The 144,179-nt window shown below is 30.4% G+C and overlaps 11 protein-coding genes and 3 non-coding genes across 22 annotated transcripts; 6 read left to right on the top strand and 8 right to left on the bottom strand.

Moving 5' to 3' along the window:
• The first annotated feature begins 3,703 nt into the window (after positions 1-3,703).
• Positions 3,704-6,453, top strand: LOC122515830. Of its 2 annotated transcripts, none has more exons than XM_043633334.1 (6): positions 3,704-5,068; positions 5,155-5,321; positions 5,396-5,616; positions 5,713-5,807; positions 5,920-6,128; positions 6,204-6,453. In XM_043633334.1, exons 1-6 carry the CDS (start codon positions 4,926-4,928, stop codon positions 6,389-6,391), a joined length of 1,023 nt encoding a protein of 340 aa, XP_043489269.1. In that variant the 5' UTR covers positions 3,704-4,925; the 3' UTR covers positions 6,392-6,453. The 2 variants fall into 2 exon arrangements, with proteins under 2 accessions (XP_043489269.1, XP_043489276.1); XM_043633341.1 differs by having other exon boundaries at positions 5,414-5,616.
• On the bottom strand, positions 6,306-8,765 carry LOC122515816 (RCC1 domain-containing protein 1). 2 transcript variants are annotated; one of them, XM_043633321.1, is made up of 7 exons: positions 8,622-8,765; positions 7,978-8,217; positions 7,706-7,896; positions 7,234-7,363; positions 7,018-7,144; positions 6,771-6,945; positions 6,306-6,697 (listed from the first exon to the last, which is right to left on the bottom strand). In XM_043633321.1, the coding sequence occupies exons 1-7, from the start codon at positions 8,624-8,626 to the stop codon at positions 6,510-6,512; spliced, it is 1,056 nt and encodes a 351-aa protein (XP_043489256.1). In that variant the 5' UTR covers positions 8,627-8,765; the 3' UTR covers positions 6,306-6,509. The 2 variants fall into 2 exon arrangements, with proteins under 2 accessions (XP_043489256.1, XP_043489248.1); XM_043633313.1 differs by having other exon boundaries at positions 8,727-8,759.
• A 2,474-nt stretch (positions 8,766-11,239) lies between these two features.
• Positions 11,240-20,576, bottom strand: LOC122515899 (zinc transporter 2-like). 3 transcript variants are annotated; one of them, XM_043633402.1, is made up of 9 exons: positions 18,252-18,612; positions 17,837-18,020; positions 13,462-13,631; positions 13,141-13,257; positions 12,881-13,029; positions 12,571-12,722; positions 12,092-12,308; positions 11,733-11,973; positions 11,241-11,526 (listed from the first exon to the last, which is right to left on the bottom strand). In XM_043633402.1, exons 2-9 carry the CDS (start codon positions 17,857-17,859, stop codon positions 11,381-11,383), a joined length of 1,215 nt encoding a protein of 404 aa, XP_043489337.1. In that variant the 5' UTR covers positions 17,860-18,020; positions 18,252-18,612; the 3' UTR covers positions 11,241-11,380. The 3 variants fall into 3 exon arrangements, with proteins under 3 accessions (XP_043489331.1, XP_043489337.1, XP_043489343.1); XM_043633396.1 differs by lacking the exons at positions 17,837-18,020; positions 18,252-18,612 and adding an exon at positions 19,812-20,576 and having other exon boundaries at positions 11,240-11,526; XM_043633408.1 differs by lacking the exon at positions 18,252-18,612 and having other exon boundaries at positions 17,837-18,093.
• A 100-nt stretch (positions 20,577-20,676) lies between these two features.
• Positions 20,677-28,425, bottom strand: LOC122515845 (UDP-glucose:glycoprotein glucosyltransferase). 3 transcript variants are annotated; one of them, XM_043633345.1, is made up of 24 exons: positions 28,174-28,425; positions 27,566-27,782; positions 27,257-27,492; positions 26,926-27,108; positions 26,673-26,845; positions 26,391-26,586; positions 26,098-26,311; positions 25,793-26,013; positions 25,502-25,717; positions 25,058-25,416; positions 24,753-24,996; positions 24,495-24,662; positions 24,171-24,429; positions 23,986-24,094; positions 23,714-23,899; positions 23,441-23,647; positions 22,963-23,355; positions 22,806-22,820; positions 22,466-22,643; positions 22,211-22,393; positions 21,855-22,130; positions 21,659-21,775; positions 21,440-21,581; positions 20,677-21,313 (listed from the first exon to the last, which is right to left on the bottom strand). In XM_043633345.1, the coding sequence occupies exons 2-24, from the start codon at positions 27,780-27,782 to the stop codon at positions 21,273-21,275; spliced, it is 4,533 nt and encodes a 1,510-aa protein (XP_043489280.1). In that variant the 5' UTR covers positions 28,174-28,425; the 3' UTR covers positions 20,677-21,272. The 3 variants fall into 3 exon arrangements, with proteins under 3 accessions (XP_043489280.1, XP_043489281.1, XP_043489282.1); XM_043633346.1 differs by lacking the exon at positions 28,174-28,425 and adding an exon at positions 27,884-27,904; XM_043633347.1 differs by lacking the exon at positions 22,806-22,820 and having other exon boundaries at positions 28,174-28,424.
• Positions 28,426-28,555: 130 nt separating this feature from the next.
• LOC122515888 (mitochondrial chaperone BCS1) lies at positions 28,556-30,657 on the top strand. The gene is made up of 7 exons (XM_043633385.1): positions 28,556-29,017; positions 29,095-29,286; positions 29,372-29,511; positions 29,584-29,778; positions 29,847-30,080; positions 30,167-30,337; positions 30,427-30,657. The coding sequence occupies exons 1-7, from the start codon at positions 28,887-28,889 to the stop codon at positions 30,639-30,641; spliced, it is 1,278 nt and encodes a 425-aa protein (XP_043489320.1). The 5' UTR covers positions 28,556-28,886; the 3' UTR covers positions 30,642-30,657.
• A 1,273-nt stretch (positions 30,658-31,930) lies between these two features.
• LOC122515872 (histone-lysine N-methyltransferase SETD1B-like) lies at positions 31,931-40,989 on the bottom strand. 3 transcript variants are annotated; one of them, XM_043633369.1, is made up of 7 exons: positions 40,566-40,989; positions 34,469-34,737; positions 33,946-34,378; positions 33,336-33,848; positions 32,993-33,243; positions 32,623-32,867; positions 31,931-32,543 (listed from the first exon to the last, which is right to left on the bottom strand). In XM_043633369.1, the coding sequence occupies exons 1-7, from the start codon at positions 40,641-40,643 to the stop codon at positions 32,227-32,229; spliced, it is 2,106 nt and encodes a 701-aa protein (XP_043489304.1). In that variant the 5' UTR covers positions 40,644-40,989; the 3' UTR covers positions 31,931-32,226. The 3 variants fall into 3 exon arrangements, with proteins under 3 accessions (XP_043489304.1, XP_043489309.1, XP_043489295.1); XM_043633374.1 differs by lacking the exon at positions 40,566-40,989 and adding an exon at positions 37,438-37,516; XM_043633360.1 differs by lacking the exon at positions 40,566-40,989 and adding an exon at positions 34,854-35,964.
• On the top strand, positions 37,845-39,511 carry LOC122515918 (general odorant-binding protein 69a-like). The gene is made up of 6 exons (XM_043633419.1): positions 37,845-37,932; positions 38,297-38,384; positions 38,491-38,543; positions 38,693-38,849; positions 39,063-39,127; positions 39,287-39,511. Exons 1-6 carry the CDS (start codon positions 37,873-37,875, stop codon positions 39,302-39,304), a joined length of 441 nt encoding a protein of 146 aa, XP_043489354.1. The 5' UTR covers positions 37,845-37,872; the 3' UTR covers positions 39,305-39,511.
• LOC122515926 (general odorant-binding protein 69a-like) lies at positions 40,687-41,998 on the top strand. The gene is made up of 6 exons (XM_043633430.1): positions 40,687-40,768; positions 40,866-40,938; positions 41,157-41,245; positions 41,494-41,596; positions 41,684-41,748; positions 41,830-41,998. The coding sequence occupies exons 1-6, from the start codon at positions 40,712-40,714 to the stop codon at positions 41,845-41,847; spliced, it is 405 nt and encodes a 134-aa protein (XP_043489365.1). The 5' UTR covers positions 40,687-40,711; the 3' UTR covers positions 41,848-41,998.
• Positions 41,999-42,321: 323 nt separating this feature from the next.
• Positions 42,322-98,979, bottom strand: LOC122521775. The gene is made up of 24 exons (XM_043642524.1): positions 98,516-98,979; positions 62,030-62,144; positions 60,829-61,138; positions 58,739-59,167; positions 55,692-56,176; positions 54,133-54,618; positions 53,435-53,786; positions 52,159-52,991; positions 51,878-52,059; positions 51,562-51,790; positions 47,047-47,205; positions 46,863-46,962; positions 46,656-46,784; positions 46,403-46,569; positions 46,181-46,334; positions 45,712-46,114; positions 45,367-45,643; positions 45,112-45,293; positions 44,416-44,863; positions 44,148-44,340; positions 43,931-44,076; positions 43,734-43,857; positions 43,288-43,650; positions 42,322-43,199 (listed from the first exon to the last, which is right to left on the bottom strand). Exons 3-24 carry the CDS (start codon positions 60,976-60,978, stop codon positions 42,492-42,494), a joined length of 6,699 nt encoding a protein of 2,232 aa, XP_043498459.1. The 5' UTR covers positions 60,979-61,138; positions 62,030-62,144; positions 98,516-98,979; the 3' UTR covers positions 42,322-42,491.
• On the top strand, positions 47,240-47,977 carry LOC122522416 (CXXC motif containing zinc binding protein). Its single transcript, XM_043643509.1, has one exon. The coding sequence runs from the start codon at positions 47,472-47,474 to the stop codon at positions 47,955-47,957; it is 486 nt and encodes a 161-aa protein (XP_043499444.1). The 5' UTR covers positions 47,240-47,471; the 3' UTR covers positions 47,958-47,977.
• A 6,374-nt stretch (positions 98,980-105,353) lies between the features above and the next one.
• Positions 105,354-105,427, top strand: Trnan-guu. The gene has a single exon. It is a non-coding gene; the product is annotated as a tRNA-Asn (tRNA).
• A 508-nt stretch (positions 105,428-105,935) lies between these two features.
• On the bottom strand, positions 105,936-106,008 carry Trnak-cuu. Its single transcript has one exon. It is a non-coding gene; the product is annotated as a tRNA-Lys (tRNA).
• A 1,286-nt stretch (positions 106,009-107,294) lies between these two features.
• Trnas-gcu lies at positions 107,295-107,376 on the bottom strand. Its single transcript has one exon. It is a non-coding gene; the product is annotated as a tRNA-Ser (tRNA).
• A 25,319-nt stretch (positions 107,377-132,695) lies between these two features.
• Positions 132,696-138,214, bottom strand: LOC122523556 (uncharacterized protein DDB_G0271670-like). The gene is made up of 2 exons (XM_043645395.1): positions 135,266-138,214; positions 132,696-133,699 (listed from the first exon to the last, which is right to left on the bottom strand). Exons 1-2 carry the CDS (start codon positions 136,440-136,442, stop codon positions 132,912-132,914), a joined length of 1,965 nt encoding a protein of 654 aa, XP_043501330.1. The 5' UTR covers positions 136,443-138,214; the 3' UTR covers positions 132,696-132,911.
• Between the last annotated feature and the right edge of the window lie 5,965 nt (positions 138,215-144,179).

The raw sequence follows: 144,179 nt of genomic DNA on the forward strand, positions 1-144,179 counted from the left end.
TCATTTTGTTAATAAAATAATAATTATTATTATTATTATTGATAATATACATATATATATATAATGTCAGCTCGCGAATTTGCAAGTTTTGTCTTATCTTGTCTTGTCTTTTCTTTTTTTTATTCTCCGAGAGATAAATTGAACAGAAACAAAAAAAAAAGAGTAAAAAATAATAATATTTAATAAATCGAACAAGAAACGCGCACGTTTCTTCTCGCGAAAAACATTGTCGTCTCCGAAATAGCATACAACTGGCATTTTAAAAACATTTATAAGCGGAGTTTGGTCGTCGTCGTCATCGTTGTGTAAAAATAAAAACGAATTCTCGATTATTATTATCATCTTACGCTTTCTCTTTTTAAGGAAAAAAAATCTACATTGAATATTTCGCGAAGGAATTTATTATTATCTTTGTATGTATATGTTTATGTATATCTATATATATATATATAAAATAATAAAAAAGAAAAAAAGATCGAGAGAAAGATATATAGGTCGAGATCGTTGATGATACGTTATAAATAATAACAAAAATTAACGAATAAAAAATGGCGAATGAATGAAATGGGGGGAAAAAACGAGATATAAAAATGGAGACACGACCAAACTGAACGAACAAAATGAGACTGATATAGACCAGTATTCTTGCGAGAGAAAAAAAATTGTAAAGTGAAAACTTGTCTAACTTGTAGCCTTATCGAGAGAGAGAGAGAGAGAGAGAGAGAGAGAGTGAGTGAGAGAGAAAGAGAGAGAGAGAGAGAGTGAGAGAAAAAGAGAGAAAACAGATAGGCAAAAAGAAAAAAAAAGAAAGAAAATTACACAAATTAAATGTGGTACTACATATTTAGATCGATACAAAAAACGATCTCTAAAGTAAAACCAAAAAAAAAAGAAAAACAAGAAAAAAGAAGCAAATACAAAAAAAAAAAAAAAGAAGGAAAGGAAAGAAAAATTATATTATCTCGATTGGCTGTAAAAAAGAAAAAAAAATTAATAACGAAAACTCGTGTTGGTATGGGAAATTCGTTAACGTATAACTTCCCTCGATCGTGTCGTTTTTAAAAAATAACATTGTTAAGAGGAAAAATCAAAGTACATTAACGAATTTCCTATTAGCGAGATGATTAAATAGTGAGAGTAATGTTATTTAAAATATAAATTTATAAGGTGTAATTATTATTACATAATGCGAAATGAAATAATGCCAGTTGTAAGAGAAGAAAGTAAGATTGATTGATTGGAAGAAAGAAAGAAAGAAAGAAAGAAAGAAAGAAAGAAAGATAGAAGGAAGGAAGGAAAGAAAGAAAGACAGAAAGAAAGAAAGAAAGAAAGAAAGGAAAAACGCGTATTCGAAAGCGTCAAATAGTCTCGATGACACAATACGTACACGCACGCACACACATACCCACACGTATACACCTACATACCCATAAATATACATAAAAAAAATGCTAAAGGGGTACGTGACGTACATATTCACAGACATACACACATATACCCAAATAAATAAAGAAATTTCATAGAGGCGCACAATTTTCGGCCTCTTTCGCGCGTGCTATGATTTTCTTCTCTTCTTTCGGACCACGAACGATCGTACGTGTTTCACGGAATATTAAATAAGATTATATAGTAATACATATATTTAAAAAAGATATATAAATATATATATATAAATACATACATACATACATATGTAATGAATTGATTATAAATAAGTGTTGTTAGAAGTAAAATGTTTGTTACAATAAAACCACACTTATTTGTGAATCAAACCAAGTATGTATGTATATATTTATTTATGTATGTATGTATATTCGAACTTTGGCACGTATCGTTTGTATGAAGGAACGCGCAAAAAATGAAAAAAAGGAAAATATAAAAAATATTAAAAAAAAAAAATAAATAAAAATGTAAAAAGAAAATTGCAAAGAATACGACGAAGATGTATGGTATTTATATCTCGTCAATGTGTATACGCGATAAACTTTTCGAACGACAGCTTTACCGTTAGTCAAGTAAAATAGTTTCGCAACAATCGATATATATATATATAATAATAATAATATATATATATATTATTACAGTCGAAGCAAAGTCCACGTATTATACATATACACATACAAATAAATACACGCGTACATTGAATAATACACACACAAAGAGACACACATACATGCATATATACATACACGCAAGACACACCAAAAAATACATGATCATATTCGTAAAATGATATGCATAGGAATGCACGCTCTTCTTCTCATATCCAAAAAAGGAAAAGGTAAATAAGATAAAAAAAACTAAAATTAAAGAAAAAAAAAAAGAATAAAAAATAAAGAAGACACTACAAAAACACGATATATACTACGTGAAAAAACAAGGCGATGATGATCGAAGCGAGTGACAAATAAAACGCGACATACAAAAACAAAAATACATGTAATGAATATAATGTTTGCAGATAGGTGGGACCAAAAACGACTTTATATCTCTATGTGCATATCCAAGCAACGTGTAATTTAATTAATGAATTAATTAGTTATCCATTATTAATGAACTAGATAAAGAAAAAAATGATCCATTGATAACGATCGAGGATGATGACGAACGAATAATGAATAAAACTAGACTATTAAGTTTGTTTATTAATACATTATATGATTCAATGGTTATTATTATTATTATTATTATTATTATTATTATTATTATTTTATTACAGTGATTAATATGTCGATGATAATATTATTATTTAAAAAAAAAACCCGTTCTAAGACATGAATCATTTAAATGTCAAATAGGACATTTTGTGCGTATCTATAATTATTAATTATTTTTAATTATTATTATTATTATTATTATTATTATTATTATTATTATTATTATTATTATTATTATTATTGAGACCTTTTGTTGTATTATTTTCAATAAAATCAATTGAAAATATTAATTTTCATCTTTCATTTTATTTTAGCTATCTCCGAGGAACTTTTAAAATCGTCGATCATCAATTTGTTTAGAGAAGAAAAAAAATTAATGATCGAAAGAAGGAGTATCTCGGAGAAGCATTATAAATGTAAAAAAATATTTTGTTTAAATTATTAAAGCTTTACCATTATAACTCCCATGTTGCCATATTTCCTTTGCATCGTCATTTTATTTTCCATAGAAACCAGTTCTCTCATCGCCGTCATTCATAAAAAAAAAACTTTCTGTTATTTATCATTGGCCGCGTCTGTAAAAAAAAGATTTTCTTCCCAAAAAAAAAAAAAATAAAACTAGAATCTTTTGTCTGATTTTTGGTTACTTTTTTTCTTTTTTCTCTTCTTAGTTTTTGATCTTTGTTAAATTGTCAAATAATTTCTTTTCAGAACATACATACACAATACGTAACATACTTACATGCATAATCTCTCTCACACAAATACACACACACACACACACACACACACACATACGAAACATATGCGCGCAGTTCTTTCTCTCCACGTATTAAACACTTCTTCCCACTGGAATCGTCGTCGTATCTTCGCGACGATTTTTTTGTAAACTCGAAAGAAACGGGGACGTCGAGAAGCGGCTTAAAAAAAATTAAAAAGAAAAAAATATATAAAAAAAAGAAAAAAAAAAAAATACGAAAGATATATTTGCGAGGACATATTGAAAAAGAAAGATAGAAAGATAGAAAGAAAGTGAGAGCGAGAGGGAGAACGACGAAGAAGAAGGTACGAGAAAGATATAAAGAATGACAAAAGTGGATAAGAAATAAAAAATAGTTTAAAATGTCACACACCCACAACCACAACCAACCACCCACATCCACACACACACACACACACATACAAAAAACATACGCGTACACAGAAACACATTACAAATGTACTAGGTAAGTTCATAACTGCGTATTGCCTTTCTGACTTCGGTGTGAAAATATATAAATAAAAAAAAAAAAGTCAGTCGTGCCAGGACTCACGGATTATCGGATTATATCATATAATAGTTGTTAGTTAAGTCTATGGGGACAATGCGATTGGTTGGACTCCCTTAGTCAGCCTGGTTCTTCTTCTTATTCTTCTAACTTTAAATTTATTTTCTTTTTTTTTTTTTCAATATCTATGAGAGAAAATTTGACTGTAAAACGTCTTCTCGAAAAAGAAAAATCAAATTGATCAACACAAACCAGTTCGTTTTTTTGTTATATAAAAATCATATTCTATCCGAATATATTTTTTTCCGTTCGCAATATTCGACAATCTTATCGCGTTATTTTCTTTATACTTTAGAAGATGAAATGAAAAAAGAAAAAAAAAAAAAAAAAAAGAAAAAGCATTTGTCTTCTCGAGGAAGAATCAGGCCCATCGCAAGGAACCCCTTTTTCCACGATATTTCCGTGAAATAATCTCTCATTAAAAACCGAAATCCGCGTGTCTAAGGCCCGGCTGTGTCTGTTTCATGTTTTTCAATATTTGTAATTTATCGATAAAATTATAAAAGGTATCGATACATAACAGTCTAAAGTGTGCGCTACTCTACATAATATTATTATATATAAAGTATAAAAGTATACATTATATATATAAATATATATATATACATATATATTATATATGAGAAGTATAATATATATATATTATACACACATTGGGATTGGTGAAAATATACGGTTTTTTCGCTTTGGAGTGTTATTTTCTGAAAATATTGAACAAAATATGGAAAAAAAATGAATAAAATCAATGAATAAAAAAAAAACAAGTCGGACGTTTTTTTTCAGTGCGATTCCTATTTGCTCACTTTGTGTCCGTTTTCTCTCTCTCTTTTTCTTTTTTTTTTTTTTTAAATTTTATATTATTTCTTTTCTTTTTCTCTGTCTTTCTATTACATATTAACCATCGAGAATATATCTGTGATCCGTTCGTTAATTGATAACGATGCAAAATGAAGAAACTAATTCGTCCATTGGATCGTCAAACTCTTCTTCCGTTAAATATATGAGCACGTTACCAAATTTTGTCAACGATACTATTGGGAAATTATTAAAAATTGATAATTTCAAACCGCAATGTATGATCGAGTAAGATTGCAAATTAATTTTTTATACGAATATATTTAAATAAATATTAGTGCACGTGTATTATTAATAATTTCATTTATTTTTAGAATATTAGGAAATTTTCTTGGTATCGTAGATTATGAAACAAATTTAGCGACATTTTGGTTTCTGGATATTTTAGCTCTACAAATACTTCGAAACAATGACACCTTTAACGATTATTCACGTTGCATTTTTATCAGCTGGTTAGTAGGAGAAATGCAATTGATTCGAGGTAAATTTTTTTAATAAATAATAATTAGAAAATCAATTATTATACTCGTCAACTATATGTGTGTGTTTAAACAGTTGGGTTATATTTTTTAGATGCCAAATGTTCGCGTGAAAAGTTCTTCAATAAAATGGAAGTAATATTCACCGAGACTGCTAAGAAAGTCGTTCAAGGTGAAGAGATTCCTCATTGGAATCTAATTAGGTTTGGTGATGCAAAGATGAAATCGGAAATGGAAGAGGAAGAGAGAAAATTATCGCAAGAACACGATTCATCCTCGCTAAGGGATTTGAAATCGGTAAGAAAAATCGTTAGACATTTATTAAAAAACGACTAATTATCTATCGTACAATATTTTTTGGTTCTTTTATTCTTTTCTCCTTTTTTCTTCCAGAGAACACAAACTCTGACAGAAATAAACTCGAATGAGGAAGAAATAAAATCGATGGAAATACTTTTAGACGTAATTATTCGGTCCACGTACGACATGTTAGTATATAGTTCAAATTTTAATTATGCAATTAATATGAAGTATATTTCTTTTCTTTTTCTCTCTCACTTTTTGAAGCTTTAAATTTTTTTTAATTAACATTCTTGACAGGTACGCCGGTGAAGTACGTTACGCTCTTATTTATGCGGTATTTGTGGAACCAATTGAGATACAGGTTGACAATTTACCTTTTAGTTTTCGAAAACCGCGTCCAGTTCGACTGGCAGATTCAAACGTAGAACATTTTTATATACGACTTCGAAACAGTTTGCGAAAAGTCGAAGAACAGGATAGCAAAAAGATTAGAAAAGTTACATCAAGTACATCGTTATTCTGTAAATAATATTCTATAACAAAAAATGAATATACTCGTTCTAGGAAATATGATTTTTTAGAGAAAAGTACGAAAGGTACGAAAAAGTTACAACGTCTAAAAGGGGAATTAGAAAGAGAATATCCACCGCAACCACCGAATTCTTTACCGGATGAAGATATCATTTCGAACAAACAGAATTTTATTTTACCATTGATAGAATCAAACGAAGCTGTTGCTGTTTTTGAACTTCACCGTGGGACGATATAATTGTCGGCGAATTTTATGTATCATTCTTACTTATAATATAGCATAAGTAACTTAAAGAATAATGATTATACAAATTAATTTATTCTTTCTTACTTTAATTTAACATTATATAAAGATATTATGTTATAGAAGAAATCTGTTTTGTCGATATCATCGTACCCCATTCTTGACATTTAAAGTCTATGATATTTTCACGATCTAACGGAATGTCTAATAAAAAAATAATGCTGGAATTCATAATTTTTTTCCGTGATTGTCCCAATTGTCCATATTTGTTAGAACCACAACCCCAGAACGATTTGTCATCTATTACGAATAAATCAATTATAAAAACATGCATTAAGGATATATTAAATTGACGTAATTAAATCGTACGAACCAGTCATACATATGGTAAATGTATTTCCACATTGTACTTTTTTTACATTTACATCTATGAGTTCCTCTTGATCATTTTTAAAATTTATTACTGTAGGAATTGCTACGACTTTGGTGTTTCCGTTTGGTATACCTAATTCTCCATTAACATTCCATCCCCAAGTATAAAGATCCCCCTAATTTGTAGAAAGAAAAATCTTACGATTTCTTTCATAAATCGTTTATGTATTGTTAATTAGATTAGTTACTTGATCTGTAATAACAGCATTGTGCCAACCCGCAGCAGATATTTGCACTACGTTAAGACCAGCCAGTGCTTCTATTAACTGTGGCTCATCGCAGTCTTCCAAATCACCGTGTCCTAATTGACCACGACTATGATATATTGTAATTCATAATATTTAAAATTGATTAATATATATGTATTATGCTAGAATAATAAATTTTATCAATTTAATACATACGTTCCCATACCCATAGAATAAACATCCCCATTTTTCGCTAACAATATTGTGTGATCAAAACCACAAGCGATATCTACAAATTTAACCCTTTTTGGCATTTCTACCAAAATAGGAATATTAAAAATACGCCCTGAAAATAAATGTAAGCCTCTGTTAACACTTTGACTGCCATATCGAATTCACATGTTTCGCTCAGGACACCACAGTAGTATTTTTATTATTCAAGATTTCATAGATATTAATCTTTCATTTTTGATGTTCTAATAAAAATTTGTAATTGTTCAATGAGGCACTTTTTATTTTAAAATATATTCTAATTAGCGATAACGTTCAAAATGCACTAACTGTAAATTTTCATTCAACTTTTAACAATTGTAATTAGCACTCCGGTTACCAATGACCACCATGGCATCATAAAAGAAACCGTAATTAGTCATATATGACCAACACATAGCAGTCACTAATATTTTACCTAAATTTGTAAGAATTACCGTACATCCTCCTTGTGATATTTTGATAGGATATTCGTCTTCCGATTCTTCATTGGTGTTAATACAATTAGAAACTTTCTTCCAAGATTTTTCATAAATACGGTATTGCCAGATTTCATTGTTTGTTGTTGAAATTATTACGCTTTCCCTTCCAGCACTAACGATTTTACATCTAGACTAAAATCAATTTATTAATACTACTCAAAGTAATATAATTATTCACTGTTTACTTCTACAGAATCATTATCGTTACCTTTCAGAAGGTTTGGGAATTTGCAGTAACTCAGACAGTTTCTTGTCATCATCGCTGCCTACTTTTCCAGTAATATACAACTCAAAATCTTTCCAAAGGAGAAAATAATTCCAACTAATCTCCATATTTGTAGCACCAGGAAAAGGAACTTCTGTTAATTGATCTAATACTATAGAGGTGTCATTTTCGTTGCTGAACAATGGGCTTGCATTGAAGCCGGTATAGTAGAACGTCGTCCTTCTATAAATTATTTGGAAAAATAATTAGTATATATATATATATATATATATATTAAAAGAATCACATTTTGAAAAAGAGTCAATGGACCATCAATTCAAATTCATAAAGAAAATTCTACATGGTCCATTAGTTTAAGGAATTGAAAATAGCAGAGTACGTAGCATAGCAACCTATCATATAAACGATTATTTTATTCTTGCATCGATGATCGTTTTAGAAAATGATAATAAGCAAAAAAATGATATGAATTTAAGCAAATCAACAATATTGTACACTCGATTATTGCGCCAAATAAAATATATACACAAATTAGAACACATAACCTATAAAACGAACTAGAAAGCGAGGTTAAACATTGCATATACGAATACGCAATATTAATGTAAATAATAAAATATACTAACGTCATTTTTTGCAATTACACATAAGAAATTATTTATAATTTATAATATTCACTGACTAACTAACATAATGTCACACAAAACTAATCGTTTAATATAACAACTTACTCCAATAAAATTCTTTTCACTGTTGGTAGCATTGCCTAGAATTTATAAGTTTAGTCTAGTAACAAGTTAAATTTACACATCACTTTTTTGATACATACTTATATGTGTTAAATAAATTTTTAAATTCATATATTTATTGTAAAAATTTTAATTCAACAACAATAAACTATTTTTCAAACTCTCTGAATTAATGTAAATTGAATGTTCATAATAATTATGCGCCCTATATAGTCCACCTAACATTTATAAATTAAATATATAATTTACTTAAACTCTAATAAAAATTTATAATTATATATATTGATAATGACAGACTCTCTCTACAAATTCTTAAGAATTACACAAGTCCATAAAAGTTAATAAAACATATCTAAATGCTTGGAAATGTATTAATTAATATACCTATTTATAGATTCACTATTTTTATATATACTATAAAAGGAATTTAAACGTCACCCTCTAATCAACATTTTGACGTTTTTTCCAATTTTCACTGAAAATCCAGATTTTCTGGTAGTCATTTTGAAACTACTCACCCGGTATAAAAGTATTAAAATTGTTTTCTCGAGTCGCAAAAATGAGTGAATTGTAACAGGAAAGCATGATGATACAGGAGCTACAAGAAGTGGCACGACAAATAGTACGCCCTGTCACCACTTGGAGCGCTCATTGGTCGGTAAAAAAATTTGTGATCCGATGGTAACTTACCCTCGAGAACTTACCGACCGTGTCAGTGGTATAATCTTCGGCACCATCTAGTAGGGATTCTTATTACTAAATATACTTATTATTAAGTATTACCGACGGAACTAACAGTAATAGTAAAAAGGAAAAAAAGCTGTGGTAAAGCTTTGCACTGTTCACAGTTTTCCATTCGTTCGTTGAATTCTTCTCGAATAAATTATAAGTATCGTGAATGTTTCTTGTGTCTGTTTTTTATATTACTGTTAGTCCCGTCGGTAATACTTAATAATAACTATATTTAGTAATAAGAATCCCTACTAGATGGTGCCGAAGATTATACCACTGACACGGTCGGTAAGTTCTCGAGGGTAAGTTACCATCGGATCACAAATTTTTTTACCGACCAATGAGCGCTCCAAGTGGTGACAGGGCGTACTATTTGTCGTGCCACTTCTTGTAGCTCCTGTATCATCATGCTTTCCTGTTACAATTCACTCATTTTTGCGACTCGAGAAAACAATTTTAATACTTTTATACCGGGTGAGTAGTTTAAAAATGACTACCAGAAAATCTGGACTTCCAGTGAAAATTGGAAAAAACGTCAAAATGTTGATTAGAGGGTGACGTTTAAATTCCTTTTATAGTATATATAAAAATAGTGAATCTATTGATAGGTATATTAATTAATATATTTTCAAGTAAAAACTCTAACGCACGTGTAACAATTACTATGTAAATATTTATTTTCTTCAAATTATCTTATACATGAATTATTTCGTAATGCAAGATGTATGGATTTCCAAAGCATTAATAAAGTGCGCAAGGTCCATATGGGAGTAGTGACATTAATCTTCTGTCCCTTGATATTTATTCTCATTTTTATCATGTATATGTATAAAATAAAGTTCTTTTATTTTGGTAACTAATTATTTATCATATTCAATGTATCATATAAATTGCATGTATATTAACATAATACATTATATATATAATTTTGTACAGTCTTTATATTGTAGTAATATAATATAATAAAAAATTAGATAATCGTAAAGATATTAACTTTATCGTATAAAATGCATTTGCGGAAGCATAACTTTATATATATATATGTATATATATCCGGTTTTGTACAAGTCTTATGTTGTAACAATATAATATAATGTGACTTTTATACGATAATATTATAGAATTATAGTATACTAAATCTTTACAATAATAAATTTAATGATGAAGTATTGTAACAATATTTTAACAGTATTTTATTATCAGTTTTTCGTTTCTACCTTCTTAGTACCTTTTATAACAAACTAGTTCCTTTTGTACCTTCTTAAATACTTGAAATATTAATTAATTCAAATAATAAGATATTCTCAATATTATATTGATGCAAACTCTAATACGATCAATTAAAAATATTGTCGATTGAAAAAATTAACTTTTATTTGTATTATAATGCACCATTCGCAAGATTTAAGAGCACCATCGTTTATGCACCATTAATATATTATATTATTAGGAACTAATACAATTAAGTTCGATTATTGCTATCGAAATTCCGTGCATTGCATTTTCTTTTCCTTCTTGAGACGTATAAATAATAATAATAATAATAATAATGACTATAATTATAATTATTATATTCAATATAAGAAGCACAAATATATCTAATAAGATCGAAATATTACTATTACTTTTGAGATCCCGTAGTAAAATAAATATATAGGTCTCAATTAATGTTCACTTACTGAACTATATACATAATTTCTTATAATTTATCTTATTATTATTATTATTATTATATATTTATCTTATTATTATTATATTATATTATTATTATTATTATTTTATATCTTTTACTTTAATATTTTCATGTAACAAACAAAAACGAAGAAGAAGAAATATTCATCAATGTCGAAGCTCGTCATACAACATGGAAAAAAAACCATGATATTAATTTTAAACGATGATATTCATTGTGTTAAAGCTTTGCACTGTTCACAGTTTTCCATTCGTTCGTTGAACTCTTCTATTTGTAACGTCATCTCGAAGAAATTATAAGTATCGTGAATGTTTCTCGTGGCTGTACGTAAAATATTTTGCGGACTTGTACCAGGTTCTGTAAAAAAAGGGGAGAAGAAGGAAAAGTTCACATAAATTGTCTTGCAAATAATTAAAAATATTAATCAAATAAATAACAGTTATAAACTTGTGATCGGTAAACCCATTCATTAAGACTAAAGTAGATTAATTATTTTTGTTAAAACGACAAACATCTGACGTCGTTGTCTTTTTGTAATAACATTAACGTCTTTGCAAACTTACTTATAGCTAAATGTGCTGACAAAGCGGTTTTGTCGAGTGAAAGAGCCCAAATCCGCAAATTGTGTACTTTCACAACACCTTCGATTTGCATGAAGGTATTCTCAACTTGAGAATAATCGAATCCTTTAGGCATTCCTTCCATAAGTACGTTCATAACATCTTTAATAATTGCCACGGTCGTGAGCATGACTAATATCGAAAATAGAAAAGTACAGATAGGATCAACTATGTTCCACGTTGGCTAGAAAAAAAAACAAGCATAAGAATAAAAAATATAATAATCAAAATTATATAACCTTAATATTTCAATTGTAATAATAAAAAAAAATAAATATTATAAGATATAATATAATACTAACTTTAAAATAAATAACTAACGCTGCAATAAAAACTCCTATACTTTGAATAAAATCTCCTACAACGTGTATAAACGCAGCACGAACGTTTATATTTTTGTGTTCATCCTTGTGTGACATATTTTCTATGTCTGTTATCTTCTTCATATCATGATCATCGTGATCGTTATGACTATGTCCACCATGAGTATGACCATGCTGATGCAAACTTAGACCCATTCTATAACAAATGTTAAAAGTCACGAATCTTAAATATATCAGGCCCAATAACTATCGTATCAAACATCTCTATGCTATTTTATTAAATAATACTACCATAAATAAGTGTGCTATTTAAAGTGGTGAGAGTTATTGGATTATTCAACCAAGTGCATTGCAAAAAAAATGATTATGCTTTGAAAAATATGTCTTAAATAATATCGTCCGAATAAAAATTTATAAATATTAATTAATAATATAATTATTTTTGTAATATCACTAACACTAGATTTACCGCAACACCAACTGCAGAAGTAATTAACATCACAGTTACGTCTAATTCAAAATTCTTGTTAATTATTCTTTCTATAGCGAGGTAGAATAAAATCCCAGTGACAACCCATATCAACAGGACCGACGTTAATGCACCTATCACCTGCATACGCAAAAAATCATATTTAAATTAAAAATTGAACTTAATAAAATGAACAAGACAAAAATATCGAATGGAATAATAACTCGTGTAGAATTAAAAACAAAACTAGCGTTCTTTAGAGAAAGTAAAAGTTTATACCGTCTATACTTGATACTTACTTCCGCACGATACCAACCGAATGGCATTTTTCTTGTTGGAGGCCTTCCTGCGACCCAAATTGAAAATAGAGAAATCATGAATGATGCGAAATCGGTCAGTAAGTGTGCAGCATCTGTAGCTATGGCCAAACTGTTAGATAATACACCACCTGTTTAATTACAAAATACTCATTATAATGAAATATTTACATATCAAATGTTATTAATGTATGTATGAAAAGAAGAAGGAAGAAATATGCATGATATGCATGATAATTTACCGATTATTTCAGCTATCATGAAGAACACGCATAGAGCACTCGCAAGTAAAAGCTTTTTCCGGGCTTTCTTGTCAATTTCTTTATTTCTTTCTCGATGACAATGATCTTCTGGTAGTACTGGAAATAATTTTTCGAATATATTTTTTTTCCGAATTAATATATATACATTTTAACATTGATTTGTGTTGCCTCAATAAATGTCGGCATTTGAATGAGATTAATTCGAAACGTAATAGACATTTTATTACGTACGTTTATTATACGTTAATTACGTTTTTTTTTCTTAAACATTTTAGTTTAAATAAAATGAATAAATCTTACTAGAAGGATCGGGCCGCGCATTTTCGTCAATTCCTTTAACAACGGTACAACAACCAGATAGTTTTCCATGAACGCAAAATATCACTTTTTTCGATGATATCTCGTCTTCGGATTCATTATTATTAGGAGGTATACTTGTTCCATAACCATAGATAGCTGTATCTTTAAATCTGAAATAATCGTTAACATTTCGCACGATTAAATGATTTTTTTGATTAATCAAATACAATTTAAGAATATGAGTAAGTAAAATGAGCATAAGAAATGAATCGATGATTATTAAAATGATTAGATATTATAAAGTGTTTACACGTTATTTTTAAAACATACAAAGTTATATAAAAGAGTCTTTCTTTTTTTATTTTTTGAAAAATAAATTTATTTGTTTCTTCCATCTTGGAAATAGAAAAACGATTGGTAAAAATTATTTTTAAATATGCTGATCATAAAAATTATTTTAATGCTCCTATACTCGTAATACTACGAACCAAATTTAATAGAACAGAATTAAACAGATAATTTAAAACAAAAAGAACAATATTTCCAAACGCTTTTTTTCTTTCGTTGGTAAACGTTAAAATTAAAATTGAAAAGAAAAAAGAATAAACCAATTAAGTAATATAATGGAATATTTGTTGAACGAATATAATTTTTAGTTTATGTAATAAGTCGAATAAATCAAAACGACTTTATGATCTGATATGACTTACAATTAGAACGTAAATGGGATTTATGTTTCTGTATGAAATAAATTTTAAAAAGTCATAAGTATTACATATGCGAATATTTGTATCCAAATCATTTTTAAAACTTTCTAAACAGAAACTCGTAACATTATTCTTACTTAGAATTAATAAAATGCGTAAAAGAATCAATAAAATCCGATAAGCATAACATTTCAATTATCACTGATAAGATCGTGACACGTTTATCGAGATTATACGAAAAGTGTTACTTATGTATACCAACGTTGTAACATTGAAAGATCTAAGCTTTTCTAATGATTTAATGATCTAATGATTTTTCGTATTATTTTTCGTAAGTTATCACTAATGTATTAATTCGTGAAATATTTTATCAATGATTTATAATTAATCTAATAAAAAATAAATTTAAAAACGAAATGTATTTCACGAGAATGAGATTTGTTATACCAAAAAGATGAGTGGTCATTTTAATAACGAGGAAAACACACAATATCGTTTGTAAAAATCTTAATTATACGTGGCAGTTGTACAATACGATCCACGTGGTATTATAAATGACATATTTTTATGTTCCAAGAGTCCTCGAAAGTTCGATAAAAATATCTACATTTTCGAAAATTTTTATTTTAAAGTATGCGAACAAATTATTATACTTGTAAAGAAGTAATCAATCAAAAAATTAAACTTACTAAAAAACTAATTAAAAATTTCGATATAAAAATTTCTATTTTTCTCACAAAAAAAAAATTACAATTTTCGATTGAAACAATTACAATGATTATGATTAGAGGAAAACAATGATTAGACCAGCAAAATAATTAGCGATCGAAATTGAACTTATTAGAATATAATCAAGCATCATTATCTTATGCATTGAACGTAATCATCATCATTTTTGTCAATTGTCATATTTTCTCTTACTAATTGTAAGTAAAGATTTAAAATTTTTGTCACGATGAGGACAACTACAAAAGGAAGGCCATACTCGTTATTGCGTATCGCTTGTTTAACAGTGCGCATCGTTAAACTTCCTTCTACCGTGTTGATACGACGAACGATCTTTTATCTTTGCTTATCCGGCATTCATGTTAGAGAAAACAAAATAATACAATCTCTAATTTTATTATTATTATTATTATTATTATTATTTTTTTTTTTTTTAACGTATGCATCACATCCTCGAGATTTTGCTAAAACTATTCATTTAAATTATACGAATATTCGTACTTGTTGAATATAATGGGGGAAATATAATACAATGAATTTATTAAAATCGTTTTAAATATTAAAAATAATTCAATTAAATATCCAACGATATATTACAAGTTAATTCGTTGACTTTTGTATTGTATCATTTTCTTATCGAACGATAAGAGACTATTCTGAACTTATCAATATCTATTATCAAATTGTCACAATGCTTTTACCGAACCGAAACAAATATATAAAAAGATATTTGTCATTGTTTATTACATATCTACTATTGTGTCTATTATCAACGATCGTAGATCTTTCTAATCTCACAACATACACACGCGCATACAAATATAAATAATGAATTTTTCTTGGTAGATCAGAAAATAGTATTCTTTGTTTGCTTTACATAAAATTCTATCTATGTCATTTCTTAAAATAAAATCAAATTAATAAACCAACATAAAAAAATTAAATATAAATTAAATTAAATTTAATTTAGAAAGTATGCCAATTATTCAATCCTATAACTCAAAGAAACTAACAGACATAATAAATAAAAAAAAAAACAAGATACATTAATCATTTATCAATTGCACATGACATCGAATAAATGTATTACATTATATCGTAAATACTTTGAATAATCACTATGATTATTATCAATAATTAATTGATCTTTCCAATGAAGTATTTAATCCCTGACGATAAAACTGTATAAAACCGAAGTATTTGGTTATAAATCTATAAATCAATGATGGGAGAGGGACAGAGAGATCAAATTTCCAACTTCCAATTTGTGGTTAATTATAAAAGCGTGTAAAGGATTCCTCAATAAGGAATGAAGAAAAAAAAGAACATGATATTTCAAAGTTGGAAAGTGTTTCAAGGTCAACTTTCCGTGATTTCCAAGCAACTAAGGTATATGACCCAACGTCGCTCTCGATTACCGTTATATACGTGTAAGTACTTATATATATACAGGGTGTACTTGTGTAACACGATTAACAAATTTTCTCAATACGTATTATTATAAATTCCTTTGATAATGATTCTCATTTTTTTCTAAAAATTATTAACTTATTTTTCGATATATACGTTTGCAACTCACATTACCAATGTACATTTTGTTTTACATAAAAATTACATGTTTTTTTTTTTTCATTCTTTTCATTAAAGTACGCATGTACAGTGCGAAACATAAGTATTGACATGGATTATATTTTTTGTAAAGCAGTTAAAAATATTTCTTAGGGACCAAAGTCGAAGTATGCATTGCAATGCTTGTAATTTACTTCAACACTTCAGATTTGAAAGAAAAATATATTTAAATTATAAAAATTCGCTCTAAAGATTAACAAACTTTTATATAGAGGATTATATATATATATAAAAATATTAAATTTGCGAAGATATTTTTCTTTTTTCGATCACTGTATATATTTAATCTACTTTGCGGACCTGTTTTATTTCAATAAAAAATTACAAGGTGCGCGAGTTTTCTTTTTTTTTGTTTGAGTCATTTCATTGAACAAGTATGCATTAAAACGATATCGATAAATTGAATTAAGCATTTGATTGCTCTAAAATTTTTCAAAACATTGCATTCCATGAATAACATAATCTACTTTACCGATCTATCTTCTTTTTAATGAAAGATAGAAAAAAAATACAACGTGAATTTTCTTCGTTTTCTTTTTTTTTATTCCTTTCATTGAGTACACTACGAATATGTAGTAAAAAGGGATAATGATTGATAAATGTTAACCATTTGATTTCTCTAATTTTCCAAGACATAGTAGTGTAATGTACAATATTTCTGATAAGACTTGTGTGATGGGTGCAAGAAAGTAGAAGGACGATTAAACGCATAAATGTATTAAAAATTTTACGATAATATTAACGACTTATACATATATACTTGCTTACTTACTCTTGTCAGTTATGCGATATAATATTCGAATAAAGAAAAGAAAAGAGTGATAAAAAAAGACAGAAAAGTAGTATAGAAAATTAAAAAAAAAATAATAAAAGAAAATAATTGTAATAGTAATAAGAGATGAAACAGAAAAAGAAACATAAAAATAGTAGTAATGGTTAACTAGAAAAGAAGAAATAGAGGAAAAAAAGATGAAGAAAAGATTATTAGAAATAATGGTATATTTAAAAAAGAAAAAATAGGAAAAATGAGAAATATTATGTAATATAATAAAAATTAAAGGAAGAATAGAAAAATAGTAATGGTTGCAAATAATAAACAATAAAAGAAGAAATAGAAAAAGAAAGAGATGGAAAAAACGCAGCAACGACTACAACAACGATAATAATAAAATAATAAAATTGTAAAAATTCGTTTAAAACTCTAAAACTACTCACTGACGAAAATAATCGTTTCGTTGTAATCCCACGGAAACATATCGTATTGTTTATATTCGAAGTGAGACAAAAATACGATAGAAAGTTAATAAACTCACAGTTTAATCTTCTCGTTGTCCATGATAGGTAGAAGATTCGAATAAAATAGATACAGCAAACAGGATGATGATGATGAAGAAGACGACGACGAAAACGACGACAATACAATTGTTTAAATGGTAGACGATGATTTTATTGAAGGATAACTACGCGCGCACGTGTCCTTGTGAGACAGGAAATTTTCTAGATTTATATAAATATATATATATAGGAGATTTAAAGGATAAGAAGAAGGAGGATGAAAAATAAAAATAAAAATAAAAATAAAAATAAAAATAAAAATAAAAATAAAAATAATACCCCCCAAAAAAAATTTTAGAAAGTAGAAAAAAGAGGTAGAATGACGTGGTGGAAAGTGAAAGAAGACGATAAAGATGAAAAAGGAAAAGAAATTTTTTGGAAATATTTGGACACCGATTCGTAGTTTCCGTTGAACGATTGAAGAAGAGATGATAATATTGTACCGTAGCCGTCACTTCTCAAATAAACAACAAATTCTACCCACTGCATAGCTTCTTTCGGCCACTTGAACGTGCGTATAGCACGGACAGTTTATTTTAACAGATAACTTAACTCTGAATCCTCCTCTTCTACCTCCCACCACTAACACTTTATATATCTATCTATCTCTTTCTTTCTTTCTTAATATCTATCTTTCTTCTGCTTTTAACTCATTCCCAACGGTTCTCAACTTTTCATCGACGTATCTTCAGGGATATGTCTTCTTGTGATATATTTTATGGGGTTACTTGTAATTAAAAAAAATTACATGAGCTTCCTCTCTTCATGATTATTAATTATGAATAAATATTTAATTGTTATATATATATATTCGTTCCCTTTTATACATCTGGAAAAATACAACAAAATAATAACATTTCTTAAAAGAACCTAAATAATATTTCATTAATAAACTAAATGAGATCGTTTCTTAATTATTTTTAAGAATAATAAGATTAAAACCTTCTTTGTGTTTTTTCAAATGAGGATAACATAACAAATACATGTTACAATAACATCATAATAAACTAAATAAAATAATTTCGTGATTACTAAAATAATTGTTTTTTTTTTTAAATTAACTGCAAAGTGGAACGTACGACTAAAAGGGATTGAAAACCACTCTCCTTATAACAATATATATATGTATCCCTTCTCTAACAGATTTTTTTTGATCTATCGATCTCCCACTTCTCGATCCATTACTACTATCTCTTTCTTTTGATTTCTTTATTTCTCTCAGGTGTAAATAATTACCTTCATCTTCTCTCTTCTCCCTTTTAAAAAGTACATTGTAATATTAAATAATTATCAAAGGAAAGAAATTAGATTATACTTATAACTACATCGATTCAATAAAAGAACTACGAAAAAACCAATGGGAAAGAGGATTGAACTCGAAGATCGGATAAGATCGGATTAAATCGGTTCATTCTGTTAAGATTCCGAACGTCGAATCTCTTTACTCGGTCGATAAGTTAGCAAACATGCGCGAAATTCAAATACTTGTTTTAAGATATCTTCAATAAACATTATTAAATTATTGATTAATACATAAAAAATATTTATAAAATATTTTTATATTATTTACACAAATTATTAAATCCCAATAAATATTTTTAAAATAATTAAATATAATATATAATATAATTAATAATATACTTTATATTATATATATAGATATATATTTGATTGTTGTTTATTGTTCTTTTGTTTTTTACTTTTTTCCTATTTCAATAATAAAATAATTCAATAACTATTCGAAAAATATATAATATATAAGAGTGAGATAATCATACTTAAACTTATATCAAACGGACTTTCCTACAGCGGCTCTTTAACTATATACTTTAATTCTAATTTTTTAATTAGAATTCATTGTCATCGTCATCGCTTATCATTCTCATAAATTTTCACAGAATTTTGTGCAACTATATTAAATAATAAAATCATATAAAAATGAGAGAGACTTACTCGTTGTTCCCGTTCTGCATATTATTCTCCATAATTCATAGATTTCCAAATATCTTCTTCTAGAATATCTTCCGAATAAAACCCCCAAAACAAATGATGTAGAAATGTTAACAGTTACGAGTCTACTGAAGAAATAGCAGGCAAACTCAACGGAAAATATCATTGTCCATTTTATCTGCCATCTCTTGTGTCTTCTCAGATTGTATTTATTCTCGCACAAAAGAAAAGCTTTAATTGACATTATGAGATGACCAAATCTAATATCATTGTCCGATATCGTTCGAGAGCAAAAAATGATGAGACAAGTCCGTTATCGGTCATGCACAATATTTGCATTTTTAAATCAATTTCGATCCACTACCACGATCCGATCTGATTGATTCTCATTGTTCTACGTAAATAAATATTTACAAAATGTGACTGCAGATGTTCTTCAGAGATGTCTCGCGAATAGATCATTATCAATAATCACATTTGTGTACGTATTTGTAAATACGTCTCCTGATAATTCGAAAATAAATGTTACTTCCTTATGTTCAAATAAAAACTATTTTTAATAATCGAAAAAACGCTTAAAAGTTCTAATAAAAATAAAACAATAAAAGACAGAAAAAAAACATGGTTTTGACACAAGACCGTACAAAAATTGCATAAAAATTTTCCTGTAATATATCGTAGATGTATAATATAATAATGTGACTTAACAAATATACACACACAGTTTTGGTATATGAATTTTTGTTTTACAGAAATATTGGTGGAATTTTTAAATAGGAAATTAGGTATCTTGCTTTAACACGATAGGAATGTATAATGTTATAGAAAATAATTGCATATCTTCGTAGTGAAAATCCTGCAAAACATATTTTACAAACGATACAAGTTTATTGTTTACGACTATAATATATAGGTAATAAAAAATCACAATAGTTTTTCGACAACATTTGTGGACTATGCGTTCCCATGTCCATATTTTAGCTAGAATACTGAAAAAGTAAGATTTACTTTTCTCTTGAATGTATATTCACTGAACATCGTCGTTCTCTTTCGCATTAATCGTGCAAAAGAAAGTCTTATGTATTGTTTTATCGTTTCGAGAAATTTAATTATTTGTATATAACATTACCATAGATAAGGTAATGCCAAATAATTCATTTTTGATAATCTATTACGCATTATCATTAATTTGTAAATATCTGCCCTTTAAGATAGAGGATTACCGTGTATCATGATAAATATTAATCACAGAAGATAAAGATGAATAATTTCTTTTTTTAAAATGGCACAATCGATTGTGTTTTCCGATAATTGTATACTTATTGATTCAGAAAGTAGAGAATAGTTTTTTTTCTTTCTTTTCTTTTCTTTTCATTTCATTTCATTTCTTTTTTTTTCCTTCTTTTAGAATAATCGAAAAAGTTATAAACTAAATATCATTTGTTCTATTTCATTAATCTAACTTCACAATTCTTCATGTTTCGTATGATCTTCAGTCGTCGATTCTGAAATAAATAAATAAATTATAATAAGTATTCACCATATATAATATTTTTTATTATTATCGTAGGATTCGTGAAAAAATTGTGTTCAGAACTTGAACTTCCTCACAAATTCTATACTATACGCACCACTATCTTCTTTTTCCATTTGTCTAGTTTCATTCTCTATTTTTTGTTGTAAGGCTTTTATTTCTTCGTCGTATCCTACCCATTCAGGTAAAATACGCATCGCAGCTTGCAATTTTGCTTCTTTAGTCATTGGATTATTACACTGAAATATGAAATTTAATTCTTATTATAAATTCTATTAATAAAATAGTCAAATTATAGATAGTTCATGATACGAACCAAATCTATAGTTTTGGCATATTTCTTAGATGAATCGTCACACCATGTTTCACACCATAACCAGTCTTGTGGTAATGTTTTTATTGCTACTTGATGAATCATATTATTAGGTAAATCCTAAAGTAATAAATGAATTATTAAAATAATTATTTTTATCAAAATAATTAATAATAATATATATATGTGTTTTAAATACCTGATCGAGATTGGATAAACTATTAGGATCCTGACTTAAAGCTTGATATTGTCCTCTTAATCGATCACCTGCGGCAATGCGACGGAATCTTTTTAAATCTACTACGTAAAGAGCACTAATATGATAAGAACGGCCTTGTAAATGATTTCTCCAATATCCTTGTTTCCAAAATCTGAAACCATCCATTTCTTTTCTGCTATCACAAAATGGTGTGTAAGCATATGGTGCACCACCAAGATCTAAAGTTGCCAATTCTTTTAAATCAGCTCTTACAACCTAAAAAAAAAACAAAATTTTATAGCGAAATAAATAATTTAGATTGAACAATTAGGAAATAATCAAATTTTCGTTCATACTTGATCAGCATCAACGAATATAATTTTCTTAACGTTCAATGGGAACAATACATCCAAGAACAATATTTTATATCCCCAAATTGTTCGTTGTTTTTCAGTTTGTTGATGTAACCAACGTGGCCATTTATATTGAACTAATTCATATTCGAAACCATACTCTTTCGCCATGTGCGGTAAGAAATCCTATTCATAAAATATTATTTAGATAAATGAATACAATTTTTTATAGTAAAAATGTTTTAATATTTTACTTACTTTGACTGTAGGGGAGAGATAATTTTTCAAAAACCAGAACTTTACAGGAGTCTTCGTATGTTTGATAACGCTCAGCATCATAATCTTTAAGAATCTTTCATAGAGATGACCAGAGGCAAGTGAGAATATATTTAATTTGTCATCCTGATCTTCGCTTTCATCTCCTGTAGTGAATGTCCTAATATAAAAAAAGAAATGAAGCTTTAAAGAAAATATTTTCAATATAATCATTTTATAATTTCAATTTGTTTTTTTTTTTTAATAAAGAAGAAATAAGATGATAGAATATATTCATTACGTTTTAAATGTGTGTTTGTCTACATAGTAATGAAAAGCTTACCAAAATTTCGAAAAGCTAAAAAAGGAGAGAATAAATAAAAATTAAAGTTCAAAGATAACTGAATAGCATTGTGTTCCTACTAATATCAATTATAACAGTAGATATGTGAGACTTTTTTTTTTTAAAGAAATTAAAATTAAATATTATTTATATATACCTAGAAATAGAATTCCATATGCCAGAGTTTTTATCATCATCCGAAAGTAAATCCATATTAACTTTGTCCGGTTTTTTGGAAACTTTGACTTTAAGAACATGACTTTTTAAGGAACTTATTAAAACTTTGACGTTATTGCCATCTTGAATAACATCCTGTCCATCAACGGTAGTAATATCATATATTTCTGCTGAACGTCCATGTCTTAGTCGTAAATGCCATTCTCCAGGATTCGCTTTAAGCTGGAAATATCCTAAATTTGCCATAACTATAGTATCAACCATTACCGGTTGTTTTTCAGTTCCTAATGTAATTTGTAAGCCTCTCGGTGGATTTCCCATTACTGCTTCGAAACAATGGCCTTCGAGTAATAAATGTTCTAATTCGAATTCACTAAACAATAATAATTATAAATTTATACATCCCCGGATATTTATAGAAAGAAACATATAAATATATAAATATTATTTAATTATACCTATGAACACCCATTGCAACATTGTCTAATTTAATATTGTCTAAATCGTAAACGCTTCGCACTACTTCCACCAGCCAATTTTCTGGTGCATGAATGTATTGCGTTAATAGTGACGAAGTAGGAAGTTTAGTAAATTTAGCTATAGCGCCATTTAAGTGTCCATCCGCAGTAAATTGCGGTTCAGGATCGAGTACAAAACGATAGAAACTGAAATAAAATTTATAAAACCATCAGTATATAAAATAAATGTTAAATAATATACGATTATTTTACCTTTTCAATGGCATGTCGCTATTTTTATCTAAACAATTAAGGAATACTTTAATTTGACAGTTCAATGTTTGTTGTAATATTTTCAAAATTGGACCTAATTTTTGAGCACCTCGTGACACCGGATCGACAATTGCAATTAAATCAAATGTTACTTCATCAGGATTTACAGGTGGAAGTTTTATAACGCTGAAAAATTAATATAATGTTTGTAATTATATAAAAAAAACAATTAACAACAAAAGAAGAAAACTGTAATATTTATTATTAGTTACCTGTGCTCATCTCCATGAAAACGTACTTCGAATCGACTACGTGTTTGTGGTCGTGGAACCAAGAGTGAAGTGATTTTCATTATCATGTCATCCGTAATATCAGTTCTTTCTACATTTAAGAACAATTAAAGTAATTTTCTATTTCAATGATCGTAATAAATATAAAAACAATAATATGCTTTTACCATAATCATCGTCTTCCTCAGACGGAGATTTAATTAAATTTTTAAATAATTTATCTCCATATGTACTCTGACTAAATCGTTCCAAAAGTGAAAAATCTTCATTGGTAAATTCTTCATTAGTGTCTAAGGGGCCAATCATTCGTCCATTACATACAACAGTTGCGGCTCCTTTTTCTAGCCCTAAAACTTGTTTAGCATAGTACGTATGGAACTCTAATAACTTGTCTTGATCTTTCAAGTGTTCGTTAACTGATTCATACTGCAATATTATTAAATATTTAAAGATATATTCTATATACTAAAAAATAAAAATTCTGAACCAACCTCTGCAAGGGATTCAAAATCTTCTTTGACTATTTTGTGCATTACTTGTAACGCTTTATCTGTGGGTAATGAATTTAAAGCAGCAAGTGCAATTCTGTTTAAATCATATTCAAAATCAACATCATTATTATTGATGATTAAGCTTATTCTTGCATCTGGATTGGATTCCTATATAAAATACGATTTAATTAGACACAATACTTATTCAGGAAGAAATTTTTATAAACTTCACAGTAATTATGTAAAACATTTGCATACTATGTAAATAAGAGCTTCCTGCAGCAATTTTCTAGACGACTTTAATTTTAAATCAACTACGATCCAGAATGAATATAAATGATGCAAACTACTTCGACGAGATACAAATAAATATTGCATTTTTTCAATGAGCCAGGACGATGCATCTTGGGGAGTCCATTTAGTATAATCATTATCTTTGGGAACTGTTCCAATTAAATTCAACCAAGAATTTTTATCTATTTTCAAGATACGTTCGTTTAATCTATAAAAATAGTGTATAGTTTAATTTATTTTCTAAAATAATTTTAAGCGTAATATATTACCGTGGCATAACGTTCGGTTGATTCATTATAAAGTCAATAACATCATCTCCTTGTGTAACTTCACCGCGATAAACTGCTTTTTGTAAAGCAGGTGTTAGCGCTACAATAGTACTTAATACTGCTTCTTCAAATAAATCAGCATTTAATCGAGTAGCCGGTAATGGTACGCCATTAAGTAACGCTTGCGGGAATTTTTTAAAACCAGATCGTTTAACAAAATCGCTAGCCAAATGACGACCGACGTCATATTCTGATTCTTCGCTAAGAATGTAATTTATATTAGCAGAAGAATCTATTTTTCTTATAGCTTGTTTAACAATGTCCACAGTTACGGGATAAGATCCGATATACAATCCTAACTGAAACAAATTCATTCGTGTTACTTGATTATTCTAAATAATAAAATCTAATTACAATTAATCGATGAATTATTTAAAATTTTACCAGAAATTCTAATGCTTCCTTAGCACTTTTGCTTTCTATGAAATAATGGAACGCGTTGTTCACTGCAACGCTCGCATCCAATAAACCAGTAACCGAAGTATCATAATTAGTTATGAAAACGAATCCTATTCTTAAAGGAGCAACATATGTATATAAAGATGATGCTAATGAAATTAAGGCCATTGAATCTTCGTTTAAAGGATCGATGATTAATACCTGAAAATAATATAAAACATATATGTACATTCTTTAAATTACAAATTTCTTAATTTAAAGATTAAAATTATTTACCAAATTATATAAATTTCGTCTTATATTTCTAAGCATTCCTGGAAAAGTTGGTCTTAATAGTTCAGTCAACGCAGGTGACCATCTACTATAACGAACATCAGTTTCAATATCGTTTATCCAAATTATAGCTGAGTCTCTAATATCCATAGCAAACTCTTGATTGTCTACATTACTTGACAAGTCAAGAGCTAAAAGTTTCCCCATTTTTTTACTACTAAATCCTATAAAACAAAAAAGAAGAAAGAATATATAATTATTAAATAAATTTATAAAATCATATATGCAAAAAATTATTTAAATTTTACCAATTTTATGAAGTGCCTCCATTACACGCAGTTCGCCTCTCAAAGCCTCTAGAAGTGTAAGTACGTCGATAGCCTCTAAGTCAAAGAATAAACCATTGATAAAGAGCGCAGTGTCTGTCGGTTGTATACTTAAACTTCCAGAAAATATTTCTTGATTTAATTTCATCTCCTTTTTCATTTCATTATTTACTTTTGTTCTAATCAATGATTTGGCCTAAAACAACATACATTTTCGTATAGCATACGAAATACGTATCGAAGATAATTATTGTTAATAAAATATTCAATCTTACTTGCATAGGAAAATTTTGAGCGATGTCTGTTAAAACGTTAAGAGCTTCATCCGTAGGAGAGTTCATTATTCTCTCGGCTGCTTGATGACTTAATTCTTGAAACTGCCATACTTTTAATGCCCCAATTTCATGACTCGTTTCAAGCAAATGTGTTTGTAATTCTTCTAATTCAACCTTTTTATCTGGATATAATGTTCTAAAAGATATAAATTATTAATATTATTTAAAATGTATACAATATATACTTTATTATATACCAATCAAATAAATTCTAATAAATACTTTAAAGTCATGAAGTTGATTCCATCTATTTCTTCAATTCCATCGTTGTTTGTTTCGGATCCTTTTCCAGTATTATCTTTAATATCTGAATCATCTGTAGCTTTGTATTCAGTTGATTTCATTTGTAATTCTACACCATAACCGGATAACCGTAATTTCCTATCTAGTCTATCCTGTAATTAAAAAATACATGCGAGGAATAATGCAAAGTTTGTTTTGTTTTTTATTAACTAAAATTACATTTCGTTTTTACCTTTACGTAGTAACGTAATATATAATTGATTCCGTGTGTATCCGCTATACTTTTTAATTTCGTGTGATAGTTCAAGAACATTGGAGAATCAACTTGACCATACATTATTATAACTTTATCAGTTTTTTGAGATCCCAAATAATAATGATCTATACTGTAAGTATCTCTCTTAGTCCATTCATCCTAAAAAATTTAAAGTAAAGTAAAAGGAACATTAATCTCTTGCACTATAATTTAATACGCAAAGCTGTGTCAACTTGATGAAAATATTGCTCGCATATTGATCCATGTAGCAATTCCACATGTTGTTCAATGAAACTGTTTTAATTACCTTAGAGATTAATTCATTTACTTCAAAGATGGAACATGTAAATTTCCCACCGATGTCGATTACGTTATAACAATCTAAAGTAGAAACATTCTTGTTTTCTGCCATTTGAAAAAACATTTCAACTCGAGTAGAATAAATACGCAATGATAATCCTAATTTAAGAACTGCAATCTCTGCTGGAGATAAATGCTTCCCAGCTAACTTCAAAATTAATTCATAATTATCCTTTTCTGTACCTGCAAAACACATATATGTCAGATTAAAATAATATAATTAATTATAAAGCATGTTGATTATTTTGTCAATTACCATTTTGTATGGACGCAACATTTTCAGAATACGCTTCGATGAATTTCCAAAAGTAATTTGGATTTTCATCATTGAGATATTCAGCAGCTTCTAAAAATAATGGAGTTTCTTTCCATTTTGCATCAATCAACGTTGTCACATATTTGTTTACTTTTTTATCTGCTTTTAATCCCTTTGAGCACAAAAGTAATGAATAAAAAAATACTAGTATCCACATCTAAAACAGACATATAACATAATAACAATAATAATATCAATCATACATAAATCTAAATTATTATAAAAATATATTGCAAATAATTAGAAAATTGTTTATACGTTTATAAACACATCAAACAATGTAGAGGTTAAGTCCTTTGTTTGTGAAGAAAATTTACATTAAAAAATAAATAATAAGTAACTTAAAGTGTGTAACCTATAAATTATATTTATAAAAATCTTATATTTTCAAGAGAAAACAAATATTTTAATACACAATTATATAAATAAATGAAAATTTGTTGTTTCAAAACTGACACCATCAAAGTATACACCATAAATATGCATATCAGAAAAATAACTATTTAAGAAATATTACAATACAAATAATTGTGGAATATGTTGCATACCCTTAAATGTTGATTAAAAACCGTATTAATTATCGAGAAGACATTTATAATAATGACCAATCCACGTATTGCACGTGTCACTTCAGAATACACAGAAATTCTACGTAAGATGGACGGATGTATGTGTTGAACACATATATATACACTCACATAACGTATGCATTAGTATTGAATAATATTTAACTTAATAATGATCTATGGTTATGACACAAATACTTTACTATCGATCGTAATAAATGATTTAATAATCAATTAAATGAAAATAATTCTACGAAATAATTCATCAATGATTTATAGTATCTACAAAATAATTCGTCAATGATAGAAATGCGTTGATGAATTACACCGTAGATACACAAAATCATTGATGCATTTCGTTTTACGTAAATACTATTGAATCATTGAATAGTACATCGTAGAATTATTTTCATTACAATTCATACGTTTTATCGACTGATTAATATTATAATTCATATTATACATAAACAGTATTTTTCAATTGTTATACAACACATTATATTTAAATATATTGTTGAATTATTATACAGCAATTAGAAAAGTTTCTCATTGTTATATTAAAATATATTATTTTTGAAAGAAAAATCTGTGAATACTGTAAATAACCTATAATAAAATAACTTCTCAGTTATAAAACAAGTAATATATGTGTAATTAGTGTCTTCAGTTAAGATTGGACAATACAGTATATCAAAATGACTATTGTCGATTACATTCATACTCTATCAGAGAATCCTTACTTTGGTGCTGGTTTTGGTCTCTTTGGCGTAGGAGCTGGAGCAGCTATATTAAGAAAAGGAATGCAAGCTGGCATGATATTCTTTAGGTAATATTACAATAAAAATTAAATTTTATATTGTTGACTTTTTTTATATGATACTTTAGTAATCTTATATGATAAAGGCGACATTATATGATTACTTTGGAAGTTCCATGTCGAGATAAAAGTTATCAATGGCTCTTGCAATGGATCACACATAAAGGTGCTACTAGAACGCAACATTTGTCTGTTGAAACGAGCTTTGAACAAAAAGAAACTGGTCACATTAAAACTAAATATGAATTCATACCTAGCATCGGAACTCACTTTTTTAAGTAAGTAATTTCTTCCTCGATAATTCATCAGTTTCATTAATATGATTGATCATGGAATTTATTAATATAAATGATTAACTTACAGCTATCGAGGTAATTGGATTAGAGTTGAAAGAACAAGAGAACAACAAACATTAGATTTGCACATGGGTATTCCATGGGAAACAGTACAGCTTACAGCGTTCGGAAGAGACAGAAGTTTATATTTTAATATTCTTGAAGAAGGTTGAATTCCTATATTACAATTATTAAACCTTTAAAGTAATAAGAATTTAGTAATCAATTTCTTTTTCATAGCTAGACAAATGGCTTTAAAGGAGCATGAAGGAAAAACTATAATGTATGTTGCAATGGGCAGTGAGTGGAGACAATTTGGACATCCTAAAAAGAAAAGGCCGTTAACATCAGTAGTCTTAGATGCTGGAATATCTGAAAGGATATTAAATGATTGTAAAGATTTTATTAATACCCCTTCATGGTATAGCGATAGAGGTAAAAAGAGAATTAAGCATTTTATTCTAAAGAAAAAATTTTAATCTTTTATTCTTTTTTATATTTAGGGATTCCATATAGGAGAGGATATTTATTGCACGGTCCACCAGGGTGTGGAAAATCATCTTTCATAACTGCATTAGCTGGAGAGTTAGAACGTGGTATATGTGTCTTAAATTTGTCCGAACGTGGCTTAACAGATGATAGATTAAATCATTTATTAGCAGTTGCTCCGCAACAAACAATTATTCTTCTTGAAGATATTGATGCTGCATTTACTAGTAGAGAAGAATCTAAGGAAGGTAAGATTGGTAGTATTATTCTAATACTAATTTAATTATGATTTTGAATATACCATGTTACATTATACTTTTGATTGTAATTACAGTTAAAGCAGCGTACGATGGTTTAAACAGAGTTACGTTTAGTGGTTTATTGAATTGTTTGGATGGCGTTGCATCTACTGAAGCAAGAATTTTATTTATGACAACCAATTATCTGGAACGTTTAGATCCTGCTCTTGTGAGACCTGGTAGAGTTGACGTCAAAGAATATATTGGTACATATTCAAAAATTAATGTATATACCTAAATATTCAAGTATTAAAACTCAGAATAGAAAAATAATTAATGTAAAATATTTTACTAGGTTGGTGCAGTGGTTCTCAAGTCGAACAAATGTTTTTAAGATTTTATAAATCACCTGAAAACGTAACGAATGATATGGCGAAACAATTTGCTAACGAAGTGATGGCTCAAAAGAGAAACGTTAGTCCTGCGCAAATTCAAGGATACTTTATGTTCCATAAAAATGATCCAGAAAAAGTCTTAAGCAATGTTACACAAATATGGGAACTTACATAATAATGAAAATTGAAAATACTGTCTACCTGGAAATCTCTGTAGGAACATTTTATATTATATTTAAATTATATTATAACTTTTGGAATATGAGATGTACTTTATATTTATGTAGGTAATCTGTGAAAAAATATAAACTGTTGTAATCGGATGAGATATACGTAAATATATGTATAGAGACTTTTTTTATTAATTTTATAGCAATGATAAATAATGCAATTTTCATTTTCTTTTATGCATTATCAAAATCACCATGCGTGTAACAAAATACAATATGATATATTTATTTGTCAGATTGTATGCGATAATTGAGAATGTTTCTTTTTTTTTTTAAATCTCATTTATGCATTCCTGCATACTTAAACAGTATACTGTTACACAGTGTTTTTATAAAAATCCTAATCGAATGTGAGAAACACTGGATTTTATATAATGTAAGATGGACATGCAAATATTTTAGTTCTCTTTTACACAATTATTTATATATATATATATATAAATATATATATTAACTTGTATATGCATTATCAGTATTACATATGGACGTTCTTTAAGAATACTGTTTTTTTATGTATGATCATTTATATCTATTAAAAAAAATAAAAATCATATTAGAATGATTTACATATCACCGATATAAAATAATTTAATTTTAAATTTGAATAAAATTGAATGCGTCTGCACACATACGCAGTATTCAAATTGTAATACTTTTTCATCCTATTATTTGTTAACTCTTACAAATTTATACACATTTAATTAACTGGAATATACCAGATTGTACTCTAGTCTTGATACAAATTTCTACCCATCTTGTAACATTTGTAAAATACTATATTGCTTTATTATTTAAAGTTAAAATGTAAAAAAACTAATGTTATGTATAATTATTTGTAATTTTATGTATATATACCACAATTACTTATGATCAATATTCTCAGAGGAACAACTAGTTTTATAATTACTCTTAACTAATATTTATATTAAAAATTATGCAATACAAGTTTTTAAAATAAATATTCCTCTTACATAATTTTTAAATAGATATTTTATGTGTATATATATACATAATTTAAAAAAATTATTTATACATTATTTAGTCTAACTTCATTACGACAATTCGCTATTTTAGGAGAAGTATTTTAAAGATTTGTTTTTTAATAGATTTGGTATATTATATTATATCTACTCACGCGTGCCAGATTTTTCTTTTTCTTGTTTAAAATGGCACATTTAAATTTACATTATTACAAAATATTTACAATAACATCTCATTTTGATGATGTATTTCGTTTCTTTTTTATCACTGAAAATGTATGGAATACTTAACGATTCAAATAGTTTGTAAATTCTCAAAAAGTCCAAAGCTACATAAATTTCTAATTTAAATACTTTGTGTTTCTTCGTTTGTTGTTTTTCTATTAATTGAAAAGGCAGTAACCACAGCAAATAATGATATAACGTATAAATATAAAATTAGTGAGATCTAATCGGAAGAGAGAGAGAGAGACAGAGAGATAGAAAGAGATTCGCTATAAGTAAAGACATATACATATTAACAAACTTATAGTAAAAGATATTATGTCTTTTAAAAACTCCAAATGTACGGTTCGTAATTTAAAGGATCAGGTTGTTCCATATGACCTGTGTGATTATTATTTGCCACCAAACATGATGCATAAACTGCATTGGAATTACCTTGAGTAGATACCGGTGGAACAATAGGAGCTAATCTACAATCTGGTCTTTGTTGCATTATAGGACCCATTGGTTGCATTGATTGTGGTCCTGGTGGTGGACCTGGAGGTGGTGGTGGCGGTGGTTGCGGTTGAGGAATTGATGGTGGAGGAGCTGAGATGTTATGAACGGGCTGCAATATGTTACTACTAGCAACATAATTTGGCACTGAAAACATAATATCATTGAATAATTATATATTTTAACGTAAAATTAAATCTATTAAACGTTCTTTAATTTAACTCACTTGTCGGATTATGGAAAGGCATAGGAGCTGGCTCAGGAACCATATTTGCTGGTGGAGGTACAACTTTCAAAGGAACAGGATCAGATTTCTTTTTCCTCGATATTCGTTTTTGTATATTACTCGTTGAATGGTCTCTTTTTTTATTATCGCTCGATTTCTTTTTCTTATCTCCAGGAGTTTTTGGTTTATTAAGACGATTACCGCTAGCTTGCCAAAGATGAACTGTATGAACTGCATTTCCTTCTCTAAAGTATTAGCAAATATTTGTTATTAGTGTAGTGTATATATTTATATGTAAATTTAAATGAAATATAAATGTATATAAATAGTGAAAACTTTTGATATTATTATTAACTCTGTATATAATTACCCTTGTTTTTTTCCAAGCTTCCAACTGTGTATTCCTGCCTTATGAAGACGTTCTCTAATTGTATCTACACTACATTTCAATCCTAAAGCAGGAGCCACGTATTTTGCTGCAGTTAACGGATTTTGAGTAGCCATAGCGACTATAGCTTCGTCTTGTTCCTTGGTTGTAATTCTACGACGACCCTTTCTTTCTTTTGTTTGTACATTTCCTTCTTTATGCCAACGTTCTAACCATCTTTTAACAGTACGCTCCTATTAAATATATATATAATTATAAAATCTTTAAAATATATACAAATATTTTGTGAAAAATAAACATAGAATATATTTATAATTAAATTTACCGATCTATCAATTGCTAATGCTATGGATAATGTAGATAATCCTGCTTCCGACATTCCGATCATACGGTTTCTAATTTCTACACTAGTTTCTAGCGTCCCTTTTGCTTTACCACCTTTCTTTTTTCTCTTTTGTCTTTCTGAATGTTTACTTTCTCCTTTTGACATATCATCAACTGGCACACTATCTGTATTCGACAGTTGATTACTTTCAAGAGAACTACAAGAATTTGAACTATCCGAACCGATACTTGTGTTATTAACAGGATTAGATAATTTTGATTGTAGGTTTTGTTCTTGCTGTTGTTGGGCCTGATGATCCACTTGAATTTGTGCTTGCTGAGAATCAAATTTCGAATGATGAATACTAGTATCTTCCTGCAATCTTTGTTGAGCCTGCTGTTGCATTTGTTGTTGTTGCACTTGTTGCATGTGATGTTGCTCTCCTTGACTATGAAGTTCTTGAAGTTGGTGTTGAGGTGCCATCGGTTTATGATTTACAGTAGTTGGTTGACCCTTATAAAAGTAATAAAAGAAAATATTTTATCATCAATCAAATATATTGTACAACATTATAAAAATTAGAATAACAATATAAAATAAGAAGTCATACTTGTGGATAATGATGACTGCCTTGTACAAGATCGAGGGGCCAATTATTTTGTGCAATATTCATACTAGGATGTTGATACATAGGTTGTGGTTGTTGACTCATAGTCAATCCATTGTTAAATTCCGTTTGATTGTCAGGTAATGTTTGAGCAGTATTTTGTATTTCATTGGTCTGTTCTTGAGGAATATTTTGTTGCACGAATCCAAATCCTTGTTGCTGCTGTTGCTGCTGTTCGGTAGGTTGTTTTAAATTTTCTACAGGTGCACCATCGCCGACATAAATATCTCTGGCTCTAACTTTACGTGGAGGATTTTTCTTTTTTTGTATACTTTTGTCGTTTTTGGTGGAATCTTTATTAGATTTCTTTTTTCCCAATTGAGTACCCGTAGGTCTCCATACAGCTTGTTGAATAGCTGCACCATCTGCGTCATTGCTAAAATATTGCATACCAAAATGAGATTAAATAAAATAACAAAAATAATTCTTTTAATAGATCAATAAATATTACAATGTACAAACTAACCCGAGTGGAATCCTTTGCATATATTTCCTAGACGGTGTCCAACTATGAATTCCAGCTTTATGCAATCTCTCTCGTACTGTATCAACGGAACAGGTAAGTCCTAAAGCTGGAAGTACAGCTTTAGCAGCGGTTAAAGGTGTTTGAGTAGCGAGCTTGATTATCGCTTCATCTTGTTCTGCTGTTGTAGCTCTCTTACGACCACAACGTTCTCTGGTTTCCACGTTGCCTTCTTTATCAAATCGATTAAGCCATCTTTTGACTGTACGTTGCTAGATGAATAGAATAAAATTAAATTGTTAAATAAAACACACATGATATTTAATAAAAATATAAGAAAAATTAAGAACAATTATAATTTATTATAAACAAATAAAAGAAAATTTACCGAACAATTAACAGCAGCGGCAATTTCTCTTAATCCCAAACCAGCCTCGTACATTCCAACCATTCGGTTTCTTAATTCTGGGGTGGTTTCATGCACCCCCCTTGTTTTACCCATTGTTGTTATATATTAACTTTCTTTTTAAATAATTTCAAGCAATAAAGAGAAAGGGTTAAAGAAGGAAGATAATGCTAGTGGGGAAAAAAAATTTCAAATTTCACGCGACAAGTGACGTATTATAAAAGTAGGAGGGGACCACGTGACAAATGGCTGTACATATCACTAGAACATCCGAATTTGTCCTTATCGTTCGAAAATAAGGATGACATAGATAACGCAAATCGCGTACCATATATCTTATAATTAAATTCGGATACTTATGAGATAATTTAAACGTCATTGTCACTTGGATGCAATGAAATGAATTATGAAATATTTCTTCTTTTTCGTTCTCGTCATCGTGATGCTGTCTGCGCTTCGATGATTTGGGACAAAACTTTGACAAGCAGACGTCAAAATGATAAATAAACAAATCGAAATAAAAAAGGAAGAATACTTTCTGTTTTTCTTTTTAATTCACGTCAATCTTGTCGGACATTTTAACGCGCACTAAAATCATCTCACAACGTAGAAAATCTTTCCGATCGGATTTTTTTTTACATTTAACCGGTTAAAGTATATACCACTGCGTTTTAGTATTTTCTTTCTTTCTTTTTTCTCTCTTTTTTTTCTTCTTCTGTTCTGTTCTGTCACGTTTGTGTATGCGAGTATTTTTTCCTTTCCTTTTTTTCTTTCGATGAAACGTATCCGCACGGAGAAAACACCGCGGTCAATACAACTTCAGCTGTACAGTCCCCGTGGAGATTATTTTGTCACGCTACGAACTAACCTCCAAATGTACGAATTTAACGTTATTAAAGATTGAGAAGATTTCATGATTGTTATACGTGAAATTAAAACTTATGTTTTATTATCACGTGATAGTTTATTTTTTGTTATTTAATTATTCACTCTTTGTATTAATTTAAACAGACAAAGATGTATTTGACAAGACGTCAATTAAAGTTCGTTCGAGTGACTGTACGACGACATCGACCGTACAGTCACCGATGAAAATATATTGTCCAATAAATTGAACTAGATTGTTGAATTTTCCGACCTTTTTATTCGTTTTTATTTTCGTAATAATGTAATAAATATTTTGTTAATCTTTATAAGAATATTTTATTTATTTTGTAGTATACTTTTTTAAATATTTGCATTATCAATGATTTATCAAAAAAAAAGTAATTGTAGAAAGAACGACAATAGTAATTCGTTCGTAGACTGTACCTGCGGTTGACGGGAAAAGTACAGTCCACAATACGTTGAAGTAAATTATGCGAGTAGCTTATGAGGTATGATAGCGATCTGAATAAGAATGTTATGAGAAAAGTTGAAGATAATAGATTTCTATGATAATAAATCATTTTCTTTTTCTTTTTTTTTCATCGATCGTTTGCGATCAAAGTAATACGATTGAACGATCAATTGGTCAATAATTTTACCGGCGACTGTACACACCAAAAGAATTATTCAAGGTTGGCTCAGTTTTATACATATATGCATATATATATGCATAGTTACCTTCGTTGAAATTCTATTGACTCGTATTTCCTATATATTTAAAATATTTTTCTATTTTTATTTTTATTATAATAATATCACATTTAAATGGATATAAAAAATTAATTACATTGAAAAGAATAGAAAGCGTAAAAGAAGTTAAATAAAAAAGATAACGTTCCAATATATTATCTGAAAATAATTCAATAATAATCATAGATTTAATTCTCGATAGAATATTAACGAAGAGAAATTTAATATATATTTTTAAATTTAGAAAGTTAATTATTAATCGGTGATTCTCGGTCTTAGAGTTTAATCTAATTTTACATTCGAATAAATAAAAAATTGAAGAAAAACAGAAGAAAAACGGGGCAAAGTATTTATTTATTTGACTGTCGGAGCGCAGTCGAACAAGATACATTACGGTTAGGGATCGTAAACTGGTAACATCCGCCGATCAAATGTAACTATGCATCAGAGACTCTGGCCTAGAATCGAAAGAGACCGTGTTACGAATCTGTCCTACAAAAATAATTTCTCATATTGTTAGATATACGTTGTTCTAACCCATACGTACGCAAAGATACGCGTAATATGTGTCGTAACACTGTTCTCCTCGGTAACTAGCGGTTAAGTAGTCAGCAGTCATTTAGTTCAGACTTAAGTAGTAATGACTTATTTTATGCAGACACCACCAACTCTGTTACAGGGATTATACTTTTTAAATATTGAGTAATCAAGAAAATTCAAACCGTTTTAATTAATAGAAATAAATAATGCACACACCTAGGAACGATATGAACTTTCTTGGCTACCCAATAGATCTGTAAAGGATCAATAAATCGAGAAATATCATTCCTTTGATCAAATTTTTTCTAACAAAATTATTGGAGCGTCTATCAGAGTTACTATAGAAGAGGGTAAAAGTATGGGTTGTTTTTTTTTCATTTATATTTTTTTATCAAAGTGTTCCAAATACCCGCGAACGCAGCATCCTCCATCTGGCGTTTTCTCTATGCGTCTCCGGAGGTACCTCCCTTCAGCCCTCGAACTGGGATACCACCTCACCCAATCTCTCTTATCACGCCTATCATCAGTTCCACCCTCGCGCTTGACGGTCGTGTCAGCTAGCAAAGCGCAGTCACTGCAACGCACGGGAACCTACGTTCGTTGTATTCTAGGCGGGTAACAAAAAAACCAACAAACAAACAAAAATCCAAAGAAATCTAATTGCATGCGAGATTTAAACATTCCTTCTTTCGGATTTTAGTTTTAATCGATATTGAATTTTTGTATTATTGGGAAAACGATTTGTCCTGTTCGTAGCACCCCCTTTTACGATCGACCGACGCCAAGAAAAATCGATCCTTTGAAGAAAGGTTGAAGGAGAGACGCGCGATTATCGAAGCCGAGGATGAAACTCATCGTTGTTTTGCTTCTTTGTCTCATTGAGACATCCCTCGTTCATTGCGGGGTACGTCTGGATTATTTTATATAAATAATTTGCCTTTATTTTTCTTAAAATTTCTATGTTTCGTACGATATGCATATTACTAGACTATTAATTATTGTCCTATTTGTTCCTTAATTTATATCTTTTATATATATATGGCAATGTTATTTTTTATTTAATTATTATTTTCTTTTTTGTATTGTTGAAAATTAGAAAATTATTAATAATTATGCAACTTATTTTTATTCAAGTTTCATCCTCTTTTTTGTATAGGGACAATTATTACTATAGTTATTAATTTTTTTATTTTTAAATTGTTATGTAGATATCTTCTTCTTCTTAAAGATAATTTTAAAATTAAATTTGGCGTCAACTTGTTCCCTAGAAACGACCAAGCTTCGTCTCCGACGAAATGATCGCAACAGCGGTTAGCGTAGTGAATGCTTGTCAAACACAAACAGGAGTAGCTACAGGTATGATTCAAATTTTATTGGAATGATTTTTTTTTTTGTATTAATTATAAAAATAAAGTATCGATTTATTATTTTGATTCGATCACGTTTGATTTGAATTTTTAAGAGGACATTGAAGCGGTGAGAAACGATAAGTGGCCGGAGACGCCTGAATTAAAGGTGAATGTCCAGAGAAAATAATGCACTTAAGAATCATGATGATGATCATGATGATGATGATGATGATGATGAGAGAGAAAGAGAGAAAGAGAGACTAATTGAATTGTTCAAAGTTACACCGAGATAATTCTGTTATATGTCGATTGCAGTGTTACATGTATTGCCTCTGGGAACAATTTGGTCTAATCGACGATAAAGGGGAATTAAATTTGAATGGTATGCTAACTTTTTTCCAAAGAATGCCGGCTTACAGGGCGGAAGTTTTGAAAGGAATTAGCGATTGCAAGCTGATCGGTAAATACTTGGGTAAATATACATTGATTTTGTTTCTTTTTGTTATTTCTATTTTATTCATTTCGTAAGATGTTAACCGTTTCGTTAAAGTTAAGAATGCGTTCAAACATTTTTCAATCGATATTTTATTTTTGATTGTTGATCTTTAGTTTCTTGTTTTTTGTTTTTAAATCTTTTAATCGGTTTTTTAATTCATTTATAATTCATTTTTGATATGTTTTTTAGCCAAGGGTGATAAGTGTCAATACGCGTACGAATTTAATATGTGTTATGCAAAAATATCTCCGAGAGTAAGTATTTTAATTGAAATTATATTTCTATATTTAAAAAAAAAATATATATATATATATACCAGGATAATTTGTGAAATTTTGTAAATAGCCCTAAGTATATTTAAAACATTGAAATATTTTCTTTCATTAATTTACTTCAATTTCGTGTCTTTTTAGACCTATTATCTATTCTAATGACATTTCATCGATCCTAAAGGAGCACTATGATCAAAGATGAGTTATGAAAATATTAAAAAGAAACGATATCGCCGAATGTGTTGAGATTTATACAATCAAGTGATTTTACATTCTCATATAACTGTTCCGTATACACCCGTAAGTTCTAATACTTTATAAAATATCTTAACAAAAAAAGAAAATAAATCTTCTTTAATAATTGCATCTCACCGAGAGCTTTCATTACCACTATTTTACGTATTTATTTATATAACTTATACATACGTAAAAGAAGAAGAAGAAGAAGAAGAAGAAGAAGAAGAAATAGGCTTGATAAAGAAGAAAGAACGAGTTATTCCACCGTGCAATCTCAAAGATCGAGCCGGATCATGATCATTAATAATAATCGATTTGATAAAGGCATCGTCACCTAGACCGGCCTTTTCAAATCGGTGTGTTGTAGTCATCAATTGTCAACTGGGGCTACTCGCATACAAAGTAGAACACGAGCGGCACGTGTTGATAAATTGAAAACTCGACTTATCACGATCAACGTGATAAACGTGGGCTAATAGCAGCAATTCGTTCGCACACATGCATGTGCATATACGTATTGCATAAATATAGGGTAACGGTACCTAATATGGAACACATACCAATATAAAATATATTTCAAAAACTAGAACATATTTGTTTATTTGCATTTTGTATTTCAATAAATATTCTACTTTTTTGTAATAAAAATAAATTTTTTTCTACACAAATTTATTCGGCGTTCCATATTGGGTATGTCTTCAACAACTCGTCATTTTTAACTTTATTTTATATTTTTTGTTTGATCTATTAATTTTATTCAGTCAAACGTAAATATGCAAATAAATAAATGCATGCATTTGGATTTCCGAAACATTCGTGCCGTATAAATTTATAAATCGGTACGAACTTTTTGGTCAATTCATTACATGCTATTATGAAATCTTAGCAAGTAGTAGGGCACAATTATATGGTCAGACATATTATTGAACGTAACTGCTATATCGTAACCAAAGATGCAATTAAGAACGATCATAGAGATCAGGAGGAATCTCAAATTTGGAAGATAAACGTTTATCACGGTTAATTTTCCGGTAGGAAAATATGAAATACTTATGTGAACGAGTCTTATACCTGATAATTATACAACTATAAGTGACTCTTAATAGCACATAAATACTCTATACTTTAACAGAAGAGATCAAACAATTTAAAAAAAAAATAAAAGAAAAAAATAAATTCTCACCTCTGTAAATTCAACTTGCATTATGTAAAACTCCCACTTTTTTGTTATTAGAGGTATATATAAAACGCCATCATCCATATTAGTTTCCGATTTTGTTTCTGCAGTAGACCCGAATCAAGTCCTTTTGTCTTCTTTTAATTTTCAAAATGAAACTATTACTTCTGATTTTGGTAGCTACTATCTTCATTTCTTCAATAGTTAAGGTGAGCGTAATTTTATCTTCTTCTTTTTCTTGATTGTAACTAAAACGAGTGAAAATTTATATTATTTTGGATATTTATTTTTTATTTTATACGTCAGGCTGAAGTGGATTTGAGGAAAATCACTGCACCTCAACGTAAAAAATGTCTCGCTGAAACAGGACTCACAGCTGGTATGTATGTTAACATTATTTTCAATATACAATCAATTTCTTCTTTGAGATCAGATGATCTAAACTATATATTAAAATTATTATAATATATTTAAAAAATATATATATATTAGATAATTAAGTATGGAACATCCAATTATTCCGATTACTTTCAGTTCGAAATCGGACGTTTGATACTTAATGATCTAATAATATTCTTTATATTATTTCAATCGTAGATATCATTGACGAGGCAGAAATTGGAAACTTTTCTCACGACGATGAACTTGGTTGCTATTTTAAATGTGTATTAGAGAAATTTAATATGGTAAAAGGAATTATTTTAAATGTTGCTATTTATTGGGTCAATATTTTTATAGCTTTATAATATATTTAAAGTGTGTGTATTGATAAATTATTATTTAATTATTATTTAAATATTTACACATATTTACACATACATTTATTTAACAAAATATTGACCAAATAAATAAAAGTGCAATTTAAAATCATTTAACAATTAAATAATATTCTAATAACATGAACGATGAAACTTACTTTTCTTTTTGTTATCAGTTTACCAAAGATGGTAAAATAAACTTTAAAATGTTATTAATGTCCATACCGGAAGTATGGAAACCTTTGGCTCAAGATATGGTTGATTCGTGTCGTGATATCAGTAAGTGTATCTTAAAAGTAATCGATTAATTCAAATGAAAATGTTTTTCAATATCTGTATACATGAACGATAACATGTTATTTTCAGCTGGCGACGACAGATGCAAGTTGTCCTACAATTTTAATAAATGTTTATACTACGCAAATCCTGTGGTATGTTTTAAAGAAAATAATTTTATAATTTTTAATTTAGTTATCTTATCGATGATGTATCTTCTTTTTCTTTCTGTATAGGCATATTTCATTCCTTAAATATCTATGAGTGAGACACAAAAAGATTGCAAATTATCGTAAATGCGAATTAAAGACTTGCGTCGTATCACGTATGGATCATGTATACAATTATATATATGTATGTAAAACATTTTTAAAAATCATAGTATTACTAAATATAGTTTAAAAATAGTTTCATTTTTGGCTTTAATTTTACCCGATAAAACAACGTTATATGTTTGTATTTGATTTAATGTCAGTACTTTTCATATGATAACAATATTCAAACAAGAACAATTTTATAATACAATATTATTATTATTTAATACAACCTTTTTGTTTCTATGTATATGTATATATATTTAATAATATACATACATATATATTTTATTATGTAATTTATAAATTGCATAAATCTATAAAATATTCTATGTGATGATTTGATCTTATATTAAATTATCAACTCATTTGCGATTGATGTCGATCATTTAATATTATGAAAATTCTATAAAATTTTCTTGCAATCGCTTATATTTATATATCAAAATTTTTATAATGATATTGTTTAGAATAATCCATGTAGTAATCTAATCAAAAATAAGAGAGAACATAAATGAAAATGAGATCCACAGGTTGAAACGTCATTCCTGTGTAAAATGTTGAAACAAAAATTCTTTATAATGTTATGCTTTTCTTGGTTTCGTTTTTCTTTTGTTAATGTTCATTATTTGTTCAACAATAATATCATCAGCTCTTGGATCTATGGGAATCGCTTGTACTGATGTTCTAGAAATCGGTGAAGGTTTAGACCACCTTTCTACTAAAGTATTCAGCCAGCTCCACAATTTTTCACGATTGAAAAATGCAACCGTAATTAACAATATAAATGGTAAAGCTACTATCGAAGTTTGATTCATATCTCCTTGATCCACTTTGCGTTCCGCACTGAACGTTAATTTAACATATTTGAACGAGGAATTAGCTTCGAAATAAACAGGATTAGTTTTATACTTATGTAAGCTAGGCAATAAGGATGATTCTAGTTGTATGAAGTATTTCTTGTTGTCCGCTTGTAAAGGTGGAAAGTGTACAAGGAATCCTGCGTTATACGAACTGCTAATTTTATTGAAATGCTGCGTATCCAATTTGGATATATGTATTGGTGAGTCTGGCATGTCTTCCCTACATAATTTCACTTTTAAGGTACGATAATGTTCTGGTTGAATTGATATAACATGAGCGGAAATATCTGTACGTGAAATTGGATGGAAAGCAATTAATCTAAGTCCGTGAATATCTTCTTCTGTTTGTATCATCAATGAACTAGGACTTGTACGTTGAATATGAATATTTGCTTCTACGTTAGATTTCAAACGTAATATATATGTACACTATATTAAACAAATAATAAATTAATATTAATATATATATATATATTTTTAGATTTGATTCTTTTTTGAAATAATTTAATATACTTACTAATGGTTGGAGACCTCTAATTCTAAAAGTACCGTTCTCTTCGGTAGTTGCTTCTTCTTGAAGATTGGAACAATCTCCTTGACCTTGGGCTTCAACCAATAATCCTGCTTCGGGTTCGCCGTTTAATGACGTTACTGATCCGTAAGCACTGAATGCAACTCTGTTGCCAAATAAGTTTACAACGACAGTAGCACCTTCGGTAACATTAATCATTTTCGATGGTGGCTCGAATCTATATTCCTTCATCATTGGTCTTAGATAATATTCTCCGGGTGATAATGAATTGAAAATTAATTTTCCTTCGTTACTCGTTATACTATTTTTACGATAATTTTGCCCACCGGAGAGAGAAAGTAAAACGCCCTGTTTATACGATACAAATATTTCATTTGTTATTAATATATGAAAAATAATATTGTGGCAATATAAATAGATATTTATTTTACCTGTAAAGACGAATTATCTGCTTGATCATATACTTGCACTATTATTTCAGCTAATTTTCGTGCTAAAAATACTCCTTTATTGTTTGATTCCGTTATTATAAAACCTTCCTTCTCAACTGTAACACTAATTAGGAAATGAATGTAGCAGAATTTAAAAAAGTGTTATAAAAAAATGTTTTATATGAATATATGTTTACCTATATTCTATTTTTCCATCCAACGGGCCAACGCTGTAGGTTCCTTCTTTTTTTGTAATAATTGTATGCATAGGAGATTCTTTATCCTTGCCAAATATTTGTACCGTCACACCTTCTAAAGGAGGTGAAATTTGTCCAGCTATGATCTAACCAATGATATCTTTCTTTATTATTCGTTGTTTCGATAAATTATATTAAATAAGAATAATTATTATACCACTCCTAAATCCCCGGTGAAAGTTGCGATATCGTTGTGACATTCATTTACGCCAAGAACTTTAACGGACGGTGGATTAAATAAAAGAATATCTGATAGAGGAGTAATGATGTAAACGTTACCAGTCTTTGTTGTAAATTCAAACTCGTATTTAAAATTATTTCCTTTCTTTGTATATTTAAGTGGACCGATTCTATAAAAATGCAATGTATTAGATTAAACGTATAGATTATCAAATTATTAAGAAAATAATTGTTTATGCATTTACATAATATTGCCGCTTGAACTTTCAATTTTGACTTTGACTCCATCCAATGCACTCGAACTTATGATATTTCCTTGATGACGATGTTCGGTAGACGTTAAAATAATTGGAGATGAACTATTCGTATCCCAAACAAATGTTTCCTTATCATATACATGACAACCTTTAGGTGTAAAACTATATTCTCCAGATTTTGAGACGCAATGTCTTGTGCTACCTTTGGATAACACTAAAGATGATTTTTTACTTTCATACGGTGCAACATATTCGACTGTTGTTTCATGAGATGAAATAAAAGTAACTGAGAAACCAGTCTGTTCGAAAGGAGGTACTTCAAAATGTTCAGACGTTATAGAAATTCTATAATTATTATGTCTCCAACAAAATACATCATTGTCTACTAAAACTTCATAATATCCTGGTAGTACATCAGTGAATTTGTATTGGCCACCTGCATTAAAGAAAGTAACTTCAAAGACAGAGACAGTAATATCAATTAGATTTAAATATTATATTAATAACAAATGTATTTAATGGCTGGTAGTATAAAAAATTATGGTATAAAGAATATATTTTATTATTTTTATAAATCACGTTGTTGAAAGTAATTAAACGATGCTACCTTGGCATTGATCTACATTTGTTATTTTTGAACATTTTATTAAGAATATATATTTATATCTTATTATTAATTCTTACCTTTAGTTTGGTAAATTTTTATCGTAACTCCGTCAAGTACTTTAAGCGTTACCGAAGCTTGATTGCAATCTGTGTCTGGCAAACATTGAACTGTGCCGATTAAAGTCGCTTTCAGTTGTAGAAAATTGACTTCGTTAATTGATTCGGATGATACAGCAATAAATTGTTCCAAAGGAAAGAATCTGTTATAATATAAAGAAAAATGTTTATTTTTTAATTCGATTTAAATTCATATATTATATTAAAAATACTTACTGTAAACCTTTAGTTTTTTCTTCATTGCTGACAATTACGCTTAATTTATAATTATCAGGTTTTAGATATAAACAGTAATCTCCCGTTTTTTCATTCGCATCTACTTCTTTTTGGAATGTACCAGCAACATTTTGTACAGCAACTTTACGGAAATGTAGAGTTCCTTTTGCAGATAATGTTACTTTTCCGCAAACTTTATATGTCAATGGTATTAAAACTGGCAATTCAGGTGAGCTTGGGGAAACTTTGACTGTTTTCTCCTCGAACTGTACATTACCTAAACATATGCATATCATTAGTATTACTTTTATAGAAAATACTTTATACAAATGATTTTTTACTAACTAGCTTCTGCTTTTAAAGTATATTGTCCAGCTTTGACATTATCCACTGTATATTTTCCATCTTCATTAGTCACAGCTACTTCTTTCCCAGCAAATATAATTTTTGCTTTTGCTAATGGTCTGCCATCTGCCGACATACGAACTATGCCAGTTACCGTAAAACCAGTAACTTTAAAATCTTGCGCCAATATCAGACTGTTATGATTAACTTTGAACAACAATTCAGGTGGTTGAACATCGAATTTAGTGTGAGCACTAGGATAATGGGGAACAAGTTTGTAATCACCGGGTGACAATGCAGGAAATATAAATTTTCCACTTTTATCAGATGTAACATGACAAAGTAGATTTTCAGATTCAAATCCTTTAACCGGTGAAGTTTTACACTTCATAGCAGCTCCATTCTGTATAATTAAATAAATATTAGTATTTCATATTGAAATAAATTTTTTATTAATGATAAATCTTACCCCAAAAAGTATGAAGGATACACCACTGACTGGTTCATTTTCACTGGTAACTTGACCTTTTACGTCGTATCCAAATATTACTAAACTGCCATCTGGAAGTTCAGCATTACCTTCTTGTACAGTTACTTCGACTGTATCTTGTTTTATTATCCACCTTGATCAATACAAAAATATAATATTCTCCAGTACAATATAAACACAGTTGTAATACAAAATACATACGAAGGATGAGATGCGACGAGTATATATTTTCCTGGTTGAATAGGCGTGAAATAAAATGTTCCGCCATCAGCAGTCTTGGTCGATCTAACTACAGTTTCTCTATTACTAGCATTATACAATGAAACGGTAACATCTTTTGGACCGGACAAAGAATTATAACTGGTTACCTAATAACGAAACATTATGATTATTATATATATTTACAGATATATTATTTTTTAAATAAGATCATTATTAAAATAGAATGAATTACTTTGCCAGTTATACCAAAACCTTTGAAGGTAAAATTAATATCTTTTCCTTGACTACAAATATCAGTAGAACCATCTACGTTTAAATTAACTTCCATGGGATCAAAACTCCAACCTCTTGGAGGATCTACCTAATATTAAATATTTTAATATAAAATATCAGTCAATGTATCTCAAAGAAATGATTTTAAAATCTGTATGCGGTATACCTTTAAAATATATTCTCCTTTATCGTAGAGGGGTAAAAAATAATATCCATTATTCGGTGCACATTCTGTTTCATCTTTTAAACTACCACCTTTAGTATACCTAATACATAAAAATTGATTAATTAATTATTCCAATTAATTTGATAATATGCATGATTTTATAACCTCTAATACGTATATTTACAATTTAATATGAACTTTGGTAAAGTCTATCTCGGCGTGACTTTTTAAAAATCCACCACATCCTAAAATATCTTGTGTAATTGTTTCTTTAAATAAACTGTTAAAATAAATAATGAAAATAAAAGAATTAAATGCCTTTTTTAACAACTTCATCGTGTATTTAATGGATTAGTACTAAAGAGAAGTTGTCTCTATGATATAACCTTATTTTAATACGCATGCGCTATCTAACATGTATTGTTGTCAGGTTAGAAATATTTGTTGATATCAATGAAAGCGAGAGAAATTAAATGAAATATTAAAAGTATTAGAACGTGTAGGATAAAAGAAAAGGAAGAGAAAAAAGAAGTGATTTAGTTTTTAAATCTGTGTGAAAAATTGTTCCAAAATAAAATTCAATAATTGTCTATAACCAAGAAAAAAAAAATGGTTAAAATAGCATTGAAAATCAAAGTATTGTTGGAGAATATTGAAGAATTGAAATCATCAGGAAAAAATCACAATTGGTATTTCAAATTTAAATGTACCAATTGTGGTGAGATAACAAAGAAATGGTGCTCTATTTCTTTAGATGATACCGTTCCAAGTACCAAAGGGAACGCGGTTAATCATTTTTTAGCTAAATGCAAGCTTTGTGGTCGTGAGATATCGATGACTATTTTAGAAGATTCTATTAAATCATTTACCGCTGATGATCAAGGAAGATTTAAGGATATCGTTACATTAGATTGTAGAGGATTAGAACCATGTGATTTTTCTGCACGAGAAGGATGGATTGCTAAAGCTATTGACAATGGTACTGAATTTAGGGATGTTGATTTATACGAATACGAATGGATTGAATATTGTGAGAAAATAAAGAAGCCCGTTGGAATAACTGAAATTGAACACAAATTTGAAAGAGTTAAATAAAATATCTATTTATATATAGATGTATATATATAAATATTAATTAATTCTTATTTAATCCTTCTATATTCTTTTTATTGATTATGAAGTGTATGTATAAACATATATACTCTTTTTTGATTAATGATTATTAAATTGCTTCTATACGTTATACTCATTATTGTATTATTTTTAACAATGAATATTTTGTAATAGCAATTTAAAATGATACTAAAAGAATATTAAATTGAAATTATTTATCGTAAAATAAACATTTAAGTTCACGTTTATATTAACTATGTACAAAGTCTTTGAATAAAACAATAATTTCTTAACTCATACGAATGTTTGAATTAAAATTAATTATCAGTTAAAACACGATGAGAACGTAAAGGATATGAATCGTATCGAGACACATAAGTCCAACGACATAATATAATTTATTTATAATCATATAAAAAAACCATTTAATTTTATAAATGGCTGAATACAGAGGAAATATTCATTTGCAACAATTATTTCGCTATTCCTCTGAATATGTCCAAACCTGTCAATTGTTGCCAAAAACAAATGCCTGCAATTATGACCACAAATTAACATTTTCAAATTTCTTTAACTATATTATTATTATTATTTAAAATTAACGAATGAATTTGGAAATAGAAAATATGTTTAAATTTGAAATATATTATATTATTAATGTACTTAACGTTCTATACTTCTGGAATGTATTTTAGATGCAACTAATTAAAATAATGATTACTTTAAATACATATTAATTCATCTTGACGTAGTAGTTTGTAAAATTATAATCTTCATTGATTAAAAACTAAGTCTGTACAGTTTGTAAGTATAAAAGTTTAAATTACTTCATATAATCTAAGCTAGCTTAGAAACGTAAAACATATTCCTTATTATTACCGGGATTTTTCTTCAACCGGTTGTACAATGTACAATTAAAAAAGTTTTTCTTCAGCGATATGCGTAAAATAAATGACAAGAAATATAAAAAGAAATATTCTAGACTTTTTTTTAATCATTGGTTATCTAAATTTCTAATTTTACTAACACTATATTCTTCTAATGATCTCTTTTTACTATGCTTTTCTAATACCTAACACAAATAAATATCATGTGCGCATTACATTCCATTGCCCATTAAAAAGAGATTTAACATATAAATCACATATAAATAATCATTTCTAAAATGTATTAATCTAACAATAATAAATAACTCTATCAGTCTATTCTCACAAAAATATCACTGCGACTGAAACTATTATCTTATTCTTTCATAATCACCAGAGTCAAATCTTTATGCATCCTGTTTAGGGAGTAAATATCACATTTACACAGAACGTTGAACCAGCTTTCCTTTTTCTTTTCTTTCGTACGAAATAACCGGAGTATTTTGTATTTGTTAATTTATTACAACAAACATTACTTAATATAATATCTAGTTAATATACGTTTTAAAGATAGTATTCTCGAACATTGATATTAAATAACAATACTTTTTAATAACACGCATCGACGTAGCATTGATTAAATTAAGATAGGCCATTTAATCGGCGATTATGTTCTTATCTAACGAACAATATTCTGCATCAAAGAATTGACTCTAGTAGATCTGGTGAAGATTTACAAATTTTTTCTAACGCAATACAAATAATTTCTTTCCTACGTAATTAGAAATAAACATTTTAATAATCATTTTGAATGATTCAATATTATTAGTGTATATGCGCAATTAGTATTTTGTTTGTTTAATAAACTAAATAATTCTATAGTACTATTCTAGATTATCATCTTTGGTATGGTAATGGGGAGTATGCTTATTCTATCGACAGCAATGTTCATCTTGCCAGTCTGATAATTGATATTACTCTTTAAAGGTATGTATATCGTAGATATAGGAACATTATGAGTAATGTTGATGAATTACAATACGCATTTCGTTTAGTTCTACCTTTTTTTTTTTTTAAATAATATATATGCAGTTGCTGTGTGTGAGAAAAAGAAACAAAATATTTTGGGTAGGAAATTTCTTTTATATGTATACTATACATTTGTACAGTATACTGAAAAAATAAAATGTAATTCAAACTTATTCTCCTTTGCAGGACGTACGAAGAATCTATTTGCGCGTGATAATCAAACAATATTGATAAAAAATCAAATAAAATTTTAACGAGCAAAAAAATTTCAAAATGATTGTGCGTACTGCGTTAATTCTGCGATAGAACAAGTTTTTTCGTGGGATAAGTTTGGGCCGTATTCATTGGGTACACAATTTAAGGAATTCCCTAATATCTAATTGATTATTATAGTTCTTCATTATTACCTACCTGTTTATGCTTCTGCTAGATGTGAATTCCTAGATATTTCCTATATGAATAGACTACATGCATTTATTTATTTATTTACTTTTTTTTGTTTATCTCGTTAAATACTTCGTTTAGTATTCGTTTAGTATTTAATATTTTTTGACGATAGTTTCTTTTTTTAGAGGAATTTTTCTTATCTCAAGCTTGTTTTTTAAAAAGATTAAAGCGACACCTCCGAATAGGCCCGTCAGACTAACAGTCCAAAGATTTCTACAAATTTATTAGAATTTAACTTCTCTCTCTTTGAACACACTACTTTAATATAGATCAAGAAAACCTAATTGTGAAAAATCTCAATTGAAATGTTTAATAATAATTTGTATCCTATTAATGTGCGAGCAATTGCTAGAAATATTATCGTGAAGTTTCTAAATCGTCAAAATGTGAACGAAATTATAACGAAAATGTATATATATATATTATATATAGATTTATATAATATATAAGAAGAAAAAAAAAAGAAAAAATAATCGAAATACTTGAAGCGTCGTTTAAATTGTGTGTAGAGAGACAACAAGAATGATGCCTACAAAATATTATGCAACATCTTTCAATTACGAATGGGTCATCTTACCACTTATAGAGACAGTGCAGAAAAATACATCGATTTGTTTAGCGTAATTCATTAGAGTTGTCACACAGCATTCGGTAGTAATTCAGCTATAGTATATTATTTTTCTTCCATCGTGATTTCTGCCATCTTAGATCCCCTTTAATCTTCAGCGAAATGATATTGTTACAATTCGATGATTAAAAATACGCTAACGAAATTCGGAGAGAATACAGAGAACGTTCCTGAAAAATACTTACAGCAGATTCTTTCTTTCTCCGTCGTTCGACAGTGTATTTTTGTTCTTTTTTTTTTTAAATTATCAATCGATGATCTACCTATCTATATAAATTTGAGTATTTTTCACGGATATACTACTCTCATTATTTTGTTTCTTTTAATATATTTTATCTTTCGTATCATTTTGCATGCACCCGAGCAGTAGTAATTTTGTAAATTCGTCAGTCGTAATCAGGTTGCATCATAATGACTGTGCAAACAAGGATTTTTTTTCTAAGTCGAATGCTGTACGTGTGTTTATAGTCAAAACCACCACATAACGGGGTTCGTGGTCGTGTATCGCTGAAGAGAAGAAATCCAGCTTTTCTCATTCGTGAAAGGATGATTTGGTATTTTCTATACATAGTAGTAATAGTAGTAGTATTGATAAGCATCATAGTGTTAAGTTCAAGGCAATTCGTCAGACAATACTGGCTCCAAACAAGTTTGCTTTAACGTAGCTGATTGATCTTCCAGACTACGTTTTAAACCTTCTATAGTTTGCATCAACATTTGCCTTCGTAACTGGGTAAGCTGTTGTTGAAATAGTTGAGAGTCTTGAATATTAGCGTTGGATTCCGCAGCTAAACGTTCTTGACGTAGTTGTGCTACTTTTTCCTTCAAGGATCTTCGAGAATCATCTGAATAATCCAGTGATACGATAGAGTTTATAAACGATCTTCTCGGATAAGGGACAACGAAGTTTGTGAAAATATTTGAGGGCTCACCGGTGTCATCGGTGGCCGTATCACCATCTGAATTTCTTAGTAACACTTGATTATGATGATGATGACCTAATGTCTTTTGTATCCTACCGTAAGTCGCACTACCGGCGTAAACCTTTCTTTTAACTGGTTCACTTTGAGGACAGTAAGAAGAACCTTCCTTGATCGGGCCCATGTCGATCGATCTGTGAAATGAAAGATAATGAAACAATATATCAAACATATAAAATGACGAATAAATCATCAAAATTTGTGGATCTATTTCGATTCTTAGAATATTCCACCTGAACGTCATCAGAGGAGGTCTCCGCCTGATGTCACATTTTTCTTCAGAATCCGACGAACTAGAAGTCACACCTTCTTCCTTCATCGATCTTGAAACTCTCGAATCCTTTCTATTATCTATCGTTAGCCGTGAAGAATCTCTGTGCTGTTGTTGTTGCGGAAGAAGTTGAGTAGTCTTATTGGAGAAGGAACCTTGGGATGGTTGACACTCCGTTGTTTCAATACCAGTGTGAGGTACTCCATTGCAATTTAATAGTACACGAGCTCGTCCATTATCTTTTCCACCGGTCGTAGGACAAACACGTACACGAGAATGAACGAGACTTCTGCTAGGTGAACTTTGCGGTGTTCTTCTAGCTACGTAAGGTGAATCAGGACAATTGGAAAGTTCCTGTTTAAATGGAACGTCCCTCGATATGTTTCCGCACGAATTTCTTTCCATAAATCGATGCACCGGAGAACAGGGCTGTGTAAATTGTCTTTTCGGACTGGTATGTTCTATATCCCTGATATTACCGCTCTGTAATTCTGGTTGAGAATTTCTACTCTTGGATAAAGCAAGTTCGATGTTCAATTCGGTGTTCTTGATCAATTCGACGCGTTTGTTCGCCAGGCCATTATGAAATTTTCGTGACGGTGAGGGTACGATCGGTAGCGGGCTTTGATTCTTTTGCATATTTACCAAGATATTTTCAGCTTCCATAATCAACTCGCGATACTTCCTGTCGGCTTCCTTATCCGCTTCGATCAGTGCTATTTCTGACGCGAATGTTGTCATGTATGTATTTCCAGTGACCTGTCTTCTCACTATGTTTCCATTAACGTAACTCACCTGTTAAAATAAAGTTTAATAAATTAAGTGACATCATTAAGTGCATTATTATCTTTCTTTTTATTTTTTTATTTATTTTTAATAATCAATTAATATCAATTATTTGGCGAATTCAGTGTCCCATAAATTGAAACTTCGGGTCCTGGATTTTACGTCTATTTGTTAAAATGCTTAATAATAAGAAAATTACTAATCTTTATTATTGAAATTTTGTAGAAATATTTGATTTGAAAAAGGTTTTATTTAGAGTTCACAGTTTGTAAGTGACAATCACTGTTTGCGGTTTATTGGATTAAGCGCATTATTGGATGCAAATGGGTTGAGCTTATTATTAGATAATCTAAGGATAAATTATTAATTTGAGAAAAAAGTGGTTCGTAGAAGTTCGTTAGCTTGCTGAATTCGCGACAGTAATTAATGTATTATTAATAAACGATGATTACCGAATTAGAACGTCTTTTGACGACCTCGTTTTCGACGATCGTAGGTTGAACCATCGATTGATTATTATCATTCAACCTCATAGGGGATAGATTTTTATTAACATCGTGTTTCTTACGACGAAGGCATATAGGCGTTCCACCTACGCTTCTACTACCCTGATTAAATCCAGAATTCTTTAGCAACATTCTCTCTACCAAGACTCGATTTAAATTCGCTGTCTCGTCGTCCAACTTTTCCATGTTTGGTTTCCTCCGTTGAGAGATTCTTTTCTTTCGTTTCTCGTTTTGTTTCTCATCTGTCTTTTTGTAACGAATACTTTGCCTCTTTGCAGCGTTCCTTATGCTGATCGTCCTAAAAATAAAATCACTGTATTAACTTTAAGACAATAATTGTGTGATAATACATTCGCTAGTTATCTTTAGTTTTTAATTCTAAATTTATTGATTATTTGTATTCCAGTTCAATGATCGTTCTTTAATCAAATGTATATTTTTAAAAAATTTGTAGATATAATAATAAAACATTATTAATAATTATAATTGTGTCAGAAAATAAAATTCCCGACAGTAAATTGACAGTCGTCCCTTATTTCACAGAACACACTTTACTTTAAGTTATTAAATTATTTTCTAAATTTGAATGAAAATATTTTAAATATAATAACATTACTTTTTGTAATTAATTTTAAAATCGTTACCTCTGTGGAAGAATTTCGTCCTTGTTTCTACGTTTCAAGAATGATTCCCTTAACCTAGTACCACGCCTGCTAAGTTCGCTCGAAAACGTGAAGTAAGTACAATGACCGGTATTGGGAAAATTTCCTGTACAGTCGAGATTATCTAAATCGAGGAAGGAACCATTGTCGATGTAATCAAAATCGTTTTCGAAGGGATCGTTCTCATCGCCACCATCTTGACCGGTATCAACGTCTGACAAAGAGTCAATGTAATCCTCGCAATCGGTAGGGTCGCTATCGGACAAGATATCAGTTTCCTTTTCGTAGACGTAACTTTCATCGAATTTTCCCATCATCTCGTTCAACGTAATGTCATCCTCGGATGAACGACCACTTCGTGTTACCGATGATCCAGATGAACTGCTGCTGCTTGTACGACGTTGCATAGCCAATGGTATTTTCGGTCTGATATCCATACCCGGTAGGATTCTCCAATTTTGATTGATCCTATAGAATAAAAACATTTTATTAATATGATCGACGAATTAAAATTAAGCTCACAACATAAGAAAGAAAATATTGTGCAGTTAGTTTGCTTATTTTATATATAGGGCTATCCTTGTCCTTCGATCTTATCCGATATAGTATCCTTCGTTCACGATGAAAGGCTAATATTTGTTGGAAGGTTCGAGTGCTTATTCAAAGGGGAAGGTCGAGATGGGATATGACAGATATGGTAGGGATGGACGTTGTGACGCGCTTAATATGTGGAGAATCTTTTGATGGGTTGGGTTGAGGAGGGAGGTGGTGGTAGGGGGGGGAATATATCAAGCGAGATCGTCATCCTTTGTATTTACCTACGTCATCGAACACGTCAAAAGGCTACATTAACTTATCTAATTTTAATCTGTTTAATCTGAATTATCCCAGTGTTAGGTTTTATTTAGAATTTCTTATTTTTATCCCTAGAGACGTTTTAAATCGCTTTTTATTCAAAAAAAAAACAAAACAAAATAAAAAAAAGTCTTATATAATTATCTACGATAATTAAATTGTTCGATACGACTGTTCAGCTTTAAGTTGACTTCGTTTGAATATTTCTCCATAACACAGCCAAGTATATCGGACCATCTACATTTACACGCTGACACACTGGAACTTCTGAAAACACGTTTAATGTTCTATCCACATTGTTCATCGTCGTTTCCTTTGATGTCAACACCGTTCCCGTAAGCTCGAACGAGAACGTATTTGCTATTTGCGTTGGCTATCCATACCTTTCATGGGGAAGAGAATTCATATTATCGATCGTCTACCTTTCATTCTATATCTTTTATACCAATTTCAAAACGACATTCACAATTAAATTCAACTGATAGTTATTATCTAAGATTGGATCCATTGGCATCGTTGTTCGTACTGTTCACAGTCAACATATATCCTTTCTCTCAAAAAAAAACAAAAAAAAAGAAAAGGAAGGTTTTCCAATAATTTTATTATCATAGATCGAATTGGAGATTGATTTTTCAAAGATATTTGTTTGGATAAAAGAAAAAGAAAAATTTGTATAAATTACTAACGGACTACGTCCTGCGCTGAGACTTTCCTGACGGTGTTCCTTCTTGGTTAAACTTTCTCTCGTGCTGTTAATATTGACGTCACTTGCGCTACCAGAAGATTCGGTCAATTTGAGACCTGAACTACTGCTCGTCTCATCGAGGGTTAGCCTTGATTTGAATCCAGTCGTGCTGGAACCAGAAGAGTTTGCCGACAACCACGGATTCGTTCTTATTCGTGATCGTTCGCGTGGTGATTGTACGGTTGGTGAAACGAGTGGGGGAGGTATCGAGGATGGTACAGGAAGATTGTTCCTTGAGGAATCAGCTGAGAAGGATTCTGTTCTTCTATGAGAATTTTCTTGCTGTCTTTGAGGAGTCTGCGGTTGTTGCTGTTGCTGTTGTTGCTGTTGCTGTTGCTGTTGTTGCTGTTGTTGCTGTTGTTGTTGTTGTTGCGGTTGTGGTTGTGGTTGTTTTGATCCATGATTGATCGGGGGGGCTTCGGAGCTCTGCAAACATTTCTTTCGATGTACATAGATAGCACTATTTAAATCATAATTAAATTTTCAATATTTTCCTTTTCCTCCGTTGTATGAACTTGTTTTTTTAACGAACACTTACTTAATTAGATTAAAAAGGAAAAAAAACAAAACAATTCATGCTTGATATGTATAGAAAGACGAAAGAAAAAAAAAAGAAAAATACACAAAAAGGTATAATATCTAAAAGGAAGAGAGGACTTTCTCGTTAATTTATTAACGAGGATTAATTTGGACGTCCTGTTACGAGAACGTAACAAAGTTTGTTTTCTCAAATCGATCTGTTCCTCATAGAAGGAAGAAAAGAGAAGAAGAAGAAGAAGAAGAAGCAGAAGCAGAACACAGGGAGGGTGCGTTCATTTTTCATTCCTTTCTAGTATACGGTACGAGGACGAACCCGCGTTTCTCGAGAATAAGGGGGTGCGGTTTGAAGGGAAAATAAGTGTGGAAGAGAATGAAAAAGAACTGAAAAAAAGAAAGAAAAAAGAGAAAGAGAAAAAGAATGGGAATGAAGCTTGGAAATAGGAGAAGGGGATGAAGGGGGAAGGGGTAGGAAACTCAATAATGCTTTTCCATAGACCGCTCGTTTAAGCGCTTCCGCGAAAACGTCCGTTCGATTCTACCAGACGACGTGGAATGGTCCGACCATCACCAACCACTACCACCATTAGCAGCAGCAGAAGTAGAAGCAGTAGTAGCACCAAAGAGGATGAACGGGAGGATGAGGATGAGAAGAGAAATCCCTTCTTTCTCGAGTGGGTGCTGAATTCGTCGATCCTTCGGTCGTTCGGTCCACGGTTTTGAAAAAAATTTCGCACTGTATCCGTTCCTGCCATTTTTCATTCTTTCCTTCGATCGGTAGCTACCAGAATACGAGAATAGTTTTTTAATCGTCTTTCATTCACTATTTTCTACCTCTATCGTCTTCTTTTCATCCGTTCGTACGAACGGCACTTTTCTTCGAGAAGGGATTTCTTTTTTCTTTTTTCTTTTTTTTTTTTATACTTGTTTTAAAAATAAAAAAGAAAAGAGAGATAGAGGTATTTCTTTTTAATATATTTAACGATTAATTTATCCGTAATACTAATATCTTTTTTTGCTAAAGGGGTAATACTTTGATCAAAAAATCGTATTGATGAGCGTGGAACGTTTTAATTTTTTTTTTTTAGATACCTAAATGATTTCGAGTTTTCTTACATCTTAGATACGTCTTCGTTTAATTTTAATTTTTTTTTTTTTAAATCAAAATGATAAACAATTAATTTGTCAATATATTCGATACAAATCGATAGTTAACGAATAATTTAAGGATTCTCATTAACTCATAAATAAATTTTCGTTGGAAAAATAAAAAAAAAAAAGAAAAAAAAAATAGAAGAAAGAGAAAGATAAAAGCAAAAGAAAAAAGGGAATGGAAAAACTATTGTTCGTCGGACTATTCGAAAATCGATTTGAATGAAAGGCCTTTAGAAACTATTCTCGTATATACATATATACACCTATATTCTCACTCGTGTTAACGTTAATGATCCGTTCTCTCGCGAATCGCTCGTTATCGGCCTAAAATCGGTGTGGCTTTCGTGGGAAAATATAAGAGAAGAATGGCAGTTCTTGTTTGTATTGAACCGTGAGAAATCTCGTTCTAAAATGTATAAGTTTCGTTTGTGCTAGGTGAAAAAGAAGGGTGGGAGTAAGACAGGTGTATGAGTCAGAGAAAGAAAAAGAAAAAGAAAAAGAAAAAGAAAAAAAGAGAAAGAGAGAGAGAAAGATGTCGTTGAACCCGAGACGTCAAAGCATCATAAGATCTCTAAGAGAAAAAGAGAACCACCAACCAACCAACCAACCAACCAAAGGGGTAGCTAGTAGGTGGTTCTGTGAAACGATGCTAATCTCCCTACGACGAACGCGAACCTTCGTCTTCTGTCTATCACCACTAAAAAGGAAATTCTAAAGAAACTTCCTACTTCCGTGTCGTTATATTAATTGAGAAGCCATAGATGAGACACCTCTGATGATATCCTGCACAATTTTTAAGGAAGATAATATATATACAGATATATATTTGTTTATTTTTTATATTTTACGAGTCGTTCTCTCACCCTGCCCAATCGATTAATTCAACGATTATTCAGTTAACCGTAACAATTATAAATATTCGTTCTAATTGATTTGGTTTGTGAACGGTTCGTAATACGTTAATAATTGAATTTTCTATTTCAACCCTCTATAATGCCGCTTGTAACTTCGAAATTCTATATTTAATATTAGAATTATCAAAATTGTCAAAATGATCGGTTTAAAAGTCTGATATAAATCCGTTTAAGATTTGTAGATAAATTATTGAAATAAGAATTATTCCCCCTTTTTTGTATTATTCAACAGAAATAGACATTTTATTTAATAATTGCAACATATTCTACATTCCAAAAACCCTCTTAATAAATAATTGGATTATAGAGGGTTAGGTGTAAACGATCTCGAAGTTTTGTTTTTTCTTTAATTAAGTTAATTAGGAAAAAAATGGTAACTTACAAGCGTGTTTAGCTTGGCCGGGGTGCTGGTTCTAACGTCCTTGAGCTGCTTACTGTCACCGGTCATGTTCGTAGACTTGGTTGACTCTGAGTTCGATCTGTCTTCGATCCTCCCCGCATTTCCCTGCGCCCTACCTTTATTGTTACTTTGAAAATAATGCGTTCCCGTCCTGATATTGATGTAATACTCGGGCGGAAAGCTCGTACCGGGCGACGTACCGTCCGTCGAATATCCGGTACTGTAGGCACTTTCCGGAGACGAAAGATTCACGCTTCCGGTACCACCGGACGTACCGGAAGAGGTGGTCACCGTTCCAGCGTAACCACCACCACCACCACCACCAACACCACCACCAACACCACCACTGGATCCACCGTGCAATCGAATCCCGTCTACGCCGTTCTTTGTTGGAGAATCCACAGGATGTACCTAAAATTTCATAAATTCAGAATTTAGTTCAATTTAGGGTAGCACAGGGGGAGGGGGTTCAAATTTTCAATCCTGGATTTTCTATTTTACAAAAAAATATTAATTTGCGATTAAAAAAAAGGGACGTGAATTTTTATTATACGGTAAACGATCGGAAAAGCAAAAGAACAAAAATGTGCATTGTTTGTTCTTCGGTATATTATTGTAAGGATTATTTTTATAGTAATTTTCTTGATGTTTATATATCCAAACACATAACATTGGTTCTGTATCGCAATAAAAAAATAATGATCATCAATTAAATTCAACAAAAAAAGTCTTGTTGAACATCAACTTCCAATTATTATATAGACACAGAAATTTTATTTAATATTAAATTCGCATTGTGTTAGGATAACAAATAAAATTCTATGTAAAACGATACGACAGATTATTATAATATTATCCTTTCACCTTCGTTGTTCGATGAAGCAAAAAAAAAAGAAAGAAAAGAAAAAAAAAATCAAGGACGTGATAAAACCTCGAGATTATTAATAATAAAAAAAAAAGAGAAAAAAAAAGAAATACTACATACACAATGATCTACAAATTAAGCCAGACGAAGAAGACAGTCTCTGTGGGGAACCATTATTATTATTATTATTATTATTATTATTATTATAAATTTGATCGATTTATTATAAAGGGAGGGGGAGGGAGGGTACGAAAATTTATCGATAAGAGTCACCAAAGACAGTATAATAAATTTCAATGGCTTTTGTCGACGTTAAAAGCTCTCGCCATTAGTTGTTACAACGTTTAAAGATCGAGAATTACATTTTGGTAAAGCGACTAGGTAAGTAGCCTTGTAAAAGGTTAGAGAAGAACCAGCGGTGAGGTTATAATTGGATAGCCAAGGTAAAATGAGGAGAAATTAGAGAAGCAAAAGGGAAGAATAGAATGTAAGACAGAGAGAATAATGAAAGAAAATGAAAGAAATGAATGAAAATGGAATGAAAAAGATAGAAAGATAGTTGTAAAGTAGAAAAGAGAGTGAGATAAAAGACAACTTTGCTTTTCTAGGGTTGCGAAACAACGCGGGGCGGCTGTTTTTCTCTTATGTTAGATAGACCTTGGGCGAGAATACTAAACTAGGTCTTTTTACCTTCGTTTTTCTCCTTCAATCTTTCTTTCTTTCTTTCTTTTTCCTTTTTTTTTTTCTTTTTATTTTTTCTTTTTCTCGTTAGCAACGAAGACTTATAAGAAAAGGGTTTGTTAGGGAGGAAGATGAAGATGAAGAAGAAGAAGAAGAAGAAGAAGAAAGTCGTATATCCGCGGAGTGGATGCCTCTAAGAATAAACTAGGAGGTTAAGATCGTTGAAAAAAGGGGGTGGAGAAGCAAAGTGGTTAGCACATTGCAATCTCTAAGATCGATAAGGGGTTTTTTACCAGAGTGGCTACTTAGACATTTTAAGTTACTAAACTTTTTCGATTGTTTGCACTTCAGGTTCTGAAGTTTATCGTTCAGTTAGAATATCGGAATTGGAATATTGCCAATTATAAACAATATTGTGTAATTTGATATAATATAACTGAGAAATGATTATATTACAATTTGACGATCATTATTTTGAATATGCGTTAATCGGATGCAAAATATGTTGCAAGGTTGTTGCACTTACTTGATGCAAAGCAGGTGATCTATTGGCACTGTGACTTCTAGGCGAGTTGCAGTTAGAATCGAATCCTTTATCCCCCTTTTTACGATCCTTCTTTTTCTTAGATCGCACAATGTGTGCCTCCATCCACGTGCGCAATTTCGTCCCGAACATGTTGTAATGGATTCCGTTCAACGGATCGGCGTCACCTCGAAATGCACAAGTGGACAGAGGTCGACACACCCCTTTAAATTCCTTTAAATTTTATTTTTATATTTATCTATGCACTCGTTCATCGAATACATGTCTCCGTTCCAACTTGAAACGGTCTACTCTGTGAACAATCAAATAATTATTGCATTTTTTAAATATTTCGTTACTCTTATCCGAGATTTTTTATTATACTAATTTATTTTTTCTTTTTCTTCCCCCCCTCCCCTCCTCCTAGACTACAAGGCTTCAGAATTTTTATACGTATCATCCGAATGTAATAAGTTATTATTGATTTTTATTTAATAACATTTTTGCTTCAGCTTATAATTTAAATCAAAAATTCATTCAAATATCAATGATTTTTTTCTACGATTTATCGATTAGAATTATTTAAATGTAAAACGAATAAGGGAATGTATTTATTTATTTATTTTTTTTTTCATCTCTATATAAATCCTTGGCACACTTCCATATACTATATTTCTACTATTTCTTTCAAGGATATTATCTCAGTATGGTTTTTCAACCAATGTATTTTGTAAATGTCGTTCTCGCATAAGTGCACGTGTAGTAATCCATAGAGTATCGAGTAACCGATTACGATCATCGATTCCCTGTAGACTATCAGCAGCAAGTTTCATTCTCGCATATTTTGTCTCGAGTTACTATGTCGTATAAGTATACTTATATATTATATAATCATGGTATAGGTATAGATATATGTAATACGTATTTCGAAAGACGATACATGTGTCTTTTTGTGATGATCATTATCTTCTTGAATTATCAGTATTTAAATGCGAAATTGACATAAAACATTTATCTTTTTTTTCTTTTATAATACGCGTTGAATATCACGTTAATTTTACATGACTTATCACGAATTTGTTATTACGTTGAAATATTATTTAGAACGGATAAGTTAAAGTACATTTATCTAATTGATCAAATTTATTGTTAATAGAATTCAACACGTTAAAAAATAAATTTGCTTATCGTTCAATCAACTTACTTAAGTTGTCGTCATTCTTTAAAAAAAGCCTTTTTTTCTATCTTTTTATTCTATTAGCGTGGATAGCCAGCACGTTTCTCTCCCAGTCGCCATTTTTCGAACTCGGGAGATGAATCTGTAACAAAAATTCATTTGAATATGTTAGAGAATAAATAACAAATGAAATTATTAAATATAATAGAAATTTTATTCTCTTATTATAATTTATTCTATTATATTGTTGATATCACACACACACACACACACACATACACACACATTTATTAAATACAATATATATTGCATACCTTTAATTCAATCATTTGTAAATGAAATTCAATCTTTTGCAAATGACATTTTACTACAAAAATCGTTAGAAGCTTTAATTATAAATTTTATGATCATTGGTTAGCACGATGAAAGCAAAATTTTATGCAGTCAACAATTTTACCACATTTTCTTAGGATTAAAAGTTCGAGTTTGAGATCCAAAGGTCTAAATTTGAAATGCAAAAGGTTGAATTTGAAATACAAACACTCGAATTAGAAGTACAAACGTTTGAATTTGCAATTCAAATGGTTTAATTAGAAGAACAAAATGTTGAATTTAGAATCCAAAGGTTTGAACGTTCAATGCAAAAGGTTTGAATTTGTAATGCAAACATGTCTAAATAGGAAATACAAAAACGTTGAATCGAAAGTAACACACACACAAAAATCGAATAGAAAGTAGAAAAAAACAAAATTGTACGCAGTATGTAATATTAAAATGCAACGTATGCAGACGTTATCCAGGGGATTGTTTATTTGCGAAAAGACGAAGAACAATCTCTTGGGATGGCATCAAGTAAGGTAAAAATTTATCCCGAAGGATCAATCGGATGCTGTACACGTCGTCCCGATCCCATGGACCAGACACCAACGTGCTTTTCGTGTTTTTCACTTCCGATCACGTATTGCCATGCGAAAAAAGGGGAGAAAAAAAAAAGAAGAAAAAGAAGAAAAAAAAAAAAAGGGTTTTCCTGATTCAATCATTCTCATCAACGCCATATCTTTTCTGTCCCGTGTTATCTCATGAGACTCGTACCGATTCCGAGAATATGTTCCTACTTTCTATTTTCATCTCTTCCCTTTCGCATTACTTTCCTTCCATTTTAATCTTTGTTTCTTTTACAATAATTTTCATCATCCTCGGTAAATGAAAATGATGCAGCGAAATATTATAATTTCATAATAATCATATTTTATTATCTTCATTATTAGTTTATTTAATTATTTTTATGAGATCATAAACATTTTCCAAACAATGCTCCAAGTATTTACAAATAACAATATTAATAATTAATAGCTAAAATATGTTTTATTTTTTTTTAAATTTTACTAAGAAATATGAAATTGAAGAAAGAATCGTATTATCAAGCCTTTATTTTAAGCCTTTTCCAATTTCTATGAACAAGTCTTCCATTAGGATAACCTAAATCCGCCGGAATTCGATTAAATATGCTAATTGTACCTGAAAGTTGTAACTTTGTTAAATTCGTGGCGTATCTTCTAATTCCCTTTTGTCTTTCTTTTTCAACACACTAACACTTAATCTCTTTCTCTCTTTTATACTTCTAGTGTTAATCCACCATCTGCATAATGTTTCGACTAAATTTCAACTTTACAACGTAGGGTTGTGTAGTATTAAATTTCCTAGAATTACTCTCCTCGAACCTACACCCTACAATTATTTTCTATTTTTAATATATCTCGAGCTTGGTATATCACTCGTAAAAAAAATCATTACTATGATTAAATTCGGTTATGGGTGGATGATAAATCAGCCCCGTATCGTAGCGTTTTGTTAATTGCATATATAATTTTCATAATAATAGTTAACAGATAACAACCAAATCGTTCTGGTTATTGTCCAATGAACAATCGTAATATTATGATGAAATAAAATAAAATTAGTGATTTTTCGAATGTTTTGATAAAAGTCAATTTAAATAGTTACGAGATAGAAATAGAAACGTTTTAATCAAGGTTTAAGTTTACCCTTCGGTATCATCGTTATTATGGCATGGTACACTCGCGATAAATTACAGAGGGTAGTTCCAGTAGCTTCGGCTAACCCTTTCAATCGTATACGACTAGTCCCCGTTTGGTTTGGCAAGCGTAGAAACGGACCACTAACGAGCTCTTGTTTCTAACTAATCGGCAAGCAATCGGTATTAGTTCAAACGGCTACTCTCGTTACCGATTAAATCCTTTCGTTCGTTTCCTTTTCGTTCTATTTGGCAAATTCGAGATCAAAGGTGATTTGTTTCTTTTTTTCTTCTTCTTCTTTTGAATAATTTCTCTTTAATTTTTTCCTTTTGTTTTGGGAGAGTTTGGGGATGTTTTTTAAAATTTTATTCAACTCATTCCATCAATCGATGAAATGTCGTCGACAAAATGAAGAAACCTGATTTGATATTAAAGGTAATACATTGAAAAAAAATATAAAAAGAAATAAAAAAACAGAAATCGGAGATTCCTGTTATTTCCGTTTCCACTTTAATTAGTTAACGTCTCAGAAAGCAACCAGGGAAGTTTGGCAAAAGCGCTTTGACAGGGTGCACCCAAATTCTGAAGGGTGGCTCGCATTACCTAGGGTAAAGTCCTTCCTCTACTTTATCTGTCCTTTGTGTGTGTGTGCGTGTGTGTGGGGAGGGGGTGCAAGGGGTTTCTGTTCTGAACTTAAACGAGTCGTAGGGTGACGAGAACGAAATGACGAACGTATTAGTCAGGAGGGAAGTTTCAAGGTTTTATTTCTTCTTCTTTTTTTATTTTTTTACAAACGTCTTTAAAAATTATCGTTAACTTGACCGAACATTGTATCATAAAAAGAAATGACTAACTAACCGGAAATTTCATTTACTTTCCGTAAGAAATTATTCACAATAAAAAGTGTTGTTATGAATCTTTAATCAAACGCAAAGAAAATAGAAAATAAATTTATATTTATACAATAGTTTTGAAAATTCGTTAATATAAATTTTCGATTTTATTTATTTCTATTTATTGAAATGTCGAATAAATTTTCTCGATTATATTATTAATATTTGTTATTTATTAACCCTTCTTTGCACTCGAGAGAGTGAATCAATAAAATTAAAAATGAAACTTTAATTTCCAAATCAAAATTAGTTCGAATAAATATAAATATTAAAATGAAAAATAATTAATTATAAATATAAATAAGCTAATAATTATCTCTTTGTCTCTCTCTCTCTCTTTCTCTCTTTCTCTCTTGTTCTTTTTTTTTTATTTTCAAAATGGAAGCGAAGAAAAGTTTCTAACGCCTGCAAGACTTATCGATGTTTCAAAGTTAACGTGACGTTAAATCCACGTCCACTCGACCGTCCTGAAAGCCAAGAGGAGTCTCTAACGTTGACGTACTAATACATATACACATAACAAGGACACACATACACATATATATATATAATAGATGGAGGAAACTTCTCTCTCGATTCTGTCAAGTTTATCTTTAGTGAATCGAGTCCGCTAACTTTCCACGCGGAACGAACTAACTCATCTATACAAGTATATAGATATATAGTAATGTACATGCGTTTGTGTATTAGTATCGAGTGTAATATAGTTAGGGAAACATAGTACAGAAGAACAAACAAGAGCATCATTATCATCATCTTTATAAAGAATATAAATTTCAATTATTTTCCATTCGTTAAAAGGTAAGAAAATACTGACAAAGGTATGAATTTTATATACAAAGAGAAGAATATTATGGATCTTTTTATTTATTAGATTTTCTTTTATTTTTGTCGTCAAGTCACGAGAAAGGAAGATAATTTTGACGTTGACAATTTTAGCAACTTTTTTCTTCCGTTCTCATTCTTTTTATTTAACTTTAACGTAATTAAATAATCCAATTATTTTAATAATTGTATATATGTACGTATTAAAAATTAATTTATTGATGACTTTATCAAAATTTTCCAGTCACTTTTTTCCCTCTTTTTTTTTCTTTTTTAGAGGAAAGCCAATAATTTTAGTAACGACATTTCATATTTAGGGTAAGAAAATGAAAATAATTTTAGTCGTGAAAGATTTTGGATATATAGTTTTGTCTCTTTCTCTCTCTCTCTTCTCCCTTTTGCGTAGCACGTGCACTGGATTAAAAAACGAACGGAAATTATGGCGGTTCGAGCTCGGTGATTCCCTTTTCCCGGGCAAAGTCCCACGGGAGCCCATGTCGCCGGAAATAAAGGTGCCAAGCCGGTTTCGTTGAAGCACACATAGGGGAGGGGGAGGAAGAGAAATAAAGAGAGAAAGAGAAAGAGGAACACAGTTAAAACCACTGTCACTGTTACACGCTCGAAGTGCTTAGGTTCTTTTCGAAGGGGTGCCACAAATATATCTACCAACCCGTATCAACCCCTCTGCGTGGCATCTTTTCGCTCCCGGTTATGAATGTGTTCCTATCACATCTCTTGTCTTTTTAACACGATGCGATAATACGTAAGGATGCGTTTTTAGAAACACGTTTAGAAATAAACATACACATACAAAAAATTGTAACAGCCTAGGAAACTAAATCTTTTCTTTTTTTTTCTATGAACGTATCTTATTTTATTTCGTACTCTCGTTATTATCATTTTTTCTCTTTCCTTTGTAAACCTTTTCACTTTAATTAAGAAATAAAATATAAGGAAAATAAACATTTAGCTTGTTGATATTAGTTCTTAACAAAATGAATTGGTTCTTTTTGAAAATTTCAACATTTTTATAATTAACAATTTTATTAATATAGTTATTCTATATTTAATCGGGGATGGAGAGTAAAAAGAAAGAAAAAGAAAGATATATTGTCGGAATTCCAGTAAAATCGTATCCCTTTAAACAGGGGGGAAAAAAAGTTAGTAGCACGTGCGGTACAGACACCAGACCACACGTGGTCGATCGTGCGTAACTGGATGAGACGATACATGTATACGGAAAATGAGTGAGAGGGCGGGGGGTGTTGGGGGGAGGAAAGTGGGAGAGAAAAAGGGCGTACATATTCAATTATCAACCCTCTGCTAAAGCGTGAGCAACTAATGGCATTGCCAGACAAGCGAGAACTTATAATTTGTTGGCTGGCCAGCCGGTGCACACAGGAAATCCCTGTGGATAACTTTGCCTGACTTTACTAAGAAGACCTTAACGATCATTTCTCTGTATGTGTATCTCTGTGTATGTGTGTGTCTGTGTAATCTTTCTCAATGGTTTTATGTATATATATATATATTTGTTTGTTGGTGTACGAGTAAAAGAATTTTCTTATATGAAAGAGAGCAACGATTCGAATTTCATCGGACTCGTTGATTCGATTTCATTCCGAACTCTTACATTTTCATTCTTTTTTTTTTTTTTTATTTTCTATTTTCTACCTCTCCAATTATTTCGTTTGAAATCTTTTTTTCCGAGGGTAGTAAATAAGACTGGAAGGTTCTCGAGAAAACTTGGATAATAACTTTTACACGAGACTTTTCGAGATGTTCATTTCTCGTTAGACCATCTATTCATTTCTGATAAATATTTACTACAATATATAATTACATATATATATATATATTCTAAAAAATTATATACTTGATCATTTCTTTCCTCTTTTATATTCCTATTGCATTGAAGAAGCTCTTAAATATAATTAACAAAATTTATTCTCAAATGTAAAAGATATATAAAAATATTTGTTATAACTTTTTTTTCAATCATATTTTATCGTTACTCGCAATCATTTTACAAACTTTCCTTTAAATTATATCCACCAGCGGAATTTATATTTACTTTGGAGAAATGTTGTGCCAACATCGAAGTATTTCGATGTTTGCGTTAGCCACTTTGGAAATAGAAAACGTTGGAAGTGGTAAAACATTTACACGTTTCTATTCGCGTATCGTGACGACGAGATTTTAGCGTGCATTTAAAAATATACATTTTAAGAAATGTTCAATTCCATTTGAAAGTAAATAAGTAAGTATAGTTAATGCTTCGGTATATATAATAATACAAGACCATATGTGCGAAAATATCTGCAACACACATATGTGAATAAAGTATAACGGTTCATCGACACCACATTTTTAAACGAAACAAACAAAAATTTATTTCTATTTTGTTGTAGTATTATGAAATAATATTTCTTATTGTTCTCGCGTTATATGACAGTTACATACGTATATTTATACAGTTGTATTTATATATATATAGATACGTTTGTAATTGAGTGCAACGCTACGATAAATCGTATACACCGCAATATGTATATGTGTTTACATATGTCTCCCATGTATGAATATATAAATGTATGTATGCATCAAATATAACTCGAGATGTAAAGATAAAAAAAAGTATAACGCGTATACGAGTATAACCACTTTTTTGTATTTGTCGGTCGGTCGACCGAATTGAAAAAATGAGAAATTGTTTTTTTAACAAGTATTTACAATTAATAATAAAACCGTGAACCAATAGTTTTTTTTTTTCTTTTTTTAACCATCAGTTACAGAATCTGTACATACATGGATGCATGCATACATATACATGTATTAGGATGAACCAATAGTTCGTGCGTTTATTGACTGTATAATGAATTGTTTCTTGTAAAATTTACTTTGGAAATGTTAATAAAAAAAAAAAACGCACGAACTTTTGGTTCACCATAATATATATACATGTATATGGGCTTAAACTTAAAACGTCCAGACTATATCTTTCTCTCTTTCTCTTAGTATTTTTTTTTTCCTAGCCCTTTTATTTCTCCCCCCCCAGCCCCCCCAGCCCCCATCCCACCTCAACCCGTTTCTCCTTTAAAGCCATCAGAGATAAAAAGAAGTCGCCCGAAGCGCGGACACGAACGAAAAGGAGGAAGATGCAAAAGAAGAACGCATCTCTACCCTTCACCTCTTCTCCAACCTTTTCTCCACCTCCTCCTCCTGTCTTCTTACTCTTCTTCTATCTCCTTCGAGACAACCCCTTTCTTTTTTCTCTCCCTGCGAACTACTCCTTTTATTTTCCCTTTTCTTTTTTCTTTTTAAATCATTTTTTTTCTTTTTTTTTTTATTCTTTCGTTCCCTTTCCTCACGCGTCCTTCTCCGGTAAAAAGTATTCTTCGCGAATCTTGAGACGAGAAGAAGAAGAAGAAGAAGAAGATTTTTACCCCTCCGGCACGTGGACCGAACAAGAAACTGTACAAGCGTGCACAACGCACACATGTGACATTTTCTTTTTTCTTGTGTATCTTCTTCGGGATGCAAACATCAAATGGGAAAGAAATCGAAGAAGTGCGGAGAGAAATCCTATTCGAAACTTTTCAAATATATATTTAAATATATGTATGTATTTTATATATCTCTATACGCGACGTTTCAAAAATAACTATTCCTTATTAAATATTTTTTTTTTTTTTTATTGATGATCATTAAAAATATATTTTAAGATAATACGGACATTTGTGGAGAGAATTATTTTTATTATTAACTTTTTTAATAAAAAAATATTTTACGTAATGTATAACCGTAGATACATTTTATCATATTTAAAAAGTATTAATAATTATTTTTTATGAGAATAATCTAAGTTAAGAAGAGAAATTAATTGATTTTATAATTTATTTTGTAATAAAATTATTTATTATATATCACACGAAATCGATGTATTCAAAATTATTTGATTATCTGAAAAAAAATATTTTGAATTATTTGTAATATCAAAAAGAAATCATATAGGAAAAAATTTTTTTGTTTATTTAGATGAGTTATTATTTGAAAAATAGGAATAATAATTTAGAAACAACCTGTAGATAACTATAGTTATGTATTATGCATTCGACAAGTAGAGAAAAAAAAAGTTTCCAACTTTTCAATAGGATTTAGAAGCTTTTCGAGAATACCAAAAGGATCGGAAAGGATTCCATCTCAACCTCCTCCTCCTCCTCCTCCTCCTCTCCCTCCTCCTTTTACCCTTTCTTTTCTTCTTCTCATTTCTTTCCTTTCAGTAGAATCGAAATTTTACGACAAGGAAGACGAGACATCCAAGACGACAATGAAGACGACGACGACGACAACGACGAGGATGGGATCTTTCTACTTTTTTATCCAACTTTCACGACTATTTTATTATCCTATTTTATAACTTTCTTATTTACGACATGAGTAACTGCCTATTAAAAGTACCAACTAACTTTAATTTTAAAGGTTATCCATTAAATCAAGAAAAATACGATATTATAAATAAAGTAATAGTTAAATAAAAATTTGCATTATCGTAGTATATAAAATAAAAGTTTTGAAAAAATATCTTTCGCGTTGTAATCAATTTTTCATACCACGTCAGTCAAACGTCAAAACTATAACATTGCTAACAATGAATTAAAAGAAGTATTAATTAAAGAAAAAATGAGATATTAGAAATAAAGAAAAACTTACAACGACAAATTTTCATTATTCTAGAAAAATAAGAAAATTAAAACGAATAGGAACACAAATCTCATATATAATATAATATTTAATAAATTTTCAATGGAGAGAGGGTGAAAGTCGGTTAAATGATAGATCTGTTTCACTGTTAACGATAAAATCAAAGAAAAATATCGAAAGAAATTAACAAACCCCAGCCCCCCTTAACCTCGTTTCTAACATATTAAAAAAAAAAAATATATAAATACAAAACAATAATTAAATATCTAATAACTATCTAATTAAAAAATGGTCCACCCTTCTTAAAGTAGAAAAAGTAAATTCAAAGAGAAAGAAAAAGAAGGAAAAATAAAGAAAAGATATCTTTTATTTATAATGAGCCCTTTTATACGATGTCAACTAAATGCCTGGTTCGTATCACTGCTAACAATGAAATAAAAGAGACAGAGAAAGAGATAGAGAGAAAGAGAGAGAGAGAGAGAGATGCAAGTAAACCCTCGAGGAAAAGGAAAAGGGGTAATTGTTTCGTAAGAGACCATAGAACTAAGGGAGAAGAATAGCCATGACAAAGAGGTAGCTTTAGGTAGCCTAACTATATAGGATGCTCAAAATCGAGACGATATCTTCTGTCCTTGGATTTAGGAAGGTTAGTCACGTCACTGTAAACGGACGTTCAAAGCTCGAATACTTTCGCAAACGTCCACTCTCTCTCTCTCTCCCTCTCTCCCTCTCTCTCTCACTCTCTCTCTCTCTCTCTTTATATATATATATATATATATGTTTCACTCTGAACTGAGAGAAGCGATAACACCCGCATGATCCTTAGACGAAGTACTTTCAACTCTCAGTCAGTTAGGGTGTCTCTCTTTTTCTCTCATTTTTTTTTTTCTTTCGAAACGTGAAAGGGTCTTCTTTTTTCTTTCCTTCTTTTTTTCTCTCTCTCATTGAGAGAATAATCGAAGAAAGATAGATCACTTCCTTTCCCTTCCCTTATCTTATTTTCGATTCAATTTTGTTTCTTTTCTTCTAACAAGACGAGTATCAAATCTCGACAAGACACCTTTTTTTTTAATTATTTTCTTTAAATACTATACTAATTGTATATATAAGGGGATTTATTACAGTACAAGTAGTAGAACTCAATATATAATCTTTCTCAAAAAAAAAAATAAAAAACGTAAATATTAGAATATTGTCGCGCGTATTCTATCATTTCTCTATCTCTCTCTCTTTCTCATCTTTTTTCTTCTTCTTCAAATTGTTATCTTCGAAAGAGAATATAAACTGATAAGCTGGGGAGGATTATCGTTTCAAAAAAGGTACAAAATACTCGTTGCATTTCTACTTTTTTTTTTTTTTCTTTTTTTGATTAATTCCTTTCCGCCCCGGGAGAAGATGAAAAAACGTTGTTTCGATGAGGGTTCATGTTGTACGTGCCGACGAATATGCATCAACAAAAAAAAAAATAGAGAGAGAGAAAGCAAAAAAAAAAGAAAAGAAAAAAGAGAAAAACCGATGCATCGATGGTAGAGGTGAAATAAGTGAGAAGGGTGGGATGGGTCGTGATGGCGCGCGTCATCATGGTATGGTGAAAATAAAGAGAAAGAGGAGAACTTTTGTAACGAGCTACACGGCAATTTGCAAATTACTTTACATTTTAAACTGACCGTAATGGCGAGCCATGTATCCTCGTCCTTTTCTACTTTTTTTTCTCTTCTTTTTATTTCCTTCTTTCATCCCTCTTAATCCCACCCCCTCGATTACGCTCCGGCCCTCGTCTTCTTTCTCGTTGTACTTTTTTTTTCTCTTTCTTATTCGTACCTTTATCTTTCTTTATCACCTAGTCTTTTTTCCCTTTACTTTTTTTATTACTTTTTTTTTATTTTTCTTTTTTTAGAATTTAATTTAATATTATTCTTATATACCCTGTTTTTTTTCTTTTCTATTTTTATTTTACTTTATTTTATATTTATATCTTATATAATAGTTAATATTTGTTGTGTCACGTTTCGCATTTTAAATCATCATTCTCTTTTTTCCTTAATTTTTGTTGCAATTTAAACCTTCTATTTTTGTCTTCCAATATTTTTTCCCTTTTGTTTCGTTTTATGTATAAAAAAAGACCTTTACTATTCCTATCTCTCTCTCTCTCTCTCTATCTCTCTATCTCTTTCCACCCCTATTTTTCTGAATTTTTTTTTTCCTGTTACGTTTTGTGTTTTAAGCCTCCTCCGACTATATCTATCTCCCTCTATTTCACTCTCTTCTCTTTTTTTTTTTCTATTCCCTTTTAAGAGGAAATCAATTTTCCGAGCTTCGTCGTTTTAGAGGGCCAATCGTTTTGCCTGCAATTTAGTCTTGGAAAAAAGGACGAAAAGGGATAAACGAACGAACGAACGAACGAACGAACGAAAAGAGAACGTGGCAAAGAGAAAGAGAGAGAAATAGAGAGAGAGATAATACACCGATAAAGATAAAAGAAAATACAAAGATAGGAAGGAGATATATTCCCCGTTTCTTTCATCGCTTTCAGAAGTTTTCTTTCGCGCGTCAGGAAGACAGAAAGCCAGACGCGAAACAATCCAAACCACAGAGAAATTGAGAGACTGTTGGATGGAATAAGAAGAAGTCGAGGGGTGGGGGGTTGGTTGGTTGGTTGGTTGGGGAAAACGAAGGGACACATACATACACAGACACATACAGAGAAAGAGAAAAAAAATGCCGAGTGCGAGAGAGACACAAAGAGCACGTAACGAACAGTGGGGGGGGACGGTTAGGAAAAGCTGGGATTGTTAGGGAGGGGGCTGAGGGTAGGGGGTTGACGATGATACAGAGAAAAGAATTGAACACACTTGCGTACCGTTACGGAAGAGTACTTTAAGTTACTATAAAATAATGAAAAATGTCTGCTCGATTAGTTTTTAGATCTAAAAGAAACAACAACAACAATAAAAGGGGGATGAAAGGAATGAAGAAAGAAAAAAAATTAAACAAAAGGGAAAATATTTTTGTCATAGACTCAAACGAAATTTCATAGACTTTTCGTAGACTCAAACGAAACGTCGTAGGTGGATCATAAACGTTGTCATTTTTGTTCATTGATTCATCATCATGAAAAAACGAATAATGTGATTTTTCCGCACATTTGTATATGCATTTATGTGAATATATGAATTTAAAGTAAAGAAAAAAAAAAGAAAGAAAAAACTAAAACAACTCGTTCAAAAAGAAAAAAACTCGTTCGAAAAATGTTCATTTAAAATTGCAAATTGACAAAATAAAAAGCAAGAAGAGGAATAATCGAGGAGGAGGAAGGGAGAAGAGAGAAGGCATGGGGGATAAAAATATTGTAAACGAGAGTGAAATTAAAAAAATAAAAAAGAAGAATGAAAAAGGAAAGGAATGGAAAACAATATTGGAACGATCCCAGCAATAAGCGTTTTAACCAATCGCACTTGCAAATAATTCGTTTTTGGTTCGAGAACCCTCCTCTGTGTCGTCCTTCGTCAAACGCGATCGGCTTTTTCGAACCCCCACCTGCTCCAATGTCTCCAACACAACCACCAACCCCTCCTATCAACCCTTGTCCTATACTCTTCCTCCCCCTCCCTTCTCTTCTCCTGTTTTATTTCTCGCAGTCTAACCATTTGAATTCGCGTTCAAGCAAACTTTGACAAAATCCCTTCGTAGGTGGTTGGTGCGTGCCCTTACGGGCTTATATATTCTCGTCTATTTACGAGAAAATCGAGAACCACTTCTTCTAACCATCTCACCCTTCCTCGATCCACCCTTCGTCAATCTTCCTACCACTCGGTAAAACGGAGTTATACATAGGGGGTGGGTGTATGGGGTGGGGGAGGACTTTGGCGCGAGGTGATAGTCGGAGCTTGATTTTCGGGCGAGTTTCCATCCAACGGTGTCGAGTTGCGTGGTTCACCCAATCACAAAATAAGAGAAAGAGAGAGAATGGGAGAGAGTGAGAGTGAGAGTGAGAGAGAGAGATGATAAACATATATAAGGTTAAAGTGGCATAAGAGAAAAGGGTTCGATTGAGCACCACTGTCTGTGGCAGGGCAATGGTGGTTACCATGACGACACTCCGAGCTCTCGCCCCCAGCCAACTCCCAGATCTACGGGGTGCCACGATCGATGGGATTGAAAATATAATAATAAATATCTTTTTTAAAGAACAATTATTATTCCATGATGGATTGTTATACAATGCAATTATTATTTATCCCGAATATTTTCAATGGAAATAAAAAATGGGAATTTATTTTCTAAAGTGAAGTGTTCTCAAAGTATAAAACAAAAAAAAAAAGAAAGAAGAAGAAGAAGAAGAAGTCAACCCCCTACAGAAAAATCTTTTCATCGATTTTTCTATTAGGATGAATCAAAAGTTCGTACGTTTATCGCGTTAGAAATTTTGTTCTAAACTGCACAATGGATTGTTTTTTTTTCTTTTCTGTAAAATTTACTTTGGAAATATTGATAATAAAAAAAAAAACGCACAAACATTTTTGTTTCATCCTAATAGAAAAAGAAAAAGGGAAGAAAAATGTCGAACGCATTTCGAGACGCGTTGAGATATGTCGATGTCGACAAATTTATTATAAAACGCGTCAGATGAAAGTAAACGTTATCCAAAGTAAAGTAAAATCCGTCGTTTGGACCGAGAAAAATCATATTTTTCTTACTCTTAGGTTAAATAAAATATACACTCGTAAATTCAATCGAGAAAAATAAGGGCAACGTAAGATGAAGAAGAAGAACGAGTGAATAAACCTCTACTCACGACCACTCCCCCCCCACCCACTTAGCCCTCTGATTCTCTCGTTACCTTCAAACAAGAAAAACAAATCCAGTGTATACGCTCGGATAAAAATAGTCCTGCAAATAAAACCAACAACTGTATATACCAACTACACGTACTTTGCGAGACGTAACGACTAAAACGACGCCCAATTAAAAAAAAGAGAGAGAGAGAAAAAAGAGAACAAATACCGCGACGAATCGACCTTCTTAATTAGTGAATAATTTAAAAAAGCTAAAAAAAAAAGCGAAAGAAGAACAAAAAAAATTCGTATCAGGTGAGTAGAAATTAAAATCATAGGTGCACACAAAGTTCTTCTTTATTTAGGGGTCAACGCGCTTACTGAATGGAATCCCACGGAAATACGATTTGTGTCAAGGGAAATAAAAGAGGAAAAGAAGTCGTCGTAGTGGTAGTAGTAATGGTGGCGGTGGTGGTGGTGGTGATGGGGAAGGGGTCGAAAAATATATTCTATCCCGAGTGACGTAACACAACCCCTAGCACGCGGATCCAACCAAAGAGGAGAGAAACTTACACCCACGTGTCCTAACCCACCCCTCTGTCCCCTTCTCCATTATTCTCTCTAATCATCCCTTAGCTTTTCCATTCTTTCCTCCTCTCCCCCCTTCCTTCCTACTCTGTTTTCTTTCTCTTTTTATTTCTTTATTTTTTCTTTTTCACTTACGCGTTACCTTTTTTAACGTCACGACTTTGCAAACACGATGCGAATTTTTTATTCAAGAGGCAAACCGGGTACTAGACTTACTATGATCATCTACATAGTAATCGGAGGAAGGAATAGGGGATCCTCTTGTTTTCTCGATTTTTTCTCTCACTCTTTCTAATTCTCTCTTATGTTAGTCGAAGGGTGCTCTAATTCGGTAACTGGTAGACTCTACTAAGGTCGTTGTCATCGTCGTCATCATCGTACTACTCTTAAGAATAAGATACTTAAGCGTTAATGAAGGTACAGTATGAGCTGAAATAATTTTTTATTTTCTTACTTTAATAAAGAGAGAGAGAGAGAGAGAGAGAATGTATATGAGATTTATTGGAGCTCGAAGAATGATATTTTTGTCAAAGTAGTTTAAGGTAAGTGCGTCTAATATGGAACACCTGGTTTCTTAAAAAAAAAGCTTTTCGAGTGTGGAAATATTATATTTTTTTTCAATGTAATTATTCTATCGGAACCATATTTGTTTGTTTGTTTTTAATTGTAAGGATTGAACTTTTGTTTCTATTTTTCTTTTCATCGTACTCGTTTAATTTATAATTCGAAATAATGATTGTTCAGGGGAGGAGGGAAAGGGGGTTAGAAACAAAATTAATGAATATTACTTGGATATTATAGGAATAAAAATATAAATGATATTTTGTCGAAGTAAAATAAAAAATATGTATTAGATCCTTTGTATTTTATTATTAAGAATTGAACTCTCTTATTCTTCTTTATAATCTATTATATTTCAGATTTTGGAACGTAAGGATTCATTAGTGAGATCCTTTGAACATGGAACCATGAAACTCTCACTAACATACGGGCATATGTATTATACGTATGTATATGTATATAATAGAAGTACCTAGCGTATTACGCTTGACTCTACAAAGATACCGCATTGCGCAAGGACCGGATTTATTGAACGTAGAAGGACTTTGAAATAGTATAAGAGGATATCTTTCTTAACTCTGGAATACAGGATATTAAAAGAATAAGAAAGAAAGGGAATGAGAAAGATTAAAAAAAGAAAAATCACATATAATAGATTAACGAGAAATAAATGAAAATAAAAAAACCTTGAACGTTTAAACCACGCTAATGTCAAATTCATTTAACTGTTTCTATAGATTACGAACAAGAAAATTTAATTAGAAGAAAGGATCAAATAAAATAGATATATATATACATTTACGAATAAATCAAAATATATAATGACCTAATTTTATACAATTAAATCACGCTAATGTCACATCCTTCTATCTGTTTCTAAGGATTAAGAAAAAGAAAATTTAATTAGAATAAAAAATAAATAAAGAAGAAATAAAATAACACAAATACATATAATATATATATACATTTACAAATAAATAAAAATATATAATGACCTAATTTTATACAATTAAATCACGCTAATGTCACATCCTTCTATCTGTTTCTAAGGATTAGGAAAAAGACAATTTTTATTAGAATGAAAAATAAAACAAACATAGATGCATATATACATTTACAAATAAAACAATATATATATAATAACGTAATTTTATATAGTTAAGTCACGCTAATGTCAGATCTCTTCTACCACTTCGTAGATTAAAGAAAAAGGTTAGATTAGTAGCATGTGTCGGAGCATGATCTAACGGAGAATAACGAGGAAGGAACGTTTATGTCGACACGGTGATAGGCAACTTGCGTGATGATGGTTTTGTAGCTAAAGGATTTATGTATATGTATGAATATGTATATAAATATATATGTGTACACGTGTGTGTGTGTGTGTGTGTGTACGTGTAGAATGTGTAAGAAGATACGAGCACGAGTTTCCGTATTAAAGGATCGGCGGTAGGTGAGCTCGAATTTAATCCTATCAAAACGATCCTCTAAATAGACGAGTTAGTTAGATTTACGTAGGGTTTCGTCGTCCTTGATTACTATAATCTAACCGACGCAGTAGTTCCATCCAGATGGAACATTCTTATGGATTTAAAATTTAAAAAAGAAAAAAAAACTCGCGTGTTCCGCGAGTGTTTCATACAAATTCTTTTCAATCAATTATTTATAATAAATAAATATACAAATTTACACATTTTTTCTAATTGTCCGATTTTCTTTTCTCTTTTTTTTTTTCCTTTATAATTCTAAAGTTACAAAGATAATTGGGTTAGATAAAGTAAAGAAAAAGATACGTTAACAACGATAAATTAGATAAAAGTCACTTCCTCTTCCTATATAAACTACAAAAGTAGATACCCAACTTGAGAATCTCTACTTTAGGAATTTTAATTAGTTACTAAAGTTAGCCCTTTTCCCCTTTCTCTCTCTCTCACTCTCTTGTTTTTCAAAACAATTTCTATTCCTTTCCATCCTTTCGAGAAATTCGAAGGAAATTCGTAGACGAGAAGAAGAAGAAGAAGAACCACCCCTCGGTTAATCCGATTTTCCGCCTCGTAGAATTCCCCATGGTGATAATTTCATTCTTCTTACACGAAAACACACACACAAGGACCATTTTTATTTTTATATCTTACAAATGAACATTTGTTCATATATACTATTGTATTTTACACGTGTAAAGAAAAAGAAAAAAATAAAGAATCATTCTACAAGAAAATCAAATTCATTCGAACGTGTAACGAGTTATTTATGAAAATGAAGCACGTTGTAACAAATTATACAAATAATACGAATCATCCCTCATATACGTATACCGATATGTCGAATGGTATTGTAACCATTGTATAAAAAAAAAAAAAGAAGAAAAAATCGGACGACTTTTTCTTTCTTCGGATAGGTCGAGAAAGAAAATCCCTTTTCTCCCTATCCTTTTTTGCCCTTTTTATCCTCCTCCTTCTTCTTCTTCTTCTTCTTTCCCTCGTCGACCCTTATTATCGTAGTCCTTTGTCATCAATGGTCTAAAATGGGGGGGTAGAAATCTCAAGAGAAAAAGACTAAGAGGAGGAGGAGGAGGAGGAGGAGGTGGAGCAGAGGAAAGAATAAAATGTAAAAAGAGAAGAAGATACGGAGAGAAAAAAAAGAAATAGAAAAAAGAACTCTCATTGTAAACGCCTTAAGAATAATAATTCCATTCTCGATCGGTATTCGTTCAGGCTCGTTAAGGGATGGTACAATAACGTCGTGTGTCATTGTTCGAGCAATTTTTTTCTCTCCCTCCTTCCTTCCTTCCTTCCTTCCTTTCTATCTTTATTTAACTCTCGCGTTATTATCAACACGGGGCTGGGGTGAAAAAGTGATGAAAAGAAAAGAAAAGAAACATTTAGAACGAAATACTTTCTTTGTATGTAACAACCTTGCTGTATATTCTTTTTTAGTTTTTTGTTGGTAGGGGGAGGAAGGGACAAGTATTCACCTCTTCTGGACCAACGAGAAGATTTTTCTTTTCCGTTTTGTTTTATTTTATTCTGTTCTGTTTACTCCTTCCTTCCTACTTCTCTTTAATTCTACAACAGACTCTAGGTTTACACCGAGTTTATTATTTTTTTTTGTTTTTTTTGTTTTTTTGTTTATTACGCGACCATCAACGACTCTTTCTTTTTAATTTCTTTTTATTTTCTTTTTCCCTTATCATACAATACAAAGGAATACACCCGAATTGTTCTACGTTTAGGACGATCTTTCCCTTTGAGTGAATAGGGAAGAAGAAATCAATTCAAATACACTTGAATGAATTAAACGTGTTTTAAAACTGATTTCATTTACACGTTTTTCTTTCTTTCTTTCTTTCTTATTTTTTTATGTAAATTTTCTATTCCGATAAAAAGAAACAATTTGATATCGTATACGTGTAAATTTAAATTATAAATCTAATCTGTGTATGTACATAAATAATTAAAAAAAAAAAAAATACATTGAAATACAAAGGAACTTGATTATTTTTTTACATATTTTTGAAGTGAAAATTCTTTGGCAAGGATAAACGTTAAAAAATATTTATTACATCATTGTATATGATTTTTAATGACTGACATTTTTCCTGTTATATACTATTATATTATTTATTATATATTATTCTCGTATATATGCTTAACTCATTTGTTATAAATAATAATTATAAAGTAAAACTCATTAAATACGTGTAATTAATATAAATATTAATATATTTATTTTAATAATATAATAATATTATTTACATTAATTATATTCCATGTATTATTTGTTTTACTTGAAAGTTCGAGATTAAAAAAGAAACGAAAAGAAAAAGAAAAGGGTTGAATAGAAAAAGAAAATAAAAAATAAAAAATAAAAAATAAAAAAGGAAAGACGGGTTAAGATTGAAAAAGTTTCATGATCGTTGAAACACGAGTTGAATGGAAAAAAACCTAATCGGTCATTATTGGCCTTCAGTACAAACTGAGAAAACGCGTATCGTGCAGATTCGATGGGAATGTTTTCGTGCTACGACGTCCTTCGCATAAATAAAGGGACGCTCGTTCGTCCTTTATCCGGTATTCCAAAAGACGAAGAAAGAAAGATAGAGAGAGAGAGAGAGAGGACAGGTACAGGACATGCCGTTATCGTTCGTTTGGTTTGCTGCAGGACGAAGGACGAAGGATAACATACCGCCCACGTTTCGATTCGAGCCATCAGGTAATCGATTTATCTCGTTGCTTCCTCGTTCATTCAATTTTCCTACTTGCCTAACTTGTCGTACCATTTTTTTTTCGTAAACGAAAAAAAAAGAAAAGAAAGGAATTTGCAAGTTCGTAAATTTTTATATCAAATTTGTATAATATTACATTTTATATAATATTACTCACATTTCAATTTTTCTACTTGCCTAATTTGTAGTACTTTTCGTTGTTCGTATTTTTCGTAAACGAAAAAAAGAAAGAAAAGAAATTTGAAAGTTTGTAATTTTATATTAAATTTATATAATATTACATTTTCTATAATATCACTCACGTTTCTATTTTCCTACTTGCCTAATTTGTACCATTTTTTTTTCGTTTATAAAAAAAAAGAAAAAAAAGAAATTTGAAAGTTCGTAATTTTATATTAAATTTATATAATATTACATTTTCTATAATATCACTCACATTTCTATTTTCCTACTTGTCTGACTTGTCGTATCATTCTTTTCTTTTGTTTATAAAAAAAAAGAAAAAAAAAAGAAATTTGAAAGTTCGTAATTTTATATTAAATTTATATAATATTACATTTTCTATAATATAACTCACATTTCTATTTTCCTACTTGTCTGACTTGTCGTATCATTCTTTTATTTCGCTTACAAAAAAGAAAAAAAAAAAAAAGTATTCGCACAAGTTCGTAAATTTATATATCGAATTTATATAATATTACTCACATTGGAATAAAACGTGTGTTGTTTTAATAAAAAAAAAAAAAAAACAAAAGAAAAGAAAAAAATTAAATCAACTTTTAAATAGTTTCAATGTTGTTAATATATATATAAAAAAAAAAATTTGCACTGTCACCTATCCATTGGAATAATCCCAAACGAATCGAGAGGAAGATGAAAAATATCCTATCGTAAAATCGTGATAGGAATGATAAAAATACTGGACCAGTTTAGCCCATAAAAGGGATGGGGGGGGTATGGGAGATACACATAAACAATTTATATCGAAGCCTCGTTCGTGTCGATTGAAAAAGTTATGAGTTCACGCGAACCCTCTTTTTGCAACAGAAAAAAAAGAAGAAAGAAGAAAAAAAAATTGACGCGAGTGAAAAAGTAGATTGACATACTAAAAAGCAAAACAAACCCCCCCAAAAAAAAAAAAAGAACGAAGAGAAGAGATAGATAGATAGAGTGCAAAGTAACCACGAAAAATATTCCAATTTCCTGTTAAGGGGTTGGTATCAATGGGCCGTCAATACATTTTCTCCAACAGCCAGTCAGTCAGTCGGTAAACCTCTTCGAAATCTTATCTAAAAGCTGTGTGTACACTAAGATCTGATTTCTGTTTGACGGTTTTTTCCCAATTTATATCACGTTGGTTGAAAATATTTTCTGAAAAGAGGAAAATCCGTCACCTGACAAAAAAAAAAACAAAACAAAAAGGAGGAGGAGGAACGAAAAGAATTTTTCTCATCTGTTCTCTTCTTTTCTCACCCTTTTTCTAAAAAAAAAAAAAAAAAAAACAAAGAAAAAAAAAATCACCTCCGACATCCCCCCCACCATCTCTAAATTCCAATTCCTGTTTTTCCCTTAGGTGTATAGTTGACTTCTATCACACTTTGAGACCCCGATTTGTTATCGAGGACGACGTTTTTCACCAAAACTAACACGACCAAGGCTACACATTTTCTTCTTCTTCTTCTTCTTCTTCTTCTTTATCTTCTTATTTTTTCTTTTACGTTAAAGAAACGAGATTGGTAAAGGTCGAATAAATAAACGATGCATCAACTCTGAAGATTTTCGAGTATGTATTTCACGTTAGATGTAAGAAGGAAAGAGATAGATGAATAGAAAGGGGGTTAAGAAAAGAAAGAAGGAAAGATAAAATCAAGTATACATCAATTTTTTCATGCCCTACTTTGAAATATTTTATATATAAGGGTATAGGAATTATCATCAATTTTATATTTCCTACTTTTTCTTTAATATCGAATAAATTAAAATCCCGTTAGATAATATTATACGACAATTGACCGTTTTACTTGATTAAAAACAAAATTTGATTCAAAAATAAATAAAACATAAAAATATGGCATTTTATTTAAAAATAAAAAAGAAATGCCACAAATTGAACCTCCTCGAATCTTCCAATTTATAAAATCATTTCTAATAAAATACGCACAAATACATATAATCATTTATAATTTAATAAATCACTTATAAAAAAAAAAAACATCATGCGTATCATATTACGAATTCCATTGATATAACAATGTAACACAACTTTCGTAGAAAACGAATAGTCATTAATAGTACAATTTAAAAGTTAGTATAACCAATTACGGAACACCCAGTATACACATATTTTTACGCAGGTGTGTCTACCTATCTAAGATGCAACCAGGAAAAAAGAAACCATGTGGGAGAGAAGTAAAGAAAGAAAGAATCATAGTGTGTGGAGAATGTTTCATCGTTGGATCGATCGTGAACGAAAGAAGGGGGAGGGGGAGGGGGGTAGGGGAGGAGGGTAAGGAGGAGGAAGAGGAGAAACTCGCTCTCTTGGAATCAATTTGAATACGAATATATTCCTCCCACTGTTCGTCTTTGTAGAAAAGGGGGAAGAGTATCGTACACGCGACAAGAAAGCAAAAGAAAGCAAAAGAAAGAGAAAGAGAAAGAGAGAGAGAGAGAGAGAAGGATGCAATAAATAATAAGCGGGACCACCGAGCCGATCAAGCCGGTGCAAGGTAAATAGTTCGAGTATCTATATTTAGAATCCAGCCTCCGGACCGTTGCATTATGCACCGTAAATTTCACGCTCCAAGAGGTTTTTTAAACTCTGTTCATACGGTAAACGGCATGCTGCAGTGTCACTTTTCTCGTTAAAATCATCAACGACTCGTCAATTCTATCATCCACGTTTTTTCCCTTATCCAACGATTTATTATTCTTGCCAAATCATTCGATATCCATTCATTCATTCATTCATTCATTCATTCTTTCATTCATTCATTCATTCGTTTATTCATTCGTTCGTTCGATGGTTTGAACTAAGATTTAAACTATTTTCCATTCGTTTTGTTAAATCTTTCCTTCGAAAAAAGAAAATAGTAATGATTAGATTCCGTATGTTAAAGAGAGGTTTACTTAATGAACCTGTTAATGAGCAGGTGTATATATATATTTTTTTGATTGTGATTCAAGTAGAGTAGACCTTCAACGGTTTAAACTAATGTAAATTCTATAAAAAGGGAAGGTTTAGAGCAATTATCATAATTAACGAGAGTTAACTCTCACAAATGTAATCCCTTTGATTCGTACGAAGATATCTGGGCCTTCTTCCCTTCTCCACCCCAATCCCCCTATGTTTATATTTTATTTTTCTTTCTCATTCTTTGATAAACACATTCTCTTTGAAACGTGATTTTTCTATGCCTACGTGTGTGTTCTTACAAATAAAAAAAAAAACCTGCTCGTATAATAATAATACACACACACACACACACACTTTCTCTCTCGTATACAAACGTACGTACACATAGACAGGAGGAAAAAAAAAGAGAGAATAATTTTCAGTCCTACTTTACTTTATTCGTCATGTTCGAGTTTTGAGAAGGTTTCCGAAACGGGCACGAGCTCGGGCTCGAGTAGCAAACGAATGAGCGAGCAATTAAACGACAAGGAGAAACGACCTTGACATATTTAAACGTACCACCACCACCACCACCACCACTAACACCACTACTATCACCAGCATCACCATTTGGAGCTTATAATGAACGATCCTTTGAGGGATTTTTCCTTATTCGTAAAAAATGTTGACTTTATTCTCAGTAGAGTAGTACAACTATCGTTTTATTCATGGTATTTAATCCAAATAAGTCAGATGAAACGTTTCTTTTCAACGTCTTACGTCTCTACGGTCTTTTTTTAGCTTTCGTCGTTGGAAAATAGTAATAGTGGTAGTGGTGGTAGTGATGGTGGTGGTGTTGGCTGAGGTTTTTTTCTTAACGTTTAGTTCAATCTACGATGTTAAGCTTGACCTCGAACGAACTAGCTTCCTTTTTTTCTTTTTAATACATCTACATCTGGATACAGATAAAGTTTTCAGTTTTTCTTTAGGGGTAAAAAAAAAGAAGAAGAAGTAGAAGAAGATGAAAAGGAAAAAATAGAAGAGTAAAAGTTTTGACTGTTTGAAAGTGAACTTAACCAAAGTTATGACTTCTTTTACCTAGTTTTATATTCTATGGATAAAAACGTATAACATAACTTATTAAATTAATATCTTTCTATGATAATATGTAAGAATAGTGTTTCGACCTTTTTTATTTTTATTTCGATGATAAAAAATATGATATGAAAATAATTAATTAAAAAAATTCTCATAAAATTACTTTTACAATTGATTGCGTCAAAAATATGAATAACAATAATTAAATTCTTATTATTTATTCCTTTTAATAATAAAGCTTATGTTTTATTAAAAAAAAGAATATGAACGAATACGAAGAAAGTATTTTTTGATTCCATCAAATAAAAATCAAATGTCACACATCGGTTGAGAAATAACGAATATTATTTTTCCATAGAATAAATTGTCACGATATTTAATTTAGTAATAGTTGATACGTTTGCATGAAGAAACTATCTTAACGAGCGTGTCTGACAGAGCATTCCATATAATACCAATGAAGAAGTTCTGATGTGTGTGTGTGTGTGCGTATGTGTGCACGACCACAGTTACCAACATGATGTATATCAAACGATATGCACGGTCACGCTGCCGACACCGAGTGTGTATAAATTATTATGCGATGCAATAGGAACGTAAACCAGACATCTACGAACGTATTTCGCGTTTCATTACCCTCTACCACCCCCACCACCACCACCACCACCTCATCGTACCTGTCCACCTCTTCACGCGCGAATAATCGCAAAACGATTCTACGAACCGAAACAAACCCCGAACACTATACTATTTTAAATTATCTATACCAAATAATATATTCCAATCGATAATATTCGATTGATCGGAGAAGAGACACAAAAATAACGACAAATAAAATATTAGGTTGGCAATTAAGTGAGTGCGGTTAATTTAATAAAAACCTACAGGTCCCCGTGAGACCTTTCTTTCTCTCTCTTTCTTTTTATCTCTCTATCTCTTTGTATAAATAAAAGTACTTACGTAAATGTATATAAAGAAATTATAAAGGAGACAAAATTATTAAAATAAACAAAATTTTAAATTTATAATTTTTATAATTTTTTATAATTTTATATAATAAAAAGAAATTATTAAAATAGATTTTAAATTATAAAGAAGAAGAGAAATGATTAAAATAAATTAAAAATGTGCCAATTTTTCGGTATGCCGATTTTTCGGTTTTCAACTAAACGAGGGTGTTTATTTTAACAAAAACCTATTAAGAAGCGGTACACAAGTACACTTAATTGCCAACAACAAATCCGCACTCTCACTTAGTTACCAACCTAATAAATTAAATGAAAAATTCCAATTCGTTTTCATATCACTTTTTATTTTTTTGTTCGAGTTCCTATTCGTGCTTGCATGGGCGTTTATAGTTGGTTTTAAAGTAACGTTGGATTAAAGCCATTAATTCTAAAGGATAACCTTCTTTCTCCCCCTTTCTCCCTTCCCCACCCCCCTTTTTCTTCTTTCTCTTTTCGTAACGGAGAAATTCTTCGGGCGTTTTGCCAAGATCGTCGTTTCCGACGAATCGTCGTAGTTTCGACGACGTTTTTACTCGTAGTTTTATTCGAGGAATCGAATGAAAGTCGATTCTTTTGATTCTAAAATACAAAACACACACACACACACGTACTTACACACATATATATACATAACAACAATTGCATTTTTATTTTTTCGTATTTGAAGGAAACTGTTAGGAACAGGTTGAGAATGATGATGGTGGTGGGACCGGGGGGTTGTTAGTAGATTTATGGCGGTCGCAAAGGGATAGAAAATAGAGAAAAGGGCTAGTAAATATGTACTCGTAAACTTGCTTGACCCACGTAAGATGTTCGAGAATGGTTTAAGAAATACTAGAAAACCGGATTCGATATTTTTCCCTTCTTTTTTTCTCCGAACACGATACAATTCCAACGCACCTGTTCACAAAAGAAAGGGAAGAACTTTTTTTTTTTTTGAAACAAACTTTGCTAGGTGGTCTCTTACTCTTGAATTGGAAAAAAGGGGTTGGAAAAAAAAAGAAAAAAAAGGAAAAAAAATGTACGGAGGTAAAGAAAATGATATACTACATTTTTCTCAGCAGCAACGACGAGGATGAGAAAATGCATTGTGCATTCTTCGATCCAGACACTCCGAGTATTACTGCACTTTTCTTTTCTATTTTTGATCATGTTGGATTTTGTATAATATATAGATGTACGATGACGGTGAAAATAAATTTATTTTCTAAGAAATTTATATAAATATATATATATTTATTTTATACACGTGAATGAAATTTTAATTAATCATCTTGTTAGTCAAATGTCAGACAGGAATTTAACAAATTATTTGAAAATAATACGAGTTAAATTAAACGGAATTTATAATAATATATAATAAAATTTATATTAATATCTCTACTATAAATTATATTAATTTAAATAATTGTAATACAATTCTAAAATAAAGAAAATGAATTATACGTAATTGTTTATTTTGTTAAAAATTATCCACATAGCATATTAAACAATTCTGACGTTACAAAAATTGTGACAAAATTATAAATTGACAAAATTATAAATTGACAAAAAAAAAAATTAAGAAAATCTTGTAAAAAGTGTCATTATATTTCTATTGTAAGAAAATAAAAAAGATTAATGAAAATCTTGGAAGAAAATTAGCTCAATTAGAGATCATTGAAGATTGTTAACTTTCGACATAACTTAGCTTAATTATATCTATCATTTGTAATGAAACCTGTGATGAAATATGTTTCTTTTCTTTTCTATCTACCTACTTACCTATCTATTTATGTATCTATTCATCTATCTCTATGCCTGTACTTTATTGACTATAATTACGACGCTTAGTTGCCACCTATAGTTAATGCTTTTAAAAGCACTTAGAACAACGTGAGCTATCTTGATCTTACCTATATATATGTATTATGAAACACTTTTAAAAGCTAATAAACTGTACTATCTTTTATCTTACATTTTATTAATATTTACAAAAGAAATATGACTCGTGTGTGTGTCTACTAAATTTATTGAATATTTAATCAAATAAATTGCACATCTATATCTAATCGTTTAACGGTAGAACTGTTTTGAAATATCTGAGATATTTTTCTTTATCGATAACGATGACAAATATTTTTCATCTAGGAATACTGATTGTCAAATACAATGTTTTTATCTCTTTCTATAATTCTTTCTATTATTTTGTGCGAAGGGTGAAAACAAAACGTTAAATTATTTTATAAAATTAGTATATTATTTGAAAAAATTACGTAACGGTCTGTAGAGAATTAAACCAAAAATATTCGAACATATACTATTTCTAAAGTTTAGAAAGAAAATAAAATAAAATGCAGCTAAAATAATAATGAATACATCAAGAGAAGACTGCGTATTTTACTCATAAACTTTGACATAAATTCGGTAAAAGAGAGAGGGGAAAGGATGGTGTTCCACAGAGGTCGAAAAAGAAGAGTTAGAAATTCACAGTTTTTTTTTTTTGAATGGAACTTTGAACAATTCGAACCAGAGAAAAATTCAACCTAGTGTAGGAAAACACGAAAAACCAACGACGTAAACCTTTGCGGTGATGCTTTTTGGATCAACGCGGATATTTTTTTGCATTCCTGTCTAGTTTTTTCTCTTTTTTTTTTTCGTACATTTACATACGTAGTTGGGAAAACGTAAAAGAGACCACGATATGGTAGACTGATACGTTTCTCGGTATTTAATATTTGCTATTCTATTTTATTTTTTAATTAAATTTTATGAAAACTTCATTTAAAGAAATATTTATCAAAATCTATTATCTCTTTTAAAAATCATAAATGAAATTTGTGCAAAAATAATATTGAAAATATATATAATATATATATTTGGGGTTTCATTTTATTGAGGTTGTAACCTCAATAAAATCTCGAACTAACAATACTATAAATTTGCGGGAAAATATGATTTCCGTACATGGGTGTTACTATTTCACAGTAGTTACAATTAATTAATAATAATAATAATAATTTGATTGCTTGAATAAAACGAGACAATAGTTAAATTAAAAATGTTCATGCTCTAAAATGTATAATATAATTAAATTATTTATGTAAATGTAATAAACTGGTAATTAAATAGAATTTAATCTCTATTTTTAAAAATGTTCATGTTTGACGCGCTATAACTCCGAAATAACTGGTCGTACGGTTTCGACCATGAGGAACATTTTTGTAGAGAATTTAATTTCCTTCAAAAGCTATAAGAAGGATTTTTCGAAAAAAATTTTTTTGACAGTGAAAAATTCAATTAAAACAAAGAAAAATTTTTTCCTGTGTTATTTAAATGGCAAATCGAATTTTTGAATGAGCTAAGCCGCTATTCGACTTAAAACCTTTTACCCAGCGGCAATATTTTTTATTTTCCATAAAGTATGAGATTTTCTGGTATAACAGATGAAAAAAAAATATTGCCTAAAAATGAAACACCCTAATATATATATATATATAAAATAATATAAAAATAATATTGTAATAATATAATAATATAATATGTATATAAAATAATATAAAATAATATTGAAAATATATATATATAAAATCAAACTAACAAAATTAAAAAGAAACAACCTGTAATTGTGATTTTTGTCGGTTTCGTTTAATTGTTCGTAAAGAAAAAATAATAATGCAAGGAAATATAAAGATGTTAAATTTGAACGAAATATTATATATAAGAAGAAGAAGATAAAGAATTAATAAAAGGTTAAAAATAAAAATCTCGAGGAGGAGTGATTAAGAATACGAATGAATATAAAATGCAATTTGTCAGGATAGTTAGTTACTTCGTAAAATCGATTAACGTGAGCATGGTTCACGAAACGAAATCATGTTAACGGCTATTAATAAGAATTAAGGATAGACCGGTTGACACGTTAGGTCGATAGGTGATTATGGGAGCGAGAGAGAGAGAGAAAAAGAGAAGGTAGGGGGGGGGTATGGGAGTATGGGGGTTAGAGGGATAAAGGGATAGAATTTAGTAGAGGGTTGCTGCTACTTTGGCATTGTGTAATTTCACGGGACGAAACTTTTACTGTCACTGTCTGCTAAATGTAAATGAAACATTAATCACGATACATCGAGGGTTCCGTATAATAGGAAGAAGAAACCTATGGGTATTTATGGTATATTATGGTATATATCTAGGAATCACATTGTTATTACATAGAATTGCATTAAAATATTTTCTTTTATATTATTATAACAAATAATCAAACAATATTCATATTTCTCCTCCCCCTCCCCCCACAAACATTTCAAATGATCATTATAATCCTTAATATTATAAATAATACCTAAAAATGTAATTATAAGAATTAAAAAAAAAAGAAAAAAAGGAAAATTAATTCGCAAACATCGAAATAAAGTGAACCGATAATTGACGAGTACAAAATTCGATTACGCAATATAACCGACGAACGAAATTCAATAGCAGCTTTGTTGGTAGGTTGTTACATGACATTTAAAAAACAATGACTGAGTTTGTTTTATTCGTTCGTTTTATTTGTTTCGCGCGTTTTCGCAATTATGTGACACACGCCCTTTTTAATTATCGAATTGCATTCCTTCCGCACGAACTCTTTCTTCGAAAAAAAAAAAAAGGTAAATTATTCATTGAAAAATATTTATTCCAATGTTAACGTTTGTAATAATAATAATAATAATAATAATGTCCGAAAGCGTATGACTCCTACGAGAATCTAATTAAAACGTCAAGAACATAAAAGAAGAAGCAAAGTTACGAATAACTCCCTGAAACAACTTTCCATCGTTAAATTCTCAACGAAAAATACATTAACACGTTTTATACAAGTTTGTGCATGTATATATATATAATACATACGCGTATATACGTGGTATTTGAGATAGGTAGAAATTCTATTTATTACTTTGTAGGTGGAAAATAAACGCGACGAGAAAAACTACGTTGGTATTTCTATGAAAATCTAATTAAACGAAATTACTATGCAAAATCTTTTTCTCTATAGGGATTTCGCATGCGAATGCGTTCGAACGAAGAAATAGGAATATTTTTCGATTATTCGTTTATTTGATCGATAAATAATTCAGAATATTTTACATTCGACTGTACGAATAATATTAATATTTTTATTACGATCGAAAAAAAACTCTTCTACCTTATACCATATTCCAAATAAATCGAATTAAAAAAAATATATTTTCCATTATAAAAACTAAAAAACATAAAAAAACAAATAGTCAACGTACTTCGTCGAGTTAATTAAAAAACTTTCTTCGATTCGTCTAATACGCGCCGATAATTGAAAATCGTTTTTCAAACATTTGCATTTTTTTTTTTTTCAAACAATAAACAACTTTCCAAATTATTGGTCAAATAACCAACCGTTGGCCAAAAAATAAAAAAACAAAAATCGTATAATCCTGGAAGTGAAAAGTGATATTCGAGATATTATATCGAGAACGTACCGTTAAATTTCGTCGTAAGTAATCGTCCATCGTAAGATCAATTCTCTCTCGAGTTAATAATATCGATCGTTCGTTCGTTCGTTCGTTCATTCGTTCATTCGTTCATTTATGCTGGTGTGTGTTCATAATAATCGAGTCGTAATTGCTCGTAGAGGAAAGAGAGATCGCCGTGTAGTGAAATTCCATGCACGAGTTCTCCACCTCCTCCCCCTCCCCACCCCCTCCCCCACCCATTCTCTCTATCTTCTCTCTCACACATGAATACTCGTATCACTGATATTCATACTCGTCGTAGGAAGAATTACAAGTTTTCTTCGTTAACGCTTGTATAAGATGACACGTACACTTGGTAACCCGTTACGACGTGTAATAGGCGTTACGTGTAACGACTAACAAATCGAGATGAATAACAAGAGAAGAAGACTGTTAGGGTAAAAAAAATAATATATACATATATATATCACACCGAAGAAACTATATATGTATATATAATTCGTAACGTGCACATAAAATGCAATAAAATGCACATAATTTGTAATACGTAAAGAGGAATGACTTTGTTTTGGTTATTCAATCCAAATTACTATATATTTATATATTAATTTTAATAATTTTTTTATATAATTTAAAAAAAACTTAATTTATATTAATTTTCATTATTATAGTTATTAATCCAAGATTATTAATTTATTGACAATGCGTGACACTTACGCGTACGTTTTTTTTTAAATAAATTATTGCATTGATTTAAGGTACAAATTTATATCGGCAATAAAATCATTAGATTTTGAACGATATTTAAATATTCATTAGAAGTATTCAATTGATTGTTCCAATGAATATTAAAAATTCATCCTGATACGTGGGAAAAAAGAAAGAAAGAGAAAGAAGAATATTTAACTGATGATCAAAAGACATCGTCATAGAGTTTGAAAATATTTAGAAAAAATAATCAAAACAAATATTCTAATCCCTCTAAGCAAGTTTTAATCGGAAAGAGGAGGCAAGTGACGAGTCGTATCAGGTCGACAGAAACTACAGCATGTTGAGAGAGAGAAAGAGAGAGAAAGAAAATGGTGAATGAGAGAGAGAGAGAAAGAGAGAGAGAGAAAAAAGAGAGAGAGAGAGAGAGAAAGAGAGAGAGAGAGTTGCATGCAGGGAGAGATTCCATGCGTTCCGAACGTTGGTGGTAAACGCACTCCACTCAAAGGGAGCAAAGTATGCACGAGAGTGAGAGAGAGATAGATAGATAGAGGGTGGTTTTGCGTTCGGTAGCAACGAAGGGGGAACACTAAATCGCGACAACTCAGCACTATAAAGTAGAATGCGTAGGGGGTGGAAACACAGAATGCATGAGTGAGTGAGTGAGTGAATGAAAGATAGAAGGATAGAGGAAAAACAGGAAGACAATGATGGAATGAAAGAAAGAAAGAAAGAGAGAGAGAGAGAAAGAAAGTAAGAGGGGGAGGGTGGAAGAGAAAAGGGAAAACACGGAAGAGAATGGAGGGCAAAAGGGTAGGTCTAGTACACCCCCCACCCCTCTAACTTTCTACTATACTTTTTCTCTCTCTCTCTCTCTCTCTCTTTCTCTCTTGTTTCTTTGCCATTCCCATGCCAACAGAAAGAGAAAAAGTGAGAGAGAAAGAATTAGGGAGAGATAAGTAGAAAAAGAAAGAAGAAAAAGATAAGTAGAGGAAGATAAGTATAGAGAAAGAAAGAAAGAAAGAGAGAGAGAGAGAGAGAGAGGTTGATAGAAAAAAAAAGAGAGAGAAATAGTATACGCGAAATACATTATAGATACTTTGTTTTCTTTTTTTTTTGTTTTTCTTTTTTAAACATCCTATTTACATTCTCCGCGTATTCGTAATACGACAATAATTATGCAGTACACGCTGCAAATGCACTTTATTCAACGAACGCGAAGGTCAATGCTACTACAAGTTCGAGACTATGAGATTTTAAATAGAATAAAATACGTTCGATATATTGAAATATATAAAAATATCAGTACGTATAAATAAAACATTGTACGAACCGGAGATTGTTCTTTCGATTAACTTAAATTTTCATATCCCTTCTACATCCCTACTTTTGACCCTTCTTCATAAGCTTTTAAACGGACAATGTTTTCCTGTTTTACGTATTTATTATGCATTTTTCTATCTTATTTAATCTTCTCATTTATATTGGATAGAATTTTTTATATTCTTTCTTTTTTTTTATAATAAAAAAAAATAAATACGTTTTAATTAAATTTTTTATAATAAAAAAAAATAAATATATTTTAATTAATAATATTATTTCAATATATCAAAAGAGAATTAGGGAAATGTGTCTGTTATAATCTTCATCTTCGATTCTTTATCTTATGTTAATCTTAATCCTATTCACCTATTCGTTTCTGCTTTACTTTTTTTTCTAATACGTTCTATATCTATCGTACTATCTATCTATCTATCTATCTATCTATTTATCTATTTTGTTCTCAAGACAGAAGTCTTTAGAAAAAGTGCGCCATGAGAATAACTCGACAACCCCCTTGTGACAGGCTTGATCCACAACTATCGTCTATCTTTTCCACCCTCTTAGATTCTTATTTTCTTTAACGGGAAATCGAGTTCAAGCAGCAGCTGCTACTGTTACTATAATGTTACTCGACTCTCTTCTTTCCTTTTTTTTTACTTTCTTCCAAGGACTAACTGTATTCGTGTAATGTATGCGTGTTTCTTATTTAAGTATAATAAAGTATAGTTGTCTAAGTTATTCATAGAATCTTATTATTAGCAATTTTAAAATCGTAAAATACTTTCGTAAAATATATTACGCAATATTATAATTTTGTATAATTCTTATTTCGCGATTAAAAAATTATGAGAATAAAATTAAATTACAATTACGGATTAATGTAATGATCGAATCTCATCGACTGTCAAAAAAATAAACTACCAATTTTTAATAGAAATAAATCAATTAACATTCATTTTCATTCGCATTTGTTATAATCACATAATTTTCAATTAATTTCATTATCAATATTGCAAATAATTTTGAACTTTCTGTCATATAACTTAATATATATGATTCATTATCTATTTCCTAGGTACTGTATAACCCATAAAAAAAAAAATAAAAATAAAAATAAAGAAATATAAATATAAACGAACATAAGAGAAAACGTTTTACTACGGACGTGTTCCCGTAGGAATGATTTGTCATTCGGATGACAGGTAATTTCAGGGTGGAAAGTGTAATTGAAGAGAAAGAGACAGAGGAACGTGAACGAGAATGAGAATGAGAATGAGAGAATAAGAGAACGAGAGGGGAAGTGAGAGAAGAAGAAGAGGAGGAGGAAAGGGTGGGAGGAAAGGGAGGGAGGAAAGGGGAGGAGGAAGGAGAAGTGAAAGAAGAAAGGGTGCGGCAGTGAACGAGTTGACGAACACAATGCTATATCTTTGCAATATAACGGAGAATTAAACGGCATTAAGATGAACGCGACAAGGATGTCATCGTCATCCGTTAAGATGATGTACGATAATAACTCCAAGATAATGATGTTTCTAAAGGAATACCAGTTACATACTGTTCTATTCTTCGTAGAAAATATAACTGATTGTGTAACTAATGTCTAAGTATATTATAAAAAGAACGATTGAAGAATGATTAGTTGAATCATTAATTTATAAAATATATTTTACGATATAATATAATTTATGAGAAAAATGATAAAATCGAGTATTTAACAAATAAATCCCATATATTATGAAAGATACATTAAAGAACGATTACTTATTAGATAACACTAATTTATAAAGTATATTTACGATATAATATAATTTATGAGAAAAATGATAAAATCGAGTATTTAACAAATAAATCCCATATATTATAAAAGATACTTTAAAGAACGATTACTTATTAGATAACTAATACATAAAATATATTTTATAATATAATGTAATTTATATATTTTATAATATATATAATTATAATATAACTAAATAATAAAATGTATTTTATAATATAATATAATTTATATATTTTGTAATATAATTATAATATATATAATTTATGCATAAAAAATGACAAAATCGTGTATCGAGCAAATAAACCTGATAAAACGTTCTAATTAATTCGATAAAAAAAAAATAAAAAGGACGAAAACTTATAATTTATATAATTCTTAATACTCTTTCATAAGTAATTATGTATATACTTAACTCTTATATTAGTTAGTAGGAATTTGAAGTGGTATGACGCGACGTTAGAACTTATAATAAGTCGAGTGGTGAAAGGACGTAACTGATAAAAAGAGAACTCAACCAATCTAATTTCTCGTGAAGTAAACGTCGCGGTTTTTTTCCGTACTCGAGAATACGAAAAGGGGGATAAGGGGGAGAAGAAGAGAAGAGAGAAGATAGAAAAGGGCGTATTCCAAAGTCCTGTGCAATTAGATGGTTCTTCCTTCGAAGGATCGAGAAGGGCAGGAGATTCGAGTACTCTTTTATATACTCGAGAAAGATCACGAGGACTCTGTTTATTTCATTTACGTTCAAACTGACGAAAATTCAATTTCTTATTTTTTTTTTTTTTTTTTTTAAGAAGAAGGGGGTTGAAGGATTGGGGGAAACAAAAATATATCAACTTTAGGTATCTCGGGTTTAAAAAGGATGAATAATGATTTTTCACTTCTCCAGTTGTAGATTGTAAATTTGTACCGGTTGGTTATATTTCTTTTTCCCTTGTGTTTTCTTTTTCTTTCTTTTTGGTTTTGTTTTAAAGCCGGTAACGCACCGCAAATTTTCTTCCGTGATAAATCATCGTCGTCGTTGTCGTTGTCGTTCCTTTTTCAGTAAGATAGAATATTTAGTTGTACGCGGAAGAGAATTTTACGTGTAAACTTCACGCACCCTTCACTTCGAGAAAAAGGTGGAAAGAGAAAAAGAAATATATATATATATATGTATAGAGAGAGAGAGAGAGAGAGAGAAAGGAAAGTATCACGGTGGATGATAAATGGCCATTTCTTTTGAATATGACACCTGTTTTAAAACTTCGTTCACTCTACATGCACCTTATTTCCATAAAATGTTATATGTTTCTTCTTCTTCTTCTTCTTCATCTTCTTTTTTGTACTCTTTTTCTCTCTCTCTCTCTCTCTCTCTCTCTTAGAGAAATAAACGTATCATATATTTTGACTAGAAACTAGATTGATATTATTTTGTTACAAATACATTTACACTAGCTACAAACGTTTTACTAATGATGCATAACGTATATTATGCAATATTTAAATAACAAAATTAATTATGATTTAATCTAAGGTAATATTAAATGAAAACTTTTTGAATATATTCTATAATATCGAACTTAATATTTAAAATAAAAAATTAATATTAAATTATTAATTTATATATATATATTGTATTCTTGGAATATATTATATATTTTTGTATAAGTAAAAATATAAAATACGCGTAGCTTAAAGAAACGCATTTAACAGTCGAAGTTCAACCTGTTTAAAGAACGTTTTACTATTTGAGATAAAAAATTAATGCATAATGTATATTATGCAATTTTTAAATAGCAAAATAAATTATGATTTAATCTAAGGTAATATTAAATGAAAACTTTTTGAATATATTCTATAATATTGAACTTAATATTTAAAATAAAAAATTAATATTAAATTATTAATTATATATAAATACAACGATATATAATACAATATATTATATATTGTATTCTTGGAATATATTATATATTTTTGTACAAGTAAAAATATAAAATACGCGTAGCTTAAAGAAACGCATTTAGCAGTCGAAGTTCAGCATGTTTAAAGAATCGTGAAGGAGGGTTTCAACCCTCGACCTCCGACAAACGATATCGTGGTGCAGTTTCTCGCCTCTTTCTCTCCTACCACTAGTTCACTACTTCTGCAGTACTGCCCCTTTGGGAAAAAGTTCGTTTGAGCAGTATACTGCAAGAGGGTAAAAGACAAAGCTTAGATATTATTCCTCGTTAGAACGGATCATCGACTTTGAAAATTACTTTTCTAACCTTTACACGATTACGAATAGTTTTTTTTACATATGGTGTCTACAAACGATTTCTCCAACGTTATAAAGTATTTTCAAATAAATAAAATCAATTTTTGAACGATAAAAATAATCGAATCTGATTCATTGATAATTTTGCCAATGTTAAATCGTTCGATTAAGTTTACTATAAATTTTTTTCTTTTTTTTTTTTTTTGATTAATTTATTTATTTATTTAGTAATACGATGTTCATGAATGTAGGAAATAAAATGTAAAAATTGTCGTCGAACTATAAGGAAAATATCGAAAAGAAAATATTTTTAATTTTGTCTTTAGAGTCGAGTTTATTCGGGTCGATCTAATGCATTTCAAAGCGAGACTTATTCCACGTGAGATCACAAAGAGAAGACGATATAATCAATTTCGATGTAGAAATTGCTTTGAAAAAAATTATTACGAAATTTCTTTTCGGAGTTATGCTTATCGAATACGATAATATAATATATTTCTTTGAACTCGTGTCTCTCTCCCAAGTTTTATATTCAAATCTATTCGACGTAAAAAAAATTTATTCAAATTTTTAATGAAATATTTCAATGAAACGGAAAATAATGAAAATCGTACGATTGACTAAAATAATAAAAATACAAAATGCAAATATATTTTACCTGATTATATTAATAAAGAATTATTCTTACATTAAAATACGATATGCAATATTAATAAATAATTATTATATACGATTTTTTTCGTATTAACGGTTCTAAAAATGAAGCGTCACAAAAATAAATAAATAAAAAAAAAAACAATAAAAAAAAGATAATAAAAGTAACAAAGAAGATAGAAGAACAGAGATCGTATGACGTTTCGTATATAGAAGCTGCAAAACGTATGTAAAAATATCTCCTACAGCTAATCGACGACACCAAAGCTTTTGACCTGCCTTCGTCCTTTTTACACAAATAACGCATACATACATATATACATACACACAAACACACACACACACATACATTAGATGTTCCTAGACGCATAACAACAACGTCATCGGTAAACAGTAAAACAAGATATATATAAACATATTCTCGGTCAGCTTATAATCAATCAACCTGGTATACAATAAACATATCGAATTACTTAAAGTTATAAAAAAACGAGATAATAATATTACGTATTACCTTCTTTCCCATCTAACATCATTCTCCATCGGCTTAGACTCTTCTCAAACTAATATAATATTCTCAACATAATATTCCTTCCAATTGACGTTTTTACGAAATCTTAAAACATTTTCCTAATATTTATCTTCTCTTCCATACGAATAACACACTCGAAAACACAAAAGTATAAACGTAGATACGTAAGGTGTAATTAATATACATTAAAGAAAATGAAAAAAAAAAAAAGTAATAAACAAATTCACACGAGGATGATCATTAAAAATTGCAACGTGAATTATTATCTTTTTTTTTTCTTTCCCTGTTTGTTTAATATTCAAATGTGGTCACGTGATTAGTATTACACGATACGAATGTTCGCGAATAGTATATGGTAAATAACACTCGAGAAAAATAGAATGTGTGAAAGAGTGAGAGAGTGAGAGAAAGAGAGACAGAGAGAGAGACAGAGAGAGAGAGAGAGAGAGAGAAAGAGATAGATAGAAAAAGGAAATGTGTGTGTGTGCGTGCGTGTATCGAGAGAGTAAAAGAGAAAGAGAGTGAAAGAGAGAGAAAGAGATAGATAGATAGATAGAAAAAAGGACCGAAAAATTATACGATGCACTCACGACAACGTTTCAAACGAGACTAACCGAACTCTGCCGGCTCTCTGGGTACACGCAACGAGTCCTGTGGGTAGTGGTGGGGGTAACGGTGAGATGAGGCGCAGGGCCGTGCCAGAGAAAGGGTAGTGCCCCTCCCCCCCACTCTTCGCATATTCCTTCTTCCTTGTCGATATTCTACCTTTCTCTTTCTCACTCGCTCTTTCTTTCTATATATACATATATGTGTATGCGTATGTGTATATATATATATATATATACATGACGAACCCCGGGAGGATATCGACACGATCGTTTCGAGTCGAGCATCACAAGGGGATAACCCACGTCGAATTACCAGATTTTTTGCCCACGTTTTGTTACGGAAATCGGAATCACTACGGTGAACATAGGAATTCTCTCGTACATACATATATGTATATTTTATATATCTGCATTATGGTGGTTGTTAATTTTTTATTTGTTGTTTGAGAGAGAGAGAGAGAGAGAGAAAAAGAAATTGATGAGCGTATTGTCAATACCAATTTAATTTGGAATTAATGTAAATAAATCGTATTCGAGTTTCAATACGTTTTCTTGATATTAAATATGCGATTAAAAGGGAAGGGAAGGGGATAGGGGGCGGCAAAATTTGTTCGTAATTAAATTATCGGTTTTTTTTTCTTTTTCTTTTTACATATGACGAGTTAAATAAATTTTATTATCAAAGTGCGTCCAAGTGGGCAAAATTTGTTATTTCATATTTCACTTTGTTATTTATATTTTCAACAATAATCTAAAATTATTCGATACTCTCTCATATCATTTAAATATAACAAAAAAAAAAGTATGGGTCCTTCAGCACACCTTTTTAATAATCACGATAAAGTGCTGAAACTTGTGTAAACGTTTTTTTTTTTTATTTCTTTTATTTATTTCATACTAAAATTGCTGAGTGCACTCAAACCATTTAAAAAAAAAAAAAGAAAAAGCTTCGATTACTTCAGTTTATATTTTAACGTGCGTACGCAAAAGATATAGAAAGATGGTAAATCGATTTACTGCAAAAGATTCAATTTCTTTTTATCTTTTTTCTTTTTATTTTTTTTTTTTATTTCGAATCAATATAATATAACTATGAAAATAATTGAAACGTCGACTGGTTGAATAGAAACTATTTATAATCGTTCAATCGATTCCAATTTGTGATATATGTATGATTATCTAATAGAAATGAATATATAACACATGATTTAACGAAGTAACATTCCGTTAGGTGGACATTGAACCGTGTGTTAATAAATCGAAATCACGTAATTGCATTGTATGCGAGTGATTATTCAGCGTCACATCAATCCATCATCGTTTCCGTATTCAATGTTCCCATATATGCCAATCAGGAAAGAACGAACTATTCAAAATGATTATCACCATCAGACAATTTGCATTTTTTTAAAACAACACTACCATATCCAATTTTATCTTATAATATGTATTTATAATTTTTTAAACAAAACATATATACATGAATATAACTATACCAATATCTGCATCAATTTGTATCTATATATTTAATAAATAAGTATTATATTAATATGAGTCTTTAAAAATTAAAATTACCCCCTTAAAAATCTATTTATTATTATCTTGACAAAAACCAATGAGTATACCTTAAATATGCATATTAACTATACCTATATACTTATATGAGATTCGTATTCTTTATATCAATGCAACGTAATCCAAATGGTCGTTCAAATATTAATGTATGGTTATCAATACAAAACACCTGCGTACACCTGCACCTATATCTCAAATCAATCCCTGTATCCATATATACATGTGTGTGTGTGTGTGTGTGTGTATGTGTGTGTACAGGTGTAGATATTGGAAGTGGTTTGCTCGTTCGAAGAGAAAATTGAACGATCGCGGAGACTGCTTAATGAGCTAACCAATTAACACATTCGAATGGTAGAAACGTTAAAGGTAGTCCAGACGATTCAGAATGGGAGGTGGGGCTTTGTGAATGTGCAATTGCAGTCGATCCCTTTTCGCGGTTCTCGATGTTCATCGTTACGGAGTAACGCGTTTATTCGCGCGTATGTTAATCATTGACGAAAAAGGATGAAAAGGGTTCACATATCGGTTCTTTACATATGGACCTATATAATATATATATATGTATATATATGTATATGTATATAATATAAGGGAAGTTTAAACATCAAGTACCCTAACTCACCCTACTCAGAGACTAAAAGAGATCTAGTGAAGCAAAAGGGAAATATACTGAAAGGGCTGATTAGAACCAATATAAAGGGAGAAACGTTAGACGATCTCCAACCCCTTAAAAAGGTTCAATCCCACAAATAGAACCTATTAGGATCTTTCATGTTGGAATGGTATTTTTTTTTGGTATCAATGAAAAAATCGTAACTTTTTTATAGAAATTTATGACATATATGTCTTTGTGTTGTATTATTTTGTCACATATTTTTATTTTTGTATGATGAAAAATTGGTTTCTATTTTTTCTTTTTAATTTTTATTTTTATTCGAATATCGTGGAGAATGATATGAACAATTAATTAGGTTATACTAAAAAATATAAAAAGGTTGTTTTTTTTGCAATACGGTTCTCGAGGTACAACATTGTGCACATCACAAAAATATTAATACTTAAACTTTCTGATCCTCTTTTTAATATTTAACGCACCACGACCAATGAACCGATGACCGGTTTTAAATTTGAAATTTAAATAATGCATTCAATGCTATTACTTTTCTTCGCTTGACTTTACGACTATATTATAATTATTAAAATTATTTTATTTATTATTAATCAAGCCGGTATATAATCCAAATTGATTGTTATTTACATTTAACGATAAAAATATAAGTTCTTATTTTTGAATGACCAACCAGTCTATTCGAACGATTAAATAACATAATATAATTTAACTAACAATAAATCGTATCAAAATCGATTCAATTATTTCTTTAATCAATTTTTAGAACGAAATTATTCTGAATATGAGAAATGTTGTTTTATTTTCAATCTAAATAATCTTATAATAGTAATAAAAAAAAAAACCACAAATCAGTACTAATATTATTGGGCCTCTATTTTAGCGCCTTCTAATTCATGGTATAGATTCGGCCCTGTTCATATCAGATTTTGATGCTCAACCACGATGCAACATTTTGCTCATCCTCACATAGATCCTAGGACAATGATAGGAAATAAATGTACACGGGAATCTTTTAAAAGAAATAATTTTCTTTTTATACTACAGTCGGGGTAGAGGGGAGAGGGAAAGGGAAACGTCTTCGAAAGCTATCAGCATCATATTTATTCCTCGCACGATCGAAGAAAGAACTTAGTGCAGTAGAGAAATTATTTATGCGCATCGTAATGAATATAATAAATAAATTACGAACTATCCGGTGATTATTTTACATTGGTGCGGTTTATTAAATTCTTTCCATTAACAGTCAACCAACCAGCTGGTGTTCCAGTTCTAGAACCGAATCCCGTGTGGGATTTCGCCAGGTTAGAGAGACAAGCCTGTTTAATTCGAACAATTTTCCAACGCGAATCCAACGAGATATCCACCCCAATATTACCAAACGATTAATCGTCCAGTTAATTACGTCGAATGTGTTACTTTCTATATTTCTCTCTTGTTAATTCTCCCTCTCTCTCTCTCTCTCATCAAAGTATAATACTGTGAATGAAACAAGTACGCGAAAGTACGCGAAAATTATCGAAATTCCTACGTTAAGTTAATTACGACATACATAAAACCCCATATCATCAAATAATAATAATAGTTACCAACATAATAGATTAGTTATATTGATTTTATATATTTATTAAACTATATTAAACAATATTTGATTCATTTATTGAGACTTATTTTATTAGATTTTTGTTATATTAGTATATTGGATTTGTTAACAAAAAAAAAAAAAAAAAGTATTATACATAAAACATATATTATTTTTCTAAAATCGACGCAAGTTGCATCAAACTTATTTTTCTCCAATTTTTATTTACTTTTTCGTTTATATAAACATCCCTTATACGAGATAATCTGTATACTGAAAATAACAATAAACCTAAATAACAAAAAAAGAAATATATAAATATTTGTTAATATCAAGATAGTATCATATCATTTCTTGTCGCACCTATTAGTACCTCATAAATTAGAAAAGAAAATCTCTCGACAAAAATCCTCAGAGACCATTTAGCGGATTTAATCTCGGATCATAAATTTTATCGGGAAGAAGAAATAATCGTTGTCCTACTTAAAAAGTAAGATATGGAGAGGTAGGGGAAGGGGGATTTTTATTTAAGCTATCAAACGAACGAAATAAAGAAAAATCGATAGGATCGAAAGGATAGCCTTTGGGTAGGAATTTGAAAAGAATACCTCCCCCTCTGCCCCCTTCCATCGAATGGTTTCAAGAAAGAAAAAAAATAATAGAGGTTACATAAGTATATAGTAATTCATCTTCCTATGTATCAATAAAACCATATATACCACACAAACATATATGCATGTGTGTATCTGTCTATATGTGTGTAGGTGCAAGTATACACACATAAATCTATACGTGAAGTATAGAAGTATATTCAGAACAGAGGAAAAGGTATATATATATATATATATATATAGTTAGGTGCTTTTCTTGCATTTTCCATACTTGCGAGCCATTCATTCCCTGTTCGACTGTCTGCCCTTTTCAAAGCCCAAGTCAATTTCAGTCAATCTAGCTCGACCCGGAGCTACTATTACAACTACTACCTACCTACCTACCTATCAACCTTTCTTTAATCTTCTACGAAAAGACCTAAAGAGCTAGTAGAAAAAATATATAGAGATATAAAGAGAATAGATGATAGGAAAAGGAAAGGTATGGTAAAAGAAGAGAAAGTACATAAAAGGGTTGCTGTCGAATCGTTATCTCACGAGCCACACACGCGCTGCACTAATGAACGTAGTCCGACAAAAAAAGAAATCTTCGAATTTTTAAATTATTTTTAATTAACAATCCAAACGAGTATTTCGTATATTTTTTTTCTTTTTTTGTTTAAACGTAAGGGGAAACCAAAAGATTGATCAGTCATTTATGTTGTTCATAGGATAAAGAAAAAAGAATTATAGTTAACGAGAATGAGAGAAGTATTGAGTCGAAATGGGTTGAGGATTGGGTGAGGATTAGAGTGGGAGAGCTGAAAGTTGAAGAAGTAAGAGAGATATGGTCGGGGGATGAAGATAATTAGAGTAGGTAGCACGTTGAGGGTGTAGTATTCTTCGTGGCTGAGTTGGCACGGTTTCAACTCTGGATAGTGGCCAGGATAAATATCAATTTTATGACGTCTACGGAATCTTTCTTCTATTTGCTTTGGCAATATCATCATGCTTTAGACCGTAAAGGGGGTAAACGGGAGTGTGGGTGGGTACTTGCCTGCTGTGGTCAGGTGAAATTGAACCGGTGAAACCAACCCACACTCTTCTGATTTTCCCACTACTCCTTACTTCCTGATTATTATTCTCTCATTCTAGTGGTTAAGATTCCTTAAACACTTTGACTTCTTCGATGAAGACAAAGATCAGTTTGCTTTACGTAAGACTTGTTCAAGTACCGTGGTGGTTATTCCTTGGATATTTCGATTAATCCAGGTAACAATAGAGGGAAACACAATTGTACTGTTAAGCACCGAGTGTTTCTATTCAACTTGTCGTCGTTTAAGGCACCCTGTTGTTACCTTCCACTTTACCCCTCTTACCTTTCAAACCCCTCGCTCGGTTCCTTACAGTATATTAGTGCTATTATTAATCGTAAGATTACTTGCATAATTGCTATTATTATTATTATCAATATTATAATATTATTATTATTATTATATTCTTTCTTTTCGGTGACTTAATTTACTCCATTCATACCGGTTTTTATTTAAACCAACTATGAATTAGTTTTCCAATTAATTTATATTTTTGTTGAAACAATGCATGACGTGTTTATAATAAATTATTTATAATAAAATAAATTATTTATAATGATCAAGGATTTGTTCATTGAATTTCTTAGTTTCTCGTTTGGTTTTAGTTAACGTTTGTCATATGATTTAGTATAATGTTTAAGCGAATAATTAGTCATTCATTATTTTTGTTCTTTTTCCTTTTCTTATCTTTGAAGATAACGCTTGAAGAAGTAGTTGGATATAAAAAAGAACTCCATCAAGTCGCCTCCGTGGCGCAATCGGCTAGCGCGTTCGGCTGTTAACCGAAAGGTTGGTGGTTCGAGCCCACCCGGGGGCGAATTAAATTTTTTGCACCCTGTTAAATTAATTTTTAATCTTTTAAATCTTCACCTGTTACAATCTATAAATCAATTATTTTTTCAATTTAATTTAACAAACTTTACTTGTACTTTTATAAAGATATATAAACAATTTATATTTAAAAAAAAATAGATTAATAATAATAAAACTTTTCCATTAAATCAAAAATATTAATGTTTATTAATAAAAAATGATTCAATTTGCATTGACTATTTAAACATTTGAAATGTCGAACATTTTTAAACGAAAAATATATACTACAATCTCACATTCATATGCGGTTAGATAAAAAATATTAATCATTTTTTATTATAAAAAATACGATATAGCATAATATTTTTAGAGAGAGATACAAAATAATACTTATATTATTTAATTTAAAAAAATGAATATTATTTATACTTAAAAATACGAACTTATTAAAATTTCACTCTAACTTCAATAGTTCCATGATTGTATAAACGAAAAAGAAAAAAAAAATAATTCGCCCAACGTGGGGCTCGAACCCACGACCCTGAGATTAAGAGTCTCATGCTCTACCGACTGAGCTAGCCGGGCTGTTATATGTTTCTATGTAGCTAAATGTACTATTCCAGGTCAGCATTTCAACATTTTCAAACATACATTTATAAGTACATATAAGTATAATTATTTAGGGGTGTCCATAAAAAAATTTCAATAGAAAAAAAGAAACATAAAATGATTCATGCAAGCGTGCTGTTAGAATTTACGCATACGCATATAGTAATAAATGCTTCGTTTAAATCACTCGGACAAGTTTAGATGTTTTCTATCAGTATCCATGAATTTACTCTTTCAATTGAACGTGTATAGTAAAAAAAAATAACGTTGTCGGGTTCTAACGCGTATAAACGATAAGTATCGCGTTCATAAAACGTTCCAACTGAACGACTCTCGATCCAGGGATTTCCTTAATGCATCGCCTTAGATTTCTATGGCACGTACTTACTAACAGAAGAAACGAGTAAGTACGTTGGACTTTTAAGGCCATTTGCGTATCTCACGAAGGCTTTCTATTCCGCACCCACCTAAAGATATTATACCGTGAAAATGGACACAGTCTTATGGGAATAAACGTTACATGAGATAAATCATGAACCATTTCCTGTATATATAACTAAAACCCATGTATTTTCCCTTGTCCTATTTTACCTGGGGAGAATGAAGCAGAGCGTGTTGTGATCCTTTAAAACGGTTTATTATTTATTATTTGTTATATTATGATATTTAAATTGTTATTACGAATATTCTTTTTTCTTTTTTTTTTTTGATCAGTATTTATAATAAAATATCAATACACGATCTAAATCAATATTAAATCTTAATAAAATTCTACTTCAATTATAAATATTATAATCGAATATTTTTTTAAATTAATAATTTAAATTATTAATTTGAATTATTAATTAATTATTCTTTATATTGTGAATATATTACTACATATTGATCGTAAATATTAAAAAAATATTAAATCATATACACACAAATAGAAGAAAACCACATCTGTTGCACAATTCATTATGATGCAATGAATTAATAATAACACAACAATAACAAATAATTGATATAGTACGTGATTAAATGAGATTCCAAATTGTTACATTTAATCAATAGACATCTGAAACTGTATATTGTAAGCCGACCACGAATGTAATAATTGGAGAGGGATGAAACGTTTCGTGAAAGATAATACGAATCTCATTAATTAAATTGCTTTTATCTAATCGAATAACGTAACATGAATTTAATTAAACTTCGTGATTATGTACGGGATTGAGATTAATGCTTAAATATAAAAGAAAAGGAAAGAAAAAAAAAATTTTCGACGAGGATGGGATTCGAACCCACGCGTGCAGAGCACATTGGATTAGCAGTCCAACGCCTTAACCACTCGGCCACCTCGTCTTGTTGACGACTCTCGTTAGAATATCGAGTACATTTTGTATCATACTTTTTATTTCTTTTCTTACGATTAATCATTAATAATATGATACAACGATATTTATTATTTTTTTAAAGATTACGACAAGTTTTGTAATTTCTTAAATTTATTTTCATTTTTCTTTGATGAAAATATAACAATACACATATGTTATATGTATTATTTTTTCACGTATTACGTATTAACATATTAATTATTTAGTTATTTACAATTTAATTGCCAGATTTAGTTTTTTTTTAATCTTAAATTTTAATTTTAATTATAATATCACCTAAACTAAATTCCAGTGATTTAATAATAATTACGATATTATCGATATCCACATAATTTCCTATTTTAATTATATATACGTGGATAAATTATTCTGGAAACATCATGTAATACAAAATTCAAATTGGATCAATTAATTCCTTACTTGTGTTCGATTGATATCATCAAATTAGAATACGTAATACGCATAAACTGTATGCATATGCGTATATGTGTGTGTGTGTGTATAAGAACAGTAGAGTATGTTTGTAAAATATGATTTTACTAAAACAAATGTAAAAATGTAAAAATAATTTTAGTAAAATCTTGAAAAGCCGATGAAAATATTATCCTAAAATACAATAAACGAAAATCCTATTATCCTATATGCATATAAAAAAAATAAAACGTGATATACTTTTAATTAACAGTTATGAAAAAAAAGAAAAAAGAAAAAAGAAAAAGAAATGGTTTGTCACATAATATCAACCGGGGACTTTAATTTACGGAAGAAAGCCATGCATCATCCCTGTTTGGCGAATGAAAACACCATTACTTTTTTTTTTCAATTATCTCACGTTTTGTTAACGGAAACTAACAGTGAACATGCCTACGACAACGTGAAACTTTTCAACGTATTGTTCGTTCTCTCAGCACCATCATCATTTTTATACCCCTTTCACTAGCTTCTTCTTCTTCTAGCTCGTCGTATTTACAGCTCGACAATTTCTTTCTCTTCTTTTCTTTCCTTTTTTGTTGTTTCTTCTTTTTTTTTCTAGGGGTTTTTTTTTCTTCTTCTGTTGTTGTTATCTCCAGCGTGTTTCACGTATTGACGAACAACCATGAGATTTCTGATATTTCAGCAGAATTTCATATCTTTCTTTCTTTCGTTCTTTCTTTCTTTCTTTTATTCATTCGATAACTTTCCCTTAGGAATTAAGGAAAATATTGGATTGAGGATAAAAGTATTTCTTCGTATTTTAATTAAAAAAAAAAAAATAAACTGAAACAAATTTTTGTTATATTTTCTATCTAACCTTATTTTCCAAATGATGTCAAAATGTTTGAAATAATTGAACAAATCGATTTGATTAACATTAATCGAGTTATGTGATTTTAAATCAAACTATGAGAAAATACGAAGAAACTATTTCCTCGACATAATGTTTGAACATTTCTTGACCATTTTTTTGAGAATTTCTTTGGACGGAAAATTTCACGTGGTTTTAAACGACGAGAAAAATGCAGGATGATATGCAGTTATTAAATTTTCTTTTAATAATTTAATAACGTTAGAGTTCTCTCTACCGTTGGTGTTATTGTTGTTGTTGTTGGTGATTTTGAAGTATTTCGGCATCCACCCCAATCTTAATTCGTGTTCGTGTAATAATTCGTTTAAGGAAGGATTATCAAGACTCTGCTCACAGAACTGCACACGTGCCAGGAAAACTTATTACGAAACTTTTCACTCCTCGTAAATATTGCTTAAGTATTAATGAATTCGAATTAGAAAGGAACAAGAGGAAGATTACGAAGAGAAGAAAAAAAAAGGCAAAATATTGCAATCTAACTTTCATGCCTTAAAGCTTGCAGTTAAGTATAGAAAAAAAAAAATAAGAAAATGAACAAACACAAATTGTTTGAGAAAATTGTTTTTAAAGTAATAAAAATATTTTTGTTTGTTCAGTTCTATTCTTTAGGAATTGTTCGAGGAACAAATTCGTGGCAAGGATATAAATTAGAATTATTTTTCGGTTGGTCACAGTAATGTGTTAAAAAAAATTATAAGATAACTTTAAAGAGGAGTCAACGATTAGGCCACTTATTTGATAAATTAATTAACTGTTAAAAAAGAAAAAATAAAGTAAAGTGAAGCAACTCAAATTGATTTGTCTTAGTTAAAAATCAAAAAACTAAAAAGTTGTGTGATTTCATTAGCGTTTTTGTTTTTTCTCTTTTCTCATGTCGAAAAAAAATTATTTTGGTGATTTTTTTGTTCACCATAATATATACCAATTGACTTCGTTATTTTTTCCCCTTATACAAATGCAAATTTTGTCGATTTATCGAGAACATTGTGTGCCGATAAAAATGTAGGAAAATAGAAAAAGAAAAAGCACACACGTATGCATACGATACACAGACACACTCACACACACATATAGAGAAAGAAAAAAAAAATGTTGGAGATTTTTCGCGATAAGAAAAATGCGGGTGCACGACGGCGTGCACGTCCTTTGTACTTTCCTGAAAAGTCGCGTTTATTGGAACACTGCCAGTTCGCATTTGGCTGCGTTCGCATTTGGCTATTTTGTCTCCTAGACACTGTCCACCGTTCTTTCCTTCCTATTCAAACTTTTACCAAATATTATGCATATATTTATTAACATAAGCACTAATGTATGTATCACAAAGTGATAATTAAAAAAACAAAATAATTAACAATGGCTAATAACACATCTACAATAAAAGTGTAATAACACTTTCATTAAATATTCTCACGCTTAACATAATTACTTAATTTAATTTACATAATTAAAATTGGGATAATTGAAAAACAAAATAATTAATAAGTATTCTAAAAAACGTATACCTAATAACATACCTGCAATAAAAGTGATAACACTTTCATTAAATATTCTCACGCTTAACATAATTACTTAATTTAATTTACATAATTAAAATTAGGATAATTGAAAAACAAAATAATTAATAGGTATTCTAAAAAACGTATACCTAATAACATACCTGCAATAAAAGTGATAACACTTTCATTAAATATTCTCACGCATAACATAATTACTTCATTTAATTTATAATAATTAAAGTTAACGCTAATCTCATTTCAATTGAATAAAAATAATAAATCCTCTCGTTCGTTCTCGCGAATTTATAAAATTAGAAAATACTTTTTAACACATATACGTTATAATATTTCTTTATCGCTTTATCTTGCGGTATAACAAACGCGATAAGAAAATCAAACGGAAACTGGACTTTGGAGCCGTAAACATCGAAGGAAACAAAGTATCATATAAATAAATTATTTAATCGTATGCAATAATTTTTATTTTCTACTATCAATTTTAATTTATTTTCATTTACAATGAACATTCTTATTTCAATTATAATTATTCGGACGTTTACCATTCTCGACATATTTTCTTTCCTTCTCTCTGTCTTTAATTCCCTTTCCCCATTTTTTTTCCCCTCGTATTGTCGTTTGTCAAAATTCAAAATTCATTTTGCACGAAGTACTGACTAGAATATTTGAAAGCTCGTGTTCCATTTTATGACAATGGAAAGAAACACACGTAGCCTCGAGCAAAACTCGTTTCAACTATAACTAAAAAAATATACCGGGTAAGGCATAATTTTAAAAATAGGCTACCCGAATAACTAGCGATTGTTATTCGATGATTTTTTAGACGTAAAAAAATAACAATTAACTTAAATTTTCTTTTTTTTCTTTTTTGTATAAATTACTCAACGACGTTTTACATTTCAAATTCGCATGCGAGTACAGATCAAATTATTATTGCCATTATTAAAGATATGCGATATTAAAATTTATCAAGAAAAAAAAATAGAATTAAATTGCACGTTCACCTAAAAACAAAAAAATCTATTAATATGGGATTATGCGATTAACGAAATCAAATAAAATTATTTTGTTTATCATCAATAACAACCGACGAATTATTCGAATGGTTTGTTTTTTGAATGATTCACCCGTTATATTGGTATGCAAATATTGCAAACGTATCTTTCAGGCAATCAGAATTGTTGATAAATTTTTTGGCTAACGCGAAAGAGAAATAATAAAAGGAAACGGGTGTAAAAGGGGCATAAGTAAGGTTGAAAGAAGGTATACATGAGGTAAAAAAAAAGAAAAAAAAAATATAAGAATAGACGAGAGGAATGCAACAACGTACCATTCGTGCATACGAGGAATCATTTTCTTTCTATCTCTTTCCCTATTTTTCCTTTCCTTTTATATTTTCTTCTTTTTCTTTCTCTTTCTTTCTTGATAAAAATACAGGAACCGTGGGGAGGGGTGTGGGGAAATGATTTAGCAGTGCTTGAACGTCACAGCTAGGAAAGCTGAATTTTTACGTAAGAATTTTCAACAAGCAAGTACGTCACAACACAATACACGTTGCATCATAAATATATATATGCAATTTGCGCAAATGTTTAATTTCATTTTATTTTATTTTATTTTATTTGTATTTTCTAACGAGCACACGAATAAGATTGCGCATTGAATTTTGCCGAGCATGAAATTATCTGCAAAAAATTATACGCTTCCCTAAGGGATTTCCAATAATTCGTATTCCAAAGTTTTGCAAAAAAATATTCAAATATACGAAAATACATCGAAACGCATTTATATGTTGGGGGTGGGGTGGGGGGGGCGGATGTATGTAATTATTTGCGTACAGAATCGATCACAGAACGAAAAAAAAATTTCGAAAGAAATAAATATTAAGGATGGTATTCGCAAATCGACGACGGATGCATGGGTACATTTTAAAAAAATAACAAATAATTACAAAAAATATTCACGAATTATATGCACCGTATAAACAAACAAATAAATAAATAATAATCGTAAATCGTGTTCACACATAGTACTTACGTAAAACAAATTAAATTCCCTTGTGAGAATATTTACAAAAAAAAAAAAAAATCGATAAAATTGAAATTGTTTATTCACGTAAAACATATAAATAAATAATTACTTAAAACTTAAATTTAAACTTTGAACAAATTTACGTTAATATATAAATGAAACTACTCTCGTTACATTTCGTAAGTCAACTTCACGTTGATGTTATCGCGATAATTGAGTGCGAGAGTCTCGAATAAATGGATCCATGGGTAGAATACCATATATGGTATGGTTATTTTGATACAAAGTAAAGTGTTCGGAGTGAGAGAACGCTCACGATTTCAGGATTTACGTTCGAGAGAACGTGATACAAGAATAAAAAGATCAAATTCTTTTTTTCTCTCTCTCTCTCTCTCTCTCTCACACACACACATATACATACTCTCTTTTTAAATCTCATCTCACTTTCTCTCTATTTCTCTCTCTCTTTCTCTCTCTCTCTCTCTCTCTCTCTCTCTCTCATTCAATATGAATCGAGAGAAGAATACCCCTTGAACGAAACCGGACCCGGGACCATGCATCCTATATGTCGAACGTGTCCCGTTTCGCAATTGCGTAATTGAAATCGTCAAGATAAAATTCCATTGGGTATTCCAAAACTTCATTGTCGAAACGTCATGTCAATCTGTTGAACGTGTGTCTGTTACTTTCCCGAATTATACGATCATGATAACACAATGCATACATGCATGCATATGTGCATGCATACATGCATGAATACGAATGCTTGGTGTTCAATAAAATTTCTATTATTTTGTAAATTTTCGTTCGATACGATATACAGAAAGTTTCTTAATTAATTTATAATAAAACAGATATGTATAAAATGTTTCATCGAAGAGTCAGAAGTACATAAAAATATATAAATAGCAGTTTTCCTATCTATAGGAAATATGGAAAATCCTGAGTCTAGCATGTGAAGAAGTGTAATTGAATTATACTTACAAAATATCACACAAAATAACAAGAGCTTAATGTTTAACAAATGTCTTTTTTTGAAGTACAAAGATATATAAAATGTTTAAATATCAAAGTTTTCAACGATAAATTGTGTGTGAAATTATTTCAAGATAGCTGGTTTGCTCAAGCGAAAAAGGGTTCGAGTGCAAAGGGTTAAAGTTAGTAGGGTGAACTTTATTTTTTAATCTCTCAACTGTCCGTTGGATCTAATGCAGGATAAAATTTTCTTCATCTACTAAAAGAATAATAATTAATATTAATGACACAGTAATTATATAAATTTAAGATAAATAAAAATAAGAATTTTATGTGTAAAAAAAAACAACGAATTAGGACGAATACAAATACGATATATATATATAAATAAATATATAAAATATATTAATAAAAAAATTAAATATGCGGATAAAAATTTTCTGAATAAAGATAATTTTAAATTAAAATTTGATAATTCGTTAAAAAAAATTTTATATTTCTTGTTTTTTTATTTAAAATTGGCGTGGTATCTGTAAAAATGTAAAAGTTATTAAAAAACATTATAAAGTAATTAGTTTCTATAGATTAAGTGGATAGGAGAAACCAAGGAAAGGAATAAAAATATGATAGTAATTAGAGAAAAATGAAAAAGAAACTAATTATCTTTATAATATTTATGGTAAGCGGTCTTTGGCTGGGATTTTACTTGCCATGGAATGTATAGCATACAAAAATATGATAAACATTATATGGAAAGTAAAATACCATTGCCCGGGTCTAATCACGTGGAGGTAACCGCTTCTGAAGACCCACGAGGGATGTGCATCTTAAAGATTGCCACATCCGAACAAAGTTGGAAAGAAATGGAAAGAAATGGAAAGAAAATGAACTCTTAGACCCCACTCTAAGAGTTTCACCCAATAGAACATTACAATTATTATCGAAAAAAAACAAGAGAAAAGTATGAATAAAAAATGATAAGAAATAAAAATGAGAAATGCATCAAAGTAAAATTTAAGTAACAACGATAAATGCATTCAAAATTAATGCGCCCAAGTATATATAGTATTTCAAGATACACATATACAAAAAGATTTCGAATTACAATTATATTATAAAATTATATTATATTTAATAATTTTAATTTTACCTGAAATAATATATATAAATAATAATTTTATATAATTTTGTGTGGGTTGATCCATGGTGCGTACTTGTAAAAAAAGAAAAGAAAAAGTACATTAAAAATAATTATCACCACATGTACTATGCTACAGGGAAAACATTAAACGAATTCAAATATTTCATTTATTTGTAGAAATAGTAATTTTATACGACCCTTTACCATAACTTATCATAGTCCTCTTCCGATCTGCTTCCTACTTTTATATATTGCATCGTCTTTATAGTTAATACTGTTAATAAAACAATAAAAAGAATAGAACATAAGGGGAAAAGTTAGACTTTTAAATGTGGAACTTTTGACGATTTTTGTTTTAAGTGGTTTCCCCTCGATCGGACTAATCCACTATTACGAGGAACCTAGAAGAAGTATGAAAGGAAAAAAAGAAAAAGAAGTAGAAAAAATGTGATGATTGGGGAGGAAAATTCTAGGTAAGGACACGATTTCTCCCAATCATTGTAAATAGGAGCAAATCATGGCTCGCGTGGGCAGAGTCGCATCCCTGAAATAGATTTTTCTTCGGAAAAATAGCAAAGAAAAAATCTACCCGCTACCCATTGAAAAAAGAAACTGAAAACTAACCTGAAAAAGAAAAAGAAAAGATTATTTGAAGTCTGCTAAGATGCAATGAATGCATCGAAGGCATGTTCTTTATTTAGATTAAAAGCCAATACTTAAAAATGCATTGGAATTAATCACATCCTGAAACAAAATAAAACGAAAATTAATTAAATATAATATAATAATTGAATAAATCTTAATACTTAAAACAATAAAAGAGACATTAAAAAACATTATAAGATAATTAGTTTCTACGAATGAAATGAAGAATGAAAAGTGGGGAAACTGTGTGTAATAGGAAATTAGAAATGATATGATATTGGAGCGGGAATTCGGGAATGGTATTGTTATGTACTCTATCACGATTTTAAAGTATTTTCTATCTTTTAAATGAAATATCATTTATAAAATCAAATGTTCTTAATACTCGATTTATTTTAGGAAAAATTATGTTTGATGTTTGGTGGGTGGCATGGCAAATCCAACGATGGTCACCTGTAACAAAAAGCAAACTATTTTAATTATTACCATTCTTAATAACCATTATAAATTATTGACGAGCAAAACAAAAAAATAAAACAATAAAAATATCAAATGACCAACGAGCTATTTTCAAAAATTCAACCATGCTGTTGAATTTGAAAATAACTCATTAAGTCTGTAGTTGCCCTCTTGAGCCACAATTAAGTGGGGGCCTCTTCGGCTTTAGCCTCTTCTTTCTTCAAGCCTACTGTCGGACATTCCCTACGTGCGAGCATGAAAAGAATCTTTGACCAAAAACGTCAATCGTTCCAAAAAGTATTCGCATAATTTGGCATATTACAACGATTAATGATATAGAATTAGAATCGTCCCTGATTCTATATAATAAAAAAACCTAACCGACCCTATCACAACCCTGAAAAAGAAAAATGTGATTAGTAAAACATCCTGAGCTTTTTACATAGAAATAATTATTACCTTTTGGTCGAGAGATATCTCATCGCCGAAAGGAATATTATTAACTATGTAAAGTATCGATTCTATTCTAATACCAAACCGTTATAATATGCCAAATTATGGTCGTACAATTTAGAAACGACTTCAAGACATTTTCACCCAATTACTCTCAACTGCTTATAACACTAATATAAATGAAATACATTTCACATTACAATATACATATGAAATAATTCCATTTATTTTCTTTCATCATACATCTTATGCAAATAATTCCGATGTTCGTTAAGGGGGTGACTCTATTTATTAATTATTACAAAATGCATTCGCGTTTCCCGTAAGCTATCCTAGCTCGTGGACAATCAACGAACTTAAAAGTTCATCGACTGTGCACATATTACACGAGCACATTTAATCGAATGTCCGAGCAGTTAATTATGCTAATCGATGACCTAACAACACTTCGCACTTTTACTATCGAGTAATATAATCGAATTCAAATAAAAATAATACTAAAAATGCAATGCATTTCTTTGCAATATTTTTATTTAATTTATTCTTTATATTAAATTATATGAAACATTTCTAAGATTAAATCGCGATAGTGCGAAGTGCTAGTTATAATACTTAAAACTAAGTATCAATTCATCAAAGGTTTTGCGGATTTGATTTCGACTCTATCTCGTTCGAGATACAATCGAAATAGAAATGAATTTCTTAAATGGTTGCAAATCCCTTTGAATCATTATACATAATACATATTACAGAATTGTCACAAAAAAGATTTAAAGTCAAGCAAGATAGAATAAAAAGATAGGATTTTGTGACAATTCCGTATAAAACCCGGAGGTGGGGACTCGCACTGAAAAGTGCAAGTATACCACGTGCCATTCCGGGGTCCTACCTACTTATAATTAAAGTTTCACATTCGCTCAAAAAAATACACATGCATACCCACCCACACACTCCACGGTTCTCACACATACCACCAGGGTGCAAAAGCCTAAACTAGAGAGCATGCCCCGGGGCACCTCCGACACCCTAGTTCAAACGCGTTTTCTAAATTTATGGGAGTACGTACCAATTGCTGTAATCGTCTGTCAAGGCTAGTGATTATTGCATAAATGACTAAAGCAAAAATACAAGTATAAACTAGTATATATGCATACTAGTGTTATACGAGTATATCATAGTTTCCACAAATAAATGCGGTAACTCTACTATGCAAAACGACTGTTAAAAAAAAAAATTTCGTATCGTATGCGTGACTCGACAAGTTATTTTTATTCAATAACTTTAAAAAATAATAAGCGCGGTATTACGTATCGCGAAACGATGTACAATGCACACACCTAACCGCACACACATGTGCAATGTACACCGTGCAATCACTAGCACAATGACAGACGCTAAATGGGGGGGAAAAACTTAAAACTAAACCCATACTAACCGTTTCTCACCCATACGTGTAACACCTGGGCACACGCATAAATGAGAACGCAGAAAGTATAGGGGGGAGAAACGGGGATTAGTATATTAGTTGCTGAAAAGCCTAAACTAAAAATTGATTAATATAATAAAATGTTCTCAAATGAATCTAAGCGGGCTATGACTCTACAAGTCATTTTTAATGACTTTCAAAATGATTTTAAGAAATTAAAATAATTAACAAAAATCTCGGACGACTCTTTCATTAAATGGCTGTTCTAATTAAAGAACTGGGCTTTGAGCCGCCACTTAATTGCCAGAGTCTATCCGTCGCGAATGGGTTTGTCTTCTTGCTCAATTTTTTTATTTTATCGAAAAATAAAATCGCGATTAAATAAACTAAGCACGAAGCAATGCATGTAAAACATTTATTACATGCTTTTCTGGACGAAATCGAGTAAATTAATACTCGATTTCACCACTACTAAACGCGAACGAAACACGTAATAAATTAGAAAAGTGCATTAATTATTTGCACTGTTAATTAAATGAATTTAACCGATGAGACAAGAAGACCTATCCTAAACTAATAATATAACATACAATAAAATATACAATTTTCATGAGCAATTTCAAAAAAGGACTAATTCTTTTTTGAAATCACTCATGTGCTCGTCAATAATTTTTTGGAATAATTACAACCAGTAACTCGTGCCGATTGGGACCTTTCATCCTCGGCATGATTGAGCACCGGAGGGACTTTAAATTTTAACTCACGACCTGCTAAATGTTATATTACATATATGTAGCATTTTAAAATAAAATGACGCATGTATGCAATATGAACAATTAGCATTAGATGTTCTGCGGTGGCTCCAAAACACTCCTACTTCGTAGCAAATGGTCCAGCTGCATCTCTCGTCCATCAGACCCATGGGAAAAGTCCTCGATGCACTTTTCCTCGCACTCCCGTGACTCTAATATCGCGGTAAACGAATATAAGAAACTATAAAAAAGTTTCTTATCGCGAAACTGAAATTTTTCTTATACGGCGTACAACACTGACTCTACATACGCGTATGATTCGAATTTAATTTACGCCCGGTCACTGACTCTACTTCGCGATAAAAATGTTACTTTAATTATTCGTACAAACACTGATTCTACAATCTAATTCAAAGACTGCATTGCACGCAATCAGTGCAAAGAAAAATTTCACTCCCGATACGCGGTCACTTCACTGATGCACTTCACTGACTCTACTTCGCGAACAGTCTGTGCGACTGTTTTAAAATTAAAAAACTATAACTTTATACGAACAAAATCTAAATGCAATTAACTGCATTGCTCGCAGTTAATTTTACATATAAATTTAAAAAATAACGCGAACACGTACGCGAAACGCGACCGAATTTATTATTAACGAGCGAACGTGCTTCTAAGCCGTGATTTTAAATTATATTTATAAACGATCAAACACTCCCGTTACATTGCTTCGCGCACGAATTGCAATGATGTTCTGAAAAAGAAAAAGAAAAAGAATAATTAATAATCATCGTCGTAATAAAAAATCATTGAAATTATTATACAAATGTTTGATAAAAACATATACTTACTTTTAATCTTCATTGATGAATGCCCGATGGGTCTCCTACCCTTAGGATGACGATGACCAAAAGGCACTGACTCTACTTCGCGATAAAAATTTTATTTTAATTATTCGTACAAAGATTGACTCTACTCCGCGATCAAAATTTTATTTTAATTATTCGTACAAAAATGACTCTACTCCGCGATCAAAATTTTACTTTAATTATTCGTACAAACACTGATTCTACTTCGCGATAAAAATTGTATTTTTTAATTATTCGCACAAACACTGACTCTAATTTTTTGCAACTGCATTGCGCGCAGTTCAAAAATCAAACACCAACACTTGCTTACCTTTCTGAAAAGAAAGAAAATAAGAAAACTATTAGTATCATTGTTACCATTTAAAAATTACAAGTAATTATTAAAGAAATATTTAATAGAAAAATTAATTTACCTTCTATCTTGATTGATGAATGCCCGATGGGTCTCCTACCCTTAAGATGACGATGCCGTAGACGGTTCCAACGAAAATCAGAAACTTACGTGTTTCTTATCGCGACCACGACACTGACTTTAATTTTACAACTGCATTGCACGCAGTTCAAATATCAAACACTAACACAAACACTTAGCCTTCTGGAAAAAGAAAAAGAAAAAACAAAACGATTAGAATCATTATTATCGTTTAAAAATTATAAGTAATTATTAAATAAATATTTAATAGAAAAATTAATTTACCTTTTATCTTCAGTGATGAATGCCCGATGGGTCTCCTACCCTTAGGATGACGATGGCACACGTATAAACCGAATAAAAGAAACTTTCGGAGTTTCTTTACCCGAAAAATTTCCGATTTTTGTTTAACGATGCAAACACTCGAGTACCTCATTGCCTACGCGCTCGATTGCAATGATGTTCTGAAACAGAAAATGAAAAAGAACGATTAATATCTTCGTCGCAATCAAAATTATTGAAAATTTATCATAGAAAATGTTTGATAGAAAAATTATACTTACTTTTAATCTTCAGTGATGAATGCCCGATGGGTGTCCTACCCTTAGGATGACGATGGGTAGACGGTAACGAAAATACAAAACTATAAAAAAGTTTTTTATCGCGAACACGAACGCAAACGCGACCGAGACGTGCTTTACCGACCGCACTGCACGTCAAAAACGTCTGAAAGAATGCACAAGATTAGTGTTCCTAAAATAAATCGAGTATTTTCATGTGGGATATAATATGAAGGGAGTATTAAAAGGAAAACAATGAAATAAATTGTAATATGATATTAATTAGGAAAATGAAAGAAACTAATTATCATTATAATGTTTATGGCAAGCGGTCTTTAGCTGGATTTCACTTGCAATGGAATGTATAGCATATAAATATGATAAACATTACACTGAAAGTAAAATACCATTGCCCGGGTCTAACCACGAGGAGGTAACCGCTTCCGAAGACCCAAAAATTGATTAAAAAACAATATAAGTAATCGGTAAATTTTATGTTTATGTATTGGCTCAGTAACGAAATTAAGTTTAAAAAAGTCATCTAAAGAAACATAAAATAAAAATATATTAAAATTATTTCCATTGAAAGTACGTTAATATGTATGTAATGTTTAAACCAGTAGATATGTAGTTAAAAAATCTGAAACATAAAGAGAGTGCATTAAAATATTAAAATAATTGTTAATTAATCGATAGAAGTCTCTATTGTTGTTTTAAAGTTCGTAATATATGTTCGGAGCTCCGTCCTCTTCGAAATTCCCCTTCAGACTGGGCCTTTGTCCTCTATGTAAATTACTTTTATTGAAAGTTGTTTATATGACTTTCCGAACGTTACGCATGTGTGTAAAGAAAATAATCCACCAAATCAATAAAATTTAAGATTATAACGTTCTCATTTTAGTATTATTTCAATTTTTATGTAATTGTTTAAACTAATATACATTTGTTGTAACGTTATTGTGCAGTGGTGACTTCGGAGGGGGAAATTTTCATCGAAAAGAATATCACATAGAAATTATTTAATATTTAAAGTATGTTAATAAGTATGTAATGTTTAAACCAGTACATATGTGTTTAAACAATCTGACATATAAGTAGAGTGTGTTAGAATATTAAAATAATTGTTAATTAATCGATAAAAATGTCTATTGTTGTCTAAAAGATCGGAATATATGATCTATGTACCGTCCCCTTCGAAATCCACCGTTGAAATGAGACGTTGTCCTCTATGAAAGTACTTTTATTAAATGTTGTTTATATGACTTTCCGAATGTTGCGCATTTGTATAAAGTGAATAATCCACCTAATCAATAAAATTTAAGATTAAAACGTTATGATTTTCGTATTTTTATCTATTTTAAGTAATTATTTTAATGCTCCTGCGCAGTGATGACTTCGAGAGTAAAATTTAGCTGCAATATAAGAAAAGTGAATTAGTGCATTATAATAATTGTTAATGAATCGATGCAAGCGTCTATTGTTGTTTAAAAGATCAGAATATATGATCTATATACCGTCCCTTTCGAAATCAACCGTTGGACTGAGTCATTGTCTTCTATAAAATTATTTTTATTAAATGTTGTTTATATGACTTTCCTTTCGTTGCGCATGTATATAAAGGGAATAATCCATCTAATCAATAAAATTTAAGATTAGAACGCTCTGATTTTAGCATTTTTATATATATATATTATTTTTATGTAATTATTTAACCACTCCTGCGCAGTGATAACTTCAAGGGTAAAAAAAATTTTGATCTGATATTTTATCAGATCAAAATTAGTTAATATTCAAATTACGTTAATAGGTATTTAATGTTTAAAACAATACATATATTTTTATTACTACTACTGTAACTTTTAAATTCGATTCTGATTTTTTGAAACAACCTGTTATAAAATTGGGCCATTTAATTTACAAGACTACGATTTACAGATTCTAACCACTGAACAATTCAAGATCCTCGATCAACTGAAAGTATTTGATCCCACATATATACATATATTCGATTTATGTTCGTAATTGTCGTCAATTTTTCTTATAAATCGATATAAACTTTTTGTCAAACCAATACGAATAATGTATCATTTGTTAAAGCATATTTATCATGTCTGTAAATCTAAATATATTTTTTGAAAGTCAATCAAATATACGCGAACGCGAATGTTTGATCTAATAACTATTAGTAATTGCATATTCTATTAATAGAAGGGTTGACTGCGATCGGTGTTGCATTTTAACGACACGTGCTTACGATCCACGCACAGTGCACGCGACAGATATGCACATATATAAATACTTACTTTCACTTACGTGTAGGTCGAGGTACAGTTAACTATGTTTGCGTATGCGTATGTCTGTTTGTGTTTGTGTGTGTGTATGTGTTGGCGTGCATACATACTTTTATGAATTTTTGTATGTAGTAGAAAATGCATATCAACCGGTGCACTTTCGAGGACGGTATGTTATACCCTATGTATCTCAACGCGCTACGTAAAATGGTTCGGCGCCTTAGCCAGTATGGCATTGGCGCCAATTTTCTTCTTGTCTCGACTTCTTATACTTCGTTATACTTCGACGAACTATTCTCATATTCATTTTTTTTTGACTTACTATAATGAATTCCCATACTTCAAATATCAAATCATTACAAAACATTTTTCACAATTTTTTTTTTCATAATTAATATTTACTTCGAACAATATATATATATTTTTATATATTTAATTAATAATAGTTAAATTATTATTATATTATTATTATTATTATATTTGGTATATATTTATCCCGAGCAACTCGATATACAAAAAAATAACCCTTAAATATTATTAACATATAACTAAATAAAATATATTAATTAATAAAATAAATGAATGTTGAATTTCAATTTGATCGTGAAATATTGAACAATGAATGATATTCGATTATTACAAATTTTTGTAAGTTGTGTTGATTTTTCAACAATTCACGTGCCATATTCCATATTATTGTTTTTTTTTTTCTATTTTTTTGTTTTTTGACAAATCTATTTTTTCGAACAACAAGTCAACGAATCTCGTTGACGCTTCTTTCTACATCACTCGAAGTAGATATGAAGGTAGTAGTAGTAAAAGCTTTTTTAAAAATAGCAATCTACACGAGCATCCTGATTCTTTGAAGAATGTAATCTGATCGGTTCTCGTTCCTGGCAAAGACATCTGTCAGCACTGCGACATCCTAGACACTTCTATGGCTTTTAAAAGTACACAACATATTTTTCTAAATCACGTTGAGTATTACGTACAAAATGACTCACATTATTTTTACATTTCAAACTATTATTTAATAATGCGTCTAATGATTAATTGTTTATTACAAAAATTGCATGATTTTATGAGACGAAAATCACTTTCGTTTAGATTACCAATTGTCAGTGTTCTATGATGAATTAAACAATTTTTGTCTTGGGTACAACATACAGTAAAATATTCAGTTAACTATTATCTAAATTAATACTCTTTTATTTTTAGAACAAAAAACAAATATATGATTCTATTTAAAATAACAAAATTGATTTTGAATATTTTGAAACCTCTTCTCATACGAGAGAATAAAAGAAATGATAGATCATTAAAACAATGAGCACATTTTTATTTAACAATTTTTAATCAAACGTCAGAATTAAAAAAATTATATAATAAATTAAAATAAAATGAATATAGACGTATACGATTATTTTTCTCTTGGAAGTTCCAGTATCAAAAATGAATGTTATCGTATATTGAATGACACAGGAAAAGAAAGAGAGATAGAAATAGAAAAAAAATCTTGTATTTTTCTTATTCTTTTTGTTCATTCGAAGAAATGGAAGAAAAGATTTGATTTACTTTTATCTCCAACGTTCTTTTCTTACGTTGCACCTTATTTTATCTTTTTTCTTTCTTGTTCTTTTTCAGAAGGATGAGATGGTACACCATAGTGTTCTAAACGAATGGGTCGACCACACCTCGTCCGGAGTAGTCCCAGAAACGAGAGAAGAAAAGAGTTGGGGACAGTCAACTGTTTTATGGTAGCAATATGTTTCTGTCCAGTATTCTCAGTCTCCAAGGATTTGTTCATTTTCTTGATATTATCACCTTTTAATCTAACATAAGTGATTCCAAGAAAATCTTACTAAAAATATAATATATATTCGAATTTTTATTTAACAATTTTATATATTATAATATATATTATATTATATATATATGTATATATGTGTAAAATAAAAAACAAAAACCGTCCTGTGCGTGTGTGTTTACGTTTTTATTTAATTTATTATTTTTCTTGTTTTTTTTTTGTTTTTTTTTTTTTTAATGAAAATACTTAAATTAAAAAAAAGAAACAACATTTCTTATTTAAGATCACCGAAGGTAGATAAATTTGTGCATAACTTATGTTAGCCCAATTCGCGCCATTTATTCGATAATATGTAACTCTTGAATGCAACTACGTAAGGTAAGTGTCCATATTTGGAAAAGTTCAAGAGTTTCTTGATCGAACTCACGAGCGTGTTCAATAAAGTTCGATACGTTAATGTCTACCATACTTTCTCACAATCCTCTCCATTGCTTTTCTCTTGTAATAATATACTTTCGCCGTTTAAGCGATGTAATTAAATAAAACTTCGTAATCCCTTGTCAACATTTTTTGCATTATTATAATAATGATTAATAATTATTTCACTGTAACTTTTGGGCAAATAAAACTTCTAACATTGACTCTGTCTTTCTTTAAATAACAAGTATTTGTGACAAATAAATTATTGAAAAATAAACTAAATATTATATTAACATACTTTATTATAATCGTTAATTTTACAAAATACAGATTAACAATTTTTTAAATATGTTGTGGGAGAAAAAATACAAAAGCGATCATTTTACTGATTACTTTGTTAAAATATATTTTCTTAAACGAATAAAACAATAAGGAGAAATATAATAAAACTTGATAAGAGTAAAAAAGAAAAAGGGAACCTCTCTGCGATCGTTTGATCAAAATTCACGAGTCAGCAAATAAAATCGTCCTCGAATAAATTTTTAAAATACTTCCCCAAAAAAGAAAACACGATAAAAAAAAGCGAAACGCCAGGATTTAAAAAGAAAGAAAATCAAATACTTCACTTTGGAATGGAAAAATATAAAAGACCGTAGATAATAATCCTTCGATCGAATTTCGCGTGTCAGCACCAAAAATCATTCTTAAAAGTTATTGAAAGATCTGAACAAAAATAAAAAATACGAACAATCTTTTTCCCTTATTCAATATGTATACAAAAATAGGATGAAGAAGGAATAAAAAGGAAAATATTTCTTATTTTCGTAAATTTCGCAAACGGGACCTCGATAAATCGACGTTAACGACTATTTACCTCTTTTTTACCATTTTATCTCCTATTTTATTTGTTTTTATTTTTATTTTTTTTTTTTCCTTTATTTCTTTCATTTGTACTCTTTACATCGAAAAGTAACACGAAAAATATTCTTCACCAATTGGCCACATAAGAGTTTAGGTATGCCATGACGTACACACGTGCACACATATATACATATACACATGCATGTATATACACAAGCATGAATACATACATCCATATGTATATATACAAGCACATGAGTACATGCATACCATGAGGGTGGCGCCAGTTAAATCTTATTTTACGACCAACCGAGAAAGGACCAGAATTTCTTCCTTTCCATTCGTCGTAATTCCTCCTCCCTAAAAAAATTCTTCAAGAACTTTTATCGGTTGCTAATTAGCGACGATGATGAGTCGGTTATTATTCAACTGAGAAATTCTTATTACGATTATTGTTCATGATTGCAACGCGAGTTGGGACCCAAATTATGTACCAAACCCAGTAACAATATTCGTAATAATTTATCAAATTAATAGGCTCTCGTCATTTTTATAAATTTCTTTTTTTTTTATTTATACGATTTTCGAATCGTTCGTTATATTTTATTCTAATAATCGATAATTTATATTTTACATAAGTATAACGTGATTTAATCTTTTCATTGTATTTCAATCGAAGATTTGTTAGAACATTTCATAATTAATTTCCAATCGATCGAAATAATATGAAATTTAATTGTATATACTTCTTTAGAAACAAAACAAAAATATTCAACTAACTATAATACGTAATATCTAATCGTTTCTATTATCAAGCCAGTCGAGTGGTGAATGATAATACCATTCTACCTAGAGTATCAAGAGTTAGTTACATTATCCTCTAGTAACTTTATTATACCTATATCCTACCCCATTTATCTCTCATTAAACGCGAATCAGTTTATAAGAAAATACACAAATTGTAAATCAGCAAAAATTGTTCTTTTTTTGTTATTCATTATACCAACAACAACAACAAAAATTAATTATAATAATTATCGTATAACAAATGATCGTAAAACGTAATACGTCAAATAAATTCAATCATTTTATTTCCATCTCTCTCTCTACAATCATCTTTCTTTTATTTCACAAATTAATTCACTTATAAAATGTTCACCAAGAGTCAACAAGAAGGAACGTTGGCGGACCGGTAAAGTCACCCAACCAACCAACCAACCAACCAACCAACCAACTAACCAACCAACCAGCATCAGCCAGTTACAAAAAGAAAGAAAGAGAGAAAGATAAAGAGAGTGAGACGATCCTTTAAAGTTTTTCTTTCTTTCTTTATTTCTTTCTTTCTTTTCTTTTATTTTCTATTCTCTTTTACTTTTTCACTTCCAACGAATGAATCTATATATTTACTCTTACTTATATACTTTGTTCTTCTTTCACGATCACGTCCCGTCGTGAGTTGACGAGTTAACGACACGAGTGCACGACTGCAACCTCCTCCTCCTTCCCCCCTCCCGCCCCCCGCCTCCACCCAACTATTCTAACTCCCCGTCACCCTTAGCTTTGAGAAACAAGTTTGCCCGTAAAACCAGAAGCATTGATTCTAATCTCCCGATCCATCGAAGAAACCAACCATTACCAACATTGATTTGCATTTTCATGATTGGACGTTGAAAAATATCTCGAAAAAAGAAAAAAAAGAACTTATCCTCGTTAATACTCATTAACGTGGATAATTTTTTCTTTTTTTCTCTCTTTTGAAAACATGCAACTGTGAACATAATGTAAATATATTTAATACAATTAGTAGAATGAATATTCAAAAAGTATTGAAACGAATGGTAATAAATATTATTAAAAATTATATATCGTATTATTATATCGCAATGACGAAAAAATAATTCGTTTATATTACGAAACGATCAAAATTTGGATAATATCATGAATTTTATTATAAATGACATTACTCGTTCGGATATTTACCAGACACCCTGTAGATAGATGTTATCGAACGTAAAGCCGCGGGTTACGGAGGATGAACCCTTTTATGGAGCTTTGCAAATGCTTCGAGGATATAGAAAAAAAAAAAAAAGAAAGAAAGAAAAAAGAACAAAAAAAAATGATAGAAAGAGAAAAGCCGAAGGAAGGGAAAAAATAAAAATGACGAAAAAAGAGAAGAAGAAGAAAAAAAAGATAGAAATCTAAAAAGAGGTAGGATGTGATTGCATTTTACTTCGTGATCAAAGAAAGTCTCTCGCACGTGCACACAGATGTACATTTTTCTTTCTCTTTCTCTCTCTCTCTTACACATACACACATAGTTTTCACTCCCACACACACAGACATACACGTACACGTACACGTATCCACATTTATTCTGTCTGTTTCTCTCATTTTTTTCTCACTCGGTTTGTCTCCACAAGTTTTTTTTTCACTTTCCTACCTTTTTATATAAATATATGTGTGTATATATATATGTTTATATAAAAATCTACATACATATCTAAACTCCGATGTTCCCAGACAAAAGGTAAACGCGTTTTCTATTCCGCAGAACGTCTATACGACTTCAAAGAAAGGCACGTGCTACTCTCGAGAGAAGAAGAAGAGGCCTCCTCTTCGAAATTACGTTTCCTTTAACTCTTATCTGTATCTATGTAATATATGTGTTTGTGTGTGTGTGTCCTAACTTGGTACAACGAAAAATAAAAACGTAATAAATAATCAAATTTACTTTTGAACACCTTCGTGATACTTTTCTTTCAATTTTTCTATCCCCCCCCTCCTCCTGTTCGTCAAATTTTATGAACAAAATTCATTAAATTGTTTTTTACGTTTTATCTACGAACATTAGAAGTATAAAAATAGATCTAATCGTTTATATTATCTGTTAAGAAAAAGAAAAGGAATAAACTTTAAAAAAATAAGAAACAATTAAATTCGTATTTTTTTTTTCTATTCCAAATTATATTATATATATATTTTTTTTTTTTCTTAATTTGAAAAGTTTTACGAACAAAATAATGTACTTATATTTTATCATATCATCGATATCTCATTAACGTAATACGAAAAGTATAAGAAAGATTTAAATTTACTTTTAAACTGTATTACCTATTATCTCAAACTATTTCGTTAATATGAAAAGTTTTATGGAAAAATATTATATCTTATCTCATCTTATATGTGATCTTACGAAGTAAAACTAAAAGCATAAGGAATAATTAAATTCACTTAACTCGACTTCTGCCACTTGTTTCGAATTATTCCGTTAACCTTCTACCATGCTAAAGTGATTTTAAAATTTTATATTCAAATTCACGTCTACTATAATCCTATTTTTTCTTTTTTTTCTTTTTTTTCTTTTTTTTTAAATCTAATTTAATCTATCATACTAATAAAATTATTTATTAATTCATAAAATTATACTACCGGTCCAAAAAGTTTCTTAAAAAAAAAAAAACTAATTTAAAAATGATCTATCTATGATGTAAAATATTAACAAATTGAATGATGTTCTCAAAAATTCCAGCATATTATTATGTTGTTAATGCACTTGTATAATTTTTACAACCAGTTTATGACAAATATTCGGGAATGAACTACTGCAAGAAACATGGATATACAATATTCAAATAAAAAGACATTCGAATAATTGATTACAAAGGACTTACCAGAATATGTCAGGTTGTTGTTGTTGTTAAAAATAAGGGTAGTTGTTTTTCTGATGAAACGAACAATTTAAAGAAACAATATTCTAAAGGCGTTAATTAAAAAACGAAATTAATTGTAATACGAACGAATGAGTAAAAACATTTGTACGTTTGAGATCGTTGCCATTTCTTAAAAAAATCGTGTCAAAAACTTCGATAGAATACAGATACACCGAACAATTACTAATTTACAAAATATTCTAACAAATAAAAAATCTTTAAAATATTCTAAAATATATATTTAACATTACATGTTTCTATTGTTACGAATTTCTAATGTTTAATAAAGAAGGACAATGTTTATAAAAATGTATGCGAAAGAAAAACGTTAGATATAAACGAATCATTAAAGAGACCGTTCGGTGTGCGTATTATATACTTAATACATTAATCAAACAAATATTTTCCCGTTTTTTTTAGTTTGAATCTAACGATCAATACATATGATATTACAAATCGTATATTCTAAACAACGAATTATGAAAAAATAGAAATTTACGTTATTAAAATAATTGAATATAATTTAACGCTTATATCACTATTTTTTGTTCTCTTCAAATCAAATTCGTTTAGTAAATTTTAGAAAAATTATTAACGAGTTTAACGAGAAATAACGAAGAAAATATAAAAATCAAATAATATTTTAAAAAATATATCATACTTTTCATGCATCGTTAATTATATTTCCAAACAAACTACCAATCACGTATATATTTTTCATTACACTTTATCTCTATCTACGTTTATCCTTCATCCCATAAAAAACATACAAATAAATAAAACAGAAAAGGGTGGAAGAATAAGTTCGTGCATTGTCGTCGTGCAAGAAACCATAAGACCACGACGTCATAGTGGTTTCACGATGGAATAATAGTAGTGGTAGTAGTAACACCGGGGGAAAAGATGTTAGAAAATAATAGAAAACGAGAGAACACCATGGCTTTTTAAAGATAGAAGAAAAAGAGAAAGAAGATGGATAGAAGAAAAATAAAAAGAAAAAGAAAAAGAAAAAGAGAGAGAAGGAAAGAAGACGATGCTAATCCCCTTTTGTATGGAAAACCGAGTGGTCTGTCGAGCACACTGCCGAGGTAGACTTTCGAATAACGTATTCAACTGGTGCAATATACCGTGCAAATATAGTACATCCCGTCTAGACGACACGGTTGCTTTGCCCGAACGAAAAGTTACCTCGTTATTTCGTGAATTTCACTGTTAAGGACCTAGATAGTAATAGAGAGATAGACCAAATGAATGAGAAGGAAATCAACGATGAAAGGATATCTCAAAATATATCACAGAATTGGATTTCCATGCCTTATACTTTACCTATCACTATCTTTTTCTATTAGGGTGAACTAAAAGTTCGTGACGTTTTTTTCTTTTTTTTAATAATATTTTCAAAGTAAATTTTACAAAAAAAACAATCCATTATGCAGTTTATAACATAATTTCTAACGCAATAAACGCACGAACTATTGATTCACTCTAATATCATTTTCTTCGTATATTTTGTTTCTAGTTTTTTATTTTCGTCATTTTATCTCACCCTATTACTATTCATACTTTTCTATTTTTTAAATGGTAATGAAGCCCCCACCCCGCTTCTATGAATTAGCGGTAATTTCAAGTTACCTATTAATGCTAACATCGATATTTTATTAAATAATTATTCACATATTTTGTTTTTTATCGTTTTACATGTTGAGCCGATAATTTAAACATTGTCTAATTAATTGATTCACGGATATCAAATATTTTATAATGATAATATAAATTCATAAATATTTCATTACAAATACCGATCTAATGTATTTAAAAATCTGTTGAGAAGAATATTAAAACAAAACAACAACAAAAAACAAGTATTAACTCGATAACTAAACACGTAAATTGTTTCATTTTAATGAAATTTAAACAGCTTGTCTGTTCTATATACCGAAGCCTCTTCGATGTCCAATAACTAGCTCGTTAAACGTACTAGGTATCTAGGTAGATGCATAATAATAATAACAAGCTGAAGTTTGGTGTACATAGTATCCTCGAACTAGTGCAAACTGCTGTCGAACGACGTTATCTCGACGAGTTTAACGGCGTCGAGGTAATACAATGGTGTTCACTACTTGTCTCTGAAGGCTCGTCTCTGCCTCAACGTTACTGCTTGCTTTTCGTTCTATGGTGTGTCACTGGTACATCACGATTTCGATTTTCTACATTCTACATATATAAGCGTTTTCATTAACAGGTGGTTTAAGTTTGATTTTAATTTTTTTTTTTTTATAATTTTTTTTTGAACACCTGGTATATATACACCTTTAGAATATATCATCGGTGCATCTATAAGCATATGTATATACCTTATCTTTCGATTCGATTTGAACTAAGCGGATAAATTATGTTTAGTTTTCTACTTCAGTTTAGTTTCAAAGATTACCTATTAAGATAACTTGTATCTATTTAATAGACACTTTAAAAGAAATGGATGATTTAAAGTGTAGAAAGACTAACATAACATGGATTTGTGCGTGTGATCTTAGAGATAAGATAAATAAATCTAGTTTTATCGTGTATAATATATCTTCGATGTAATTTGAGTTTAATGAACCACTTCGATGTGTTCAGGAGACTGGAAAAGTATCAATGTTTAATAGGGGAAAGGGATGGAGAGTGTATGAAAGGCTGAAAGCAATGCAGCTGGTGCCTAAGAGAAAACAATGACAAGTTGAAGCTCTGGCTGCTGTGTGTCAGGGAATAGATAACACGCTTCATCTGCCATACATTCTGATGTTTCATTAAAAGGTGGCTATACTCATATGGGGAGGACTACACAAAAAACCAGACCTATTTGTCATCCCAAAAACAAAACATTTCCATTTAAATTGAAATGAAATATAAGTTAGTTAGAATTAATTTATCTTAAACGAACATGCTGAACTAATAAAATACATTTTGTCGTTTTTTTACTAACAAAACACAAAAATAAGTATAATGATAATTAAAAGACATGCAAAATTTGAACCATTTAATTGGCACCGAAAAATTCAAGTTCACATTCCATGTAATTTGCATAATTGAAAAAACACAAACTATGATCTCGGAAAGAGGAGAGGGAAGTATTGAGGTAGTGGGGGGAGGGGCGGGATAAAAATGCTCTTGAGACATAACGACGAACCAATTAGCGAATGAAAAGTAATTACGAGACGTGTAACGTTGTTGGTTAACGATAACATGTACGTGATTCTTGCGAAGAGAAAACTCGTTAATTATATCGTCTAGGTAACATGCATATACTTACACGTGTAAGTACTTACAAGTCTTGTTCAAATATTTCGTTGTAACATTTTCGTCCTGTTTTCTTCATTTGGAAAAACAAAAAGAAGAATAAAATAAATTTAAACTTTACACAGAGAGGCCAAATAGTTTGACTACATTTTTTACAATTTCACTATCAAATAATTTACTATTTAATATATATTAAATATTTTTTAATAATTAATTTTTTATATATTTACGAATGCAAAAAAAATCTGCATAATAATATTCAAATCGTAGATTGTATTTTTTTCAATATATACTCACTTAATAGAAAGAAAAAAAAAACAGCAGTTTAAAAACAATGTACCTGCATACTTAATTTAATCAATATTTCCAACTATTTAATTAGTAAAGTTTGAATAACTTTGGCCTCATATATGATGCATTATCACATTATTCAATACCTATTTATATTTATAGTATACGTTTTTCTTTTTGTTGAAAAAATACGTTCATTTATTCTCTATTAATAAAATTATCGTTCTTACAAGTTCAATAACATAAACATATAAATAAATTTTTAACCGAAAAAAGCGTCGTCACTGGAACCCTCGGTAGCGCAATTTTGTAGTAACGATGCTGGATTCGACATATCGCTGACAACATCACCGTTATTTCCATTATTACCGGTACTTCCGTTACCATTATCGTTCTGAGATTTCAATGGTTTAACGTCTTGCGAATTATCGTAGCTACGTATTTGATGGTTTTGCGAATTGATCTCGTTGTAAACAATTTCTTGGATTTTTAACCTGACAAACATTTGTCTATCAAGGGGAAGACTTTTCAATGGATTTTTAACGCTCATTAAAAAGTGATAAGTGTCATCTTCCTCCTCCTGATTGAGAATCAATCTTTTTTGCAATACGTCATACCTTTTCCTATCCATCTCAGGATAATCATTGTCCATAGCTTCCATAAGAATTCTTTTCCTCCCTATTTTATTCATTTTAGGTGGTGGCATTACGTGATGCAAACCATCGTCATTTGATAACAAAGATTGACAAGAGTCACCATCGAGATCGTCAAATTGGGTTTCCTCGTGGCCCTCAAGTATGTCTATTTGTGGTTCGATCTGCGTACCATCGGGGGATGAACGTAATGCCGCACAATTTTGATTTAGGGCACATCCAATAACCCGAGAATTCATTTGGTCCCTCAAGAAGAATAGACTCCTAAACCATACCCACTTGGAATCGTGCTCGCTACCACCACCTAAACTCCCATCACATTTCCCACGATAAGTCTTCTTCAACTCGTTTCTAAAGTTGTCTCTTAGATGCTTCCATTTCGATTTCGCGACGTCGGCTAGAACAAAATTTGATTATATAGTTTGGAACTGCTTTATTTTTTCTTTTTTTTTTTTTAATTACGAACGCAAGCATTGTTCAATTCATTTGCATTTTTATATAATTTTTTAAGCTCACTTTTGGTAGTTGTTTTTTAACAGAACAGAACACTTGTAGATACGATTGTTCTGATTATTTGCAACAAATTGGGTTGCATTTTTAGATACATTTGGAGTAATAAGGGTTATTTGTGCGTGCGTTATTTTGCTTATTTTCATCTTTTAGAAAAATAATGGTGAGTGCTATCAATGATGAAAATAATAATTCTAATTATAATAATTGATGCTGACAATACTGAATTCAATTGAGAAAGTAAAAATTATTGATTTTTAAATGCATTGAACTTTTACGTTGTCAACATAAGATATTTGTACAAATTATTGAAAAATGATCGATGATAAAGACGTTGTTGTTTCATGAGTTTTTGTGTTTCTGTTTTCTGATGCAAATGGATTAAAAAATACGAGCATGGTTTCTTATCGAATTGGCCTTTTAAAAGATTACAACTACTAGGTCGCTCGTTTCGTCATTTTATCGAGCAGTTTGTCTCACTTGAAACTGATCGGTGCTGTTTAATATATACACTTACTTATTTATTTTAAACGACTAAGGTAAAGTTCAATCATAAATTCGAGTACGATTATTATTTATTTGTAAGACGAACAAGAGAGCAAACTTTTCGTTAAATCATTTCTATTCTTAAACGAACTAAAATATATATACCTTCATCTTTATAAATTATTTTCAGAAAATAAACGAATTTATATATGAACGTTCATTTATCAACTTCAATATTAATTATACGCTTTGAGAGAGAGAGATAATGCAATTAAAAAATTCTAAATATAAAGTAAATATCTTTGCTCATACGTACTTATATATCGATTTCCCTGAACCTACTTAAAAAGAAAAAATGAATGTGCTACTGAATATCAAGCCAAAAATTGCGAAAATAACCTTTGACAAAGAAAATAATTTGTAAAAGTTGAGCAAAAATATTTAAAAAAAAAGGTAATATCGCGCGTAAAAAATCAAGTCGATTCATTAATGAATCTCAGTGCCATCTACCAACGCAAATCTCAAAGTATCTAGCGCATGAATTCAACAGTGAATAACATCTCTGCGTCGATACGAACGATACCACCCCCGCATACTTTTATCTACGATGAATCAAAACGATCGAGAATGAGTAAGAGAGAGAGAGAGAGATAAATGATAATCTAGACATTTGAATTTCCCGCTCGTTAGGAAAGTAAAAATAGAGGAAACATTCAATTCGTTCTCTTAAGTTGTACGTATACGAGCGTCCTCTATGTAGTTAAATCTCAACCCTTATCCTTTCCTTTACCTGATCCACATATACACACACGCACACAGAGCCAGAAACACACGTATATATACTCAGAGAGTACACACGACGTACCATATACCATTCATCTTTCTCACTCTTGAACTCTTGCATGAAAGCATGTGTTATATATATATTTCTCTCTCTCTCTTTCTCATTCTCTTTCGTAGTACTCACTGGAAACTTCGCAGGCTCTCGCGATCTCCCGCCACATCTTCAGTATGACGTCGCGATTGTGATAGTTAACGTTCTTCTGATCCCAGATAGCCGGTCTAGCGTGCACCTCATTGATCAGCCTCTGGAGATCCATCGTCATCGCGTTCCTGCGACCGCTCGCGTTGTTACATCTCCTGGCCGATCGTTTGGCCGTTCTTCGATTGAGAAACGTGATGTCGGCGAGAGAAGGTACAGAAGAGGAAGAAGATGCGGCCGCAGAAGCAGCAGCAGAAGCAGTAGCAGCAGCAGTTGAAGAAGCTGCTGCACGAGTGTTGCTGTTGTTTCCACCGTTACGCAGTGTCGTTGTCGTAGTAGTGGTATTAGTCGTAGTAGTAGTAGTGTTCGGGGATGAGCCGTTTCCTGTATTTCGATGATTCCTCTCGTTCGATCTTTCCCCGCCCACCAGTTCCTCGTCTTCTTCTTCTTCCTCGTGATGGTGATTGTTATTGTTGTATTCTTCTTCAACTTCGCCACGGGTTCCACTACTACCACCACCACCGCCAGTAGCCGTATTATCGTCGTTATCCTCGGTTCGTTGCTGCTGACGGTGGTGGTTACTACTACAACTATTGTTATTGTTGTTGTTGTGATTGTGTCGATGGCGGGATGTTCCTTCGTCGTTTCTTCTACCAATCGAAGAAGATCCAGCAGTGGTTGCACTTGCACCACCACCACCACCACCGGTGTTTGCGTTATTTCCACTAGGCGATGATAAGAGATTATCCTCGATAAGGATAGATGAATTGGTATGAGTACGGGATACCGAGGAAGATGAGGATTCGAGAACGGTTTGAAGACCGTCGGCCTCGTCGATGTCGTTGTTTTCGTTATTATCGTTGTCGTTGGTGTTGCTGGTTCGTTGTTGACGCCTCTTCCTCTTTCTTTTACGTTTACCTGATGTTCGGCAGGTGGTAGTGGCAGTAGTGGTAGCGGTGGTTGTAGTAGTGTTAGTAGTGTTCCCTGCGGTTCCTCCTGCTCCTGCTGCTGCTGTTGTAATCGTCGCAGAAGATGAAGATAAACTAGCCGACGAAGAAGAGTTGAGATAACCAAGACGAGCAGAGGAACGTAAACGAGAGCCGGATTCCAGGGCTTGAGCCTTGTCCTCCTCGGTGCGTGCACCATGCGTGACGACGTCCATACACGGCCGGCTAGGAGCGCGCGCGCGCGAATCAGCCGCGATCAGACACGCACACAACTTCTGCGAGAAAGAAGAGATCACACTTCTGCTTCTTCTACTAATTCCAATTCTTATCTCTGTTTGCCTGCCTTCCCTCCTTCTTGTTCGTTTTCTTTCTTCCTATCTATCTGTCTCTCGATTACGTCCTCCTCTTACGATCTTGGATACACTTGCTGTGGTCAATGATTGCGCTCCTTTACACTCTTGTTCGTTCGTTCGTTCGTTCACTTGCTTGCTTGCTTGCTTACTTGCTCGCTCGCTTGCTTGCTTATTTGCTTACTTGCTTGCTTGCTCGCTCGGCTGGACGCGCGCAAGAGGATAGGACGCGCGCGCCTGCTCATGCAGCCTGACACCGGTATATAACCTTCGGCTCAGCTCGGCCCAGCTCGGCACGGCTCGACTTGGCCTTTACGCTACTCTCGGCGCGGCTCGGTTCGGCCCGGCTCGATTCGGTCTCTCTCTCTCTTCTCTCTACACACATACACTCGAGACTCTTTCCTTACTACTGTCCAACTCTTTTCTCCTCTTAATCCCCTCGCCTCACCACTCCACTTATTATTCTCCTCTTCCTCTCTCTCTCTTCCTCTCTTCGAACGATTCTCTTCGTCGTAGTTGTGTCGTCTTTAGATGGCTATCGTTGTTGGTTGTGTGTTGTATTGTTATTGTACAGTATTGGACAGTGATGAATCTACCCTCTCTCAATGAATACACCTCGACCAACAAACACCAAGGACGCGTCCTCGTCCTTCTCGCTGGACCACTACACTGACTGATCGTTTCCCGAGAAAAGACCCTCTCCTTTTCTTTCCTTCCTTCCTTCCTTCCTGCCTTCCTTCCTTCCTTTCAACCAACCAACCTTCTCCTGCACCCTTTTCGTAGTCTCTTTTCTCGGAGCTCCTCATTATTACGATCCTTCTTTCTTTTCCTCCTTCCGTCGACCCTTCCAATTCCACCTTTCCTCCTCCTCCTCCTCCTCCTCCTCATGCTACTCCTCCTCTTTTCTTCGTCGCCATCCCCTCTTACTCCTCCTCCTCCTCACCGATATATTATGTTTCTCTACGACAACGAATCATGCTAGCCTCTCGAATCCGCTTCGAAACGGACATCGCGCCTTCTTCGGCTCGAATCGGCTTCGCTCGGCTTCGTCACTCCTCCAACATCGAACCGACTTGCCTCCTCGAGTCCTCCTCCTCTGACCGACAACGATATACATACATCCGAATCGAAAGTCCTTTTAAATATCATCCTACCTAACTATTTAATCATCATCGTTTTTTGTTTACACGTTTCATCTCCTTTTCTCGATAGGTCAAATAATAATTTTTTTTTTCCTCAAGAATTCGTCCTACTTGAACGAAGCTATGGTAAATCCCTACCCTCCTATACCTTATTTCTTTCCTTTTTTTTCTTTTCTTTTCTTTCTTACTTTCTTTCTTTCTTTCTATTTTTCTTCTCCGCTATACAAAAGTAGTCCCGTAAAACGTGGTAGCTCTCTCTCCCCAGAAACACACGTCGGTACTCGCTCGGCACGGCTCGGCTCGATTCGGTGTTTCGATACGCTTCAACGTTCTTTACCATTCTTTACAGCAAACTTCTAATCCTCAACCCTAGGTAACCCGCTCGATATCTGTCCTATCCTATTCTGTCCTGTTCTGTTTTGCCCTGTCCTTTAAATGGACAAGAATGAGAAACCTATGGATACTTATATACCTGGATATACATCTCTATGGATATAAATGCTGACTCCAGACATAAGTTTCAAAAAGAAAATTGTCTTATCTTTATTTTAAGATAAATGTACTCCTTTGTCAACAAAGTTTACACCTATTTTTCTTCCCTCCGGACAAACTTTTTTTAGAATAACTTGAATGAACGCTACAGAAAAAAAAGACTCGGTCCTATAAGAGATAGATGTAATAATTTATTCCGACTCACCCTGTATATTTGATCATTTTTCTATTGATTTCTTTTGTTTCTCTGAACATACACCAAAGCAGGATACTCGATAATATTAGATGAACCGGAAAGTAATGTTGTTTTTTTTTTACATTAAATTCAAACACGGTTTTAAAGTATACAATGAGCTGATAAATGATAAACAAATATTGGCATGCGCAGAAACAACATTAATTATATAAAAGTGTCTATGAAATAATAAAAAAGAAAAAACAATAATTTATTTATATATTTATTTGTTGTTAATTTGTGTATAAGTGGAGTATCTATAATAGATAAGTTAAACGAAGATATATAAATTTTAAATGTATCTTTGAAACGTTTATGCTAGTTGGTATTTGCATACGCATCTATCCCCATGTATACGTTATCTATGTACCACCATAATAATCAAACCTAACTTCTAGTAATCTCCTGACGCGCGTCTCATATCTGAATTCGTGCATAGTCGGCAAATACAAAGAGAGATGAAAATCCCTCACGTTTCCCTTCGCTCGTTCTCTTTTGAAAGGTTCGCAACTAATAACGTCCTGTGCTCCGAGATTTTTCCTCGATTCAAAAGCCGTACAGTAAACGGAAACGGAAGATAAAAGAAAAGACAGAAAAAGAAAATATAAGGAAAGAAGCAAAAAAAAAAAAGAAATAAAAATACGATGCAACGGGACGAATAGGCTGCTATCTAACTTAAAAAAAAAGAAAAAACTAGACGAGAGAACTTTTATCGAGGTATCATCGTTTACTATGTTTATGTAGTTTTTCTATTTAACCTTTCATAAAGATAACATGTGTGTGTATGCTTATGTGTATGCGTGTGTGGATTTTCTTTTATGTTTCATCCGAATGGAAATAAGTGATATACGTGTTTTAAATATTTATTTAAGTTTATACTAACTCTATATTCCAATCTGTTATGATACTGAATTAAAGTTAATAAAAATTAAAAGAAATTATATAACTAGATGTAATACGAAATAATTTAACGAATTAATATATTGAAGAACTTAGTAACGTAACGGGAGAAAATAAAAAGATATAAATAAAGTAAGAACAAAAAGTAGAAATCTAAAGGAACATTTATCAATGTCCCTTTTAATAACCATGATTGTCCCTGTACTTTCGTAAGAACATCCAGTGAATAGTTAATATCCTCCCAAATGCATGCTATGCGTTACAGAGTCCTTAGGCATGCAGGTATATCAGGATCGATAATATACTCTGACAATGGGGTTTCTATTGTGCACGAAGAGACAGACGTACATGCGATGCTTGTTTACTCTTGTCTGCTTGCGTATTAGCCACGATCGATTACGCGAAACGTAATCATGCCAAGCAAAAAATACGAGAATTTATGGACAAACTATAAAATTCCTACTATTTTTCTCCAATTACATTTCTATTTTTATTTATCGATATTGGAATTATTTCAATAATTGAGGGACATCTATGTGTGTGTATGCGTATAGTTAACGTGTAATTTTTATTATTTATTTCGAATTAATTTAACGATTTGTTTTAAGTAAAAATTAGTAAATGTAATTTTGTATCCGAATATGTTCTATCTAAATAATGATGTTGATATATTTGATTATGTATGTCTAAACCACATTCGGGATTGTACCTACACAAACTAACGCAGCTCGTTGGAATCAGTTGTATATCGATTTTTCCTTTCACCCAACCAGAGTTAGCTCACGTTTCCTGGAGTACTTAATTACGATGTAATTAATAGAACTTCGTATCAAACGAATATAAACATGTATCTATATCTACCAAAGTACTTACGAGTTAATAGAACACGCACGAATCATTCCAAGGTTTATGTTAATCGTTCAACCACTCTATCTGTATTTAAAATATTCATTTTAACAATCCTATTTACAAATAAATAAACGTATCTTTTTCAATGAAAATAGAACGAATAAAAATTCCTGTGGCGTATTCATTCAAAAAGTATGTGTATCGGAATATATTCACTGGTTTAAAAACAAATAAATCCTTCGTTTCGCAAATCCCCGAGTCCTACCTCGAATCTACACCCCCTTTTCAGTTTCATGCTTCAACAGTTTCAATACATTTATTTTATTTTCCTCTTACCCCCCGAACGTGAAAATATTTGCACTCGAAAATGGCTATTTGATTTAATTAAGAACTTTTATACAAATCCGGTTTAAGGCCTTTTTTTCTCTTTTTGCGTTTTATTTTTAAATCTATAAGAGTTTAAAGAGTTTGATCGTTTCAAAATTCGGCTTTTACATTTTCGTGGATGTTAAAAATTTAAAAAAAGAAAAAAAGAAATGATCCACCTTCACGGCCGAGTTACTTTAACTATGTAGAATATCCGTAGATTCTATCGATCAGTATACTTCCTATAAACAAGATTACCGTTCGTTTCGGGAAAATCCCTCGAGCACCGGACGTTCATGGATTTTCATGGAGCTATCTCTATGCAGATTGTCCAATCATCGTTGCACCAGACTGCTTTCGTGTATAGATATATATGTAGTTACTACATACATATCTCTATTATATACATATATATGTACTAGATTCTGCATTCTGCATCACTGAACGTTAAGGATAATTTCAAGATATACCATTATACGTTCATTTTTACATCGATTTTCTAGGTAATCTTATAAAATTATATATGGTGATACATTAGTTTATTAATATTAGTAGATTTTTCTATCAGTTGACGATTGATGACTATAAGAAACCAATTTGAAAAGATCGCTTTAGGTTAGAATTTATCAAAGAAAAGTGGACCGTAAGCCATATTGAGTCGCGTCAGGATTTGAAAGCACAGTTATCAAAAATTAATTCAAAACCGGTTTAATAAATCTACACGTATAATATTTCATACGTTATTTACATACGCTAACATAATTTTATAAAATCTTTTTAAGTATGAAATATTGTATTGTGCGTGTGGATATCTTGAAGATATTATTTATGACAATCATGTAGATCATTTTCGAAGTTAGATAGAAAATCATATTGACTTTAATAGCGAACTTAGATGACAATTTTATAAATTCAAAACGCGATAGGTTTCCCAGATTACTTCGGGGGCGTAACTTTAAATTCGTCCTGTACGTAATTTAACACGAACTGGGATATATATGTGAACGTAATGTGATGAGAAATAATAATATGATTTATACATATCTATCTGATATATTAGGATGAATATATTAGTTTATTCTTCTGATATTTCCAAGACGAGGTTGATATCATGAATATTTTCTAAAATATAATGTTTAAATTCTTAAAGCTAAATTCTTACGTGATTTGATTTTATTGTAAATTATGTAATATACTATTTGCATTTTCGTTTGAATTTTCGTTTCTTAAAATGAAAAAAAGGAAAAGAAAATTGTTAAAAAAGAAAGACTTTTATTTATTCAATCAATATTTCTATTAATCATTGGTAAATGTGGATCATTGAATTTTGATGCAAATAATAAATACAATTTTTGTTTTTGCGTGCACGCTGTTTTAGAATTAAAAAAGACGAAATTGATCGTGTTATTAAAATTGATCGTTGGTTAAAAATGTTGAAATATATATAAAACAGTTCGTTAAGTTAATTACCATAGTCAGATATCGATTACATACTCTGTTAAATTTACATTTCATTTCTATTTTCAGTGATATAACAGAAAGTTCGCGTGATAATCAAAATTACTATGTTTTACCTTTATTCCCATTTGTTCATTTTATCTTGTTTTATTTCTTATTTTCTTACTTTTATTTTTTTTTTTATAGCGAATCCATTAAGTTATTAACTTTATTTTTCGGCTTTTTCATTTTTTGATTCAATGAATTAATAAGAGGCATTAAAAGTTCTTTACTACTATTTTGGATCAAATTTATGATACGATTTTGGAAAAAACGTGAAAACGCATTAGCCAGAATATTCAGTATAGTAGTTGATTTAGTACCTTGAACTTTCATATTGAACGTGCTGAAAAAAATGAATAAATAATAACAAAATGTAAAAAAATAAAAAACCAATGATATTTTCACACACTTGTATGAACTTTAAATTTCAATTAAACATTAACGTTTAAATGTTAACAAATAAAAAAAAAACATTCGAAAATGTCAATTGCAATGCAAGATTGTTGACGTCAAATATAAAAAGAAAAAATTCAGTGTCTTATGTAATAACTTATCGTTTTGAAATAATTTGATTTCATTTATCGTTCAAGTTCAAACAGAAACCTCATCTTATCTTCGACTCGATCAAATAATTCGTTCATGAATTTGTTCGTAGAGAGAAACGGAAATGTGAAAATACAAAAAAAATAATATTTATCTTATCTTCGATCATTCGCTTAAATATGTTTATCAATAATTGATTGCTATTTTAATAATCGATTCTTGCATTGTTTCTCAAGATTCTCTTTAAAACTTGACATGATTAATTAGGAATGAAAAGACTTAAACGGAAAAGTAAAAAAAAAAAAAGTATTAGTAAAATAATAATTACTATATACTGTGGATTTGTAATTCTTGAAGTATCATCTGGTAATTCTCAAGATTCATTTGTAATTTAATATTAAATTCGGCATCGTCGATACGACCGTAAAGTTCTCCTCGATCTTTCAACCATAAATGATTTAAATAGAAATCGTAATTGATCTGCAAAAAAAATAATTGTTGAGTTTATTGTTTAGATGATAATAATTTAGAAAGAAAGAAAAAAAGCCAAACAAATTTTTTCTTACACTCAACAATTGCCATCTTAAAGGTAGATCAAAAAAAAGATTCTTGTTTTTATATTGCACTGTTACATTTTTTGATCGTTTCATATCCGTCATGTAATGTAAATACCCATTTCTAAGATTGACCTTTGCATTCAGTGAACCCGGCTAAAATAACGGTTAAACGAATATTATTATATGTATAGTTATATATCGTTTTTTTATTTTCTAATATTTATTTTATTTTTTATTTTATTTTTGTAGACGATTACGTACGAGATGTATAATTTCTTGATTCAAATTTGGAAGAATAACCGGTTCCAAGCCTTTAGAAACTAAAATCTCACGAATTTTCGGCAAGATTTGATCGATAATTTTGTTTATGTTCACCGAATCTTGTCTGAATAAAATAAAATTAGATTTAAAAATAAATCACAGATTTGTCTATAAATATTTATTGTATTTTTTAATTTTTTGGTAAGATGGTTTTCTTCTTTCTTTTTTAACTTAAATTTGTGACTTAAACTAAAATTTGAAAGGAAAGAAAATGATTTGAAACAAAAATGAAACAATAAATGAGTAGTAAATTCAAATGCTCTTTTTTTTTAAATAAATATCTTACCCAAAATTTTCCAAATTATTCTGATCCAACTCGGACGTAATCCAGGAATCCTCTAAATTTCCATAACAGAATGTAACAAACAAAATTAAAAAACAGAATGAACATTTTTGTGGACTCATTTTGACAGGCTGAGTTGAATATTAGAATCGATCTGACAATGAGAAATCTATCGACGATCGTATCAGTTTTATTGATCATGTTAAGTGCTATCGTTTTCAGCTTATCAGAATTTTTGGCTTAACAATTGATAACAACTTTGCTTTTCTATTATATTCTTCATTTTTTATTCAAATCGTTCCATTATTATTATTACTCTGAATTCTGAACTAATCAATAAATTTCATACATCGTTATTTACATAATAAACTATTTTATGATTTATAATTCATTCAATGATCCACATTTACATTT

This window comes from Polistes fuscatus, unplaced genomic scaffold (assembly GCF_010416935.1).
Source record: "Polistes fuscatus isolate 324 unplaced genomic scaffold, CU_Pfus_HIC Scaffold1, whole genome shotgun sequence".
In the NCBI taxonomy this organism is placed as follows: Eukaryota; Metazoa; Arthropoda; class Insecta; order Hymenoptera; family Vespidae; genus Polistes; species Polistes fuscatus.

Coding starts and splice junctions, on each gene's coding strand:
- LOC122515830 (XM_043633334.1), top strand. CDS start 4,926: ATGCAAAATGAAGAAACTAATTCGTCCATTGGATCGTCAAACTCTTCT. Junction 5,617..5,712: donor CGCTAAGGGATTTGAAATCG/GTAAGAAAAATC, acceptor TTTTTCTTCCAG/AGAACACAAACTCTGACAGA. Junction 6,129..6,203: donor GATTAGAAAAGTTACATCAA/GTACATCGTTAT, acceptor ATGATTTTTTAG/AGAAAAGTACGAAAGGTACG.
- LOC122515816 (XM_043633313.1), bottom strand. CDS start 8,758: ATGCTACCAACAGTGAAAAGAATTTTATTGGA. Junction 8,218..8,726: donor GTGAAAAGAATTTTATTGGA/GTAAGTTGTTAT, acceptor AATAATTTATAG/AAGGACGACGTTCTACTATA. Junction 7,897..7,977: donor ATTCCCAAACCTTCTGAAAG/GTAACGATAATG, acceptor ATTTTAGTCTAG/ATGTAAAATCGTTAGTGCTG.
- LOC122515899 (XM_043633396.1), bottom strand. CDS start 19,843: ATGGAGAATAATATGCAGAACGGGAACAACGA. Junction 13,258..13,461: donor TGCGCGGCCCGATCCTTCTA/GTAAGATTTATT, acceptor AATTATTTCCAG/TACTACCAGAAGATCATTGT. Junction 11,974..12,091: donor CGTTAGTTATTTATTTTAAA/GTTAGTATTATA, acceptor TTTTTTTTCTAG/CCAACGTGGAACATAGTTGA.
- LOC122515845 (XM_043633345.1), bottom strand. CDS start 27,782: ATGTGGATACTAGTATTTTTTTATTCATTACTTTTGTGCTCAAAGGGA. Junction 24,663..24,752: donor AGGAAGCTCTTATTTACATA/GTATGCAAATGT, acceptor TATTTTATATAG/GAATCCAATCCAGATGCAAG. Junction 21,314..21,439: donor AATGGAAAAAGAAGATAGTG/GTGCGTATAGTA, acceptor TATTTATTTCAG/AATCGACGACTGAAGATCAT.
- LOC122515888 (XM_043633385.1), top strand. CDS start 28,887: ATGACTATTGTCGATTACATTCATACTCTATCAGAGAATCCTTACTTT. Junction 29,287..29,371: donor ATCGGAACTCACTTTTTTAA/GTAAGTAATTTC, acceptor ATTAACTTACAG/CTATCGAGGTAATTGGATTA. Junction 29,512..29,583: donor TTTTAATATTCTTGAAGAAG/GTTGAATTCCTA, acceptor TCTTTTTCATAG/CTAGACAAATGGCTTTAAAG.
- LOC122515872 (XM_043633360.1), bottom strand. CDS start 34,967: ATGGGTAAAACAAGGGGGGTGCATGAAACCACCCCAGAATTAAGAAAC. Junction 33,849..33,945: donor GCAGTCATCATTATCCACAA/GTATGACTTCTT, acceptor TACTTTTATAAG/GGTCAACCAACTACTGTAAA. Junction 32,544..32,622: donor GCCTTTCCATAATCCGACAA/GTGAGTTAAATT, acceptor TTATGTTTTCAG/TGCCAAATTATGTTGCTAGT.
- LOC122515918 (XM_043633419.1), top strand. CDS start 37,873: ATGAAACTCATCGTTGTTTTGCTTCTTTGTCTCATTGAGACATCCCTC. Junction 38,385..38,490: donor ACAAACAGGAGTAGCTACAG/GTATGATTCAAA, acceptor TGAATTTTTAAG/AGGACATTGAAGCGGTGAGA. Junction 38,850..39,062: donor GCTGATCGGTAAATACTTGG/GTAAATATACAT, acceptor TATGTTTTTTAG/CCAAGGGTGATAAGTGTCAA.
- LOC122515926 (XM_043633430.1), top strand. CDS start 40,712: ATGAAACTATTACTTCTGATTTTGGTAGCTACTATCTTCATTTCTTCA. Junction 40,939..41,156: donor TGAAACAGGACTCACAGCTG/GTATGTATGTTA, acceptor TTTCAATCGTAG/ATATCATTGACGAGGCAGAA. Junction 41,246..41,493: donor TATTAGAGAAATTTAATATG/GTAAAAGGAATT, acceptor TTTTGTTATCAG/TTTACCAAAGATGGTAAAAT.
- LOC122522416 (XM_043643509.1), top strand. CDS start 47,472: ATGGTTAAAATAGCATTGAAAATCAAAGTATTGTTGGAGAATATTGAA.
- LOC122521775 (XM_043642524.1), bottom strand. CDS start 60,978: ATGTTCGGGACGAAATTGCGCACGTGGATGGAGGCACACATTGTGCGA. Junction 46,785..46,862: donor AAGGAGAATATATTTTAAAG/GTATACCGCATA, acceptor ATTTAATATTAG/GTAGATCCTCCAAGAGGTTG. Junction 43,651..43,733: donor CAGATAATTCGTCTTTACAG/GTAAAATAAATA, acceptor TCGTATAAACAG/GGCGTTTTACTTTCTCTCTC.
- LOC122523556 (XM_043645395.1), bottom strand. CDS start 136,442: ATGGACGTCGTCACGCATGGTGCACGCACCGAGGAGGACAAGGCTCAA. Junction 133,700..135,265: donor GAGAGCCTGCGAAGTTTCCA/GTGAGTACTACG, acceptor ATTTTGTTCTAG/CCGACGTCGCGAAATCGAAA.